Source organism: Medicago sativa, chromosome 8 (assembly GCF_051527215.1).
Source record: "Medicago sativa cultivar Bolivia chromosome 8, Bolivia_mono, whole genome shotgun sequence".
Classification (NCBI taxonomy): Eukaryota; Viridiplantae; Streptophyta; class Magnoliopsida; order Fabales; family Fabaceae; genus Medicago; species Medicago sativa.
In genome coordinates, this window is record NC_140756.1 from 21,323,537 (window position 1) to 21,447,662 (window position 124,126).

Below are 124,126 nucleotides of genomic sequence, written 5' to 3' on the forward strand. Positions count from 1 at the left end.
TGCCCCTCATAGGGGCAAATTGGTAATTTCAAGGGGCATTTCCTTTCTTAAAATTATAAAAGTGAGCGCTACTGTCATAGAGTTACCAAAAAGGGATTAACACCAATATTTACATGACACAAAATGAACGAAAGAAACACATTAAACTCTTTAGCGTCTTGTGTAGGAACTTGGTTATTAATATTTTGACCGTTAAAAAATAAAAAATCTCTTTGACATCAAAAAAGTAATATCAACTGAGCAATATTCAGTCTCTTCACATATGCTTAGTAATATTCAGTCTGAAAGATTACATTGAAAGGATAGATGGTAAAATGACGGATAATTGTGAATCATTATAATATGTCAAAATATAAACCTTAAAAACCATGAACCATCAACTTAGTTTTAAATAGTTAAAAATAAAAAATTGTAAAATAGTTAAAAGTTTTTAAAAATATAAAAATTGGAATATAGTTAAAAAAATTGGTGAGGTAGCACTCAACCAAGCAACACTAAAAAAATTACATGCATTAGCGTAACAAAAAAACAGACAGACAGACATAAAATATTACTCTAAACGTTAATGTGTGTATATATTCGCGAGGTTGAAGAAAGGAGATAAAAATATTTGGGATCATTAAATGACATCGTGAATAAAAATATTTGTGAGATTATGATGATTAAACGATATTGAAATTAAATATATAAGTGATAAAAAGATAATAAAATTCCTTTGAAAAAAAGGTAATAAAATTAAATGGAATCTCCTTAAAAAATTAATGGAACGGTTAAAAAAAAGTTAAATGGAAGAAAAAAAACATAATGAAATATAATATTAAAAAATAAAGAAAAAGTTCCCGGCGTGAGTTGAAAAGAGGTGCTTGTGAAATAAATTGTCGAGAAGTAGTTTTTTAAAGTAACATTCAACAGCTTCTGGTCAAAGCTCATTCCATTCAATTTTATGCGTTCAAAAAAAGTACTTTTTTTAGTAAGTAATTAATTGATATTGTATTCGGCCTAACTTCTCCTTAAAAATGTAGAGAAGTTTGAAAAAAGTCGGGTCAAACGATACCTTAATCTCCAACAAAGGCAATGTAGAAGCAATTGAATTTGGGAGAAAAAATTGAAAAATAGTTAAAAATATAAAAATTGGAAAATAATTAAATGTTATTAAAAATATAAAAATAAGAAAATAATTAAAAAAATTGGTTAGGGGCAAAAATGGAAATTCATAGGCCAAACCTTAAAAAAAAAAAAAACTTGTCGAGAAGTAGTTTTTTAAAGTAACATTCAACAGCTTCTGGTCAAAGCTCATTCCATTCAATTTTATGCGTTCAAAAAAAGTACTTTTTTTAGTAAGTACTTAATTGATATTGTATTCGGCCTAACTTCTCCTTAAAAATGTAGAGAAGTTTGAAAAAAGTCGGGTCAAACGATACATTAATCTCCTACAACGGCAATGTAGAAGCAATTGAATTTGGGAGGAAAAATTGAAAAATAGTTAAAAAATAAAAATTGAAAAATAATTAAATGTTATTAAAAATATAAAAATAAGAAAATAATTAAAAAAATTGGTTAGGGGCAAAAATGGAAATTCATAGGCCAAACCTTAAAAAAAAAAAACCACTTCCAATAATTGAATTACCAAAATGCCCCTCATAGGGGCAAATTGGTAATTTCAAGGGGCATTTCCTTTCTTATATATATAAGTAGATAAGTTTGTTTTTATAGGTTTTTGAATCGTCCTAGTGATTGTAGAAATCACAAGAAAAAAATTGAAGAAAGCCAAAACCCCAAAACAAACCACCAAGCCAAAAATACAAAGAGTATTATGGCTCTCCGTACATAATAGGGCATTACAACCATATAACACTACCGGACTTCCCAAAAATCTTCAAACTTTTTACCGAATACCAAATTCAGAGGGTGTTTTGCCCAAGCGTAATGGCAAAAGTTATGGTGCATAAGGAAATCCTTATGCATTGTGCATAAACACTTCACAACCATGAGATCTAATGTACATGTGTCATAATCCTAGGCTTCTCAAATTACACCAAATCAAGGAATAAAGAAAGAGGGATAAGTGACATGAAGCATGAGCTTCATCTTCTCTCTACAAACAGCAGATCGTAGAAGAAAGGGAAGGGTGGTCGAAACACCTCCGACGCGGTGGTCGGCCGGAGAGCCGCCACACCGGAGTATATTTTTTTTTACTTTATTCTGAAAATTTTTATACCAAACCACTCCTCTTTCTCTTCTCTACTCGGATCTACAAACAAAAACACAAAAAGATGAACAAAACAAGCTAGATCTACAGTTTTAGAAACCGAAATCCAAACAAACGTTATACCTCTCTTTGAGCTTTGATCCAGTTGCTTGTTCCTCTTTTTCTTTTTGTTCAAGCACGATTTGTTTCTTTGAAGGTAACGGTTTGGATTTGCAAACCCTTGAGAGTGTTGGATTCGAAAAAAAATCGAAACAGTGATGAGTTTTGTGAGTTTTTGTGTAGTTTGATGAGTTTTGTGATGAACACTATGGATGTGTTCTTGAGGTTCTGGAAAAATGCATATGAATGTTCATGAGGTTATGGAATTTTGCTGGAAAAATGTTTGATGGATTTGTAGTGAAAGCTCAAAAAATGAATTACTGGAAAATATTGTTCATGTTGTTCTTGCTGGAAACCATTCCCACGGCAAAATGGTTTTGGAGTACAACTCACAGAAACCATTTCCACAGCAAAATGGTTTTGGAGTACAACTCACAAAAACCATTTCCACAGCAAAATGGTTTTGGAGTACAACTCACAGAAACCATTCATTTCCTCCTCCTCCAATTGTGTCAGTCCAAAACTGAATGATGGCAATGACTCTAGGTTCTTAGTTTTTTTCACCTGCTGGAAACCATTATGTACATTTAATGGTTTTGGAGTACAACTCACAGAAACCATTTCCACAGTAAAATGGTTTTGGAGTACAACTCACAGAAACCATTTCCACAGTAAAATGGTTTTGACATAATTTCATGTTTTCATTTTTTATTACATGTTTTCATTTTATCTGAGGCATGTTGAGTTTTTTACATGTTAGTGTGAATTTTTTTTGAACTGGAGCATTTTTTTTCTTCTCCAAATAGTGAAGATTTTATGCAATTAATTTTAGGGATGTGAGAAAAACTGGCCGGTTGACAAAACTGTAAAATTTTATCGAAAACTTCTTACAATAATAGATTTTATATATATAAAAAAAATGTTTGAGATAAAAATAAGAACTAACTGAAACTTCTTACAATAATAGATTTTATATATATAAAAAAAATGTTTGAGATAAAAATAAGAACTAACTGAAATTAATCAAATTGTTGGACTCAACAAACTTTAGTTAAGAACGAATCAATTGAAAATATGAGTTTAAATCTTATAGATGGAACATTGTTCGGATAAACTTTTTATTTATTTTTGGTACAAGTTATTTCCCTCACAAATGAACTCCCAATTGTCAATGCTTCTTTCCTGAGAATTAAGGTTTCGCTTGGAGTGTAGGAAGCAATTATGTTGGGCTACCAGTTAATGGGCTGGGATTTATGCACGGTGCATAAGGATTTCCTTATGCACCATAACCACACCCAAGCGTAATGAGGCATTACGATCATAACACCTCCGAAACCTTTCAAACCCTAAATTTTTTCTAATTTATCCATTCTTAAGTACCAAAACACTTCAAACATACCCTTTCACATTTCAAAACAAAACCCGACCACACTTAAACCATCCAAGCAGAGCTTCAAGATGCACCAATGAATGAAAGACAAACTATGAGCCTTTTATAGAAGATGATGAAGCAAAATACAACCAAAAAGGCATTTCTCTTGAAGAAAATATCCCATGAGCTTTTTCTACCCTTCTTTATTTATTTTTCATGCTTAAACATTGAAAGCAATGTACAATTCAAACATGAGGCGTTATTTATCTTGTTCTTCTTCCCTAAATGAAACACAACACAATATTTTTTTCACCCAAAAACGAATGAATAAATTTGTTTAAAGGAGACTTCAAGTCAAACTAGAGGCGGTCCACACAAATAAGAGGGGTTGCGACTGATCATCTTGCAACACACCACGAAACGACGGACGTATCTGTTCAATTCAACCATGTACTAGACTTTTGACCCGTGCGTCGCGTCGCACGGGTTTTCTCGACTATAATAGAGACCAATAAATAATCTTTAACCCGTAAGATCATTGATATGGTAGAAAATATTTTCTTCAAAAAAAAAAAAGGCAAGCGGATAGGAATAAAATTGGTGTGCAATGCATTTTTTTCGATGGAATTTGTTAGGTTAAATAATTGCAAACCTAATAAAGCAAATGAGCGGGAAAAAATTAGGTTAAGTTGCTGCAGACGTAACAAAATTAATAAATAAGGATGTAAAAAAAAAAGGCATGAAATTAAAAAAAAAATCAAAAAAAAATGTAAAAAAAAGGTAAGCGGATAGGAATGAAATTGGCGTGCAATGCATTTTTTTAGATGGAATTTGTTAGGTTAAATAATTGCAAACCTAATAAAGCAAATGAGCAGGAAAAAATTAGGTTAAGTTGCTGCAGACATAACAAAATTAATAAATAAGGATTACTTAATTATTTTACAAAAGTAAAACATTATATGGTAATTCAAGTATTCAACCATTCTACAGGTATGTCTCTCTCTGTTGTCAAGTATACTAGTTTAGAGACCCGGCGTTGCCCGAGTTAGATATTAAATAAGTTTTATAAATTTGTGTGCATGAATACACGTGTCAGTATATTAGATTGAATTTATTTAAATTTACAATTATAATAATATCATAAAAATAAATATAAATATTTCAAAAAAAATTAAAAATAAATATAAATGATGAGATGAATGTCCAATGCAAGAATAAAAAGTGTAACAAAATCAATAACGAATTAGTCCAAGTGGTAATAGTTTTGGGTCCTTTAAACATGGACTATTACTTTCCCACCCTATTGCCTTCTCCCGCGCCCTGTAAAATTTCTAAAAATGCCCTTGTGCATTCCGGATTTTAAAATTTGGATTCATGTTTACTATTTCGGATTTTATAATACGGACAATTCTTATGTATAATCAGCCATCAGATTCTCTCACATTTCAATAGTTTTGAGTTTTCCTTTTAAAAACAACAAAAAACTAAGTAAAAAAATGCTAAAAACCTGTCAAATAAAATCATAAAAATATAAAAAATAGTACCAAAAAATTCTAAAAATCAAATAAAACTAATGGAAATTTTTTCAGATTTTTCTGAGAATATGAAAAATTAATAAAAATGAAAAATGGGTCTAAACGATGGAATTTTGGATTTTGAGGGGCGGAGTCCCGTAAGAAGTCCCTTCAATGGGAGTCATGGTCCATGAATTTTTTCTGATTTTCTGGGGATGTTTCGGAGCAATCCGATCAAGTAGCCCGAAAACCCGATTTTTGATAAATAAAATATTGGTTTTTAAAAATAGAAAAAATAATAAAAATATTGAGAATGAATGTGGAAGTGACATGTGGCATAAAAAACCTTACTTTATATATATACTATTGATTGATTGATTGATGTGTAGTTTGTTGAGATAAAAAATACTGAGTGCATAAGATCAAAAGTTTGTTGAGATATTTATGTTAAATAAAATAGAAAGAATAATAAAAATATTGAGAATGAATGTGGAAGTGACATGTGGCATAAAAAACCTTACTTTATATATATACTATTGATTGATTGATTGATTGATGTTGATGTGTAGTTTGTTGAGATAAAAAATATTGAGTGCATAAGATCAAAAGTTTGTTGAGATATTTATGTTAAATAAAATAGAAAAAATAATAAAAATATTGAGAATGAATGTGGAAGTGACATGTGGCATAAAAAACCTTACTTTATATATATACTATTGATTGATTGATTGATTGATGTTGATGTGTAGTTTGTTGAGATAAAAAATATTGAGTGCATAAGATCAAAAGTTTGTTGAGATATTTATGTTAAATAAAATAGAAAAAATAATAAAAATATTGAGAATGAATGTGGAAGTGACATGTGGCATAAAAAACCTTACTTTCTATATATACTATTGATTGATTGATTGATGTGTAGTTTGTTGAGATAAAAAATATTGAGTGCATAAGATCAAAAGTTTGTTGAGATATTTATGTTAAATAAAATAGAAAGAATAATAAAAATATTGAGAATGAATGTGGAAGTGACATGTGGCATAAAAAACCTTACTTTATATATATACTATTGATTGATTGATTGATTGATGTTGATGTGTAGTTTGTTGAGATAAAAAATATTGAGTGCATAAGATCAAAAGTTTGTTGAGATATTTATGTTAAATAAAATAGAAAGAATAATAAAAATATTGAGAATGAATGTGGAAGTGACATGTGGCATAAAAAACCTTACTTTATATATATACTATTGATTGATTGATTGATTGATGTTGATGTGTAGTTTGTTGAGATAAAAAATATTGAGTGCATAAGATCAAAAGTTTGTTGAGATATTTATGTTAAATAAAATAGAAAAAATAATAAAAATATTGAGAATGAATGTGGAAGTGACATGTGGCATAAAAAACCTTACTTTATATATATACTATTGATTGATTGATTGATTGATGTTGATGTGTAGTTTGTTGAGATAAAAAATATTGAGTGCATAAGATCAAAAGTTTGTTGAGATATTTATGTTAAATAAAATAGAAAAAATAATAAAAATATTGAGAATGAATGTGGGTATACGAAGTATCATCAACAACTTACCCAACACTGTCTAAGCGCCCCTTCTTAACTTTACCTTACAGTCCCGGAGGATTCATACTTCTACTTGCTTAGTTCACAGTCCACCTACTGGCACGATCAACTTCTTACTAATACTCATTCCGAGTTCTTACTTCTGAGTTCACACTTTCCAGTGCATCTTCTTCACATACTTCGTCCCTCCAGGGTCCTATTCAGCTCTCAGGCATCCATTCTAATCGTCGAATGCTAAATTGAGTTGATCAGGCTCAACTAACAACAACAACTAGAACATTTACCCGGAACCCAATGGTCCCACTACCTTTGTTGTAACTTAATGACCCAAGGCACGGTCTGAATCGACCTGCTCTGATACCAAATTGTAACACCCATACCAGACGTATCTAGAAAGTCTGGCACGTGCGTTAATATTAGTACTGGATACATTAAAATATACAACAATTAAAAACTTCGAATGAATAATATTTACATCAAGTTACGTTCGTATAAATAATAATACAACACAACTCATCCATACATAAAAATACATCCTTGATATCCATGACGTCCTGTAGCTTTACGAACGAACCCTTGAAGTAATATACATTCGGCTCCGAACATGCATAAACGTCCTGCTTATCTGAAACAAATAAGGATTGGAATGAGACATAATGTCTCAGTGAGTTCCCCTAAATCCTAGGCTATAGGCAACCTCAAGGGAAACCTACGGTCACCACGTGTCTAAAAATACAACCTGACGGTTGATTATACGTTGTGGGGACTTGCATACTTAGACGGTCGTGCATACTAGGGCCGTCATAGTCTTATCTCACTTGTTATAGGCTTCACTTCCTATACGTGTCATGGCGGTCGAGGGGAAACTAAAACCGCAATGCCAAGAATACGCTCTACGTATCAAGGCCTAACATACTATAATCATGACACCATTCTAAACCGGACGGTTAGGGGAGACCTAGGACCGTCATCGGCATATCTTTCTCTATTTGCTCTAATGCATAATACAATGTTTCTAACACGTATCATATCTTGCTATCATACTAGTTTTGACGCTCTACGTCTATGCTCTACTATTCTTGACGATCTACGTCAAGGTTTTACTAGTTCTTGACGACCTACGTCAAGGCTCTGTGACTTATCATAAATATATCTAATAAATATGCATAGTCAAGTTCATTCATAAAGTTAGCGTTTAACAATCAAACATTATCTGAGTTCATTTTACGGAAAGCCCCGAGTGGAGTAACCCCGAGCGCATTCCCTATCTATCCGATGGAAACCTATCTAAGGTATAACCAACGGCACTCCTGCAGTGACGTGCGGGATCCTTACGGCTAACCCCGTTTCACCTAATGGAAACCTCTTGAACCAACCTAATGTGGACACAAGAGACACGACACTACCTCTTGCTTACTAAGTGACATGCGGGTTCCTTATGGCTAACCCCGTTTCACCTAATGGAAACCTCTTGAACCAACCTAGTGTGGACACAAGAGACATGGCCCCTTAACATAAAAGTCTTGATCTAAATATATGCATGAGTATTAAATCTATACTAGCTATCTCTTTTACCCCGGATGTCTATACGATCCGACTAGGGGTAAACTATGTGCTTGCTTAACCTTCTATGTGAAGAGATATCTAATCAATTCACGTCTTGCCATACCCGTATGACACTTAGCTCTTATGCGAAGATAATATTCTATATCACTTCGCGTCTATTCAAACATACTACTCATGTCTAGCATTCTATTCTCTTCTAACTATTCTAGTTCTTGACAAGCTATGTCAAGGCTCTACTTTCATCCCATGCCTAGTTCCTTGCTACCCGAATAATTCGGCTAAAACTCTCTTGAGCCATCCTTGTAATACATGCTAAGATTGCCATGATTAATGATGCAAGGATCAATTGACGATGTGTGCAAAGTTTCAATAATTACTAGAGACGGAAAATGCCATAAACCCAAGTTTCAAGCCGTTTATAAATTTTATGATTTGATAAAGCCAAACTTGTTCCAGTAGAAAAATAAGTGAAAACAGTGAAAGAACACTTCGAAATGATCGCTACGGACCCCCACACGACCGCCCCCAAGCACCCGAACGCAGAACAACGCGGAGGTTGTCCTGTCTGGGGCGCCTGGCGCCAGGAGTGGGGCGCCTAGCGCTGGCTCCCTGTGTGTGGGCGCCTAGCGCCCTTGTACAGGCGCAGCGCTGCGATTGTTGCGTTTTCGGTGTTTTCGGCTACGGGTTTTCGCCATTTTCGACCCAAAACTCGTCCAATTCGACCCTGTAATGCATCAAACTCATACAACAACATGTATAGCATCATTTAAACAGAACTCATGGCAATTTTTAACATATAATCAACTAGAATTGGCTTGGGGTACTAAAATTTCATTAAAACTAAACTAGCATAAATCATTATCCTTCACAAGATTAAACAACCCCAAAGGTGGGTAATCTATCTATGGAACTCACCTCTAATGTTTGCACTTGATTCCCAAAGCCTCCAAGTCCTAAGCTCAAGAATGCCAAAACCCTTGCTCTTGGTTCAACACAAATCCATGGCTTTAGCTCATCAATCCCACTTCTTCCATGCTTCTCTTTGTTTCTTGATCATGAAGAACCACATCATGCACAAAATCATGCCTCTACTTCCAACATAACCAAGACCCTAACCTCTTGAGGTTCTCTTGGTGAAAAGAAAGAGTAGTGGTAACAATCCAAACCAAGCTTCCATTCTTCACTATGATCTTGAAGAATCTTTGCTCAAGTATGTATAAAGATGAAATCAAATTCTTGGATGACAAGGAGAAGAGAGGAAGGCGTGAAAGAGGAGAGAAGGAGGAGAATAATTTCTTGCCAAAACCTAGAGAGAGAAAGAAGAGTGGAAAGTGAGATATTTTGAGCCAAAATCAAATAAATATCTCTCAAACGTGCAATTACTAAATTGCCCTTGCTCCAAGCGTGTTTAATACGACACTGATACTGAAATCGTATTAAGCTAACATCCCATAAAATATTTCCATCACTCTTATTTTCCATGAACTTAAATCCTCTGGCATTATCGTCTGGTAATATTCTGATACTGACAGGCGGAATGTTACACTCTACCCCCCTTAAAGAAATTTCGTCCTCGAAATTTAGAAATCATCTACCAATCGCTGCGACTTAAACCTGTCTTCTTTGGTTTCAGTTATACTAAATCTGATCAAACTCACTCCGTAGAGTTTCGAAGCATACTTTCCTTATCAATACATGTAATTCTTCCTCTTTCTTATTCTGCATATGATTGAATATGGTCTCTTCTATCTTACCATCTTTATCAAAATCACAGAACTGTCTGAGAACATAGTGATTAAAACTAACCTTTGTTATAGGAGGATTGCTTGTCTCGGATCTATTCCTTCTCTGCATAGCATGAACTCTGCATCTAATAAGTTTTCTCTATCTGAATCACTCAGGATTTGCCTTTAAACTGGAGTTCTACTGATATCCAGGTTTGCCCTGCAGTGCTTACGTGTATCTAACACATCTTGTCATGCATACATTTTATCACACATAGATAATCTCTCTTGCCGCACTTTGCGACTTTTGCCTCTTACTTTGTTACTCATCTTGATAATTCGGCAAACCTATCATCTCTTTTAGGAGTCTTAAGAAATCTTTCTATCTTTCATAACCTCCCTGTACTGCAATTCATGGGTAACTTGTCTAGCTTGGCATGAAGAAGTGAAATCAACTACACTGATTCATCTGACAATCTATTAACCTGTCTGGTGGTTCACATGCTCTTGAAACTTTCTACTAAGTCCATTTGCACTTGCATTGTACACTCAAAGCACAAATCCGTGCATCCCGTATGACTTGAGTATCACATGGGTATTGTCATTCATTCATAAAACTTTACCTTCTAGTATTGGCATACTTTTAGCGCCATTGCTTGTTAGTTAATAACGATACTCATTCTAGCTTCTGTTTCTAAAATTTCTAAACTTTGGTACATAGGTTCTTGGGATGAATAGATACATGACTAGAAAAATATCATTTTAAAACTGAGTCTATACTAGTACTGCAGAACCACAGGACAAGTCTCTATATCTGAAAAAGGTTTTATGACTCTCCTTCACACTTGTCTCTAACAAGCTGGTTCTGAAGTCTGTACGTCTTAAGTGAGCTTACTCGCTTACGACGTATCTCATCAGTCTTAACAATGTGAAATTTCATGTTTTTTTTTTTTTTTTAACATCGTTCCCAAGTTCCTTAATACCGACCTTATCTTTAAAAGTTAAAAAAAAACGTGGCTTGACACCATTCTAGAAAGTATCGTTATCAATTAACAAGTATGGTATAAGAGGGTATGCACTTCGTCAGGCATAACTCATCAATCGTACTCCATCAATATAACATATACTCCTTCTGACTAACCAACAGCTCTTCTACGAATTAGACATCACCAAAAGGCAACTTGATTAATTCACCTGTGTTAACTCTAGTCTTTCTCATCTTACCTGAGTGAAGATGCTTTCTTTAAACTTTTATTTTAATCATTACTGGCTGCATAAGCATCTATACTTACTTAACATAACGAGAACTCCTCGCTTTCCACATAATACTTCTCACTGAAATGGTATTTCTATCTCGAACATTTTTCACAAGATTCTTACTACAAAATTCCATGTTCCATGGCTACTGTTCGCAACTTAAGTAATTAACTTCCGTTGCGCTACTCTGATTCCCACCAGTTGGCTTCAACCAATACGCTGATCCGTTGAGACGAGTGAACTTTATTCTTCTTCTATTATTACATTAATATCTGCTTGAGCTCTGCTCGATACTTCTATGTTGCATGCTACTCTGCAACCTTGCTCTACTCTTTGCTGGTAAGATTGAACCTCAAGGAAACTTACCTCTGGACATATCAATGTCATACGTACTCTTATTCCTGAGCAACTTAACTCAAGGAGCACATCTTTGCTATTACATAACTACTATTCCATGAAACGCGCTTACAACATCCCATGGTAGACTCATCTTGCACTCGGACAACTTCCTTATGCATCTAACATTGTAGCTTCGTATCTCGCATACTATGTTTTGCTTAATTCTTCCTATGCTTGCTCGTTAATTTTTTTCTTTCTAAGAAATTTCATAAATTAGCACAAGGGTCATTGACGTTGATGACTTTCAACTATATAAAAAAAAACATATACTGAATCTAGGTCCCAGTCGTTACTCTAAATTCACAGAACGAGTTGATAACACGTATGTGTCATCAAATCTTAGTCCTAGTGAGTTTAGCCAAACTATACGAGTCGTAACAAACCGGTACCTACAGAATTTCACTTCGAATTTCAGAATGTCAACTTCAATCACCCATATGCGTATGTCTTTCTAAAATCATGTAAACTTTACAACTTAGCATCTTAACTAGCCTTCGCAAGTCCATCAAGCAAAACATAGATTCGAGGGGTACTCTTAACTCTGCGAAATCCAAAGTCCTCATGATTTCATATGACTTTGCACCATTTAACATCTTGCCTTATGATTTCACATCTGTGACTTTCATTCTAGATACTGGTGCCTCTAAACTCTTGGTCTAAACTCATTCTTGTCTTTTGACACATTAACTTCCAAAGTCACGTTAAACCAGATCGATTTTTCATTGATAGTTGCTCATGCCTTTTTCCCTTTGGAAACCTTAGGATGTGATATGCATTCGTCACTCGATATCAAAAACAATTTTTCGTTGCATAAAAGATGGTGAAGACAACCCTCCAATAGTCACTGCATTCCCTAGAGACGAACTGAAAAATTTCGCTCCGGGTTCGCTATTGATGAGTTTCTTCAGCTCAATTTTTTTTTCAAAACATAGTTTGTATAAATTTTTATTTCTCAAGTAATTTAATGCACATCAGTCATTCCCAACATCTAAAATATCCTACTACATATGCATGGCAAGCATCAACCTAATTCGATACAATTCTCGGCACTTTAGAAATTAATGCCTCATTCCTGATAACATAAAACTTTCACCGAATCCTTTTCTACTACGAGTAGCTTACTTCCCGAACACTAGAACCTTGTTCACCTTGAACATTCAAGTCCATAACTTCAATAACATAACACTAATCCTGAGAGTCTACTAATCCCGTCAACCTACGTCGACTGCTCTCTATCTTGTAGCCTTGCGCTTACTTTCTGGAATACAATTCCGTTCTAACTACGACCCTTACTGAAGCTTCAGGTCCTACGAAGATATTTCCATACCCTTCACTTACGGGTATACGAAGTATCATCAACAACTTACCCAACACTGTCTAAGCGCCCCTTCTTAACTTTACCTTACAGTCCCGGAGGATTCATACTTCTACTTGCTTAGTTCACAGTCCACCTACTGGCACGATCAACTTCTTACTAATACTCATTCCGAGTTCTTACTTCTGAGTTCACACTTTCCAGTGCATCTTCTTCACATACTTCGTCCCTCCAGGGTCCTATTCAGCTCTCAGGCATCCATTCTAATCGTCGAATGCTAAATTGAGTTGATCAGGCTCAACTAACAACAACAACTAGAACATTTACCCGGAACCCAATGGTCCCACTACCTTTGTTGTAACTTAATGACCCAAGGCACGGTCTGAATCGACCTGCTCTGATACCAAATTGTAACACCCATACCAGACGTATCTAGAAAGTCTGGCACGTGCGTTAATATTAGTACTGGATACATTAAAATATACAACAATTAAAAACTTCGAATGAATAATATTTACATCAAGTTACGTTCGTATAAATAATAATACAACACAACTCATCCATACATAAAAATACATCCTTGATATCCATGACGTCCTGTAGCTTTACGAACGAACCCTTGAAGTAATATACATTCGGCTCCGAACATGCATAAACGTCCTGCTTATCTGAAACAAATAAGGATTGGAATGAGACATAATGTCTCAGTGAGTTCCCCTAAATCCTAGGCTATAGGCAACCTCAAGGGAAACCTACGGTCACCACGTGTCTAAAAATACAACCTGACGGTTGATTATACGTTGTGGGGACTTGCATACTTAGACGGTCGTGCATACTAGGGCCGTCATAGTCTTATCTCACTTGTTATAGGCTTCACTTCCTATACGTGTCATGGCGGTCGAGGGGAAACTAAAACCGCAATGCCAAGAATACGCTCTACGTATCAAGGCCTAACATACTATAATCATGACACCATTCTAAACCGGACGGTTAGGGGAGACCTAGGACCGTCATCGGCATATCTTTCTCTATTTGCTCTAATGCATAATACAATGTTTCTAACACGTATCATATCTTGCTATCATACTAGTTTTGACGCTCTACGTCTATGCTCTACTATTCTTGACGATCTACGTCAAGGTTTTACTAGTTCTTGACGACCTACGTCAAGGCTCTGTGACTTATCATAAATATATCTAATAAATATGCATAGTCAAGTTCATTCATAAAGTTAGCGTTTAACAATCAAACATTATCTGAGTTCATTTTACGGAAAGCCCCGAGTGGAGTAACCCCGAGCGCATTCCCTATCTATCCGATGGAAACCTATCTAAGGTATAACCAACGGCACTCCTGCAGTGACGTGCGGGATCCTTACGGCTAACCCCGTTTCACCTAATGGAAACCTCTTGAACCAACCTAATGTGGACACAAGAGACACGACACTACCTCTTGCTTACTAAGTGACATGCGGGTTCCTTATGGCTAACCCCGTTTCACCTAATGGAAACCTCTTGAACCAACCTAGTGTGGACACAAGAGACATGGCACCTTAACATAAAAGTCTTGATCTAAATATATGCATGAGTATTAAATCTATACTAGCTATCTCTTTTACCCCGGATGTCTATACGATCCGACTAGGGGTAAACTATGTGCTTGCTTAACCTTCTATGTGAAGAGATATCTAATCAATTCACGTCTTGCCATACCCGTATGACACTTAGCTCTTATGCGAAGATAATATTCTATATCACTTCGCGTCTATTCAAACATACTACTCATGTCTAGCATTCTATTCTCTTCTAACTATTCTAGTTCTTGACAAGCTATGTCAAGGCTCTACTTTCATCCCATGCCTAGTTCCTTGCTACCCGAATAATTCGGCTAAAACTCTCTTGAGCCATCCTTGTAATACATGCTAAGATTGCCATGATTAATGATGCAAGGATCAATTGACGATGTGTGCAAAGTTTCAATAATTACTAGAGACGGAAAATGCCATAAACCCAAGTTTCAAGCCGTTTATAAATTTTATGATTTGATAAAGCCAAACTTGTTCCAGTAGAAAAATAAGTGAAAACAGTGAAAGAACACTTCGAAATGATCGCTACGGACCCCCACACGACCGCCCCCAAGCACCCGAACGCAGAACAACGCGGAGGTTGTCCTGTCTGGGGCGCCTGGCGCCAGGAGTGGGGCGCCTAGCGCTGGCTCCCTGTGTGTGGGCGCCTAGCGCCCTTGTACAGGCGCAGCGCTGCGATTGTTGCGTTTTCGGTGTTTTCGGCTACGGGTTTTCGCCATTTTCGACCCAAAACTCGTCCAATTCGACCCTGTAATGCATCAAACTCATACAACAACATGTATAGCATCATTTAAACAGAACTCATGGCAATTTTTAACATATAATCAACTAGAATTGGCTTGGGGTACTAAAATTTCATTAAAACTAAACTAGCATAAATCATTATCCTTCACAAGATTAAACAACCCCAAAGGTGGGTAATCTATCTATGGAACTCACCTCTAATGTTTGCACTTGATTCCCAAAGCCTCCAAGTCCTAAGCTCAAGAATGCCAAAACCCTTGCTCTTGGTTCAACACAAATCCATGGCTTTAGCTCATCAATCCCACTTCTTCCATGCTTCTCTTTGTTTCTTGATCATGAAGAACCACATCATGCACAAAATCATGCCTCTACTTCCAACATAACCAAGACCCTAACCTCTTGAGGTTCTCTTGGTGAAAAGAAAGAGTAGTGGTAACAATCCAAACCAAGCTTCCATTCTTCACTATGATCTTGAAGAATCTTTGCTCAAGTATGTATAAAGATGAAATCAAATTCTTGGATGACAAGGAGAAGAGAGGAAGGCGTGAAAGAGGAGAGAAGGAGGAGAATAATTTCTTGCCAAAACCTAGAGAGAGAAAGAAGAGTGGAAAGTGAGATATTTTGAGCCAAAATCAAATAAATATCTCTCAAACGTGCAATTACTAAATTGCCCTTGCTCCAAGCGTGTTTAATACGACACTGATACTGAAATCGTATTAAGCTAACATCCCATAAAATATTTCCATCACTCTTATTTTCCATGAACTTAAATCCTCTGGCATTATCGTCTGGTAATATTCTGATACTGACAGGCGGAATGTTACAACGGAACTGGTTAAATAATAATAAAATAATAATAAAATAATAATAATAATAATAATAATAATAATAATAATAATAATAATAATAATAATAATAATAATAATAATAATAATAATAATAATAATAATACAAAATAGGAATGGATGCCACAAACTCAATTATGAATTATGAATAAGAATGGAGAGAAGAGCAGTACTGTTGAATCGGAAAAAGAAAAAAAAACAATAGTATAGGTGTTAGTTTTCTTCAAAAAATAGTATAGGTGTTAGTCCAAGGACCTGAAACAGAAACAATAGTATAGATGTTAGTTCAAGGACCTGAAACTCGTAGGTGTTTGTAATGGATACCAGAAACAATAGTTCAAGGACCTGAAAGAAAAAAAAACAATCAGTAAACTCACTCGTAGATGTTAGTTCCATCATATATTATATATAAAAATAAAAATCTAAGCATAAGTAGAAGAAACGATAGTATAGGTGTTTGTCAAACATGAAGAAAAAAAAGCTTAGATCAAAAGAAGGTTTGAGTTTCGGTTTCTGCTAATAATATGTGATTTTGGTGATTAACAAAATTTCATTTATTTATAGTTAAAAAAAAAAACCGAAGCCTTTTTTTCCTCAATGAAAAAACTAATTGAATAATATGGTGCTAAAAGATTATATAATAACTAATTAAAACTTCTTTTCCTAAAAAAAAGAAGAAGAAAAAAGGAAGATTTAATGGATAATATTGAAAGTATTATATATAGTTTGTTGAGATATTTTGGCTACATAAAATATTAGAAATTAAATATAAAATTAAATAAAATATTTAGTGGATAAAATCAATAGTTTGTTGAGATATTTATGTCAAATAAAATATAAAAAATAATAAAAATATTGAGAATAAACGTGGAAGTGACACGTGGCATAAAAAACCTTACTTTATATATATACTATTGATTAAATAGTTTTATCAAGTGCATATTACTTACATCACCACCCAAAAAAAAGTGCATATTGCTTATATATTGCATATATTACTTATTGAATCATACACTTGACTTTGTTGCACGTAAATGTGAAAGTTTGACCACAAATTACTCTTATTATTTCCAGGTTTGAATAATTTTGTTGTTTTACTCAAATTTCTTTTATTTTTGTTCCATCTTAAACTTTCTTTGTCATCATAGTTCCTTTGTTTTTCATCTAGCACTTTGCTTATTGTTTTCTGGATACTGCCGCAGATCAATGGTTACATAACGTTAATTCACTTGTTTGTTATTTGACCATTGAAATCTATATTGAAACATTTGTTTTATCTTTGAAGATGAATATCAATGATTTTTGTAAAATATTTTATTCAGATCAGGAAGTCACTTTTTTACAAAAATTTTTTTTATTTATATTTTTATGCATATATCATCATCATTTATAACTCTTGATTTTATTCAATATTTTCAGAGGATAAAAATCCTTCCATGATTGATGTAATTATTTAATTAATTCATTATCCATTTACTTTTAGGAATAGTGTGATGGTGTGAGATTAAAAAATTTAAAGTCCTTAGTTTGAAAGAATCGAACTTAGGGTCTTCTCAACAATTTGTTTTATGTTGGAGCCCGTTAAACACTTGTTTCAATTACTTGGTTTAAACAATTTTTACTTTGTTAAAAATCACTGCATATAATTTCCATGTATAAAAATATTTGGTATGTGTCTTGTTTTTCTTCATATTTGGTATGTGTCTTGTACTTATGATGAAGTACAATTATTCTCCTCCCTTGTCTTCTAAATTGTTCGCATGCTAGATTACGGTTAATTTATAATTTTGTTTGATGCAGGTTCAATCTTCCACTTGTGAAACTTTAAAGTGAGGTAAAATTCTCAAATGCATCATAGGGTTCATCTTCTTGTTCATCTTTTGCTCCTTTTCTCATTAAGATGTGAATCATGGGGTTGGTTTTCATCATCTAAGGAGAGTCATTCTAATGAGAGGTCTTACGGCAATAAAGGAAGTTTTAAAGGTTCGAGTGCCGAGTTCTCGATTGAGGCTTTCAATGATCCAAAGGGAATGAAGCTAATAGAGAATGCTAAGAATAAAATGGTTGGCTCAAATACTTGTTGGCAAAATGCTTATCAACATCTTTTTGCCGGATGTTCCGAGATTTTGGCTGCCGATGAGATAAGGTCTAGATTAGCTTGGCATCTAAGTGATTGCTTTCAAAGGGATTCTGGAAGGGATTCCTTTCCTCATTGTGACTCAAAAATATCAATTGCAAAATGCTTAAGTAACTTAGATGACCTTGCTCATAAGGTTTACCTTGAATTCTACCTTGAAACCAACTCCATTTGTTATCAATTACAGTTAAGTGCATTTGCTTGTTACCAAACTATTTGTCTATTCTTTATGCAAGAAAAATAAAATAAATAAAGAGTGCAAGAAAAATGCTTAGTGATATATTTATTTTTCAAGAAGTGGCGTTTTTGTCAAAACCCTAATAATGTTTTGTGTTCTTTTACAGGACACATGCATTCAAACATGAAACCGAGAGACTTGTGACCGAATTGAAAAGTTCTGCGCAATATGTCGAGGACAAGTTAGATAGCAACCGAAGAGAAATCCGACGATTTGTTACAAGGCTCAAGAAAGATTTTTGATTCTCTTGAATCAGTTAATAGTCACACACAACTAGTAGCTCAAAACTGTCAATAATGTTGAAACTCATATTGATGTAGTATTAAGACATTCTGAAAGTGTTTACGAGCAAACTACAAAAATTGCAGCATCGCAATCACAACTAGAAGAAGGTCAAGAGGACATGAAAAGGAAGTTAGAGGATGGTGTAGCATTGCTCAAGGAATCTTATAGTTATTTGGGCAAAGAAATAGAAAAGTTAAGAGATGAAGCCATTGAAATTGAAAATGAAGTGATCAAAGTTGGAGATGCTATGTCATCGAAGATGAACACACTACAAAGCAAAGCTGAAGATATCGGAAATATGGCTGGGATTTCCTTAGAAAAACAACAAGAACTTTTAGACGGACAATCCACGGCACTCAAAGGACTAAATTCGTTGAACGAGGTTCAATTCAAAGCACTCGAGGAGAGCAGGTAAGATTGGTTAAATTTGTATTCATAAATCATATTTTGCATTTGCAAAGTGCGTGCTAATCTCATAATTGGTGAAATGTAGGAAAAGCCTACAATATTTTGCTGAATATGGACATAAGCAACAAGAAGAGCTTTTACGACGTCAAGAACAGATGCAAGGAATTCACGATCGGTTAATGGAAAATTCAAAAACAATATTGTCTGCTCAGGTTTGAAACTATAGTTTCTGTGTGTTAAATCCTTATACACATGCATCCTTAATAATTTTTTTGATTAAGAATATCTTACTTATACTTTATCTCTACTTATACTTTATAGCAGGGGCGGTTTCACCGCCCGGCGACCCCGGGCGGTCGCCCGGGCTCGATCGATAATATTTACACATTAGACCTAACCCAAAAGCCCATTAACACACTTACAAAAAGAAAAATTTGGGCAAAATCTGAAAATTCTCACACGCATGCAAATAAGCTCGGAAAAGACATTTACCTCCTAATTTTATTTAGCACACTATTGACGGATTCGTCTCTCTTATTTTAACGGGTTAATTGTTCAAATTGACCCTGTATTATTATGTCTGAAAAATGACCCTATAAAATACAAAACATATATTCTAGCATTTGTAACTTGAATTTCTTCTTATTTTTGATCACCCTATAATATACGCGTAGTCTAAAAATGTGACCTACAGGTTGAATTTTTTCACTATTTTTTTCATACATGTTTAGCACGTTAAAATATAGCTTTGCACAAAAAATTAACTTTCTTCGACCAAGGATAAATTAATTATGAATTTTTATTCCTTCATAATTATGAATTTCTTAAACAATTTATAATTAATTTGTATCTCGTTTAAAAACTACAAAATTTCATTGTGAAGGTTCTTATTATGTTCTAGTCATGCCTACAAAATTAGGGAACTACGCGGAACAAAATTTCAATTTTGCACGTTTTGGTTGAAAAATCAAAATATATTTAAACGACTTCGAAATGCTATGAAACTTTACAGATCTTCTTTATGTATTTTTATAGATGTCTCTGCAAATAATGAGCTCAAAATATTTTCGGTGTAAAGCCATATTTTAACGTTCTTAACTCGCCTCTAAGAAATCATGAAAAAATTCAATCTCTTGGTTGTTTTTTTGGACTTCGCGTATAATACAGGGTTATAAATAATAAAAATCTCGAATTAAATGTTCAGAATACATGTTTTTAATTACAGGGTCAATTTTTCAGACTTCACGTATATTACATGGTCAATTTCAATTAATAACCCTATTTTAAATTGTACTTTTGTTTACAAAATGAGGAACCTGTTTTATTTCGATTTATGACTGATTATATATTATGTCCCATGTGAATTTGCGATAAATTTTTCGCCCGGGCTCCATAAATTTCCTGGCTCCGCCACTGCTTTATAGGAAACATTTGAGGCAAAACAGGCTACTATGTTTGTTGCTTTGGATAAAATCTTTGCATTGCAAAATGCCATGTTGGTTGAATCAAGAGTGATTAAAGCTTTCTTCATGTATGCCATATCAATCTTTGTCATTTTTATGTTGACTAGCACAAAGCAAACCTACAATGTTCGACCCTTACTTTACATTGGTAAGTATACCAACAAGTGATTTGTCTCGTAAAGTGAGAAAATTAAAGGTCGATATTGTATTCATCAACTATTGATATTAATCGTTTTACTCTCTAACTCTCATGTTATGGTTTGTTTACAGAGCTTTGTGTTGCTCTCTTTGTGGAAGTATTCATTATTCGTTTAACGAACAATGATATTGAGCAACAAACATGGATAATAAACACGGTCCGATTATTTTTTATGGCAGCTGCTTCAGTTCAACTTATGTATACAATTTTCACATACAGGTAAGTATACCAACAAATAATCTATAACTTTTTGATGCAAAACTCATTTCAAGTTTGATTATCAAAACAAAACAAAATAATAGAATTGTATGTTAATCATGCAGGGACTATGAAAGGTTGAACCATCATATGCTCCTAACACTAGTTAATAAGATTAACAACATTCAAAAATCGAAGGACTATGAAACTACTGATTATGTGGATTGGTCTCGATCAATTGTTAGATACTGATTTACCTGATGATGTGAACTGTCTTGATGATCCGGACTTTGTAGTTCCTGAAGAAGTTGCAGAGAATTCAATCACAACCTCTACGACAAAAAATTATAATCTGCGTTCACGCAATCGTTTACATTGATTCTTCCCGCCACCATAAACACATACATTTTCATGATTATGGATTATATATCCTAATGTATATGTAACTATTAATGTGATTGCATGTGAAGGTTGTAATGAAGAATAAACAAGAATTTACTTTTTGCATGATATTCATTTTGATTAAGAGTTGAATTCTCATAGTTGGTGGACATTATATTTCTTTATTTACAAGTGGTCTTCACAACTACTAACCAAACTGAAATTAAAAAAAAGTACTTTGAACGAATCTTTAAGTGCAATTAACCAAACAATTGAGCGTTAATGAGTTTCACTAAGGATGAATAGTTTGGGAGAACCCGAACTTGTTTTCTGGGTAGAAACCATTTTTGGCCATGCTATCTTTATCTCACGACGGAATTCCAGATTACTAAGGTCTCTTTTCCTTTGGAACTGGAGGGTTAACACCAAAAAATAAATTTTAAGTGCAATCGGAGTTAAGTATTCACAAAGTCTTGATGCAAGATATTGAAGGTGGTGTCATGAACCCTAAATGAAAGGCCCTTGGGTAAGAATTAGTTTGAGTCTTGGACCCTAAACAAAAATGAATTATAGTATTTTCTAATGGAGAAATGATATTTGTACAACTTTTTTGACAAATTTTAGACAACTTTCTCTCTCATACTCATATTATATTCTTACTCTCTCTTCCTTTTTCTCTCTCCATTGTTTTTGACCAATGAAAAGAGAGAAAAATGAGGTTGTCATCAAAGTTGTTAGCAAATGGTTGTTCAAATATCATTGCTCTTTCTAATGAATAGGAATTCAATTCTCGGTGTTTTGAAGTCTACAATCTAGTGGTAAAATATACTCCATCCACTAGTGGTAAATCTAGTGGTAAAACTTATCATGCACAATTCACCCTAAAAATGAATTTTATTCACCATTGCTATTTATTTTGTTTTCTAGGGATTGAAAACACCTCATTTTGGTATTCAAATACATATTGAATATGATTGTCTAAAGCGAACAATCTGTAAAATAAGAGAAATGCTAACATGTACCATAAGTTAAGGATTTCATTACTAGAAATTAATTTGACATTGTAAAGTATGCAAATTTATTTTATGTCCTAAGGATACTTGTTAGCATTTTCCATATTTTTATTTATGGAATCCTTAACATAAGTCTTACGGACACGTTAACATGACCCATAAAATAAACATACTTTTGTATATTAAAAAAAACTTAACAAAATATAGGGATTCACTAAATATTGTTGAGGAAGCATTGTTAAGGAAACAAACAAATAAAAATCAATAGTATCAACATCAAATGATTGCTGTGTGCTACAAACTTTGAAAATAACAAATATTCATAGTACTGGCAATGGCACCAATATTGCAGTGTGAAATAGGAGCAGCTGTGCTCAAATGATCGTGACTTGTGATTTTGTCATATAATTATTTACAGTAACATGCTGATGCAATGCACCATTTTATGACAAATTGGTCCATTTTTTTACCGTGAAAGTTAAAATATATCATGTTCAGTATCAGCATATATGATCACGTACATATCAATGTTTACTATACTATTACGACGAAAAATGGTTATATATATAAACAAATAATTAACATGTCGGCTTGAAATTTGGTCATGCCAGCATCATTGTTTAGATGATTTACTGGAATTAGAATAATGAGAGGAAGAGGGGCAGAAGTTAACTCACTATGCTTCATGGGATCTTATGATATATGCACAATAATATTTTTAATGTCTCTAATTCATTGGTAGAGCTACAGTTAAAAACAACAAGAAATCTTTCATGAAAAGGGACTTACTGTCTTTATGCGACTAAAAAAAGTAATGCCTTGCCGTACTTGGATGCACTTCTGAGTATAGGGATGGAATACACCTCATTTGGAATTTATGTTCTTAAGAAAAAGATCATTGGCCTGAATGTATATAATATAAAAAATTAATTTTAAACCGTTGGTGCTTTCGAGATACTCTTTAAAGTCTTAAATAGTAAATTTTTATAAAAAAATTATGGATTCAATGCATTAGAAATTGAATTATTTTCCTTTTCTAAATAATATATTTTTGATTTGAAATTCTTAAAGAATGTCCGAAGACACTCGTTAACAAAACCCAAAAAAATATATGCAAATATCTAATCATATTACTATATGTCCTTATATGAGATGTGATTGGATGTTTCTGTAGTATTTTTCTTCATTGACAGACGAAATGATAAAAATCATTAAAAATTTATACATTTAAGTGAAGGAGTTAGGGTTTAAATTTCGATCTAATTATTTTAATATTTTTATCTGTTAGGCTGAGACTTGTTGACATTTATTTTTTGTGGTGGCCGAAATTCGAACCCCAGATCTTGCATATATTATACATTATCCCTATCAACTGAGCTAAACTCACGAGGACAGACTTGTTGACATTAATAGTACTTTATTAATCTCATAATATAACAACGATTTACATATATGTTTGGTGTATGTAAATATATATCATATTTTGTCCTTGCCCAAATACTCAAATCTCACACACACACACACACACACACACACACACACACACACACACACACACACACACACACACACACACATATATATATATATATATATATATATATATATCATATTCTATTTTATTTCTGGTTCCTGTACTTTTTTGGTTTTTTAATTCCACTAAATTTGTTAAAAAATAACGAAACTTAAAAAGTTATTCTGTTTAGTGATTATTTGGTAAAAATAATAAAACTATAAATTAAATAGTTTAAATAAATGATAAATAATTGAAAGAAAAAGTTTTACCAAAATTTCGTTTTTTTATAAAAGGTAACTTTTTAAATATAAAAATAGATTAAGAAAACTCGGTTATTTATTTGGTAAAAACGAATATTAAAACAGCAGTCCCAAGTTCCAAGTCTCAAATTAATATCACCAGACCAACTCAAGTGGTTTTAGTGCATTAAAACATAATATATGATCTCTATGTACATTGTACACATGTTGATTCTGTCAACAACAGTTTTTATTTTATTTTTTTATTTTATATGGAGGTAAGATCAAGATTGTACCATATGGTTTTAACCTATTCTAAAATAAATAATGTTTTTCATTGATAGCTTGGTGACAAACCCGTATGTTCCACCAAATTAAACTAACCATTGGTCTTGATGAAAAAACAAACTTATTAAATTAAGTGTCCAGATTATTTGACACAAGAATTTTGTCTTTTTGAGCTTGATATCTCTATAAATACCTTGATAACTAAACTCAACTTCACACCATCATTGAGAAAAAAAAAATAAAAATAAAATGAAGGGTGTCAAAATTTGTTCAAATTCCACTCAAACCATGATCTTTCTTCTAATCCTTGTATCAACTCTTTGCCTAACCATTGAAGCTTCAAGCAGAAAACCAAGAGGAAAAATAACAGAAAAAAGGTTTAAACCAGGACATCGTAATAAAGCAACCTTAACACTGAACAACTTTGAAAAAGGTGGAGATGGTGGAGGACCAGCAGAATGTGACAACAAGTTTCACTCTGACAAAACACTTGTTGTAGCATTATCAACTGCTTTGTTAAACCACAAAAAGAGGTGTTTGAAAGAGATTACTATTTTTGGTAATGGTAAAAGGGTCAATGCCAAGGTTGTTGATGAGTGTGATTCTAGGAGAGGGTGTAAGAACAATATTGTTGATGGTTCTGCTGCTGTTTGGAAGGCTTTGGGTGTGCCTGAGAAAAAGAGAGGTGAAATGGATATTTTCTGGTCAGATGCTTGATGCAGTCAAATGTGAATTGGTTATATATATATGTTAGTGTGTTATACATACGTAATATAAAAAATAAAAGATGCAAGTGTCTCATTTCAAATAACAACACAAACTCTTGATGAAAATGTCATGAAAAAGTTCTACTATTAGAGCTTTCATTCTCCACATCAATATCATCGAAAATATTTGATAGACACTTGTACACCCAAGTTACAATTTAAAAAAGGGAAAGAAATAGAAAAGGTGGTGTGATATATGTAGTACATTGATACTAATGTGATGTAAGCAACATAAATAAAACGAGATGTTGAATGGTGTATGAAAATTAAGGATGTACTCAAATATATCATTGTTGTAATATCATATAATGTCAATAAGTGTCGGTTTAGTGATATGAAATTGCCTTTGTTATGCCGAGACAAAAAGTTGGAATAGTTTATTATTTAATATTTAATTATGAAATGAATGAAATGAAATTATGTTTTTTTTTGGTAGTGTCCGAGATTCGAACCACGGACTTTGCATATATTATGCATTGTCCTTACCAACTGAGCTATATGAGCAAGTATCTTTGTCATAATTGTTCCTTCAAAAAAATTCTTTATCATAATTGTATTAGTTAGTTATTAACTAGTTGTCTTAACTGATTAGTAATCAAATACGTAATTATGTTATTTAGATTTTTAATTGTATAATTAATCAAATATTTAATTGATTGATATGAGTTTAATTTGAGTGGATGTCAGAATGGTCATTTTTGAAATAATGGAAGTATCATCGATAAACCACCTACCATCAATAATTCATCCACGGATATTCCTAATTTCTTTGATAAATCATCATGCCGTAGATCTTAAATTATATGTACGGTTACATGTTTATTTGACTTCTAGCATTAAAGTATAATTATAGGTTTAATCTTTGTATTTTGTTTATATGTTTATTTGTCTGAAGAGGATAATAGTAGATTGATACCTTCAATTTTGTTAAGGGAAATTGAATCGTTTTACTTTTGTTTTTATCAAAAAGTATTGATACTCGTTAAAAGATGAGGAGCGAATCATGTTTGATCAATTTTATGGTAATGAAGTAGCAATAAATGTCGCAAGAAAGAGGAAGTTTGAATTATGACCCTTTTTAAAGGAAAATGCTATTTATTTAAATTTAATCCTGAAACTTTGATAAGTTTCTTCTTCTTTTCTCTTAATCTTCGTTCATTATCTTTATCATCTTCCAAGAACTTCATCAAACAAATCTAGAAACATCATACACCTATCATAGTCACCAACTTTTTTTTTTTCCTTCTTCGTCTTAATCACCATCCTTCTTCAAACCCATAAACACATACACCCTCTAAAGTCCAAAAGCAGAAAATATTTCAATGTTAAATTTTTCACCAAATTCAAAACCCTAAAATTTAACATTCAAAACTCTAACCCCCCAAAAAAATATTTGTACGCCCAATGAACATTGTGGAATTTCAAGAATTTGAGATTAAATAGAATAGAATGTTGTGTTTCTGTAATAACACCTTGTCGTGGAGCATGACATTAGTTTCAAACAAATGATGGCATCTAGGGTTTTGTTAGTTCATGCGAGTCCCACCTTCATTATCACTTCTCACAAGAGTATCTTTTCAAATTGTGTTTTCTCACATGTTCATATTCATATCCATATCCATTACTCATTTCAACTTTGACTTTTTTTATTTCCATTTATTTGTATATAAAATATCTTAAAAATTGAATTGCAAAAACCCCTGCACGATAGCTTGTTCCTGCCAAGCCTCTACGGTTATTCTTATAAAATCGGTAACTTTCCAATTCATTCCATTTTCTTTGGTTGCAATTTGAAATTTTATAGTTGAATTTGGGGAAAATTTAGACATTGAATTATTGCTTTTGTTGAGTTTTGAATTTTTATAGGTTTGGTGATGATTTTTTTTGGGTTTTCTGGTTTCGTGATGGTGATGAATGGGGTGATGAAGATTAATGCTTCTTCACAAAATTTAAAAGAGAATGATTTGTTTGGCAGACAAAAGCATATATATTTTTTTTGAGAGAGACAAAAGTATATTTAAAATGTAACTATAATTAATTAAGGAATCAAAATGAAAACGCTGAATAAGTTCATAGACCAAATTTTCAATTTAACATTCTTTTTTATTAAACTAGCTTGTGGGACGGTCCGTCCTGATTTTTTTTAGCGGGTTAAACGAGACAAGATAACTTAAGATGGTGAGTCAAAACCTTCACTCAATTTAACTAAACTTTCGTATTAGACAGACTCGACCTGGTTTACCACACCTACCATTAATTCAATGGGTACCATATTTTGAAATGAATCCCATATAAAATGGCGAAACTCACATGAGTTTCATCCAATATAAAAGTGAAATTAGAGAGAGCTTGAAAAAAAGTGTTCCTAACATTTCTTTCCTATTTTCTTTTTACTACATTATAAAAGTCTTCAAGATAATAGATGTTTATAGAGATGTCAAAGATCTATCATATAAATTATCAAAATTTGAGATGCAAAAGTTAATTTCAACTAATAATATACATTCTTCCTTTAGGATTTCTTCTGGTATCCCACAAATTTTTCATGGGAGGTGATCTAGTATAAGACATGGTCGGGTACTATATAAATTTGGGCACCACTTTTAACCAATATTCAAACTTTGATTTAGAATTTCCTATGGTCTCAAATATAAGTAATTTTCTTTTTTAGGTTCATTAAATAATAATGTATCTGATCTATAAATAGACTAGACACATCGCTTATTCAATAAACTTGAAAAAAAAAAGTTTACTTATTTTTAAGATGGGAAAGAGCATGATATGAGATACCATATTAATCTCTATGTAATCATTTATTTTAGGTTTAGTCCTCAAATTTGTTTTATCCTTAGTCTCTTTTAGCTTAATAAGGTTATGAATTTGACCTTTTCTATTCATTGTAATCCTATTTTCTTATCAAGAAATTATTGTGCGTAAAGAATATCCAATTTACACAAAAAATTTCTTATTTAGCTTTTTTATAAGAATTATTGACGGACTAAATACACTTATTTCTATAAAAGAATGTCAAAACTCAAAAATACGGATGAGCAACTTTTTTCAAAGGATACATTGTTGAGGAAACAAATAAAAACTATCAACATCAATTGCATTGTGTGTTAATATTAACGTCGAAAAAAACAAAATTTCTTGGTCCAAGGCACTAATTAATCTAGTCTGAAATTAATTAGCTGGTTATATGATCATGCCCAAGGATCCTGACTTTTGATTTTGTCATATTTATGGAGACAGTAACATGCTGATGTATGCACCATATGATGACAAATTGGTCCATTTTTTTACCGGGAAAGTTACAGAAAATCATGTTCAATAGAATATCTATGATCACGTACATATCAATGTCTACTAACACAACAAGAAAAATGGTTATAACTAATAACTATATGCTTGTATAAGTATTGTATCATTATTGTTTAGTTGATGTCCATTCATAAAAGTTGTAGTTGAATTGGAATAATTCGAGGAAAGTTAACTCACTCTGCCTCGTAGAATCTATGTCTTCATCGAAAGAGCTACAGTTAAAAACAAGAAGAAAAGGGAGTAACTGTCTTCATGTGATTAAAAATGTTCTTTTTTGGTCACTTGTATTTGGGTGGAATAGGAAGCACGTAATAGGATTTTTATGTTCTCTAAAAAAATCACTGGCCTGCATGTATAAAATATAAGTTCAGTTTTACACTATGGTATAAAAAAGACCAAATTTTAAGTATAATAAGTTGCATCAGATATAGGGGCACATCTTGACATTTAGTACATGTGAGGCTAAAATTTCAAAGAAACAATAGAACAATTATATTAAAAATAAGAAATAACATTGTTTGATATAATCTGTGAAGCCCCGATACTTTAAAATGGATAACGTACCGTATCCCCTGCGTATCCTGCACCGATACCTTCCCGATACTTCCCGATACGTATCCGGAGAGTATCCAAATATTAAATTTTAATTTTTAAAAAATTAATTATCCGATACTTTCAGATACGTCCCGATACACACGGATACTTGTGTTTTTTTATATTATTTTGATTTCTGTTTTTTTTTTTAAAAAAAAGAATAAAAACATTATATTACTATAATATATATACAATTCCTTTATCTTTCTTTGGTGCCAGTACGACCCACACCACACCACACAAACAACTGCATCTTTCCCTTTCTAAGAAATTAGGGTTTCAACTTTTTCTTCCAAAGTGGTCGCCGTCCACTTTGGCCACCGTCGAAGTCTTGGTATCGGACGACTTTGGTATATATTACGTATGTAATTGACTAATGACCACTCTCTTAATCGTCATTATTATTTATATTTATGTTAATGTACTACGAGTCTGGTTTCTTGTGTTTGTTAATATATTTGCATATTAAAAAAATGGTTATAATTATATTGTACATTTAATTATATAATTTTTTTTATTAACGTATCCCAGTCGTATCGTATCTTGATTTTTGAAATTTTTCCGTATCGGCGTATCGGTGCAGTATCGTATCCGTATCGTATCTCGTATCCGGGCTTCACAGGATATAATACATTTCAATGAAAATCGTCTTCTATATCCATTTGTTGAAAATGAGCTAAAATGACATCATTGCTAATTGTTAAAATTAAAGAACATATCTTTCTATATAAGTTACAAGACGATTATTTAGCCACCGATCATATTTTGCTACATAGTTGACTCTTCACAATTTTCAGAGCTGAAAAAACATGTTCAAGACTTGCGGTTGCTAACGGCAAGAGCAAAGCCAACATCAAAAGCTTATAAATCATAGCAAATGTGTTGCACTTATTTGTTTCCACAAGTTTTGCACAAGGTTGTTGACTTGTTGTTCTTATTCTTAACATATTGTCTTTTATTTATAAGATTCACAATAGTCATTTTGGTCCCTGAATGTGTAAGAAATAGCCACACTAGTCCCTCGTTGTATCAAAAATTCAAAATAGTCTCTGATTGTGCATTTCGTTAGTCAAAATAATCTCTAAATTAAAATACTTCGTTAATATTGTCATACTAGTCATTCAATATACTTACTTATTGTTACTTTATGGACTATTTTGACTAACTAAGTGTAAAATCATAGACTATTTTAAAATTCTAATACATTGAAAGATTATTGTAACTACTCGTTGCACATTCAATGACCAAAATAAATATTACCCCTATTTGTTATTTTAAAATTAGGGAAGTTGGATGTGTGGCTTTAGCCACACATAGCCTTTGAATGGATCCGTCCATAAGCTCTTTTATTTATTTATTTATTTATTTATTTATTTATTTATTTATTTTTATACTTTTAAATAGTCTTTTTTTTTTTTTGAAGAGGCTAAAATGGAATATATTACCAACTCAAAGAGTCTTTCCTAGCACAAGGTGTACAAAGGAAAGACAAACAATGTCGAAACAATATTTACAAGAGGAACCTGTACATAAAGAAGCAAAAAAGAAATAACTATCAGCCTATGCCTAACAAGGTGAACGGACTAAGCCACCAACCATGATAGTTAAAGGGAAGAGTAGAAAATTTCTCCTTCAACCACCTAAAAGCGAGAGACTTAATCCTATCGACCACCTGACTTATTAAGCAAATTTTGTCGTTAAAATGCCTGTTATTTCTTTCTTTCCAGATTTCCCAAACTGTCGCAAACCAAATAACCTGAGATATAGAGCGGCGCTTCTTCGCGATACCACCACTGACACTAAATTGATTAAAATGATCTTGCACCTGAGCAGGAATGACCGCTGAGATGCCAAGCCATCTATAAATGAAATGCCAAACAGCCCCAAAAATATTACAATGCAAAAACAAGTGATGGGAAGATTCAATCGAACCACATCCAGCCACACACATCCTTGAGTCACGATCAAGAACACCACGCCGATGCAAATTGTCCTTTGTAGGCAACCTGTCTCGGAACAAACGCCAAGCAAAAAGCACAACCTTTAACGGGACATCTTTATGCCACAACGAGTCAACAGGAACCGTTGAAACCAATGGAGGATGAACTGATAGGAAATTATATGCACTCCGAACAGAGAATACATTAGATGATTCCAATGTCCACAACCATCTGTCATTCCTATCAACCTGCAAATGAACATTATGAAGTAATAACATTAGTTCTCCCACCTCCTCCTCCTCCCACGCAAACAACCTCCGCCTCCACCTCCACGCGTCACCCTCTTGACCCCAACCTAACTGACTCATATCAAAAACAGATAATTCTTTAAACACCGATAGATCATATAACCTACTAAACCTAACCTTAAAAGACACCACACCACACCAAACATCCGACCAGAATAACGTATGCTTCCCGTTACCAAGGGAGCGTTCGACATGGTCACTAAACCACCTATCTCTACATAAAAGATAAATATCACGCCACCAGAGGGAACCCTCACGACCTCCCCCCTTCAACCGCCCACCCTCCATGCCATACCGCGCTGACAACACCCTAAACCACAAACTACCAGTATCTGTCAACAACCTCCAACACCACTTCCCTAACAATGCAATATTAAACTCACTAATTCTCCTTACCCCCAAACCACCAACCTCCTTACTCCTACAAACAGTGTTCCAATCCACCCAAGCTATTTTCCTGTGGTCATCACTACCCCCCCAAAAAAAACATTTTAAAATAGATTCAATAGAGGAGACGATACCTGACGGAGCCTTGAAAAAAGAAAGAGCATAAACAGGCAGCGATGACAGGACATACTTCAGCAAAACCAAACGACCACCCATAGACAGATGCTTCGATTTCCGACCCGACAGTCTAGTCTAGTCTTTTATGTTAGTTAGTGTCCACTTAGTCTTTAAGTCATAAAATATATTTATAATTACACTTTTTTCATCAAACTCGGTTAAAAGGTGCTTATGTGAACGTTTATTGCTAAGTTAGCATGTAAAAATAAATCTTAATTTAGTCATAGGTGTATTATTTAGTCTTAATTTAAAACAAATTTGATCGATTAATTCATTTATAATGCCGTTGAAGAAATATTTATCTTTAAAATTAAGAGCGAATTAGAAAACAATAAGAAAAAAATGTAGGTAAGTAATCATGTTTGTTGTCATAAATTTTTTCGACCTTTCAACTCAATGTTAAATGATCATGTAAGTATTTTTTTTTAACAAAGTTTGATGAATAAATGATCAATTTGTTATATAAAAAATAAAAAATAAAAACTTAACGGACTATAAATATATCAATAAAATCAGTTAGTTGCTTGGTAGAAAAAGTAAAATTATAAATTAAGTAGTTAATGTGATTAAACAAAATACAACCTCTATGTTCCACATGTTCATTTTTAATTGTCAACAACAGCTTTTTTCCCTCTGGAGGTACAATCAAGATTGTAACATAAGGTTTTAACTTGTTCTTGAAAAATTAATGTTGTTCATTGATAGCTAGGTGACAAACTCATAAGTTCCACCAAATCAAGCTAGCTAGCAACTGGACTTGATGAAAACAAACTTATTAAATTAAGTGTCTTAATTATTTGACACAAGAATTTTGTCTTTTAAACTTGATAACTCTATAAATACCCTGATGGCTAAACTCTACTTCACACCATCATTGAGAAAAGAATATCAAAATAAAATGAAGGGTGTCAAATATAGTTCAAATTCCAATCAAACCATGATCTTTCTTTTAATTCTTGTATCAACTTTTTGCCTAAGCATTGAAGTAGCATTAGGACAACTCAATAAAGCAACCTTAACATTGAACAGCTTTGAAAAAGGTGGAGATGGAGGAGGAGCGTCAGAATGTGACAACAAATTTCACTCTGATGACACACTCATTGTAGCATTATCAACTGTGTATTTCAACCATAAAGAGAGGTGTTTCAAAGAAATTACTATTTTTGGTAATGGTAGAAGCGTGAATGCCATGGTTGTTGATGAGTGTAAGTGTGGAAACAATATTGTTGATGGTTCTTCTGCTGTTTGGAAGGCTTTGGGTGTGCCTGAAAAAGAGGGTGAAATGGACATTTTTTGGGCAGATACTTGATGCAATTAAAGGAGAATTTATTATATCTATGTTTGTTTGTTAATGTGTATGTATTTTTATCGTAATACATACATATATCAAGTATAAAAGACACGCTTTTCTCGGTTAAAATAAAGGTACAAATATGCATAAAAATGTCATGAAAAGTTATGATATTAGAGCTTTCATTCTCCACATAATATATCATGAATATGTCAATGAAGTCTCGGTTTACTTATAAAAGTTTTATCTCGTTACACTCAATAATAATGGGCCATAGTCCTAATCCAGTGATAGTTGTAAAGTATATCTCTGTCACTTGTAATGATAATTATAATGATTTATTTTTAGGATACTGATCAATTTTTTTCTTATACAATGTTTTGCGGACGAAATGCTATTTTTATACTTCATACAACTTGTACTTGAGATAAAAATTTAAGATGTAATTTAGTGAGAGACAAGAATTTTAGTTTTTGTCATATCCCTTGCTCCCAAGTTTGTCATGTCTCAAGAACAATTTTACAATTAAATATAGTACAACTAAAGTTGGCATGTCTCTTATTTTTTAGTAGATCAAACAAACCCTGAATATGTGAGACATTGTCATTATAGTCTCATAATGTGTTAAAATTGCAAGTGCATCCCCAAATGTCTTTATGTTTATAATTTTATAGACTAACTTTACTATCTAAAAACAAATTTTAGGATCAAAATGACTAACAAGATATGCTTGACGACTAAAATGACTAATTAAAGAGATGTTTGATGATGTGTTAAAGAGATGTTTGATGATGTGTATGCAATTTCTATACGTTTAAAAACCAGGCTTAAATAAAAGAAAGGTCCCTGTAAGTTGGCGCATTTTTTGTTTTAGGCCCTGTAAGTTCTTTTCTTGCGAAACAGCCTTTGTAATTACCAAACGTTTAGGAACTCGTCCCTGCCGTCAGGTTCCGTGAAAAAAATGGTTTGTTGGCTAACGGACGCCTACGTGGCACATGCTGATATGGAAGTTGGCGCCAACTTAGTTAAGTAGAGGGACTAAAACCAAAAACCACTCTTTCCTCTTCCTCTCTCTGATATTTCATTATTCTTCTTCTTCTACAATCCTTCCATGTCCAACTTTCAATTGCCTGCGCCCTAAAACCCATTTTCTTCAACAATATCTTTTCATTCCGTTTCTCAATCATCATATTAGGCAACTCATCAACGCCCTAAAACCCTAAAACGCACCAACTTAGAGGTACCTTTTCCTTATTTAAACCAAATTCAAATTATCAATGTTGAAAAAGTCACTACACAACCCAGCTGGTCAAATATTTCATAAATAAAGCAACGCTATAAGCACCACAACTAAGTTCTCAATAAACTTGTGGACAGCTGAAGTGCTTAACAAGCAATCATCTGAAGAACCTCAAATTCTTCAACATGCCACACATTTGAAAGGAAAACAATGACATATGGGTTCACCTTCGCTAGGTTTATTTATGAAAAGGTAACATGCCCTTGTACCCATAATCAGATACATTAGGCATAAATATAACGCTAAAAGGGAAACATTGATGAGTCATAGATAGTATAAATTATTGCCTTATTTAGTTTAGTTTTATTTTAGATTTGATTTAGTTTTATTGCATTTTATTTTATATTAGAATATTTTACTTCAAATTATGTTTTATTTTATTTTAGGAATAAATATATGGTGGAAGGTGTCTTGGAGCAAAAGAAAGAGGACTGGAGCAAATACAGCACAAGAATACGAAGATACGGGACAAAAATATGTTCCCACCAAGTCAGAAGCTTGGCACGGCCAGTGCCAACATGTGGCACGGCCGTGCCACCTCCAGGAGTCTCTTTTGCTGCTTTTTCTTCGGGCCCAAGTTACCCTGTTGCAGCTTTACTGTTTTACCCTTTTAGTTGCTTAGTTTCTAAGTCGATTGTAAAGCTATAAATAGAGTAGCTCTCCACCATGAACAATCATGCTTTACTTTGTTTATTTCAATTGCTATTTTAATAAAAGTCTTTATTTTCCCTTTTACTTTCCTTGCAATTTATTTTACCGTATTTCTCTCTTCTTCCTCCATGTCTACGATGAACATGAGTGAGTAGACTCCTTTGTCTTGGGATCGTTGGATAAGTCTAATGACGTAATCCGGATCAAGCCAAGTCTTAAACCCTAATTAATTGTTACCCTAATTCCTAATCTAAATTCACCGTTTTAACATGAATTAATTATTATCAAACTGTGGAAGCGAACGCGGAGGGTTTGATAATGGTTAATTCATCATCACAGATATCAATTCATAAAGCGAACGCGGAGCTTTGATATCCGAACAAGTGAATTTAGACAAGGTTTGCGAAACATGAGAATAGTCTAGCAAACCTTGGGACACATAAAGTTTCGATCTTCAAGGGTCCCAAAGGCAATCACCCATGAGAATAGGTGTGGTTGTTGGAGGGATACACTCACTGACTTCGAGAGGAGCTGTGATATGCTAAAGAGAAACTTGTCCTTAGTAATTAGGATTAACGTTTAATTATAAGTTTAAGGCTTGCTTGTGAAAAGATTCGTTATTACGATGAACCAATGATCCCAAGGCTTTTTAATATTATTGTTATTTACCTTCAAAAACTGCACTCTCCAACTTCTTATTTCTTCCTCTTCTAATCAATTTCTAAAAGCTAATTGGATTGACCAACTCCCTAGCGGAACGATAACTCTACTTACTACTATTACTTTGATAGGCCGTGCACTTGCGGTTTGGCCCTATCAAACATCACACAACAATGATTAAGATCATGAACAGACTTATGCTGCAAACTAATTTGGCATTATACAGAGACCTATGTGAAATCACGAATAAAACACATAATACACTAGCCACACTTAAATAGAAAACCAACTTTATTTAATTTTCATAACATAACCGGATGAACAATTCCAAATCATCACATCACATGATAAACATTTGCTTTCTTACTTCATTCATTATCATCTAGCATCAAATAAAGCAACACATGACATATGCATTCAAATATATACATACATATTATATAATAATTATCCTTCAAACTCCAAACCTTATCAAACACCAGCCACAAAGAACTCAATAATCTCGGTAATGCACATCTCCGAAATCATCTATCGTAGAAGCAACATCGCTCTCAACCATATCCGCAAGCCTACGCTCTTCATACCTCATCCCTTCTTCCAGAGCAAGTCAGCCCAGCGCTCCAGCAGCAGCACCAACAGCTAGTCCAGCTCCTAAGCCCATTTTACCGCCTTTTGGCCTCTGATCAAACGAGGATGAATATTAAAGCCGCGCAGACGGTCCACTAGGCCCAGCAGCAGCATAGCTTCCAGTACGTTCAAAGAAAGGGCGTGGCGGCGGTGGTGGTGGGTAAGCACCACTAGGATAATAACCGGGAAAGTAACTGCCACTAGAATAGTTGTCAGAGTAATTGGTGTAGTAATTGTAAGGTGAAGGTGAAGGTGGAAGATAAGGTGTAGAATAGTTATCAAATGAGTTGCCTATACGATGATTGAGAAATGGAATGAGAATACATTGTTGAAGGAAATGGGTTTTAGGGCCCATGCAATTGAAGGTTGAACATGGAAGGATTGAAGAAGAAGAAGAAGAAGAAGAAGAAGAAGAAGAAGAAGAAGAAGAAGAAGAAGAAGAAGAATAATAATAATAATAATAATAATAATAATAATAATAATAATAATAATAATAATAATAATAATAATAATAATAATAATAATAATAGAGAGGAAGAAGAAAGAAATAGTGGTTTTTATAATTCAAAAATTGATGTTTACGTTTTTTTAATTACATCCCTGTGTAAAAATACGTTTTTGGTTTTAGTCCCTCTACTTAACCCAGTTGGCACCAATTGCCATATCAGCATGTGCCACGTAGGCATCTGTTAGCCAGCAAACCATTTTTTTTCACGGAACCTGACGGCAGTGATGAGTTCCAAAACGTTTGGTAATTACAAGGGTTGTTTCGCAAGAAAAAAAACTTACATGGACTAAAACCAAAAACGCACCAATTTACAGGAACCTTTTACTTATTTAAGCTTAAAAACTATAATAACAATATATCACATATTCAAAAATCAAAATGAGTATTAACCAGTAAATATTATGCTTTGGTCTAACTTTACTCTAAAAAAATACAAATATAACAACAACTAATTTATTAATATTTAACTATAAAAAGAACATTAATCAACAAAGACATAATCTATGGCGGGTATGATGGAGTGATAACTTTTGTATTACAGTCAAATTATGCTATGCTCAAATTGAACAGTTGTTTTGGGCAAATTATTTAGCCATGTTTAGATAAACAACTTAATTTATAGCTTATAGCATAAATGTTTATCATGGTAGTGATAATCCGGCTAGAGGAAGGTGAGGAGGACATCAAGTCATTATGCTCAAAGTGGCACATGCTACAATGGACGGGACAACGGATCATGATCCTGTGAGGTTGAGTTAACTTCGAAAACTCGTCCTTAGTAAGGATTGTGTGCAACAATTTGCCGACATGAAGCCAAAATCGCTAGTAATTTCCGGTCAGTGAGGTGATTCGTTCTCAGGTCAACATTGCTAGTAGTTTATATTAGATTAATTGATCTTCAAAATGATATAAGAATAATAAAAGGGTACCTAGTCAATTGATCTTCAACCAGTTACAATTGCAGCGTTATCTTAAGATGAGTCATAGTCCTAAATTCATACTTAAATTCGATTATAAGAATTTAATTTAGAAACTAGGTAATTTACTACTGCCTTGTACGGATGGAATTCGAGATGTCAATCCTACTAAGCTCCATCTAGAGATACGATATAGAAACAAACATATACAAATTAAATCAGACTTTAGATCATAAACTGAATAAGAAACTTTATTAATTAAATGCAACAAATAAGAAGGAGTTCATCGTAGAACCCTAGTCAAAGAGGTTTAGTTGCACATGACAACCGACATCATTATGAAACAATAGAAAAACATACCCTAAATAGAACAAGAGGAGGATGAAGATCCTCTAACTTGAAGTTTGACCCTTGCCTTGTACCACTAGCTTTCTAAATGAATAAAAAAGTGTGCAAGAGTCTCTATTGATAGTACATCATTACATAGGGGTTAAGTGAAGGAAAATAGGGTTTTTCAACCAAAACAACTTGAAAAACAAGCAATCAGCACTCCATGCATGTGTACCATGCGCTAGGCGCATGAACTGAGGCACATGGATACATGACGCAAAATACAATGCTGCCTCATGCGCAGAGGCGCATGGTCTGGGCGCAGGTGTGCTTCTAACAATCTCTCTTGTGCGAATTTTTCAGTTTTCGTCCATTTTTCGAGCGTTCTTCTGTCTTGCAATGCCTTAGAACATGAAAATAATTTTCTTCACTTTATATTGTCTTCAAAGATCTTCTAAGAACCATGGATCTTCAATCTTCATATCCTAGATCCTTCACGTGATGTCCTGTTTTGTCGATTTACACGATTTCTCACTAAAAAGACCCAAAACACATATGGAGTTGCATGATTTAGGATAAAATTGAATTACAACGACTCGAATGAAAGTAATACAAAAAGTTTCTCAACCCATTGACAACTCCTTTAAATGACTTCTAAGTTACCTTCAAATGTGAATAAAATAACTAAAATCATAACCTAAAATATCATATGATGTTTCATCACTAACATTGTCAGGGCCTTGGCACCATTAGCTTTCACTTCACAGTTGGGGAAATGACCATCACACTGAATGATGTGTCATGTCTTCTACATATCCTAATTCATTGCAAGTTGGTAAATCATATGGCTAAAATATCCCAAAAGCAGGGTGTATCTCTTCTAACTGAGTTGATTGGTGTTGACGAAGATTATATTGTTGCTTAGTGCGAGAATATAAGGGTGCTCACATTGGATTTTCTTGGTTGAAGCAAATTTTTTAGCAACATCACACCCAAGCAATCCAATTTGCAAATGTAGCTGGAAGGGAGGATAACTGAGATAACTACCATAGGTGTTGCGTACATGCTTTCTTGCTTTATCTCATTGGATGCGAATTATTCATAGACAAGAGCTACAAGATTATAGAGGTGATATTTCTAGAACCTCTACAGGACCTCGACACAATTAATGATTGATCCTAGGGTGGTATGACATTAGTCTATCTCTATCATTACTTGTCTGTGGCTACTAAACCCTAGATATTGTCAATGAGTTGATACATTACCCCACTACAGGTAATTAATTATACTTTAATTTTTTTTATTTAATATGTTTTCTATATTTGAGTTTGTAATATTTTTTTTTATATTAATGTTTGTAATATATTTTTATATTTGATTTGGTAATATGTTTTGTTTATTTGTGTTTGTTTTCAGGTTTAGGCTATGGAGCATATCAGAGAAATATATCTATATACTGATCATCCGTCTTATGCCTACGACATGTCATGCGTTTCATGGTTCATTCATTTAAGGGGACACAAGACAAAAGACAACTATAAGATGGTACTTGATCGTCTAGAGGTCGACGACATGATCTTCAACTTGTTGATGATTTATGTTGGTACTCAAGATGGATTAAATGCGGTCGATGGAAAGTTTATCGCCACTTGCCAAAGCGGGTCAAGAGACAGTACATGGATGTTCAGAAATTTCCAAGACATCTAAGGAGGTAGTTCCTATTAAGGTGTTCGGTGTTGATCAACATTTCTAGGATTTTTTTGCTGCATGTTATACACGAGGATCATCGGGGTCCGGAGATAGAGCCACCCTGGAACTATGTATAGGGATACATGGCTTGGTTCTAGAGGGTATCTGATACTAATTTACTGCCCCCTGTCGAGGGAGAATCACCTAGGCCAGCGAATGTGGAGTTATTAATTGGGGATAAGCGTGCCATGGATACTTTGGATACATTCAATGACCTACGTGTTTATCTTTTGAGAATTGTGATTGAGACACTACCGACAACCCAATATCAAGTTTCATGAAGGAGAAGGGTTTTAGAAACTAAATACTGCATTTTATTATTTTTTATTTTGGTTTATTGTAAATGATGAATTGGTGAATGTTAGTATGTAATTACCTGAACAATTATTTGCACTTTCACATGGATGAAGAATCACTTTATAATGATTTTTGTTTAATTTTATGAACGTATGAATGAATGTATAAATGAATGAATGGATGTATGATCAAATATATATATATCAATGAAGAAATGACTGTATGAAGAAATGAATGAATGTAGGAATGAAAGAATGTATGAAGTAGTGCCCAAAACAAATAGAATTTAGTTTCTAAAACTGTTGCAGTGTTTTTTTTTCTTCTTCTGTAACTCATACTTAATTGACGTTCCTGCCAGCGACAATTAACCTTCCTGAAGCGGCAATTGACTACCATTAGGGAGCAAACTGTAATTAATTGTCATTGGAGGCATTTTCTTCAGTTTGAGGGGCTTGTGAGGAAACAATCAATTTGCAGCTTTTCTTGATTCGAAGTTGGATCACGGTAACAGAACGAGTCAAGTGCATATAAACAAGTCCAAAAGAAATAAAGGTCAAAATCCATCTAAGTGCATTTAAATGAGGGAAATGAACATAAAAATTGCTCTTATCCCTTTTATTTTCACTCACTCGCGTGCCTACTTAAGTTAACTCATACTGAAAAATGTCCAGCCTGAGTAGTGGCGGAGCCACGTTAAGCTATCTCTGGGCTTGTGCCCCCACTAATTTTTGAAAGATGCTTCATATTACATATATACACACATTAATACACACATATTATATATTTATGTATAATATTTAGTTAAAAGTTTTACCAACTATTCCTAAAGATGTTATGGAGCCTTTAAACAAAAACGCTTGGCTGCATCTCTCAACACCTTCTGTTGTGTTGGTTTCATTTTGCTAATAATTAATGTATGATGATTATGTAATGTTATATTATGGAAAAACTTGAAGGTTTTGAATCAAAATGGTTATTAATAATTTCTATTAAAATTACAAAAACAAACCTTAGTTTTTATTAGTCATTTTAATTTTTAAATGTGTCTTTAGTTAGTTAAGTTAATCTTTATAAATATTTTTTCACTAATCAATTTGGTCTATACAATTAATAACAAATGAAACATTTGAAGATGTGCTCATAGTTTTGATAAAATTTAAATATTTTAGTGATAACACACCACGGATTTAGAGACCAAAATGACAACTCTAAATTGGTATTGGCCTCTAAATTAGTATTGTACATCGACGTCTATATTGTTTAAGATCCAAATTATTTTAGATGATGAATATGCTACAAATTTATATATATAGTGCCCTCACTATTCAAAGTTTCTGGCTACGCCACTGAGCCTGAGTTAACTCACGTTGAAAAAGTCAAGCGTGAGTTAACTCACGCAAAACATAATTAAGGGAATGAGCAATATGTAAAGGGAGAAGAGCAAGTTTCAATGAACATTATGCAAAAGTAATCTTCAGAAAGTGCAACCCAAACACCTGTAAACAATCATCATCATGGAGTTCATAATCCAGTTGCAAAGAATAGTCACCAATTAAAATATGACTCCAATATCTCTCAATTATTGGTATATATATTTAATGCCCGGTGACAATTTATTTTATTATTACTAGCATACACGGTTATATATATTTAATATTCAGTGTCACTCATATATTTTCGCGTAGTAACAATGACAGAATCGGAAGCACAAACTATAGAGTAAAAAGCCTTCTGACTGTTGGAGCTTGATAAATGTCACCTATGATTTCATTGACTTTAGGCCTGAGGAATTTTTTTAATTTGAAGATATTGCTTTCTTGCATGGTTTAAGAGTATATGTATCATGGCTCATGTTATATAACTGTGGCAGTAATCAAAGAGATTAGGACAACTGCAGAAGGGACCAATTATCGACAATATTGTGAAGCACCCTCTATGATGTTATGATTTTTGTCATCAATTGTGTCATGGAAATACAAGCAATGACATGTTGTGGATAAAGATTTATTTCTAAGTTCAGAAGTTTATACTACAAGCAAGTTTGAGTAAGTGAATGGTTTATAGACAAATAAAGCTAGAGCTTATCAAAAATTGAAATGGAAAAAGTTAATTTTAATCAATCAACATATATTTTCCCTTTAAGATATTATTTTTGGTATCCCACAAGTTTAATACATGGGAGATAATCGTTTTCTAAACACGAATACTAAATCTGGACACATTTTGAAGTTGATATTAAAATTTGAGCAATGCTATATCTCTAGAAAAATAACATCAAGAATTCTTCAAGAATAAAGAATAGCCAATCACAATGCACTATTTGCCACAATTCAAGGAGATGTGGCTGAAAAATAGGAAGTGGACAAATAAATCATCCAATTAAAATTTGTCAACTGTGTCTTGAAAAATTCTTGAAGCTATTTTTCTTGAGAAGTAGCATTTTCCTTAAAATTTTGACTTGTTATGTTATTAAAGACTAGTTTCTTCGGCTAAACTCAATTCGGGTATGCTCCCTTTAATTAGGGTTTGACCAAAGAGAGGGATTTACTTTAAGGTTAAATAATAAATACTCTCTCCGTTTCAAAATGAGCGTCGCTTTAGCCAAAAAAAATTGTTTCAAAATGAATGTCACTTTCAGTTTCCAATGCAATAATAACTTTTTCTTTTCAATTATACCCTCCAATTAATACTCTGCACACTACTTCCAAAGTATTACTTTTAAAACTAACCAATAGTTAATAAGGATAATTTGGTAAAATAATCATTCTCTTTCTTTTAATCATTGCATTTCTTAATATGTGCGTAAACACCTAAAACGACACTCATTTTGAAACGGAGGGAGTATTTTACTAGTCCTTTTAAAATTAGGACCTAGTATGTTTACTCTATTAAGAAAAAGTTATTTGAATCCTTCAAATTATATTCATTTCTTAGGCATACTAGTCCTCCAAATAGGGATCAATGTTTTGAATTTGTGAAGGACTAAATTACCTTCTTTGTTTTAAATAGGGACTAAATATTGAAGGTCCCAATTTTGTAGGAACAAAAAATATATTTAACAATTTATCTTAGTAGAACGAATAATAAAGGATTACAATTACCTTCTAAGAAGAAGGAATCATCATTTTTTTTTAAAGAAATCAAAATGATATATTAACACGAAACCACAGACTATCTAGACGGCACAAGATGACATCCGAAAAATACAGCAAGAGTTCAACAAAAAGAAAAAATATACTAGCCAATACCCGCACATAAGAATGGGTTTCGGCACCAATTATGAAAGCTATAATAAAAGTTTACAGATTTAGCTTTAAACACCAGAAGGAAAGAAGTTTAACATTCCTCAGTATCTGAGTCGGAGAATTTGATTTATTTTGAAACAACTTGACATTTCTTTCCTTCCATAAAACCCACGAACAAGCAAACCAAATCAGATGCATAAGAGGACAACGAGATTTGCTATAGCCGGAAGAAGTACCAAACTGATAGAAATGATCTACAATATTAGAAGGATCTGCTAGGTAAACACCAAGACAATTCCTAACCAACTGCCATAACTGGCCAAAAAAATGACAAGACAAAAATAAGTGAGTCTCTGATTCCTGTTGCCCACAACCAGAAACACACAGTTGAGCCTCAGAAGTAATAATGCCTCTACGGAACAGGGTTGTCTTAGTGGGCAACCTATGCTAAAAAAGACGCCTAGCAAACACGGAAACCTTCAATGGAACGTTCTTCCTCCAAAGTAAAGCCAATGGGACATGCATAGTGGCGGGCGACCTTGATGTGAGCACTCGATAAGCATCACTGACAGTGTATCCAACGACCAGATCAGGTGTCCATCTCCAAGAATCCTCAAAATCAACCTGCAACACAACATTTAGCAGCATATTCCTACACTTCTCTACCAAGGCCTCCTCCCACGCCTACAACCGCCTATGCCACTTCAAGCCTCTCCACCCTCATCCCATCCCCAAGCAAACATTTGTGTAACAATCACCATTTTATTTTGTGATAAGTCAAACAAACAGCAAAACCTAACAAAAAGAGGGACCTCACCTACCCAACTATCCAACCGAAAAAGTGAGCTAACTCCGTTTCCGATAATGAGACGTAAATTGTCAAGAAACCAATTACCCGACACCGCACCATCACCATCTCGTATGCTAACCATAGGTTCCAAAAAAATTCAACCAACGAAGATTGGCCCCAACTAGGAGGCCCAAATACATAATAGGCAAGCGACCAGCTTTACAATTTAAAACCGTCGCCGCTTCAAGTAACCAAGTCTGATTAATATTAACACTGACAAGCTCACTTTTTTGGAAATTTACTTTTAAACCCGACATCGCCGCAAAAAGATGTAAATCGGCTCTCATAGCCCTGACATTGGCTCAACTTCTCTCGCCCAAAATGAGAGTATCATCTGCAAATTGTAAGTGAGAAATGGAAAGATACTTATCCCTGTCATACCCTAATTTTGGACCTAAAAATACTAATCAATTCTTCTTTTCTTGCATTATAAGTCATTTGATTTGTCTCTGATCAATTACATTTTTCTCTGCATTTTATTTCAATGTTATTTGCAAAAATTCATGAAAAAGGGTATTTTAGTCATTTCTTGCATTCAACTCATTTTAATCCTTGAAAATTGTTTGAGTCTTTCAAATTGGTTTGTATAAGTCCTTGTTTCAATCTCATGTCAAAATCCATTTCAGAAAATATCAGTTGAGTCGTTTTTTAGTCAGTTTAGCCCCCAGGGGCATTTTAGTCTTTTCCTATGTCAAAATCTCTTTCAATCTTTAAAAATTTGGTTGAGTCCTTTCAAATAGTTTGAATAAGTCTTCATTTCAATTCTATGTCAAAATCCATTTTTTAAACTACATTTGAAGTCATTTTGAGTCAGTTTTGCCCCTAGGGGCATTTTAGTCTTTTCATGTGTCAAAGCTCTGTTTAAAATCTTAAAAATTGTCTCTGAGTCTTTCAAGTTGGTTTAAATAAATTTTTGTTTCAATTCCTCGTTAAAAATCCATTTTAAAATTGCATTTGAGTCGTTTTTAGTCGTTTTAGTCCCTAGGGGCGTTTTGGTCATTTCACATAAAAAACTCTTGTCTGCTTCGTTGTTTTTAATCGTCTCGCTTTACGTTAATTTTCAATTTACTTTTTCAACTCAATTTTAGTTTAATTTTCATTTTAGTCCTCGTACTTTTGTTATTTGCATTTTAATCCCTTTTTAAGTCAAAGTCAAGGTTTGTTACAAGTCAAGTGCCACATGTCCCACTCCCATTGGTCCAAGCATTTCCACATCACCTATAAATAGGTCAAAGTTGGTCAAGGTTCAATTCAACTAATCATTTTTACACATTAATTATTTTCCAATCATTTTTTTCACAAAAAATCACAAAGTTTATTTTCTCTCTTTTTTTTTTCTTTCCCACTTTCTCTCTCTTCTAACAACCTCCACCACTCCACCTCTAACAAACTTTAACCACCTCCATCACCACCCTAACAAACTTTCTCCACCATCTTCAACAACCATAACCACCACAATCCTCCATAACTACCACTCTCTTTATCCCTAACAACCTCAAATTTCCATCAATCTATCACAATTTTCTCACAAACCTCAACACAAATCATCACCGAATCGTCCAAACACCAAAATACTCTTCTCCGGCGATGCTTTCACTTTCTCCGGCGACGTCCATCTCATCGCCGACGATCAATTGAGGAACTCAACAGCTTCGTGATTCTGTTTTACGCTTTGCCTTTTTGTTTCTTCAACTGTTTCGCTTCCGTCGCATTGCTGATTCGATTCAATTGTTTTGTTCGGACTGTTAATCCATTCTCGCCGGAAAGATCATCATCATCGCCGGCAACGGTTGAAAGCCAGAACAAGACACCAGAATTCGAAGCAGATCGAGCAAACCGGAGATCACGACGGATTCGTGAAGGAACAAAAGCAACAACCTCAACGCACAAACTGGTTCACGGTTTCAATGACTTTCATCAACACAATCTGGTTCGAAATGTACCGGCAAGCAAGGCGGGTTCGAGTCTGAATCAGTGAAACAAGCGAATCGAATCAGAGTTCAGAATTCATCGATCAACCATGAAGCAGCTTCAGTTTCGCCTTTAACAGCATCGTGGTCGTTGTCACCGTTTTGAAGCGATTTAACAGAGAAAGAAGTGTTGGATTCGGAGAACAGAAGCTATGCCGAAACTGGAATCATGTAACAGAGGTAATAATTCGGCTTCTTTCTTCTTTTCTTGTCGATTTTCGAACTGTAAAATTCAGATGTGCTTTGCGATTGGACCTGCTTGTGAGATCTTGTTTCCGAAACGAATTTCCGGTGAGAATTGGTTCACAAAAAACGTCAAATGCTTTTGATTCCGACGCCGGAGGCTATGGCAGGCCGCCGCGTCGGAAATAGTTGCTCACCGGAGGTTTAGCGAAGGAGAAGAACTCGACGGGAAAGAAGGATGAATCACGTGTTGTTTTTTCCTTGTGATTTGGTGTTATGCAGCATATTTTCCTTTGACCTGTTAACCCATGGGTTTGACCCATAACCCATGGACCTTACCCATACCCAGTGCTAGGCCCAACGTTTTTTTGTCTCTTTTTCCAGTCCTGCTATACGCACCCCTCTTCCTGTGCGTCTCAATGGCCTTTTTGCTATTTTCACCCCCCTGTGTATGAATTTTATGTGATAAAACTCCCAAAAAAATTCCTATTGATTTTCTTGATGATCTTTGATTGTTTCTTTATATTTCTTGCATGATTAATATTGGAAAGGTATGTGAAAAATATTTTACAACATGATCTAATACTTTTGTTCAATTTTTGTGCAAATTTTTGTTAAAAACCTTTGAAGATGTTGTGGACTTTTCTTGTAAGAAATTTTGGTGTTTGAGGACTGCTTTTTGGAGTGAAATTACGTGTTAAAGCCTACTTCGAAAATAATGGGGGTTTTGTTTTGTCGTTTTTACCACTTCTAGTCTAAACTTTTGTGCATTTTGCGATGTGTTTTTATCCTTGGATTTTGGTGCATAATTGTGGTCATGGATATGTGTTTTTTAAGTGAATTTCCCTTTGATTTTGATATATGCTTGCTGTTTTGATATGGTCTTTTGTGAATTTTGTGCTTAGTGAATAATATGAAATAAGAGTGCATAAATAACTTGAAAATTTTGTAAACTTTGGCATGGTTAAATCCTTAGATTCTCATGCTAGTTTTCTTGAGACAAGTCATTCAAAACTTCTCCAATAGTATGAGAATCTAGGCTTCAACCTAGTTTTAGTTTATTCGCACTAAGTTTCAAGTTCTTTCATCACTTTTTGTCAAGCTTGTTGGTTTACTTTTCTTGCAAGTTACAAATAGTTTTACTATGCTTTTTAATACTAGTTTCTATACCATTTGTGCTACTAACCCTTTTATTTCATGTTTCATTCATCCATGAGCATTTCATCTCCCTCTTATATTCTTAGTCCTTACTTTCTTGCAATTTAATTTGTACAAAGATTTAGAATGTAAAATTTAGGAGCTTTTGTAATATTTTACTTCATGCAACTTTTAATTTTCTTGGCAAAGAGGCCATAGAATGTATCTAGGGTATGATGTAAAGGACAATGGACTCTAATGATGTACACCGACACAAGCACCGACACATGCACACACATCACTAAGTAGCTAGAATATGCATGTTTAGATGTATGTTTAGGATTGTATGTTTAGATGAATGCCTAGGACTCATACTTAGAGAAAACCAATTTTCCAAACAAATGTGAACAACATCACTCAAACTATTTTCTAAATAAACCTTGGGATCCAACATCCCATTGTATTTTCTTTTCCATTTTCTTAATCAAATTTCAATGAAAATAATCAAACTTTGACTTCTTTTGCAATTCACTAATCCAACCTCACTATTTCCTAATCTCATGCCCTTGAGGCCTCTTTCTATTCTTTCAAAATCCATTTTCAAACTTAAAATCAACCAACAAAAACAAAAACATTTTTTGAGAGAGAACTACGGTGGATTTGATCCCTTAAACGGGTACGTAGGCAAGGAATCAAAATTCCTTCAATTCAACTAAAATAAAACTCCAAACACATTCTTCTCCTTCCAATTCTTCACATAAAACATTCTTAGGTTTAATAAACATTTTCAAAATAGCATTTAAAAATAAAGCGCGCGCGTAGAAATTAAAGACGGTTCCTATAGGTTACTATAGTCGTTATGGGTGCCTAACACCTTCCCGTAGCGAAAACAACTCCCGGACCTCGATTCTCAAGGGTTTTGCTTACTTTTTCCCTTCCCAAGAAAAAATAAGATATCACCGGTTTAAAAGGTTCAAACGTAATCAATGTTTGACACCCGAAAAACCAAGATAAAACAATCCCTACCAACCTTGTAACCTGAGAAGATATTATTAGTAATCAGAGAATCCATCATGACATGGAACCCTCTGCCGCCGACAAAAACAAGAAGGGAGAAAGAGGGTCCCCTTGACGAAGACCTCAAGCCATAGGAAATTCGTCAATGGGACTCCCATTCACTAATACCGATGTAGTAGGTGTAGTAACACACTCCCTCATCCATTTCCTCCAAAGGGTCGGAAAAGACATTTTTCCATCACATCATCCAAATATCTCTAATCCACTAAATCGTATGCCTTTTCAAAATCCACCTTTAACATTAATAAACTCTTGTTACATTTTTTTGCTTCATCTACCACCTCATTAGCAACCAGAATACCATCAAGAATTTGTCTTCCTTTTATAAAAGCCGACTGAGTGTCTGAAATAACACTACCAGTAACCATCCTTGGCCTATTTGCCAATAACTTAGTTAATATCTTATACAAGTTGTCCACCAAAGAGATGGGACGGAAGTCATTCAAACTCTACGGAGAATCTTTTAAGGAATGAGTGTAATGAATGTACTATTTATACCTCTCAGGAGCTTGCCATTTCGATGAAAATCAGTCACAAAATGCATTAGATCTTCTTTCATATCCAGCCAGAAATCCTTAATAAAGCCAAAATTCCCACTATCCGGACTAGGACATTTGTAACTATCACAATCCCACACCGTATTTTTGAGTTCCTCCATGCTGAATGGCTTAGTTATGGCTGCCCACTCTCTAATAGATAAAGTGCGAAAATGCAAATCAGTTGCCCGGGGGTGCACCACCTCAGTAGCTTTATAGTGATTCGAAAAATGATTAAAAACCGCCATCCTGACATTACTGACATCTTCCACTGAAACACCTCCCACATCAATTGTGTAAATGGCATTGACCAGCCGCCGACAAGACATTGTACCATGAAAATATTTTGAATTAGCATCCCTTTTCCTTAACCAATTCAGGCGCGATTGTTGCCAACAAATACTAGAATCAACTCAAGATAGAGAATGTAACTCTTCAGTAAGACCATGAAGTTCCTCCACCTTCTCCTCCTCAAGAGAAGAGACCTCCCCTTTTTCATCTAACACCAAAATATGATCCTTCACTTGAGATATTTTGGCCGAAATATTGTTTGTGTGTGTTGAATGCCACTCCTTAAGAGCCACCTTGATCAATTTTAATTTTTCCTTCTTGACGTAACCACCCCACCATTCCACCTGAAATGACCGCCACTTTGAACTTACAAAAATCTTGTAACCCGGCACACACTACAAGAAATGTTGCATTTTGCCAGGGGCAGAAACCCTGGCAAAATGCAGAAATCCTTGGCAAATGGACGTTGCCAGGAGTTTTGCCAGGAGCAGAATACCCAGCAAATCTGCTCATCGCAAATGACCCTGCCAGGGCTTTAGCTCCTGGCAAATTGTGTGGGGCCCATTCCCTTGCAACTTTTCTGACGCGTCCTGACCCACTTTTCAGGGATCAAATCAAACGCTGCCAGGGGATTTGTGAGGGGTTAACCCCTGGCAAAATGCGTACGAAATATTTAAAAAAAAAAACATTTTTTAATTGTTTAAAAAATCAAAATATTAAAATTTAATAATTAAAATAATTTTATAAAACATTTTAAAATTTCAATCAAAATATATCATTATTAAACTATCACTTATCAAAATCTTTGATTTTCTTTTCTCAGGAACGACAAAAACACCAATTTAACCAATCTATAACATCATTAAAAGACTTGTAAACAATAAACATGAATATCCTCAAAAAAAATTATAACCATGATGATGCTCAAGAAATAGTATTTACATTACCGCGTCCACACAAATTAACAAGAGTGGAAGTTGAAAAATTGCATACATCTCGAAACATCATGAATCAGTATACTTCTATAAATAATTAAAATTGAAAAACAGAATGAGATAACCTAGTTGCAGCAATGGATTGTGAAGACGCCTTGGCTCTTATACTCTTTGATTAAGCTTCTTCTATTTCTTCGATAACACCTCAAGTTGATCCAAGTTCCCATAAATCAAAATACAAGAATTTCAAAATACACACCCAGTTTCTCTATTGGATAACTAACACAAGGTAAAAGAAATTGTACAAACACACAGTTGATAATGTTTTATACCTTTTCATTCTAATAGCTATAAATTTTCCATATCATCCTTCAAGCCAGCTGCAGTATAACCGAAAAAATGAACATCTGCTCCTTGACTTGTTCAACTCAATAACAATAACAACAAAAATAAATATAATAAAGAATTGATAGATAAGTAAACAAGAAAAATACTACACTACATTTTCCAAACTTCAAGGTGTTTGAAAATATACTGATATATGAATGAATCAACAAAACATAGACAAATACCTCATGAAAACATTACACCAGACTTGAGAGTAGAACACGAATCATGGCTTCTGATAGATAGACATTGGCACCACCAAAATCACTAAAAAGAAGAACAAACTAATAAGAAGAACAAAATCACTGATAATCTCAGCCTATCCTTAATAATCTCAGCCGCACAAAATCACTAAAAAGGAGAACAAACTAACACGTGAGCAAAAGAGATGAGTTTACCTATGAAGCAAAGGGAAAGTTCAAACGAAAGATGCAAAGGAAGATGGTATCGGCGGTCAACGATAGAAACTGAGTTGAGAGCAATAGTGGACCAGGAAAGTATAATAATTTGCAACTCATGCTCACACAATGAATCCCTTGTATACATAAGCCAAGCAATGACAGGGGTAACAAAAAACTCATGCTCATCATCCATGAAAATTGTTAAGCGCTGCAATCCTTTGGTTTGAAAAAGTGTACAAGTAATGAGCATTTCCAAGTGACTAGAGCAAATTTCGCGGTATAGGGGCCAGTCAGATGTATTGATTATTGAATGAAAGAGTTTGGAGGTGATTCTGCCAAGCTTCTCTCCATTTCTTGCAAGTTAAGGTTGCAATTAGAACATCCCTAGCAGATCCAAGATGGGATAATATATTTCAATCAAAAACAGTATAATTCATCAAAACATAACAAAAAAAATTTAAAATAAACTCAATGTGAGTACAAATTGAATAAAAATAATACGAATAAAAAATAAATAAAGGGCAACCCGGTGCATGCTCCCACTTACGCAGGGTCTGGGATAGTGTCAAGACTTTTCACACTTTCAATTAATCATAATGGTTCAGTCATTATAACAGTTCGATCATCAAAAACATTTGACTTTCATCATATTCTATCTTATAAAAGTCATGATGATTTGTGATTGAATGATGCTGGAAAAACAAAAGTTTAATACTAACAGTGCTTCAAAATCCTCAATTAAAAAAGTAAAATGAGATTATACAAAGTAATAGAAAGTGATAGTATGATACCGATCACTTCAACAGGAAGGGTCTGCAATCCATTGCACAATAACAAAAAGTAACAGAATCGACCAAAATATCAATCAGAAACAGTCTGGTATATCAAAACATACCAAAAAAAAAAATAACAACAAATTAATTGAGTAAAAATCATAATTTTATCAATGAAATGACAATTAGTATCTGGGTACTTAAAAAGATAACGATTTTACCAATTTTTTATGCAGAGGATGTGAAGTTAGCATTGAATTGAATAATTAAAATGAAAGTGGAAAAAAATTAAACGAAAGATAACAGTTAGAAGGGGCTTAAAAATACTTGATATTCAATTCAACTCATGAAACAATATCATCAAAACAAAAACTCAAAAGCAAATTAAAATCACAAAATGCAAAATGGGCAACAGTGATTCTTACAAGTGATTCTTCAAATAGGCCAAACATGCTTCACAACAACAACAACAGTGATTCAATGATTTCACAGCAACAAATATGTTATTAATAGTCTTAATTGCATATTCAATCACAATTGAAGTTATGAAAAAATCCCAAATCAGCAACCCTAAATAATGAGATTTTTAGATCGGTACCTTCATACTTGTTTAATTGTTGTTGGAAGCAAAAATCGGTTGATTCTTCATTGTCTCTACAACATTGAAGCTGCAAACTCAGGCGCGGTGGCTAACTACACGCGGCGGGAGAAAAATGGGTTAGCAAAAAGTTCCTCTTTTGGTGAAACGGAAGGGACCAATGGAAAGCCCTCGTCGAGGGGATGAAGAAAACGGTCTCACTTTGTTTGATCGGTGAAAAGGACGCTCAAAATGGAACCAAAAATGGTGGTCGGTGGTGTGGTTGTGAGAAGGAAGAAGAAAGGATGGTACGCGTGGTTTGTGTTTGCTTTGGACATGGTTGTGTTCTTGGAGAGTGAACAAGTGATAAAAGAAAAGCTTGTGACGTGTCTATAATCGTATGGAACACCAATATAGAATTAGGTCCCACATTTTCTAAAGCCATTTTGCCAGGGGCACCCCTGGCATTGCTCCTGTCAAATTTGCCAGGAGTTCTTACTCCTGGCATAGTTCCCCAGCAAAATGCAACATTTCTAGTAGTGACACTTGCCCAACATTTCAACATACGGAAAGGGTGTGGTCCCCAATTTTGTTCATCATCCGAAAGAATGATAGCACAATGATCAGACAAACCACGTAACTGAGCTGACAGAAAGTAAAAATCTATCAATATGGCTCATGGAGTGACTGTCACCACGATACCAAGTAAAGCGGCGACCAATGAGAGGAAGGTCGACTAAATCATTTACATCAATAAAATTGTTAAAAGAAGTAACACCTGAAGCTCTCTGCATGTTTCCTGTACTTCACCTTTCTTCCATCCCCCGAACAACATTAAAATCACCACAAACACATACAAGGTGTCCAACATAGTTAGCTAACCTCGTTGACAAAGTCTCCCGCAACACATTTTGACTCCCCATATCACACGGAGCATACACATTGAATAAAACAAAATCCTCATCAGAATGCATAAATCAACCTCCCACTGCCAACAAATGATCAGAAGAGAAAGAGTAACTGATGTCAACCTCATCGTTGTCCCACATGGTGAGTAAACCACCAGAAGCTCCAACCGATGATCTGAACGAGAAGCCATGAGGAGAGCTTCCCCAAAGTGTAGAGCATAGAAATTAAAATCATCAACCTTGGCTAGCTTAGTTTTTTGAATGCAAATAATAGACGGTTTCTTTTCTCCCACCAACTTCATCACCTCTTTTCTTTTTTCAAACCCACCTAACCCCCTGACATTACAAGAAGGAATTATGGTTACTACCAAAAAGAAAGTAGAATGTTCATTACTGAAATTTATAATTTATTATAAGGTTAAATTTATTTTTGATCTCTAGAAAATCATCACCTTTCAAGTTTAGTTCTTCAATAAATTTTATATATTCTTAGTCCCTCTTTGACTTTTTATAGGGATAAAAAAACTTACTTTTTGAAGGAAAAAAAAATCAAAACAGGTACCAACTTAAATTGTTGAGAAAGCAAATAAAATTTATTATATTCTATCAAACATCAATTTCTTGCTGTGTATTAATATTTACTTCGACGATAACAAAAATTCCTAGTCTAAGCCATAAAGCTGGTTATATGATGCTCAATTGATTTTGACTTGTGATTTTGTCATATATATAACATGTTGATGCTATACACCATATATATGATGACAAGTTGGTCCATTTAATTAACGTGAAAGTTACCAGAAATCATGTTCAATGTCTATGATCACGTACATATCAATGTTTACTAACACAAGACAAAAAATGGTTACATAAACTAATAAAATGTTGGCTTGAAATTTGGTCATGTATGTGTCATTGTTTAGTAGATTTGTTAGAATTGGAATGATGGAGGAACAGTGGCAGAAGTTACCTCACTTTGCATCACGGGATCTTAGATCCGATCAATGCACAATAATATTTTTAATGTCTCTAATTCATTGAAAGAGCTACAGTTAAAAACAACAAGAAATATTCATGAAAAGGGACTAATTGTCTTCATGTGATTAAAAAGGTAAAGTAATTTTTAGTACCCTGCCGTATTTGGATGGACTTCTAAGTCTGGGGAACACCTCACCTCATAGTGTATTTATGTTCTCTAGAACAATACTAATTGCTCTGCAAAATTAAGAGAAAAAATTAAATATTTTAAGATAAAGGATAAAACTAAAAGAAAAAATTAGACTAAAAGTATCTCTTTATATATAGATATTGATTAAGAAAACTTCTTTTCTTTGTAAAAGGGAACAAAATTATATATTAAAGGTTATATAAGTTTTTGTTTCGATAAATATATCATTTATTTTTTAGTCAATCTTTTATAAAAAAATTGGTGTTCATTGTTAAAATAAGTTTGCTCAAAAAAACATTGTTAAAATAAGTTAAATATAACATCGTGTAGAGGGATTAAAAATCAAAGGTGATATTTTTTTTTGGTGGTGGCCGGGATTCAAACCCCGGATCTTACATATTTTTGTATTATCTCTACCAACAGAGTTAAGCTCACGAGGACAAATCAAAGGTGATATGATCATATAGACCAAAAACTTATTTTAACTTAAGTTTTTTATTCTTACTAGCTGAAAGATAGATATACACTTGCTCATCGTTTCGCTCTTTTTATTGCACTAACATTTATAAATTATGAACAGTGTTTTTGCATGAAATTTTGATTTTGAATAAAAGTATTAATATAGACGTTAGTGAATTTCAAATTATAACAAATCCTGAAAATCATGTTTATTTTTGTCAAAGATGCCCGACAATATAGAAATATAATATAAATTCTTATTTTTTCTTAATGACACCGACAATTTAGATAAATTTGTTTAAGAGTATACTTTGAATAATGAAAAAGTCAACCCAAAATCTCTTATTTTCTTTCTATATAACTTGCGGAAAGACGAGAATTAACATGTCTGACTTACAAATTACAACAAACCCAACAAATCATGTTTATCTTTTTGTATGGCACAAAAAATATAAGAAATATAATATAAACCCTTATCCTTTTTAATGAAAATAACAATATAACATTATATAGATAAATTTGTTTAAGGGTATAATAGAAAAAAATGAATATATATATATATATATATATATATTATAGTATAGATAAATATATCATCTTTCTTTTTTAGCCTATGCTTGCTGATTGAAAACATTTAGAAGGTCTATTTTGGTAGAAATTTTATAGAGGAGATAAAAACAAAATGATTGTATATTTATATGAACTAAAAAAACTTATTTTATCCATAAACTATATAGTTTAAATAAGAGTAAACCGAGAAGAAAAAAGTTAATGTGCTCTTTGGAGGTAAGATCGAGATTTCTGTGGTTACATTAGAAGAAGAAAATAAAACAAAAAGGACTAGGGTTTACGGAGGTAAGATCAAGATAGCAACATAAGGTTCAAACTAATAACCATTGGACTTCATGGAAAAAACAAACATGTGAAATTATAAGTCTTAATTTTTTAATATAAGAATTTTGTCTTTTTGAGCTTTGGCATCTTTTATAAATACCATTTTGCCTAAACTCTACTTCACACCATCGTTAAGAAAACAAAATAAAAATAAAATGAAGGGTGTCAAAATTAGTTTAAATCTCATTCAAACCATGACCTTTCTTCTAATTCTTGTATCAACTTTATCCCTAAGCATTGAAGCTTCAACATGCAAACCAAGTGGAAAAATAAAAGGAAAAAAATTTAAATCAAGGCTATGCAATAGAGCAGACCAATCTGAATGCTGCAAACCAGGAAAATCTTACACAACATTCAAGTGTTCACCACAAGTGTCACACAAAACAAAAGCAACCCTAACACTGAACAGCTTTGAAAAAGGTGGAGATGGAGGAGCAGTATCAGAATGTGACAACAAGTTTCACTCAGATAAAACACCTCTTGTAGCATTATCAACTGGTTGGTTCAACAATCATAAGAGATGTTTGAAAAAGATTACTATATTTGGAAATGGTAGAAAGGTTAATGCTTTGGTTATTGATGAGTGTGATTCTACTCAAGGGTGTGATGCTGAACATGATTTTCAACCACCTTGTAAGAACAACATTGTTGATGGTTCTGCTGCTGTTTGGAAGGCTTTGGCTGTGCCTGAAAAAGATTGGGGTGAAATGGAAGTTTTCTGGTCAGATGCTTGATGCAATGAGAATTAATTATATCTATATTTGTGTGTTAGTGTGTGTTTATCATGGTACATACATAATATAAGCCAAGACTATGATATACAAGTGAGAAGATTATGATATACAAGTGAGATAAATTCTACATAATGCATAAATTTGTTTTCATCGTTGAATCAATAAGTCTGAGCAGAATTAAGATGTAATTTTACTTATAGATTCAATGGTAAAAAACAAACTTATAGATGACGTAAGATCAATTCATTTGTGCACCTTAAACAAAACTTATAATACAAATAAAGATTAAATATGTTTTTAGTCCCTATAAATATACTAATTGGGAAAGAGTCGTTTATTTGGCCTAGTCCTCGATATGTAATATTGCTGAATAAAGATTAGGCTTAATAGCAGTTTTCGCCCCCTAACTTTCACGAAGTTGCGATTTTGGTACCCTAAGAAAAAAAACTACAAAACCGGCCCCTAAGTTTTGCAACTGTAGCAGTTTTGACCCCCCCAAGGCAAAAAAAAAAGGCTTAATAGCAGTTTTAGCCCCCTAAGAAAAAAAAACTACAAAACCGCCCCCTAAGTTTTGCAACTATAGCAGTTTTGGCTCCCCAAGGCAAAAAATAAAAATAAAAAAATGACATGTGGCACCTCACTTAGGGTGTCACGTCAGCGTAGACCGAGTCAAAATTGGCCTTGGGGCCAAAACTGCCACAGTTGCAAAACATAGGGGGCGGTTTTGTAGTTTTTTTTCTTAGGGGGCCAAAATTGCAACTTTAGGAAAGTTAGGGGGCTAAAACTGCAATTAAGCCAAAAAAAAATGTGGCACCTCACTTAGGGTGCCACCGCCACGTCAGCGTAGACCGAGTCAAAATTGGCTTCGGAGGCCAAAACTGCCACCGGTGCAAAATTTAGGGGGCGGTTTTGTAGTTTTTTTTAGGGGGCCAAAATCGCAACTTTGAAAAAGTTAGGGGTTAAAACTGCTATTAAGCCTAAAGATTAAAAAATTAATAATTTGACTTTGGGAATTTGTAATCAAACTACCAAGTTAGAATGTAAACCATTTGATCATTCTTTGGTTATCCAAGTTGGTGACTACTACATGAAAGGAAAGAATTCAAATGTTTACAAAAAAAAGGAAAAATTGGGACTAAAGTAATGTTTTCTTTTTTTACTAAAAATAAATTATATTCATTCATTCAAATTGATGTACTACATCGATACAATGCAAATTCGCTAAAAACAAAAATAATGAATCTATGAACAAAGTCGCAACATCTATGTTAATAGCATAAAACCGCAAAGTACAAAAGCCTACACATATAACTATATTCAAGTCGCCGGAATACCCATGTCTCTGGATCTGCAACGTTGACGACGCCAAATTCATTGATTACATCTGCACTAGATTGAACTGGTCTAACAATCTGAACCGAACAAATACTTGAATGAAACAAGAAAGACAAACAACGCCGCCCACAAGGACGACGGACAAAACAACGTCGCACTAAGAGAACGAAATCACGAAAGAAAAAATGAAATAGATATAAAAATCACTTATTTAAATAAAAAATTTAATAAAAGGGAACGAGAAAAACGAGTTGGAGGGGTGATTTTGGGTTAAAAATTGACCCTAAATCACCCTACTTTGGTTGATAAAGGAAAAGAACTAGAGTTTTAAGGACGGCTCACGGGACTAAAATAATGATATTCGTTTATTCAAATTGATAGAATATATAAATTTAATGATATTTATTCATTCAAATTAGTAGAATATATAGATTGATCAAGAACAACACAAAAATGGATGATTATGTGATTAAACTCATAACATTCAAGCTAACAACTTTTTATTAAAACTCGTAAATGACACAATTATTACATAGCTTTTTAAATATGGCAGCCAACTATTGATTTGAACATTTTTATTTGTTATATACTCTTAGAACATTGGAGCCAATTGTTCCATGGAAGTTTTTGCAAAAGACATTAGCCTCTTTTTTTATCTTGAGAAGAGACAATGTAAACTTGATCCAATACAATATTGGAACAACTCGTGCAATTCAGATTGATAGCTAAGTCACCAACATAACTTCCATTAAATCCACGATATATCACATTAGTCACTTGCACGGATGATTCCTAGTAATTTCCACAAAATTCAAAATATAAGTAAGTATGATATACTATTATATCAAATAGAAGTCCTCGTGAGCTTAGCTCAGTTGGTATGGACAATGCATAAAAATATGCAAGATTCGGGGTTCAAACCCCGGCCACCACAAAAAAAATAAGACACATCTCCGGGGTTCAAACCCTTGGTTCAAACCCCGGCCACCACAAAAAAAATAAGACACATCCGGGGTTCAAACCCCGGCCACCACCACAAAAAAAATAAGACACATCCGGGGTTCAAACCCCGGCCACCACAAAAAAAATAAGACACATATTTGAAATGACAAGATAGATATGAAGATATGAATTTATAGTAAAATGTTTACCTTTTCCACTTTAATGTCATAGTGCTGGGTTCTCTTTTTAAGTCTGTAGAATTGGTTTATAATTATTGGATTCTTAACATTTGAAAGTTGGATTTGCTCAAAAGTTATTTTTCTTGCATAACCCGATCCACCCTGTAAATAAAAAATCTTGACGTGAAAGATAATTATTATATAATTTGAAACCCTGGTGTTAGAATTTTAAACCATGTTGTTGTAGACGAGAGATCTAGAGCATATGTTTATTCCAAACTTGTATTTTCTAAGTGGAGAAATGTTATTTTGACAGCTTTTAGGTTGTCCAATACCATATAAGCATATTGTATAAGTACTATTTCATTTTTTTTAATTAGTTATTTCTCTCTCTTGACATCAATAGTTATAAATTGTATATTTTTATAAAGGTTGTCAAATAGTTGTTGTTTTTTGGACGTTCAAATAACATTACTCCCTTAAGTGTGTGTGACTCAAAAGCAATATCTCTCTATAATTTGATTTGATCTTAATTAACTTGATTGTAATAGCTAGTTTGTGGGCTAAGGGTACAAACACTATTTATTTTAAACTATTTTGCAAAAGAATAAATAGTATTTTGTTATTTATTTTTAAATTGAAAACCAAAATGGAAAAGACTGGTTTGTTTGAATTAATCAGTAATTGTTTTATAACCCTAATTTATCCTTTATTAAGTAAATTTCATTTCAAGTTTTTTTAATAATTTATATGAATGACTCAATGTGTTAATGTATGTAATATTATATAGGAGTGTAAGTGGTTCGGACAAAACCAATGAAACCGAAAGTTCAAACCGAACCAAACCAAAAAAATATCCGACCTTGTTTGGTTCGGTTTGAAACCGATCCGAACCAATTGAAACCGACCTAGTTTGGTTTGGTTCATGGTTTTCATTTCGAGATCCGTGAAACCGATGAACCAATCGGATGATAACCATACTCCTTATTTTACTAATATTATCATACCTCACAAATTTATGGTTAGGCCCAAAATTAAAGTTCAACATAAAATACATTTTAATCCATTCACTTTCTCTCATCATCATCTTCATCTCATCTTATCAGTCAGACTCTTTCATCTCATCGCCACCGGTCACCGCTGAGATCATTCATCTCTTAGTTAGTTTTATCATGTTTATGTCATTGATTTATACTCATTATATTTCATTGTTTTCCATGTTCATTTTCTATGTCATTTATTTATACACGTTATATGTCATTGTTTAGTGAAGATTAGAAAAAGCCATTCAAAAAAGAAAACATTGTGATTTGCAATTATCTTAAAACTAGAAAATGAAATAAAACTAAAAAGAACACCGTAAAATTTTGATCGCGTGTGATGTATATCGATAAAATTGAAATAAAATTATAAAATATATATATATACTACTCAATAAAAAGTGCATCTCTAGAAAATTTTCAAATTTACACGCATAACTTTTTATTTGTTGGTTCAGAAATAATTTTATAAGTTTTAGAGATTTAAAATTATTAGAGATTAACACTAGTCAATTTTAAACTGATTTTAATTTTGATATGTTTTGCTTCAATTGGTTAGTGTTCTTACTAACTTTATTAGTTATAAAAAGTTCTTTGAAAAATAGAGAACATAAAAAAACGAAATATGAAATACAATTATACAAAATTATATGAAATATTTTGTGAGAATATAATTTTTTTTAATTGTATTTTAAATAAACCGATCAACCGAACCAATCCAAACCGAACCAAACCGATTAATTTGGTTCGGTTTCTTTTTTGAAAAACAGTGAAAACCGAACCAATCCAAACCGATGAAGGTTTCATCGGCTCGGACATTTTTTTGAGTAAAAACCAATCCAAACCGAACCGTTACACCCCTAATATTATATATATATATATATATATATATATATATATATATATATATATATATATATATATTACTAGTGTCAAATTTACATAATTAAATTATTTGAGATGAAGAAAATAGTGGAAAAAAGTTGTTGAATTATAATTAATTTCCACCCACAGATTAGTTACTTACAGGAAATGTCTTGATTCTAGCTCCATTTGTAGTGTTAGTGAAGCTACAATTGTGTACATAAACTTGTTCAACTGTCTGATAAGAATCATTTATACCAAGGCTGCCAATACTGCTTCATTCACACATTTTATTAGATTTCTCAAATATTGAAATAATAACACTCTATCAAGGAAACATGAGTTATAAGATTAAATGGAATAAACTACAATTCATTTACAACTTTAAAGAAAATAAAATTAAAAGTTATAGAATATAACCTTATCCCATGGCCTGGTCCACAAGCAACACGAGTAGCATTGATGTAAGAGGAGCCTTCTTTGACGGCAATACAATCATCACCTGTTTATATGAAAGTCAACTCATTTTAAAATTTCACACACACACACACACACACACATATATATATATATATAATCTTAAGAGTGCATATATGTTTTTTTTAAGAATTTTAAGAGCTTTGATCCTTGTATAAAAATCCATTTTAACTAATGTTTAGTTGTAAATATTCCATTTTTATTCACTATCATAGTAAAAATATTTTAAACTCGAATCTAATTCATTTTTTTTGTCAAGTAGTCTAGTGGCTAGATTCACACACATTATGTGTGGAGAAGTGGTGAATCCGAGGTTCGAACCCCGACCCCTGCAAAAATTATCTCTAGTAGCTACCAACTGAGCTACAATTACGGGACAATCTAATTCATATTTTATCATAACTGATGTGACAAATAAAACATTACAGGATCTACGTGTCTAAAATATGTTTTACGCCGATAGTAATGGTGTGTGTATAAATTAAACTCATTTAAAGATACTTAAATTTAAATTTCATAAGATAAAAAATAATATTTGATTACCTGACTGTATAGTGGAGTCTTCTATCGATATATTCTTGGAAGTAGAAATATCAAATCCATCAGTGTTGGGGCTATAAGAAGGAGATTGAATATCTACTTTGGAGAATTTTGCACCATTGCAATCCGTTAAGGTTATATGTTCTTTTGGGCTATTAGTAATCTTCAAGTTACTAACACTAAGATCATTGCAGGAAAAGAAAGACAAGATCTGTACCATTATATCAACATGAAATTAATATGATATACAATCATTTATAATTTATACTTTCGACTCAATAATTGGAGAAAATAAATTAACATGATATACAATTGTTAGTAACTTGAAGACCACTTGGACCCAATCAGCTGGTTTAAAAAGAGAGAGTGCAAGAAACAAATATCTCGATGACTACAACATTATTGAATTAACCTAAAGGCACTTGATAAGATGATAAGAGATATCCCCCGACTTAACTACAGGTCATGGTTCAAACCCAGCTTTAGAAATGTAACAATGATAAATTCTCTTGAAACAGGTATTTACCACTCATTATGGTCCCCTTCGAAGGATTGATCTTCTGCAGTTATCCGTTATCCGTATAGAATACTCATTCACACAAAATAATAACATTTTTGAATTAAAGTTCTTTTCTTAAAAAATAATTTTTAGCACAAGATGCGGAATAATCATATACCCTAGGTCGAGAGCAACTTTCACATGACCACCATGTAGAACCATTGCCGTCGATACTTCCTCCGCCTGTGCCATCAATTGTGAGACCGTTTACATGTACGATCTTAATCCAATGTTGATAATCTTTCAATGCTTCCTTAGAAGGTGCAACGATTTTCCCTTGAAGCTACAATATGCATGGGTGCAAAATAAATAAATAAATAAATAAATAAATAAAATATGTCCATTATAGAACTGTTGGTATAATGCATATGATTACCAATCCATAAAAAAATAGAGATGGTTGGAATACGTACCCCCATAAACTCCTTTTTTTAATATCTTTTTCTCTATTAAAAAAGTGGTATAATCTCTTTATATCTAAAGTTTCAAATAAAGTTTTTCCCACCGTAGTTTTTTTTTTTAAGTCAAAAAAGAACTTCAAACAGAAAAATACTTTGGGAAATTGGAAAGGAATTATTGAAAGTAGGTGCCACTTCTTTTGACCCATTTATATATATACACTTAAATTTATAAAAAAAAAAAAAAAGTTACATTTTTTTGAAGAAAAAAAAAATGTTACTTTTTTTTGTTGTTATAAGACGTGTTTTTAAACTTTTTCAAATTAAATCATAACAAAAAAATTGGTTTATTTTAAAAATGCACGTACGTATATCCCCAAAAAAAAAAAAAAACAATGAACATTAGTTACATGACCAAAAAAATTTGGACATTAGCTATACAGATATACCTTAATGTGAATACTTGTAGCATTGCAAGGACCGTTGAAGATTAAGTTCGTCACCAAGAATATTTTTTTGGGTGGTATAACTAGTGTTGCTTCTTCTTTAGCTGCACATGTACTTTTCCATGCACTTAAAAATGCCTACAATCAATTAAAATTTAAAAACAATATTCTTAAGAGTCACTCAAATTATAGGAGATTAAAGTTTCTCATGAATTATATAGATATTAAAACTAAATTAAGTAGAAGAAAGAAAGACAAGTATATACATCTGTATCATTGGATTTGCCATCACCACGAGCACCATAATCCATCACATTAAATGTATTATTTTTTGTTTCAACTAGATTCCACCTCTGACATAGACAAGGTGAAAAATAACCAAGAATCAAAACACAAGTGATTAGGACTTGCATGTTTGACACAAAAGTGAAACTGAATACCATTATGAAATGAGAGTTGCTATGGTGATTCACTGATTTGTGAGTAGTGGTGTAGGGTTTAAATAGAAAGGTACATGGAAATGTTTGGGATATATTTAGGAAAAGAAAGAAAAAAAAAGTACACATGCGAAGTCTTGAAAATATTAATTTTGTTGGTCAAAAAATAATTTTTTTTGAAGGAGTTGGTCAAAAAATAATATTAATTAACTTTGTTTTGATAGAAAAGAATCTTTGATTTTTTTTTTTGAAGGGTGAATCTTTTAAATATTATTATTTATCTTTTTGTCTTAGAAGTGGTAATCCACTGAAATTATCTTTTAAATATTATTACTTCCGATAGAAAGAGTATAATTTTTTAAATGACTAGTTTATGTCTTAGAATAAGCCGGCTTCTATTCAATCACATTCCCTTCGAAACTATGATATTTTTGATAAGTTTAATAGTCACATGCAATTACATGCAATTATGGACATTAATCCCTTAAGTCGTATAATCCTTTAAGTTATATGAAATCACATAAACGACAAATTCTCTCCGGTAGACCATTGATTGAAGTGGAAAACTTGAATCATATCATAATACTTATGGATAATTTATTAGACTTTTCAATACAACTTTATTTCATATACATCGTTAATGTAAAAAAAGTATACATTGTCAATCAATAGTAACTTATATTGTAGGACTAGGATGGGTGGATATTTTTTTGTATTTCAGCAAATAACATTTTTTTTCAATGTATCTTTATTAAATTTAAAATTTTATTTTTTATTTTACCTGTTGGAAATGTTCTCTGCCGACTACATTATATCAAACCAAGTAATTTGATTTATAGCATTTCGATTCCTGATTGTTATAATTGTTGGTTAGTTTTAGTTACCTCTCGATTGAACTCTAGATTTCTAAAACTCATTTACCCTAGAAATCAAAAGATTAACACCAAAAAGACTGCATTACATAAAAAAGTAACGAATCATCATTTTGGTCATTAAAAGCATTTGGATATTTTGGGATTAATTAGAACTTTGAAAAATGTCATATTAGTTTATGAATTTTATTGACAAACAATCCATAAAACGTTGTGCTAATAAGTAGTCAAACTTTCAACATCTTTTGCAGTGGAAAACATGGGAGGATATTGGGGAAGCTAAGGTACCATATACATATTATTGGCTATATATTTTTCACAAAGTTTATTTTTTTGTTGTATATAGCATTTCTCATTTATTAACGTGTCATCTAGAACAAAGATGGAACCCGTTAATGATCTTTTTAATTAAAATATATTTTTAAAAATTGTCTAGGACTTTTTTTATGAAATATGAGTCAATAGTTTGACTGTTTTATAGAATAAAATTAAAAACAAGCAATATCTTGACCAAAAAAAAAAAAAATCAATATCATTGTATATAAGGAAATTATAAGTTTAAAAAAAGAAGTAAAATACAATTTGTGGCAATATCATTGTATATAAGGAAACTATAGGTTAAAAAAAAAAAAGCAATATAACTTGGGGCAAATTCTTTTTTAAACCAAAAGTGATGTAGAGAGCACCACATAAGATAGGTTAACAAAAAATAAAAAAAGTACAAGAAAAAAGAGGGGGACTAGGCCAAGAACCTTTTTGAAAGGTAATAAATTTGAATTTAGACACGTCCAACTTATTCCTAGTGTGTTCCTGTCTGAAAAAGTGAGGTAAATCTACCCAGGAAGCTAAAGAAGAAAAGGAAAGGGTAAGGTCAAAATTGGCCAGCCTATCTCAAGAACTGCTTTGATGGACTTGAAAGCAAGAATGACTAACAAGAATCTGATTCTAGCCAAAGATTGGTATAACCTTTTGAAGTTGCTAGCTCAATGGCTATCATTGCAGCGGTTACTTCAACAAACAAAGCATTATATTAGGGCCTAAATATTGAGCAAAACAAGCAGTAATTCTCCATTTGCATTCCTAAAAATTCCACTAGCAGCTACCATGTTAGGACCATTCATAGCTGCTCCATCCGTGTTGACTTTAATCCAGTTTTAGATTGGAGAAGACCATATAACTTCTTTGATGATAGGAAATTTAGGTGGAAATTTAGACCTTGCGAGCTTTCAAAATAGTGAACTCAATACATGATATCTCGAGTCTTTGTGACAGGAATCAAGCAAGATTTTAAGAAAAATTGATAGAAACAACAGATGTTTTCTTAGTGTTATTACCAGAAAGAAAAACATTTGAGAAAATTGAATTGGTACCAATTAAATACCGCAATTTAAACACTACTAATGTGTGTGTTCTATTTTATGTGGGACCCCCACATTCTATTTTTTTAATTCACACAACACTAGATCAAAGTTTAATTACTTAGTGTTTAATCTTCCAACCTTCCAATTTCTTTCCAACTTCACACCAATGTTCCAACAATTTGTGTCCCTTGTCGTCTCGCAGGTTATTATGGTTATCGGAGGTCGTAGACAGGCGTCGTGGGATTTCCTACATCACTTGTCACAACAATCGGATAGACCGCAGTGCATATTTGGTGATTTTAATGATATTATCGATGCTAGTGAGAAAAAGGGTCGTACTCTATGCTCAAATTGATAATTAATGGCTTCAAACAAGCAGTCATGGCTCAGATCTTGCTGATGTACCAGTGGAAGGTTGTTCATTTACATGGTTCAAGAATTTAGGCACCTTACGTGCGGTAGAGGGAAGTGACAAAGTTGCAAATGCAAATGGTTGCAAGTTGCAAATGGTTGCACCCAAAGAAGGAAAGTGACAAAGTTGATCATGGAAAGAAGCAAAAAAAAAAAAAAAATGTTGAACACTCTACACCCAAACATATAGCTCAAAAGTATGTTAAACGTGTGATGGAGGAGGGTATTGATACCTACGAGATTGAGAAAACAATTGAGATCCAAAGGCTATTTTGGTGGTTGAGGAACACGGACCAATGACAGCTCCCACGTTAGTTGAGAAAGCAACTGAGATTCCTAAGTAGATTGAGCATACTAAGTTTAACACCTCCTTCCATTTTGCATTGACTATTGAGCATACTAAGGTTGAGGAATTGGTTGTTGAAATGTTGATGAGGGTGCCTAAATTGGACAAAAATCATAAACACGTTGCATCATCACGAGAAGAATTCGTTTTCGAAACTCAAATATCCAAAGTGCAAGTAGTGGTTAATCCTCCTCACAGATGCCTGTGTTGGATAAGGATCTTGAATTACTTCAACGTCTTTTGATTAGTAAGAACAAGGATACTGAGGCTCCTTTTACTCCATATTACACGAAGAATCAGAGGAAGAAATTGCATCAGACTACTAGAATTCATTCATATAATATAACACTTCCTCCAAAGGTGAACCCAAGGGTGGTTAATTGAGCTAACACCATTTTTCCTTAAGGTTGTTTCTTTTCTTAGCTTTTCTTTTTTGGATTGCTTTTGGTCTTTTTTTTTAGGGTTTTGTTTTGGCCCCTGTTGTACATATTTTTCATTAAAAATAATAAATTTTGATTGAATGATATGGACCACTGTGATAGACAATATTAATTTGGATATTGTGCATGACACGTCTTTTCGGCGATTAAAATCATTGAATAGAGACAACTTTCAAGACAAAAAAATAAGAAATGGTATTTGTACAACCATTTTGTAACAACTTTCAAGACAGTTTTTCCTCATACTTTCATTGTGTTCTTAATTTCTATCTGTTGCTTTAACTTTCGTGTTACTCTCTCCGTCCCGCAATACTTGACCTATTTGGAAAAAAAAATTGTCCCACAATACTTGACCTTCTCAAATTTTTAAGCTTAATTTGACAAGTTTACCCCTTATAGATACTTTTTGTGGTCTTCATGTAAAAATTTGTAGTGGAACAAAGAAAGTAATCATTACTTAAAAAACTGAAGGTTTAAAAATAATAATAAGGGCAATTTAGTAAAAATATCATTTTCTTTCTTTCATCTTTACACTTTTCTTAATCTGTGTGAAATGACCAAGTAGGTCAAGTATTGCGGGATGGAAGGAGTAATACATACATTTATTTGTATATCATTGGTTGTCATAAGTTGTTCCGGAAACATTTGTTTAAATAACGTACCTCAAATTTTATAAACATCTAATATTCATTCTACACCTTTAGAGAAAAAATGAATGGATATATTGATGTGATAGATGTGATATGTTAATAGTTTGATGGGAATAGCGATATCGATGAATGGATTCTCTCTATTTTTTATTCTCATTTTTCTCATTTTTTCATTCTCAACCCTTAATACCTCTTTATTTTTAGGAGAATCATAAACAGTGCTCCAAGATATTGGTTAAACAACCAAAAGAAGTAAGTTTTTATTAAAATATGATGTAATTATTACTTAATCAAAAGTAACAACTTATATTTCTAAGACAAAAAATTTATTTTTGGATTCTTTCCCTGTTTTTCGTTAGATGATGGAGATTTCAATGAACCTTCATATCACATGAAAAGATCAATCTTCGAGATGTAGAGCAGAAATAAGATGTTGAACTAATGTATAAAAATAAAAAATATACTAATATCATTGTTGGCCGAAAAAACACAAATGACGAAATAATCTATTATCTTCCTTTAATATAACTCGATTTTTTAACTTATTATTTTTGTTCGGAAAATTAATTAAATGAGTTTTGAATATTTAAAAGAAAATTATTTTGGTCAAAATACGTTACACTATATTTTCCACTTTTATTATAATAGAGTATTTACATACTACTAGTCAGTCCATTCAACAACAAAAAAAAAAATAGTTACATGCTAATAAAAAAACATAATATGATGAAAAAACAATTAAACCTCTCAAAAAAAATGAAAAAACAATTAATACGAGCCTTAATATGATTAAGATTCGGGTGGTCAATGAAAACCACATTTTGCTTTGAACGATCGGATTTCAATGTCAAGACGGCAACTAATGCAAATGTCTTCGGTGCAATAATCATCTTCAGAAAATGCGACCCAAACACCTTTACGCAATGCGACTCCTTTGCATGTACCATTTGATTTGCAAATCAAATTGAACTTAAAACCTGTTGGCCATGGCCTTGGAGTTGTTATCCATCCTCTACTCTCTATGTCATGGACTAGCTTTCTGCATTTTAAAAGACATTGTTTGTTCCATAACTCGGTCAACAAATGAGTGCCTTCATCAAAGGTGCTTTCATCCTCTTTGAACACCATTAGCAACGCCAATGCATAGGTTGCTGCACAATGTCCTTGTGAAGTTGCAATTGTCAAATGTTTGGTTGCAGCTAAAATATTTGGTATAGGGCAAAATATTTCTTGACAACCAATGTGAAAATGGTACTCGGGATTGAGACTATGGCATACCCTATTTAGAAAACGCTCTTTCCCTTCACTGCTTTTCCATGGGACTAGTGAAACTTTGTTCAAAGAAACATTCTTGTACACGAAGGTATCCTCCGCAACCGATTTCAAGTATTTGCGAACCAACATAATATTAAATAGGTCTTGCACACTCGTGGATGCCAATATCGTTATTATAACGATTAGGACGTCGTTTGATAAATTTTCCATTTTTGCGACTTAGGTAAATTTCTAAGTTTATAGAAGATGGGGAGAAAATGGGTTATTATTACTTGAGAAAAATGGAAGAGATAGAAATCAAAATGGTGTGATTGTCAAACACATGGTTAAAAATCCTCCAAACATGGGTGAGTCTACGAAAGAAAAATCAAGAACCTGTTACAATACAAGTCAATAAAGAAAAATAAGTAAGAATATGCACAATACAAGATAAGAATTGCATGATCTCCTTTTACTTTATGAATTGAGAACAACTACACGTGCTTAAAAAGGTAGAGAAGGATTATTTTTTTCTTTGTAATGGAAAGAAGATAGAGAAAGTTATTTGAGTATAAATAGGAAGGTGAAACTAAGATTAATAGTAATATTCTACAAAGATAGATAAATTATATATTTATCATGTATTAACTGTTGAATTAATTAGTAAGAAAACGTTGAATAAGACTGTAGTAATATTTTACCCAAAAAAAAAAACTACAGTAAATATATTCCTTCAAAAAATTATAGCAGTATGGGGTGGTTGAGTAGCTCAATTATAGTAGCATGGGGTGGTTAAGTAGCTTAAGTGGTTTGAAACAATGGCTAAAAGAGTTGGAGGTCCCGAATCATATCCAACGAACGAGCTAGACAAATATTACCACGAAATGCTCCCGAAACAATGTTTAGCCAATAAAAATGGGTAATGGCCGGAAAAAACGGGGTTGCATTTATTATATTTTTTTTACGTAGTGATTAAACAAACAATTGTATAACATCAAAGGGACAATAAGCTGCCAAGTCATTCGGGAAGGCTTTCACGAAATCATGTTCGCTGTATCTAGCATTTTTGTATATAGATATATATATTATTGTGAATTCGTTAAAAAATCACATCAATAAAATATTTGATGTGTGGAGCAAATTAATCAAGCAACCAAAACAATGTGGATGACAGTTATAAACACAAGCAAAAATAGAAACAAAATAAAAAGTGAGAGAGAACACACAGAAATTTGTATATTCAGTTCGGTCCAATACTTACCTACTTTGGGGGGAGAGAGTAGCTCTTCGTTCCAATATAATGATGAGTAACTTTACAAAAGATTTCAAAAGGGTTACAAGAATTAGTCTTCAAACTTAATTCTACCCAAAGTCTCGAATCTCTTCCCATGACCAAGAGAATCAATCCTAATAGTGTTTCTCCAAGGTGAATCAATGGTGATTCAATCCCAACTCTAGTGTTTGTTGCCAGGAGAAAACTTCTACGAACCTTGTTTTATTGTTGGCTTCTAATCCTTGTTTTTCTACTCTCTCAACTTCATCTAATACAAGATCTGAATTTATAGAGAAATATAACTCGTAAATTTGGAATGAATTTCACGCTGAAGATACGTTTTTCTTTTTCTCCTTCAGTGCAAAATATATTTGCATCAAATATTCCCTTTAAAAATATATTTGCATACAGTACAAAAATATATTTACGGACCATAAATATATTTTCAGCAACAATCTTTTAGAAACACAAAATATATTTGAAACACATCTTTTATATTTTTAGCAACAATTTTTTCAGTCCATCAAATTTTGAGTCAATTTCAACATATATTAATCTAACAATTAATTTGTCATTAAAAACCATAATAATATGATAACAAACAAATGCATACACTTCTCTCAAAAAATAATAAATAAATAAGTTACACTGTTATCCCAAACCGTTGATTTTGTGTCTTAAAAATATAATGCATTTGAGACATTTTCTTTTAAGTATGAAAACATACATTATTGTTGTTTTTATATACATCAATCACAACAATATTGTAGCTGTTTTGGTATTCATGTGATCAATACGAACTCCAACAAGTGTTAATGTACTAATAACCAACTTTTTTGATAGTTTCATGTGCTCTGTTTTTGGTACAAGTTTCTTGTCCTTTAATTTTGTCCATAATATAAAATTGATAATAAAGAAAAGTACGTTTGGCATAGCTGAGCAAAATTAGTCTTCAGAAAGAATTAATTTTAACTTATACTAATGAAAATGTGATTTAGAAATTTTATATAATGTCCATTGGTGATCCATGTATAAAGAATATTAAAAATCAATGTTTGTGGAATTGAATCGATGAGACATTGGGATCAAAGTTCAATCGATTTAATTATAGTTGAATCAGATAACAAAGAAATAAAGTAAAAAAAGTATTATAAGAGTAAAAGATAAATAAAAACATAAACTTGTTGAACCAACCGTGATTCAACCGGTTCAATCATCCTTTTGAATAACTGGAATGAAATTAATTAACAAACAGCTTAGTTTCCAGTTGAATCGGACGATTTGATTCGATTTTCAAAATATTGACAAAAGGGAAATGTTAACTTGTGCCCTCAAGGCACAAGATAAGGAACATAATATAGTAATTTTTTGTTGAAATGTGTGCATTTAATTTAATTTTTGAATTTATAATAGATAGAATGCACAAAATTTGAAGGAATGTTTCTATTTTTGAGTTTCTTATCTTGTGCCCTACGGGCACAAGTTAACATGACCCTTGACAAAAACAATGGCCACAATACAACACAAGCATACTGTTGGTCGTTATTTGAATGGGAGAAATGATAAGCACATGACTTTCTTGCTTTCAAATAGAATCATCTCTTGAAACAAATTAAAAAATTGCTCTTCTCCCTTATGTTTTTGTTCATTCACCGATCTTAAAAGTGTTTACGTGAGTTAACTCACGCTGAAAATGTCGAGCGTGAATTAACTCACGTTGAAAAAAGCCGAACATGAGCTAACTCATGCTGGACATTTTTCAGCAAATGAGCAATTTTGAAAGGGAGAAGAGCAATTTTCAACAAATTAAGATCACAGTTTGAGAATGGACCAAAGCTTCATGTGAAGAGAATCTCAATTTGTTGAATTGAATTTTGGTTGAATTAGTGCAAGATGATTGCACTTTTAGTTCCCTATTTACTTTTTAGTCCTCATATCTATGCTTTATCCTAACAAACAATCTTAATGCAGGGACCTGATTATAATTTTTCTTTTTTAGTTAAAGATATATTCAAACCTTCAATTTTTTTATTAATTGAAAAGTTATAAACTTATTTGGAAGTTGAGCTCTACTGGAAAAAAGTAAGTCTATTGTTGTTGATGAGTATAACTCTACAAAAAGGTCGTGATGCAAAATATGATCACTAGTCTCCTTGCTTGAAAATTATTGTTAACACCTCTAAATACTTTTGGAAGGCTTATGCTGTGAGAAAAACAGTGACAATATTGATCAATCAGATATTCATTGGTCCAACATGATAATTTATTTGACAAGATCCTTTCATCATCCTTCTCTTTTCCATACCAAAAACTTGTAAATTAAAGTTCAGCTTAGTTTTTTTTGACCTCAGTCATCATCAAACCAGTTCCATTGTGCATGGTTCCTAATAGCATAAGATGAAATGCTATTATAGGAAAGGCTAGTAAGCAATAATAAAACTACACTACAGTTTTTCCACAGCAATTATACATACATCTCCACCAATAGTACTCAACACCAAAATAAACAAAGACATGATAAATAGCTTCCAAGATTATACAATCACTGCCAAAAACTCCATGCCAAATTCAAACATTGTCACTGTCAGCAGGTGGAATTCCATTTACAGCATGCTATCTGTGAGGGCAGGTAATCTGCGGTAGAAGTTAACCGGTGCTGCTGGTACCTTACTCCGGAACATAGGGTGTCTCATAAAGTAAAATCCACCTAGAAGAATAGGCATCTGGAAGGGTGTCACATACAACACAATAGCAGACACAAAGCAAAATGCCATGAACATGGTACTAGCACGTGGATCGCGCCAGCTCACAAGTGCTTGGACTCTCTCTCCTTGAGTAGCTAAATCTCCAACAACACTTTGAACCCTTCCAGCCACACTTCGTAACCGGTCATACCTCCATCGCACAACATCAGGGTTCTTTGTGGAAGGAAATGTGTCGAATTCCTCGTCAAGCTCATCGTGGGTCACTCCGTCTGTGTAAGAGAGTCTGGTGTTCATGTGAGGAGGGGATCTCGGGCGGAACCTCCAGTTCCACATCCCGATAACAAACACGTATAGAAACATAGTTGGCATAATAAGTTCAGGGAAACACACAAGCATCACAAAAAGAATGTGCACAAGTACAGTTGTCATAGGATGTTTCCAGGTGGAAACTTCCCCTAACCATCGCCCTACTGAAAGAAATCCCGAAAAAACTGTCATCAGACGGTAGAAGTTTGCTTTGCTGCGTCTCATGCTCCAAAGATGCGAATGTGTGTCAGACATGTACTCAACTACCTCCTTTCTAAGCGGGGGTTCCGCCCTACTGAGGCGAGAAGCAACAACATTTACAGCCTGCTGACGCAACATTTCTTGTTCCATAACGTTGAGTGGCCTTTTGTAGTGCATTTTCGGTAAATGAGGCTTAAAATACAATTGCATCAAGTCAACCATTGAGTAACAAGAAAATCTAACGGCCAAGTGAAGTTCACCCATTTTTTTGACACCTGATGGATGAAGCATCAGTAAAGGGTAAGAGTTTGTGTAAACACGTCCAGTTTCAAGTGTTGAGATTCGGACCCGAACTTTACCGATTAGCAAATCTTTGTTATCTGGACCATTAACCTGACCATTATCAAACACCCCGACAGTGAGAACTGTAGCTGGATCAAAAACTTCCCATGTGTATTGCTCATTGTATTTTGGGTCTAGAGTATTACTAAGAGTTCGAGTACGGACCCATTTTCGCCCATATTTTGCCACACAGTATGCATCTGATGTCCCTCTTCCATCCCTGGCTTTCATCGGATGAAGTCCATCAACATTTAGAATGCCAAGTTCTAAGACACCAATCGGCTTCTTCCACAGCTGCCTTGATGTCGGTCTAAGATCACTACTATGATAAGTTGACTCGTCGAAAACATGGTACCCACCATCAAGACAGACACTAAGGTGAATTCTACTAGAAAACACATCATTCATCTTCCCTTGTTCCGCATCCATTGCAGATGACATGGATTGTTCAAGGTTATACCACCTAGTACGGATAATTCTATCATCAGCACGCTTATCTACTTTGGTCAAAGGAATAACAACCGCCCCAATTGTCTCATCCTTATTTGGACCAATACGGTTTTCTATGGAAAGAATCAAAGGTTCGTCAAAGGGTTCAGCAGCAACAAACATCAGCTCCTGATCCCAACGCATGTTTTTGGTCCTTGATTGAACAGGTTTTGTCTTCAAAATCTGGTTACCAGTCTGCACCTTAACATATGCATCTGAGATTTGAGATTTCTCGGACAGAATTAAGTCTTGTGCCTCAATCACTCTAACCCGTACATACCATAATCTTGGTGAATGGTAAACTTTTGATCGCATCTGATGATGAGAAACTGAAGAGTTTCCTCCAGGAAAGAGTGTATCAGAATGCCAAGCATCCGGAAAGGCTTCATCGGCTTGTGTGCCGAACCATACAGCAAGCATCAACTCCCCTTTTTTCTTTTTCCCGCTCTTTTCAATCTGATACCATTCCGGAGCCAACGGACTATCTGGTGGAACACGTGTAGGAACATCATGGAGAACAAACCTCACAGTACCAACAGTTTCATCTAGTATCGTACCTTTGTCTTTGACCTCAACTTCAAGCGTAGTTGACTGCAGATTGTCTCTTGAAAAGGCAAACACCTCATTCCATTCAGGTTCCTGGTTTTTCTCGAAATGCTTTGTAGTTCCTTTGAAATTTCCAGCTTTTACCTCAACATATGGATTAAGGCTCCCGGTCTTTGATGGAAGGTCGCGAGCTCTTGTGACTCGTACAAAAAGGTAACGCATCGGTTCAACAAGGTCGTAGGTGCTGGATGGCTTGTTCCCACGAATAACTCGCCCGCCAATTACTTGTCCCCCTCCAAGAAAAGGACTTGTCTCTTTGAGCGCATAATCAATTGGAGGCAACGAATCTGCATATGCATGCATGATTTTCGAAGGAGGTCCAGATTTCATCCCATGCTTCACATGGTCCACATCCATCTTTGCAGCTACTGGAGGAGAAGATTTATGTTCTTCTTGATTAGAACCAGGAATGCTATGAAATGAGTGCTTCGGCACATTTTTCTTACGAGAAAACATGTTCAGGAATGAATCTGTCAATGATACCGGTGGTTGATCTTTGTTTGAGTGCTGATCTGAATCCATAGAGGGTTTCTGATCAGGGAGAACATTGGTGGATGTGGTTCTTACAGAAGGGTCTTCGGTAACAAATACCTTCAAACCAAGCTCTCCTTTTACGCGAGAAAAGGTAATTTTCCTTTCCAGAGGGTAGTGCAATACAACAGCATCAGAAAGTGGCACAAATGAGGTTTCCGTGAGACGGACCTTACCAAGAAAGACTTTGGGATTATTGTTTTTGCTATTGTAGTGGTAGACACAGGCATCAAGCGCGAGGCTTGGTAATTTGCTTGGATCAGCAATGGTGAAGTAAAACTTCTCGTTCCAAACAGGATTCAGATCTTTTTCTTTAGTAGTTGTCCGACACTTCTGATCATCAAAATGAAGTTCCACAAAAGCACTAGCCGAGCCTTCCCCATCTTTTGGCATAAGGTCATGAGCACCCACAACTTCAACACCTAGCTTGAGATTGCTCATTGCTAATAATCAGCTTCAGGGAAAACTTAGATAGAGAGACACTTTACCTGAAAAGAAAGAAATATATAGGATTCGTGATTGCTAGTCTCAGATACAAATTTCCAATATATATCTAAGTTAAATACATCGGCAGCATAATATGAGTACCAATAATTGAAAAGAGAGCGACATTATTGTAGCAAGTAAAGGTTTTCGGTTGCACCATAGGCTTAAATATATTGACAAATAGCATATTATAAGTACCAATAAATGATTTTTCAAATAAGCATCACTAAATGAAAACTAAACCCTGAATCGGTAAGAGTTTTGCTTGAAATTTGTCGACAAATAGCATACCCTTAATCCAGCAACTTGTTTATGTTTTTCAATAATATTCAGAGAAAAATTCCAGCAATAATATAGTGATTCGATGACACATCTAAACTTCAAAATCCTAATTTGTTAGCAGACAAATTCTCTTTAACATACAAAAGGAAACAACACACCAGATGGATTGCATAATCGACTTAACATTACCACATTAACCAAACACAAATATCCAACTAAAAAACATTTAAGTTCCTCGGCAAATTAACATTACTTAACTAATGTTGCAAGTAATATTTATCAAGAAAAGCACAAAATGTTCTAACTAACATTTTTTTTTTCTTCCAATAGTCAAAATCTATGAAACACCGACACAGACACCGGACACGACACCGGACACGACAGTAGTATAATTTAAGAAAGGGTAAAAGGAGATGGTCATTTTATCATAGAAAGGAAGTAATTATTAAAGATCAAACAAGAAAGAGTAAGATTATAAAAGTTTCAACCTACCACTACCTCAAAAGTCAAAATAAACCTTGCTTTTATTTTACGCAAATAAGATTAAAAAAAAAAAAAGTACTTTATTTTACAAAAGAATATAGAATCACAAAAGAATAAAATGCATGATCTCCTTGTTATAAAGTACATAAGATCATGTGATAAGGATCTTCAAAGACTAAGAATAAAAGAAAAATCTTCCACACAAAAAATGATTCTTTATTCACATTCATATTCCTCTAATATTAAAAAAAGTGTTTTTAGCTGAAACATGTTTTCATATGAGATAAATAATTATCCAATTTTATTTAAATTAAGTGGCTTTTTTTTTTTTACCCAGAGAAGAAAAGCAACTTTTTTGTGAAGAAACTTGACCTAAATTTTCTATTAAATGTTTGCGGAAAAAGGGGGAAAACACACATACACAGAAAACACCAAATTTTTTGGTTCTAAAAGAGCAAAATCGAATCCTAGTAGCAGATTTAGACAAGGAATTTATGCTTTTTAAAGGTAAAAATTAGTTATAACAACCAAATTAAATTTAAAAATATATCTGAGTTACCAGAAAAAAATAAGAAAAGGAAGAACAAGAAGAAGAAAAGGAAAGCAAACCTGAGATTTTGAGCTTTAAAGACCGAAACTTCAGTTAGAGAGAGAGAGAGAGGTGAGTAAGTTAGAAATAAAAAGGATGGGGAAATGGAGTTTCTGAGAAAGTACAAAAATGAGAAATGAAAGTGGTATGGTATGCTTACATTGACTGAGGTTGAAGTTGTGAAAAATGTGGTTTCGGATTGGTCACTAGTTGTAATGTCACAACAATGTCTTGTCGTGTCCCACAAAAGTTTGGTACCACAATGAGTTAAAGTTTACTCTCTGTTGTTTTAATTTTTGATTTTTTTTTTGTTTGTTGTAAGGCGGGTATTATCCGCGTGAGCAATCGTAAAGACTAATTAATCGAGTATTGAGAGATTTGAATAAGGGGAAAATTCTCCTTAAGAGTTTTAACGATGCTACATGTTTAAGGTTGAATTCGAACTTAAAACTTTAGTTGAATTAGAAGAGACTTATGTCATCTAATCTAAATGTTTTTGGGTTATTGTTTTAATTTTGTATCAATATCTACGTTTATTTATATATTATTGGTTATCCATAAGTTTTTTAAAAATAGTTGTTATAACATATCTCGAATTTTATAGACATTGAATACTTTACACTTGAGAGAGAGACATAAATAGATAGAATGATGTCATATATGTGATATGTTGATAATGTGATGGGAATAGAGATAGAGAAATGATATTTGAAAATCCATTTTTTGACAACTTTTGTGATAACTATCTCTCATACTCACATTATTTTTTACTTTATCTCTTTATTACTTTGGTTTTCGTGCAAATACTAATTTTTCTTTGTAAATTTTGGTTGTCACATAAGTTATCACCCCAAATGATTGTTCAAATAACACTCCTCATAGAGATATGGGAGAATGGATTCTCTCGATTCTTTTTCTCTCATTTTTTCCTCATTTATTTCAATCTCAATTTTTGAAACCTTTTTTACCCTTAATTTTATTTACCTCTTTATCACTAGATTGTAGAGATTTCAATGAACCCTCGTATCAAATAAAAAGATCAATTTTTGAGATAATCTTTTATCTTCCTTCCTTGAAAAAAACTCTCTTATCTACATTAAGTCATAAAGAAATTGTTGAATGACACAATATAAATTAATTTTCTTACTTATTATTTTTGTTAGGAAAAGCAATTAAATGGTATTTTTTGTTAGGAAAAGCAATTAAATGGGTTTTGAACATAAATTTAGATTATATTGATTCTAATTAAGAGTTCAACTAAATTTCCTATATTTCATTTATTCATATCGAATGAGTTTGTTTCCTTCATTTTTATAGGTTTCTTTCTTTTTTATCTTATCCACAATTGTTATTGAACTGATTACTGATTAAGTTTCATTTTTATCTTATCTGTTAGAGTAACACTATTTTAGCTAAACCAGTTATAAAATCTCTATATAAACAGATAGGTTCAAAAATCACGCCAAAAGTTTTAGTCAAAAACTTTTTCTTCCACTTTGATAAATAATACAAAAAATACACGACTTTCATGCGCTTAATGAACATTGTTATTTTGACCCTTTATGTCATGTGTCATAGTTTTAACAACTTGTAATCATCAAGGTCAGGCTTCGAATCGTGTTTTTCTCGATAAGATAAATGATAAATCTTTGATACAAGGTTTATGCGCTTCTTCGATCACTATGCATGGCTACAAATGTGAAGAACAGTGTGAAGAACACGAAGTAAGAATTATAAATATATGCTAATATAAATTTTTGTCTTTAAATTTTGGTTTTGGTCGCTAATTCTATTTTTTCATTTATGGTTACACAAAATTTTTGTCTTTACACAAAATTACATGAATCAAATTGTTACCTTTAATTTATGCATTAATATGTAATATTTTTTGGTTATAACCAAAGACGGATACATTCTTAGCATTCAAAGGATTCCAGAAGGTCGATCTGAGGCTAAGAGCAATGTGACTAATAAGAAATAACCTCTGATAAGTTAAAAACAATTCATCAATTATATATTTCGTTTTAGTTAGTATTTACATTATCCAAAAGATAAAAATCAAGTTTGTATCGGCAGTATTTTTTTCTTATAAAAAACTAGGAAGAGAAGATTGACCACCCTTTAATACCCTTTACGTTTCATTGAATGAAACTGACTTTCTAAACATGATTGTTATTACAACGGTTAAATACATTCATTAGAAAATTAACTATAACTCCTTAAATTTAAGAGTTTCTCAATTTTACTCTATTGCAACATTTTAAAAAAAAAATGGAGATAGCCAACTCCAAATTACTAGGCCCCTTCCCTAAAAACTGGAGGGTTAACAAACAAAAAAAATGGTTAATGGGTCATAACAACATCATATGTATCTATATATTATATAAAGAAAACACTCCCTTTCAGCACTTTTGGGCTGGATTTTTCTCTTTCAAAAAATGCCCTCAATTTTCAATACAAATAACATGTAACAAATAGATAAGAATAAATTTAAATATTAAAGAAATATAACAAACACGATATAAATATATATATATATATATCTGATTTTTTTTCCTGTATCATTTAAAAAAATGTAACAAACTAAATGAGTATGTTTATACTTACTTTTTTTTATTATCTCAATTATATCCTAAAATAACTATTTCCATGATAAAGATTGTTGATGATAAAGATTGTTGTTTGTGTCATGAAAAAAGAATTTATATTATATTTGTTTGTTATATTGTTGGTGTTATTGAATTAGATTATCATATTTAATTTGGTTTGTTATAACTAGAAATCAATAAACATTTATATTTTTTGTTTTAATCAAAATAAAAATTTCATAAAAAAAATAGTATATAATTTTCAAATTTTAGCGCAGTAAAAATAGCAGAAAGACGGGCATTAGGCCAACCCAAGTGGAATCTGAGACCCAAGCGCAGTAAAAAAATTCAAATTGACACCGTTGAGAATCGAATCTGAGACCTCGAGGAGGAGCACACTTCCAGGTCCCAAACCAATACCATTAGGCCAACCCAAGTGGGTTGCAGTGGCAGAAGTTAACTCGCTATGCTTCATGGGATCTTAGATCATCTATGAACAATAATATTTTTAATGTCTCTAATTCATTGAAAGAGCTACAGTTAAAAACCACAAGAAATATTCATGAAAAGGGACTAATTGTCTTCATGTATTAAAAAAATAAAGTAACTTTTAGTACCTTGCCGTATTTGGATGGAGTTCTGAGCATAGTTTTAAAAATCGGACCGGTCATCGACTCGGTGAGGGTAGTGGGTCACTGGGTCATTGGTCGAACCACTGGGTCATTCGTCGAACCGCATGAAAGAATTGGATGACTCGGTCATTTCACTCGGTCTTCATATAGTTTTTATCTTTGTATTAAACAAGTTGACTCAGTCTAAACAAATAAAAATAACACTAATAGATATTAAAGAAATCATCAAATAAATTAAGATAATTTCTCAAATCTGTTCTTCAAATTTAAATCCATCGACTATGACATATAATTATTTGATCAAACACATAGATTAATTATAATATATATTAATTATGAGTATAATAAATTAGAAACATTTAATTTTACTATATATTTATCAAGATAAAATTAAAATGAAAAAAATAATGTGAGAAAATATACATGTTAAAATTTGAATTGAAGCATAAATGATCATAGCATTTGGTATTGTTAAATATATATAACCAATAACATTCAAAAATTATCGCAGCCAAGCGTATGCTGCAGCGGTGAATAGCGCCCCATCATATATGCATGTCTCCACTCTCCTGTTCGATCCATCGCAGGGCCATTTTCAATGATCCATCGCAGGGCCATTTTCAAAAATATAAATAGTTGTTCATTCAAATAAATGCTTTGACCCGGTCCGCTCAGAAACTCACCGGTTTTACCGATTCCCGGCGGTTCTAACCGGTTCAATAGCATGGCCGATCCAACTAGTTAAACGAACCGGTTACCCTTCCGGTTCACGGTCAGACCGGTCCAGTCCGGTTTTTAAAACTATGGTTCTGAGTCTAGGGAACACCTCATAGTGTATTTATCGATCCATGGCAGGGCCATTTTCAATTTTTTAAAAATATAAATAGTTGTTCATTCAAATAAATGCTTTGACCCGGTCCGCTCAGAAACTCACCGGTTCACCGGTTTTAAACCGGTTTTACCGATTCCCGTCGGTTCTAACCGGTTCAATAGCATGGCCGATCCAACTAGTTAAACGAACCGGTTACCCTTCCGGTTCACGGTCAGACCGGTTCAACCGGCCGGTCCAGTCCGGTTTTTAAAACTATGGTTCTGAGTCTAGGGAACACCTCATAGTGTATTTATGTTTTCTAGAACAATACTAATTAATTGCTGCCCAAAATTAAAAGAAAAAAATTAAATATTTTAAGAAGAACGATAAAACTAAAAGAAAAAATTATACTGAAACTTAGGCTTTTTTTGGAGTTTGGAGGGAAGGAGTCACCGGAGAAATGAGTACATATTGGTAAGAGGGGTTTTGGGGAGTAAAATATTTCTTTAAATAAAATATAAAACCCTCCTCATTTGGAGGAACTAAAAAATTGTATTCAAGGAGGGGTTTGAAAGGGTTTATATGAATTCTTCAAATTTAATATATATTGTTATAATATTCTTAAAATTAAAAATATATTAATCATAAATATTAATTTATCACTCTCTAGAAAAATACTCCTTCAAAAAATGTGAAAGATTTTTCAATTTTCCCATATATTAATCACCCCACAAAGCTCTTCCTTCCCCTCTCCTCCAAACTCCCAAACAATGCCTTAGTATCTCTATACATATAGATATTGATTAAGAAAACTTAGTTATTTTCCTGGTAAAAGAGAACAATATTACATATGAAAGGTTAAATAAGTTTTTTGTTTTGATAAATATATCATTTTATTTCGTCACTCTAAAACTTTTCTTTAAACAATGATGTTCATTGTTAAAATAAGTTTGCTCAAAAAAATTGTTAGAATAAGTTAAATATAACATCATGCAGAGGAATTAATGATGAAAGATGATATTATTATATGGACCAAAAACTTTATCAACAAGGACCTAATTTGCTTGCTGATTGAAAACATTTTTTATAGAGGAAGTGAGGAACTAAAAACAAAAGATTATATATTTATATGAACTAAAAACTTAATTTATCCATAAACTAAATAGTTTAAGAGTAAAGCAAGAAGACAACTTAATGTGATCTCTGGAGGTAAGATCAAGATTGCAAAATAAGGTTGAAACTAATCATTGGACTTGATGGAAAAACAAACATGTTAAATTAAAATGTCTTAATTTTTTAACATAAGAATTTTGTCTTTTTGAGCTTTGACATCTTTATAAATAACATGTTGCCTAAACTCTACTTCACACCATCGTTAATAAAACAAAATAAAAATAAAATGAAGGGTAAAATTAGTTCAAATTTCATTTAAACCATGATCTTTCTTCTAATTCTTGTATCAACTTTATGCCTAAGCATTGAAGCTTCAACCTGCAAACCAAGTGGAAAAATAAAAGGAAAAAAAAATTAAATCAAGATTATGCAATAGAGCAGACCAATCTGAGTGCTGCAAACCAGGAAAATCTTACACAACATTCAAGTGTTCACCACAAGTGTCACACAAAACAAAAGCAACCCTAACCCTGAACAGCTTTGAAAAAGGTGGAGATGGAGGAGCAGTATCAGAATGTGACAACAAGTTTCACTCAGACAAAACACCTGTTGTAGCATTATCAACTGGTTGGTTCAACAATAATAAGAGGTGTTTGAAAAAGATTACTATATTTGGAAATGGTAGAAAGGTTAATGCTATTGTTGTTGATGAATGTGATTCTACTCAAGGGTGTGATGCTGAACATGATTTTCAACCTCCTTGTTCAAACAATAATGTTGATGCTTCTGCTGCTGTTTGGAAGGCTTTGGGTGAGCCTGATAAGTGTCAAAGAAGTGTTAAATTCATGTTATATTTAAGCACTTTTTGTTGCTTGCTTTGCAAGTTATTGAAGGAAAAGCCGAGAGATAAGCGTTAAATGCCTTATTACGCTTTACTTATCTTACTCTACCCTTTTATGCAGGAATTTTTCCCAAGACACTGAGCACAGAAGAAAAATCATGAAAAAGTGCAAAATGGCAGAAGCTGGAACAGGGAGCAGTGCTCACTCGCATCCAACTCGCAATGGCGAGCATCAATTGCGAGCATAAACAAAGAGCTCCCCCATTGCTCGCACTCAACTCGCAATGGTGAGTAGCAAATGCGAGCAACTCGCAATTGCAAGTTCATTTACTCACAGTGGCGATTTAGGGCGGTCTAGCCCTTTAGAGGTGACGTGGCAACAACTTAGTGGTGAAGAAACCTCAGCTCGCAACTGCGAGTAAAGGTACTCGCAAGGCGAGTTCAGGCAGAATAGAAATTCTTTAAATAGCCCACTTGCTATTCTTTGAAGAGATCATCTAGAGATCTTAGTTCATCTTAGTTTTTCTTAGTTTTTCATTGTAATATCTTTTAGGGAGAGAAATAGGGCTAGAGCATATAGAGTGAGAGTGATTAGAAGTTGGATTCTTCCTCCTTTGTTGAGACATCACAAGTTGTAATGAATCTTTCTCTTTCAATCCATTCTTGCAAGGCTTTCATGACAATGAGTAGCTAAATCTCCTTTGTTAGGATTAGAGGCACTTGATCTTTGCTAACATGTAATCTTTTGATATATAAATATATGGTTCTAGCAATCTTATTCAATATTGTTGTTATTCTGGCTCTTAATGCTTTCAAAGAGATTCAAGATGATTTGGACACGAACTCTTGAATCTAGATCTAGAGTAACAATCTATCTTAAGTTAATACTCTAGACATGGATGTTAATATTTGATAATCACCTTTAATCAAGAACTTAATGCTTTCGGACATTTAATCGGTTGGGAAATCGTCGATTAAGTTATCCGATCGTGTTTGAGATCGTTTGAATGTTTGGGAAATCAATGTTTAAACGATACCTTAGAAATAATGATATCACTTTGGACACGAAGGATATTGTAGAAATGATTGTGATAATATTGTTTAATCAGCTAGAATCTGTATATGATCATTAGGTTATGTGTAACGCTTGGTTAAGGAACTTTAGTCCTAACAAGTTTTGCGCCTTATTAATCTCAACTTTTACTTTTGCAATTTAGTTAACCTAGTTACTAATGAAATAAACAAGCACTCTTATAACTTAGAATGATGTTTGATGTTGAATGGTCTTTGATATCGCGCTAGTCCTTGTGGAGACGATACACAATACGTATCTTGTTTGATGCAAAAATACTTCATCAAAATGGCGCCGTTGCCGGGGACTGGCGTTTAGATATCATAGATAGAACGATTGATTTATCATTTTAAGCATTTGTACATAATCCATAAATAATTTTCTTTACTTTATAGTTGTTTGTACTAACCCCTCTTTGTTATACAAAGAAATGTTTTCTTGTTATTAATAATTGTTTCAGATTCTCCACATAAAAGAAATCATGGTTGTTCATGGTTGGTTCAACTTCTACACTCAATTTGAGTATGAACCATATCAACAGTATCAACAATATCCTTCTGAAGATGAACGGATAACCAATGTGGAAAATACTTTGAATATCTTCATGCAGCAATCCATGATAAACATGCAAGAGACCAACCAAAGATTGAAGAATTTATCATCTCAGTTGGAGATGATTCAAGCACGAATCATGGAGAACCAAGCCAACATTCAATCCACTCACGGAGAACAAGAAAATAATTCAAATATGTTTGAGAAAGTCGGAGAGATTGTTCGAGAAGGTGTTGTTGAAACTGAGGAAGATATAATGTTAGAAGGATGTGGCGCAATGAAAATAATGAAAGAAATAGAGCCACCACGTGAAAAAGAACTTCCTCATGAAAGGTCATGTAATGAAGAGGCCAAAACTGTTGATAATGGAGAAGTGATGATGGTCACAGAGAAACAGGAACGGTTACTAAGCAAGGAAGAATTAATGGAAACCAGGGGGAAGAAAGTGAACAAGGTAGAAATTGATCGGGTCATTGATGAAATATGTGCCTTGTTCAGCAAACATGATCTAGGGAGTGTATGGACTCCACATCAGCTGTACTTCAAGTTCATGGAATTCCTCCCAAAGCGAAGGAATACAAAAGATGATGTATTGTCCGTTTCATTTTGGCCACCCTAACGAAAAAGGCGTCGAGCTAACGACATTAAACAAGCGTTTGTTGGGAGGCAACCCAACTTTGTAAGTCTATTTACTGTTTTTAAGGCATATTAGGTATTAGAGTCATGTGCATGAACCAAAACATCCAAAAACAGAAGCCAAACAGAGAGCTAAATTCTGAAATGTCTTTGCTCGCGAGGCGAGTAAAACAACTCACAACTGCGAGCAAGTGGGTCATTGGCTGCGTTGACCACCAATTCACTCGCAACTGCTAGTAAAGTTGCTCGCGAGGCGAGTAGCTGCATTTGAATAATATTTTGCTTCTGTTGTTTGTTTCATTTTAGCACATTGACTCGTAATTTGTTTTATCAGTACTTTGTTTAAGTATTTTGGATAATGGTGTATGATGACAATTGTTTTTAATTAGTATCGTGATGTTGGTATTCATATTAGTATTTTTTTTTAATGTTGTATTGTTAGTTAAAATAATGAGTTAGCACTTCTATTCTCTAATTATAAAAATTAATGTCTACCAAAAATACAGTCTTACCCCTTCTTAATTTTTTGACACATCATCAAAATTATATCCTTTTGTGTCTTTTGTTTCAACCTCCCTCTATTTTTTCTCTTTTATAAACATATTAAAACAAACTCACTCGATAAAACACACTAACTTAATCTTTGTTTAAATAACAAACAAACATAATCTTTTATTTTCTAATTATCTATTCCCTAATTATGAAACTTAATGTGTACAAAAAATACAATCTTACCCCTTCTTAATTTTTTGAGTCATCATCAAAATTATATTTTTTTGTGTCTTTTGCTTCAACCTCCCCCTATATTTTATCTCTTAAAAATAAATTAAAACAAACTCACTTGATAAAACACTCTAATTTTGTACCAAAAAAAAAACACTCTAGCGTAATCTTTTTTTAAAGAACAAACAAACATAATCTTAATCTCAATCAAAATGAATTTTTCTATAATTCAACTTCTAAATATCTAAAGAGTCAAAAACAATTTACAATCTATTGTCTTTCTCAAATTATTAAAGTTAATTTTTCTCTAATTATTAAAGTTGATGTAGTTTTGTAACAAAAAATCCATTTTTTATAGTTGTATTCAAACAAATTAAATTATTTAAAACATGTGATTATAATTACAATAACCAAACAAAATAAACCGTGATTTGTTTTATAAATTCTCTTAAACAATAGATATCAAAAATCACTTTTATTTTAATTTGTAACAAAACGGGTTCGAAATTGTTCTTTTTAAAGAGGTTTTTATTTTTTGGTACAAAAGAGGGTCAAAGGCCCTGAAGAGGTGGTTATAATCATGATAAAAATATCTATAAATTATTGAATGATGTTTTTTTATTTCGTTGTCATATATTTAATTTACATTTTCTAAAAATAAACTATATGACGCACATGTGATTTTATCTCATCGTGTGTTTCTAATAAAAAACATTAATAAATACATTTCACTTATGAATAATATAAAAAATATAGGAGAAACATTTTATACCGATACTTAGAAAAACACGGAAAAAAAGAGTAAATTAAAAAGGAAAAAAAAACACAGGACTTTTTTTGACAAAAAAACATAGGACTATTTCTCACTGATACATCTAAATTTATTCAAGTATATCCAATTGAATGAGCGCAAATAACATAATTTTGAGAGAGTTACAAAATCTTTCTCATTTATAAATTATACACGGGGTTAGTATTTATTATGAGAAATACAACTACTTTACATAAAATTACACATCTTCAAAAAAAATAAATAAAATTACACATATTCAAGATTACTTCTTTTGTATAAATGATTTTCATACGTTTTTTTGGTTTATCTTAATATCATATTATAAAATTATTATTTTTAATCGTTATTCATTATTAATCATTATATCATTTCAAAGAATGACTATATAAAAAAACACAAGACAAATGTTACTCTCTAATTAATTAATTAGACACTAACTAATATTGTTGTACAAATCATACATGGGTCAACAATCAGTCACATATTAATTAGTTAAATTGATTTTTTTTTATGTATTGTATCTAGGCATGACAACAAAACCCATACCCGCGAGTACCCATCCGAACCGAACTCAATTTGATGGATTTTTCCCCTCTTTGACTCGGTCTGGGTTTTCCTCGATTTTAAAACACGGGTACGGGATGAGTAACGGAGAAATAGGTATACCCACCCTGAACTCATACTCAAACTCGTCCCAAATGTTGAAAAACATTTTATTGCCCCCTTTTATATATAAAGAAATTAAACTCAAACCATAAATCATTTCAGTCACACAATCAAAGTCTCAGTCTATCAAATGATACTCACTTCTCAGAGTTCTCTCTATTCTCCATCACCTTAGCCATGATCTATCGTCGTCATTTCTTTGCAGGATAATGCATTGCAACATTGCGTCTGAGGCAGAAAAATACTTCTATTTTATCAAATAAAATAAAATTATCCATTGTGGGGATGGGGCTGGGATACTCGAACCCGTCGAAGACGGGGATGGGATTTGATTTCTTATCCCCGTTGGGTATGGGTAGGATAGCGGGTAAATATATGGTAGTAGGGTATGGGGACGAGGAAGGTAAAACCTATCTCCACCCACCTCTTTGTTATGCCTAATTGTATCTTCTAAATAATAGTGGGAGTAATTATAATATACTAATTATAATTTGATATAAGAATCTTGCATGATATACATATTCATTGTTTATAAATTCATATAAAAATAAAAAAATTACAAATATTTTTCAATGATATATAAAAATCACGGGGTTTATTTTTTTTTTGACAAAAAAATCACGGGGTTTATTAACGTCCCCGTTATCATTATTGTGATTTTATTATTTATAATATTTTCACATATTTTTAGTCTACCACTTTATATTATTTAATAACAACTATTTCAATGTTTTTATTATTATCTTCATCTTTATCAATAATTTTTTTCTTATTTCTCAATGCAAAAATAATATTGTAAATGTGTTTTGACGCATAAATCGTGATTTAAGGATCAGCTCGTGCGGAGCACGAGCCCCGTGCTTAGCACGGGTCTGTTGCTAGTTTGGTTAAATAAGTACTTCATTTGGAAACCATGTGAAAAATATGGAAGTTTCTTTTGTATCACTCTTGCTTAATTTTCAAATCTCAGATGATTGGTAATGGTACATGATTGTTGTAAAGCGCAAAGCCAAGGTACAAGTTTCCAGTTTTTCTAGGTTTTTACTCGAATATGAAACGAGTACTTGGTACAAATTTCATTTCATTTAGTTCTCCGCGATAATGTATTTGTTTGTGAACCACTTAGTTCTAGCTAAATAGTGAGGAAACCTCAAATGTGTTGTACTATATGCAAGGAGACCGGCATTCATTGTTTAACTCGGTTGTGTTATGTTAAATCCAATAATTGTTTTAAATTGTGTGAAGGCATGGAAATGATCAAGGCACATTTTTTGTTATTGAGTGAAACATACTTGACCACAAATAACCTACCTTGTGAGAAGAGCGCGTACTTGCTAACCCACTTGAGCCAAATGAATCGGAGTCATCAATTATGAACTGTCAATTCATAAGCACAATGCTTGATGAATTTTCCCTTAAATTTTTCAAAATCCAGTTCATTTTTGACGCATTTTAAGACTCTGAGATGTTTTTAACTGTTGAACCCTAAACTTTCATTGTTTATTTGTCCCTTTTGCCTTAGAGTAGGGGAACATTCAAATAGGGTATATTTTGATTCAAGTTGGGGAGAGAAGGTAGATGTAAATCTTTTGTCAAGTACAATGGTGTAATTTTATTCTTGATCAAGACAACTTGGTGTTGTAAATACAAAAAGAAAAAGAAAAGAAAACAATGTGTACATGATAAAAAAAAAATCCAAAAATAGAATAAGTTGTCAAGATCAAAGTGTTTCATGTGTGAGCACCAAGGGTTTGTGTAAAATTAAGTGGATTCTTGTAATTTTGTCTTTTGAATGTGAATAGAAGGAATGTTCCCTTATGCTTGGCCTTTTGAATTCAATTTTCCCACAAATGTCCTTTCTTTTGTAGCCAAGCCAAGTTATAACCCTCAAAGACCTTTTGATCCATGTTTTTTATGCCTTTTGAAATGATAGTTGGATGGACACATAACTTGACTGGAATGTTAACTTGATTGCCGGATGTGTGTTCATAACCCTCATTCATATGTTTTCAATTGTTTATCTACTTTCAAAGAAGTGTGTTAGGTGTGGTTCGTTAATAAATATATTGTGGCCTAGAGCTATGTGACATGAACTTTGTGCATAGGACTCATCTCATATTGGTAGTAGAATTCTAAATTAGTTGGAAACTTAGACTTGCCCGCGCATTCACTTTGAATCATTCATCTGAAAAAGTTTTCAAAGTCTTTTGTACTTGTGTCTTGTCCTGTTAACTTGTTTGATTTTCAATCTTTTGTTTGAGGACAAACAAAGAGTTAAGTTGGGAAGAGTTTGATAAGTGTCAAAGAAGTGTTAAATTCATGTTATATTTAAGCACTTTTTGTTGCTTGCTTTGCAAGTTATTGAAGGAAAAGCCGAGAGATAAGCGTTAAATGCCTTATTACGCTTTACTTATCTTACTCTACCCTTTTATGCAGGAATTTATCCCAAGACACTGAGCAAAGAAGAAAAATCATGAAAAAGTGCAAAATGGCAGAAGCTGGAGCAGGGAGCAGTGCTCACTCGCATCCAACTCGCAATGGCGAGCATCAATTGCGAGCAGAAACAGAGAGCTCCCCCGTTGCTCGTACTCAACTCGCAATGGCGAGTAGCAAATGCGAGCAACTCGCAATTGCAAGTTCATTTACTCGTAGTGGCGAGTTAAGGTGGTCTAGCCCTTCAGAGGTGACGTGGAAACAACTTAGTGGTGAAGAAACATCAGCTCGCAATTGCGAGTAAAGGTACTTGCGAGGCGAGTTCAGGCAGAATAGAAATTCTTTAAATAGCCCACTTGCTATTCTTTGAAGAGATCATCTAGGGATCTTAGTTCATCTTAGTTTTTCTTAGTTTTTCATTGTAATATCTTTTAGGGAGAGAAATAGGGCTAGAGCATATAGAGTGAGAGTGATTAGAAGTTGGATTATTCCTCCTTTGTTGAGACATCACAAGTTGTAATGAATCTTTCTCTTTCAGTCCATTCTTGCAAGGCTTTCATGACAATGAGTAGCTAAATCTCCTTTGTTGGGATTAGAGGTACTTGATCTTTGCTAACATGTAATCTTTTGATCTATAAATATATGGTTCTAGCAATCTTATTCAATATTGTTGTTATTCTTGCTCTTCAAGATGATTTGGACACGAACTCTTGAATCTAGATCTAGAGTAACAATCTATCTTAAGTTAATACTCTAGACATGGATGTTAATATTTGATAATCACCTTTAATCAAGAACTTAATGCTTTCGAACATTTAATCAGTTGGGAAATCCTCGATTAAGTTATCCGATCGTCTTTGAGATCGTTTGAATGTTTGGGAAATCAATGTTTAAACGATACCTTAGAAATAATGATATCACTTTGGACAAGGATATTGTAGAAATGATTGTGATAATACTGTTTAATCAACTAGAATCCGTATATGATCATTAGCTTTAGTCCTAACAAGTTTCACGCCTTATTAATCTCAACTTTTACTTTTGCAATTTAGTTAACCTAGTTACTAATGAAACAAACAGCACTCTTATAACTTAGAATGATATTTGATGTTGAATGGTCTTTGATATCGCGCTAGTCCCTGTGGAGACGATACACAATACTTATCTTGTTTGATGCAAAAATACTTCATCAGTGCCTGAAAAAGATTGGGGTGAAATGGAAGTTTTCTGGTCAGATGCTTGATGCAATGAGAATTAATTATATCTATATTTGTGTGTTAGTGTGTATTTATTATGGTACATACATAGGGTTAAATATGTTCTTGGTCCCTATAAATATGTCAACTTTTTGTTTTAGACCCTCTAAAAAATCTCATCAGCTTTTAGTCTCTAAAAAAATTTCCATCTTCACTTTTGGTCACTCCTTTAAAGTAAACTCATATGTAGAATTTATATTTTTGAATAAAATTTTACAGAAAAATTCATAATATTGTAAGAATCTCTTCCAAAAAAAAATTAGAATTTTTCAACAAAACATAAATTTAATATGAATTTTTTATATTTTTTACGGTTAAAAATTCATATTTAATTTTTGTTTTGTTAAAAAAAATCTAATTTTCTTTGGGAATTTTTTTTTTTTTTTTACAATATTCTACACATTTCTGCACAATTTCATTTAAAAATACAAAAATTAACTTAAAAATATGGACCAAAAGTAGTGATTGAAAATTTTATAGGGACTAAAAGTTAAAGGAAAATTTTAGAGGGAGTAAAACGAAAATTTGATATATTTATAAGGACTAAAAACATATTTAACCCTACATAATATAAGCCAAGACTATGGTATACAAGTGAGATAAATTCTACATCATGCATAAATTTGTTTTCATCGTTGAATCAATAAGTCTGGGCATAATCAAGATGTGATTTTACTTATATATTCAATGGTAAAAAACAAACTTATGGATGACGTAAGATTAATTCATTTGTGCACCTTAGACAAAACTTATAATACAAATAAAGGTTAAATATGTTTTTAGTCCTTGTAAATATACTAAATGGGAAAGAGTCGTTTATTTGGCCTAGTCGTCGATATGTAATATTGCTGAATAAAGATTAAAAAATTAATAATTTGACTTTGGGAATTTGTAATCAAAATACCAAATTAGAATGTAAACCATTTGATCATTCTTTGGTTATCCAAGTTGGTGACTACTACATGAAAGGAAAGAATTCAAATGTTTAAAAAAAAAAAAAAAACTGGGACTAAAATAATGATTTTTTTTTACTAAAAATAAATAATATTCATTCATTCAAATTGATATAGTATATTTATACAATGCAAATTCGCTAAAAACAAAAATAATGAATCTATGAACAAACTCACAACATCTAATCATCTATGTTAATAGCATAAAACGGCAAAGTACAAAATCATACACATATGACTATATTCAAGTCTCCAGAACAGGGCCGTTCCTATGAAATTTGTGGTCCGGTTCTCAAAATAAAAGAGGCCTCTAAGAAAAAAAAACTCAATTTTTTTAAAGAGAAAAAATTGTTTATAACTTTTGTTTTGTTTTATTTTTTACGAAAATAACTATAATTTTGTTGTCAGAGCTTTGTTATTTTATAAATGAAAAGAACAAAAAAAAAAGGTTCTAATGTGTTTGTTAATAAAACAGACCCAAAAAAAAAGAATTAAAAGAAAAAAATCTAATGTGTTTGTTAATAAAACAGACCCAAAAAAAAAAAGAATTAAAAGAAAAAAACATTAATCTTGGGTGAGAAGGGTGAGAAGAGTTGAACCCAGGAACCATGGGAGGATCAACACAAATTGCAACCACTAGCGTATATCTGCAAGCTCGGAAATCTTTAAGCGTTAATACTACATACTTACTCCAACCTGCATCATAAAAATAAAAAAAATATTTGAGCCCCCAAATTTTGGAGGCCCGGTTTTGTAGAGCCGCTTGCACCACCCCCCCCCCCCCCCAAAGTCCGGCTCTGCTCCAGAATACCCATGTCCCTGGATCTGCAACGTTGACGGCGCCAAATTCATTGATTGCATCTGCGCTGGATTGAAGCTGGTTTAATAATCTGAACCGAAGAAATACTTGAACGAAACAAGAAAGACAAACAACGTCGCACAAGGACAACGAACAAAACAATGATGCTCTAAGACGACGAAATCACAAAAGAAAAAAAAACGAAATAGATGTGAAAATCACTTATTTCAATAAAAGGGAACGAGAAAAATGAGTTGGATGAGTGATTTCAGGTCAAAAATTGAACTTAAAGCACCCTTTTTTAATGGATGAAGGAAAAGAACTAAAGTTTTGGGAACGGCTCACGAGACTAAAATAATGATATTTGTTCATTCAAATTGATAGAATATATAAATTTAATGATATTTATTCATTTAAATTGATAGAATATATAGATTTATCAAGAACAACACGGATGAATATGTGATTAAACTCATAACATTCAAACTAATAACTTTTTATTAAAACTCATAAATGACACAATTATTACATAGTTTTTTTAAATATGGCAGCCAACTATTGATTTGAACATTTTTATTTGTAATATACTCTTAGAACATTGGGGCCAATTTGTTCCATGGAAGTTTTTGCAAAAGACATTAGCCTCTTTTTTTTATCTTGAAAAGAGACAATGTAAACTTGATCCAATACAATATTGGAACAACTCGTGCAATTCAGATTGATAGCTAAGTCACCAACATAACTTCCATTAAATCCACGATATGTCACATTAGTCACTTGCACGGATGATTCCTAGTAATTTCCACAAAATTCAAAATATAACACTAAGTATGATATATTATTATATCAAATAGAAAGACACATATTTGAAATGACAAGATAGATATAAATTTATAGTAAAATGTTTACCTTTTCCACTTTAATGTTTACCTTTTTAACTCTGTAGAATTGGTTTATAATTATTCGATTCTTAACATTTGAAAGTTGGATTTACTCAAAAGTTATTTTTTTTACATAACCCGATCCACCCTGCAAATAGAAAATAGGGAACTCCTATGGTGAAGTTGGTTTTGTGACTTTTTTGGTAAAGTCATTTATGTGGCTTAGCAGGGGATTGCCACGTGGATATTTTTTAAATCGGTTATTTAAAAAAGAGATTTTAAAAGATTTTTGTCTTTTTTGAAAAAATAATATTTTTATTTTTATTTTCATTTTTATCCCTTAGGTGCAGAATCGCCATAGAATCGCCATCAAAATTTTCTCGAACTTGTTTTAACATTTGTTCGACTTTATGTAATCCTTGAAAAGGAAATAAGAGTGTTGCAGCTCTTTCTTTTTGAATATTTGAAAGATTTTCTAGATCTTCGATTTCTTCTAAAAGATCTTGAATTGATTCAATATGATAATTTATTAGCTCTCGAGATATCCATATACATTCTCTAAGCTCAAAATTTTCATGACAAAATTCGATTTCTTTTACTAGTTTTTCTAGTTTTTTCTTGAAAAGACTTAATTCTTGTCTTAATTTTAATCCTGCCATTATAGGTTGTGTTCTGGCTCAGCAGAATATGCTAATTTTTCGGCTTCTTTTAAAAGCAATTCTATTTTGTTAAGAGCGGAAAAAGGTTCTAAAAGAACTTTTGCTCTAATTATTTGGATTTTAGATAATTTATTGTCTTGTATCTCTTCTATGAGATCATCTATTAACTCGATATGAGCTTTAGTTGTAGTTTGGGCTGCATAACAAATCTGTTTGAATGCTATATAATCATAATACCATTCAAGATCACTGACTATTTTTTCTAGTCGTTTTTTGAAAATTTCTAACTCTGATTTTAGACTTAAACCAGGCATTATAATTTTTTATTAATGTCTGAAACTTCTAGTTTTAGTTCTGAAATAGCTTTCTTAAGCTCTTCTTTTTCTTCATTTCCAAATGAAGATCTAGGGGCAAAAAACTTAGTCAATGGTTTTTGACTTAGTTTTATACTATTGCTTCGTCCTAACAAGGGAGTTCTATCAATAGACATGATTGAACTCGATCTCTCTATAGGTTTTAGAATTGGAGATTCTAATTGTAGTAAAGGGGCAAATAGTTCATCTATTTGAATCTTTTCTTTTCCACTAAACTCTACACTATGATGAGAGTTGCTTAGTGCATAATTTATCCTATAACATACTGTAAAAGGATGATTTCCTGATCTCATAAGATCTTGATCTTTAAGTTTGTAATGAATTACTATAGATCTATCAAGATCTATATCATTTAAACTTAAACCTATTTGTAAATTTATATTAAACATTAGTTTTCCACATTTTAAATTTCCTTTGCCTTTAGTGATAGTGGAACACTTTTTATTCATTCTAGCATCTTCTATTAGAAGTTCTAGTTCTGATTCTATTCCTTTCATAAAAGTACTTTTTATGATTGTTTGGATAGTTGATATATGAATATATCCTATCTTTCCTTGTTGTTCTAACGATAAATGTTTTATTCTATTTTTTATCTGTTGTTTATCTATCAAAGATATTACTACAGATCCATCTGTTAATTCCATAGGAATATATATTTCTCCTATCATTATTCCATATTTTAGAATATTTTTCCTGGATAATTTATCTTTTATTAAAGATAGAATATTTTTCTGTTTTTCTCTGAAATTTTCTTCAGGTTTTAAGGAAAAGTCAGCTTTTCTATATGATCTATTAAAATATCGGCAGTGAAGCCTGATGAATCTTCGTTAATCATACTATATTCAATTTTTATTTAATTAAGAAAAATAAAATAAGACTTTAAAATCATACCTGATTTTGGTTTGGTTTGAAAGTTGATGTTAACCAAGAGGTTTGTTGATGTTTTTGATCTTTCGATCTTCCTTTGATATAACCTGAGGTTATATTTTTTATAGTATCTAAAATGTATTTCTAAGAAATACGTGATCCCTCCAGAGCGGGGTGCTCAAGGATCAGAACCTCTCAGAGCAAAAGCTCAAGGTTCAACTAGATAAAATCTAGGAAGAGTTCAGAGAGAACAATTTTCAAACTATGAAAAACTTAGTTCATTTACTCTTCCTTACAAATGAGCTATAAGCTCTTATTTATAGGCGGACAAGACTTACAAGTGGTTCACATGTCTTTGTCCAAGCCAACTAAAAAGAAAGACAATTAAAACACGCAAAGAAAAAGCAAACGCATTATCACATAAGGTGATAAGATTCTTATCTAAGTGGTCCCCATCTGACTCAGATGATATGGTACCACTGTACACTTTTGTCATCTACATGACGCGTGTCTAAGCTTTTTCTTTAGCTTTATCTTCAAGTGTCGGCACCGTCGGCACTTTGTTTTTTGCACACCATTTACAGATATGCCCTTTATATTTTGAGAAATACATGCAGCATTCCTTTTGTACTTCTTCTGGGATCCTGTAGAGTGCATTCTCGAATCCTGAGAAGAGATCTTCAAAATGAAGGATTTGTTTTTAGTGTTCTTCTGACACCTTCTTCTTTGAATCACAGACCATTAAACAATACTCTGTAACATACAAGACTTTAAAATTGGTGATGGATGATCCATACCTAATGAGATTATCATAAAATCTTTTCATTTGGTAGATGAACGGGTGAACTGTCCATCCCACATTTTCTGGATTTGGTGATAAATAGGATTTATTTGATATGCCTATTTTTATGACTGTTCTTGGTCCAACAGCCATGAAATTGTTATCTTCTGCAAACCATGGATAAGTTTGTTCAAATTGGAGGAATATTTCCTTTCCTTTTGCAAACAAATCATTAAATCCTTTTGCAATATCTCCAATCTCTTTTGGGAGATTGCTGAGTTCTTGGTATCTTCTTCCCACCTGTGCTTCTAGGTAGATTGTTTTGAGGAATCCCATATCATAGAAATCTCTTAAGAGTTCTTTTGATATTCCCGGAACAGTGTTTGCTTTAACACTTAGTTTTATGTTAACTGGGTAGAAGCATTCTAAGGCGAATTCTTCTTTATAGTTTGCTAGCCATCTCCATTTGGCCATAAAGTCATCAAGAGTGATGATTCTTTTTTGAAGACCCATAATCGAGCCTACTGATATCTTCTTTTTAACTTCCATCGTTGATGGTTGACCCATATCGTTTGAAGTTGTAATTTCTTTATATGCTGCGTTGAAGGCAGCCTTTGCTTTCTCCATTGTTGGATATTCTTTGTGACGAACATTTTTTCCATCAATGTGAAGCCTTGCAATTGCCCAATTTTTATAGATCCCTTTCATAGGACCATCAAAAATGACATGGACATTTTTTTCAGGTTGCTCATCAATTGAATCGACGGCAACGTTTACTTGTTCTGAGCCATTTTTTGACTCTTCATCTTCTTCGACCTTATCAGCCCAAGATTTCTGATCTTTGGTTGTTGAATCCCAACCATTTGGTGCTATTGCTTCAATGGGGATTTTTGATTCTTCTGGGGTTGTGTACTTTACATAATAGTTGTATTTCCCAGAATCTTGACCTAGCAAGTCCCAGTTTTCGTCATTTTTAGGAACTTCAGCAGGTTCTCCTGTTGTTGCTTTCATGATTTTCAAAAATTCGTCAATCATTTTTATCATCTCCCCCCTCTCGGAAGAAAGTGTTTGAAGCTTTTGACGATAGATTTCTATCTGATCGTCCTTCTGTTTTAGATTATTTTGAAGCACCTTTAATGCTTGCTCCATTCTCTTGTGAGTGTATCTGCAAAACAATTGTTTTCTGATTTTATTATTTGAATATAAGGGTAGAACTGTTGGATGCGCATTTGCCATCGAACAAGTCTTCCTTGTTTATGATCAACTTTTAAATTGTAGCGCCAAAATCCGCTAACATAAGTTGAATCAGTTCTTAGTAAAAATCTTGATGGAATTAAATCCATTTTCCAATTTTCTAAAACTTTTAAACAAGAAAGAGTTTCTTTCTCATTTATATGATATCTTGTTTCAGCATCTTTAAGTGATCCTGAAATATATTTACATAAAACAAGTTCATTATCCTTAATACGGATGTTATTGCTTGAATAATCAAGTCTTGTATTAGTAGAAATTGATTTTGTATCTGATCGCCCGTTAGGGATATCTGATTTTAACTGAGGGGTTAGGCCCGAAGTGATATAGGATTGATGTGAGGTTTCACTCTCAGCATATCCATTGAGATTTAATCCCAATTTTTGTTTACCATTTGGTAGAGCTCTTATAACTCCAGCCCAAGTAAACTGATCAGCATCCACGTTTATAACCAAAAAATCATTTTTTGTTGGGTTATATAACTGTGGTAAAACTTTTAGTTTTTCTTTTAACTTTTTTACAGCTTCAGTATCTTCTTGTGTCCATTTCCATGGCACTTTTTCAGATATTTTCTTCTGTAAAAGTTTTCTGTCATTTGCTAAATCTTGAAGAAATCCTTCATTAGCAATGTAGTTTAAACATCCCAAAAATCTTTGGATTTGTTTTCTATCAACCAATTGATCAGGAAAAAGTAAAAAAATTTCTTGAGTATGTGGTGATAGATCAAGCTTTCCTCCTTTCTTAAGGATAAGTCCGAGAAATTCTATTTCTTCTTTTATAAGGACTTCCTTTTTTCTGGATAAGACAATTCCTCGTTCTTTTATCCTTTCTAGAACAACTATAACATCTTTTACATGTTGTTCTTTACTTCCTTTTGTAAATATTAGGATATCATCGATATATACGAAACATATATGGTCAAGTCCCTTAAGGGTATTGTCCATAAATCTTTGATATATTGATGGTGCTTGTTTTAAACCAAATGGTAAAACATACCATTCAAAATGTCCTTCTGGACAGCTAAAAGTTGTTAGAGGTTTTGCTTCTTCGGTCAGTTTTAACTGCCAATATCCAGACTTTGCGTCTAGCGATGAAAACCAATTACATCCTTTTATTTTTTCAAAGATGTAATCTTTCCTTGGTAATTTATAAGAATCACTAATGGTTTCTTCATTAAGTTTCTTATAATTTATAACCATTCGAGCTTTTCCTCTTTTTATTTCGTTGTGATTTCTCATATAAAAAGCTGGAGCTGAATGTGGACTGATAGAAGCTCTTATTAGATTTTTTTTCTAATAATTCTGCTATCTCCTTTTTAAATTCTTTCTTATCATCTGGAGAATAAGAGATTTTATATAAAACCTTGACTTCCTTGTTAGGGTTTCTTAGTTTTATTTCTATTAGATCCTGTATTTTATTTACCTTGGAATCTAATGGGTTTTCTGAACATACTTGTTCTAGACGATGTTCTAGATTTTGTTCTATTGTTAAATAGAATCTTCTTTTGTTCCACATACTTCTAAGTATGTTTAGGTTTTCTAAAATTGCTCTTAAGATTTCATTTTTGGTTACAATATTAGTTGTAACAAATTCACTTTCTTCTGGGTTATTGACATTAAACCATTTTAAGGTTATTGTGTGGAGATACTGAATAAAAGGATTATATAACTTGAGAAAGTTATTTCCTATTATCAAATCTATTCCAGAATCATGTTCATAAATTGACCTCACATAAAAATATCTATGTTCGATCTTTATGAATGTATTTCTTAAAACAAACCATATTTTATGTTTTATTTTATCTGCTATTATAATTTCTTTTGGCCTTTTTAACCTAATCCATTCGTTAGATATAGATTTTCTGCCAAAACATAAGGTTGCACCTGTATCAATGTATCCCATAATTTTCTTTTTATTCAAAATTACTTGAATAAATGTTGAATTAGGGTTTCCATTTTTTAGGATTTTTCTACTCATTCCTCAATTTCTTCTTCAGTAGTATATTCATAGATACTACTTTCATTAGATTCCAAATCTGATTCTATTGGTTCGAAACCTACTTCTAAAATGAATTTTAAAGTTTCTTTCTTAGATTCTTTTTTCTTTGGACATTCATTCGCATAATGTCCTTCTTCATGACACAACCAACATGTACATGTTTTCTTTCCTTTTGGACAAGAATTCTTTTTAGGATATTTTCCTTTTTTCCTGAAATATTTTTGTTTGTTAAATTTCTTAGGAAATTTCTTTTTTCTTCGATACTCTGATCGATCTATTTTCCTAAAAATTTTCCTTTTCTTTCTTTTTCTAGACTTATTACAGCCGTAGTTGCCTACTTTATCTTGGAACTTATCACAACAGAGAATTATTTTTGCTTCTCCTTTTGCAATTTTATTCATGCATTGCTCAGACATCCATCTTCTCAATGCAGTTATTCTTGTTCCTAGAGAATCTTCTAGTCCTACCATTACTTCAAGGTGTTCTTGGATTACCTTATCCATTTTTGCACCTACTGATGGTGGTAGTTTATTATAGAATAACCCTAAAAGATTATATTGTAATCTCTTTTGTGGTGATATTGCATAGTCGTATTTTCTAAATTCACATATGAATGGTTCAATTTGACACATATCACAAATTCTTAAATTAAAGATTTTATGTATGTTAGCAATTTCTAGATCTAATTGTGCTTCAGGCACATCAAATCCTACAAATTCTTTCTTTAAGACTGAATAGACATAATTTATTACTTCTTCAGTTGTTGATGGTAATACTGGATTTGGGGTTTCGGACATAAATCTCCAAACATTTCCAGTTGTTCTAGTTTTAAGGTAGTTAAATACTCCTTTTGGGTCAAGATTTTTTAGTGTTGGATCTAATTGAATGATTGCCATACTATCATGGTACCAATCTCTTAGTTCCTTTTCTGTGTCATCACTACAATCAATGTCCAGGACATTATTATCTTTATGACGGTTTATAGTTGGTATAAACCTTGAAGGTATATTTTTAAATTTTCTTTCATTCATTTTATCTTGAATGATTTGTTGATCTATAAATTCTTCTTTGCCTTCTCTACGATTTCTTTTCTTTCCTAATTCTGAAGATTCTGGATCATCAGTTTTAACAAGTCCTACTTGTGGATATTCCACCTGGAAGTCACTAATTGAACTTTCTGAATCGAAATCATAGATGAATTTACTTTCATCTTCTGTTTCCTCAATATTTTTGTCCTTTCCATTAATGTCTAAAGTAGCCATTAATGTTTGTAATTCTTGTAGCTGATTAGCTATTTCTTCCTCTGTTTCGTCCATTAAGGTTTTGGAGCGAAAAAGTGAGTTTTAATCGTTTTTTCTTTTTCGTCTGATGCTTCTCTATCTTTCCCCTCCTTTAAAAAGGATCGAAGATCATTCAAAGTTAAACATTTTTCTTTTGTATTTATTAGTTTTAATAGTTCTATTAAATCATCTATCTTTGTATAGAGACTTTCTTCTAGATTAGGCAACCTCTCTTCGAGTTTTCTTTCTAGAATAGTAAAACTATTTAGAATTTCTTGTATTTTATTACTAATTCCTTTATCAGCCATGAGCATATCCTTGTAATCTCATACTTAGAGTATTTGCCATATTTTCAAATTCCCAATAAAGATCATAGTTATCTTCTATTATTAGAAACCAAAATGATGTATCTCTACACCATCTTATTTGGTTTTTTACCCTTGTTATATCATGATAATAAGGATAAAGTATAATTGGGTTAAGGATCAATTTTCCAAAAGGAATTGCTAAATAAGAATATTCTGGTAATTCTTCTCCTTCCATTTATATCTTATTATTTATTTTATTTTGGACTTTTTAAGTCGGTTTTTATACAAACTGATTTAAAAGGTTTGACTTAGAAAATATTGGCGTGAAAGGTAATTATTATATAATTTGAAACCCTGGTGTTAGAACTTTAAACCATGTTGTTATAGACGAGAGATCTAGAGCATATGTTTCTTCCAAACTTGTATTTCCTAAGTGGAGAAATGTTATGTTGACAACTTTTTGGTTGTCAAATACCATATAAGTATATTGTATAAATACTATTTTATTTTTCTAATTAGCTATTTCTCTCTCTTGACATCAATAGTTATAAATTGTATATTTTTATACTGGTTGTCAAATAGTTGTTGTTTTTTGAACGTTCAAATAACATTACTCCCTTATGTGTGTGTGGCTGAAGAGGAATATCTCTCTATAATTTGATTTGATCTTAATTAACTTGATTGTAATAGCTAGTTTGTGGGCTAAGGGTACAAACACTATTTATTTTAAACTATTTTGCAAAAGAATAAATAGTATTTTGTTATTTATTTTTAAATTGAAAACCAAATTTGAATTATTCATTAATTGTTTTATAACCCTAATTTATCCTTTATTAAGTAAATTTCATTTCAAGTTTTTTTAATAATATATATGAATGACTCAATGTGTTAATGTATGTAATATTATATATATATATATATATATATATATATATATATATATATATATTACTAGTGTCAAATTTACATAATTAAATTATTTGAGATGAAGAAAATAGTTGAAAGAAAGTTGTTGAATTATAATTAATTTCCACCCACATATTCGTTACTTACAGGAAATGTCTTGATTCTAGCTCCATTTGTAGTGTTAGTGAAGCTACAATTGTGTACATAAACTTGTTCAACTGTCTGATAAGAATCATTTATACCAAGGCTGCCAATACTGCTTCATTCACACATTTTATTAGACTTCTCAAATATTGAAATAATAACACTCTATCAAGGAAACATGAGTTATAAGATTAAATGGAATAAACTACAATTCATTTACAACTCTAAAGAAAATAAAATTAAAAGTTATAGAAAATAACCTTATCCCATGGCCTGGTCCACAAGCAACACGAGTAGCATTGATGTAAGAGGATCCTTCTTTGACGGCAATACAATCATCACCTGTTTATACGAAAGTCAGCTCATTTTAAAATTTCACATATATATAGTAATTATCTTAAGAGTGCATATATGTTTTTTTTTGAGAATTTTAAGAGCTTTGATCATTGTATAAAAATTAAAAATCCATTTTAAGTAATGTTTAGTTGTAAATATTCCATTTTTATTCACGATCATAGTAAAAATATTTTAAACTTGAATCTAATTCAATTTTTTTGTCAAGTAGTCTAGTGGCTAGATTCACATACATTATGTGTGGAGAAGTGGAGAATCCGAGGTTCGAACCCCGACCCCTGCATTCACATACATTATGTGTGGAGAAGTGGAGAATCCGAGGTTCGAACCCCGACCCCTGCAAAAATTATCTCTAGTAGCTACCAACTGAGCTACACTTACGGGACAATTTAATTCATATTTTATCATAACTGATGTGACAAAAAAATATTAAAAATAAAACATTATAGGATCTACGTGTCTAAAACATGTTTTACGCCGATAGTAATGGTGTGTGTATAAATTAAACTCATTTAAAGATACTTAAATTTAAATTTCATAAGATAAAAAATAATATTTGATTACCTGATTTAATAGTAGAGTCTTCTATCGATATATTCTTGGAAGTAGAAATATCAAATCCATCGGTGTTGGGGCTATAAGAAGGAGATTGAATATCTACTTTGGAGAATTTTGCACCATTGCAATCCGTTAAGGCTATATGTTCTTTCGGGCTATTAGTAATCTTCAAGTTACTAACACTAAGACCATTGCAAGAAAAGAAAGACAAGATCTGTACCATTATATCAACATGAAATTAATATGATATACAATCATTTAAAATTTATACTTTGGACTCAATAATTGGAGAAAATAAATTAATATGATATGCAATTGTTAGTAACTTGAAGACCACTTGGACCAATTAGCTGGTTTAAAAAGAGAGAGCGCGAGAAACAAATATCTTGATGACTACATTATTGAATTAACTCAAGAGCATTTGATAAGATGATAAGAGATATCATCCAGCTTAACTATAGGTCATGGTTCGAACCCATCTCTACAAATCTAACAATGATAAATTCTCTCGAAACAGATATTTACCACTCATTATGGTCCCCTCGAAGGATTAATCTCTGCAGTTACCCGCACAGAATACTCATTCACACAATAAAAACATTATTGAATTAATTTTTTTTCTTAAAAAAGTATTTTTAGCACAAGATGGGGAATAAGCATACCCTAGGTCGAGGGCAACTTTCGCATGACCACCATGTAGAACCATTGCCGTCGATTCTTCCTCCGCCTGTGCCATCAATTGTGAGACCGTTTACATGTTCGATCTTAATCCAATGTTGATCATCTTTCAATGCTTCCTTAGAAGGTGCAACGATTTTCCCTTGAAGCTACAATATGCATGAGTGCAAAACAAATAAATAAAATAAATATGTCCGTTATTGAACTGTTGGTATAATGCATGATTACCAATCCTTAAAAAAATAGAGAATTCCACCTCTGGCATAGACAAGGTGAAAAATAACCAAGAATCAAAACACAAGTGATTAGGACTTGCATGTTTGACACAAGTGATTAGGAGTTGCTATGGTGATTTGTGAGTAGTGGTCTAGGGTATAAATAGAAAGATACATGGAAATGTTTGGGATATATTTAGGAAAAGGAAAAAAAAAAGTAAACATGCAAAGTCTTGAAAATATTAATTTTGTTGGTAAAAAAAAAATATTAACTTTGTTTTGATAGAACAGAATCTTTAAATTTTTTTTTTTTTTTAAAGGGTGAAGCTTTGAAATATTATTATTTCCGATAGAAAGAATATAATATATTAAATGACTGGTTTATGTCTTAGAATAAGCCAGCCTCTATTCAATCACATTCCCTTCAAAATTATGATATAATCCCTTAAGTCATATGAAATCACATAAACGACAAAGTTCTCCCCAGTAGACCATGATTGAAGTAGAAAACTTGAATCATGTCATAATACTTGTGGAAAATTTATTAGACTTTTTAATGCAACTTTAGTTTATATACATCGTTAATGTAAAAAAAAATATACATTGTCAATCAATTGTATAATTGTTATATTAGAAACGTTTGATTTTTCTTTAAGTAAAGATTACAAGGGATACTCTAACCCCATGTACAAAACAACAAAGTTTTTCACAAAGTACCATATACATATTGGCTATTTTTCACACAGTTTTTTTTTGTTCTGTAAAGCATTTCTCATTTATTAACAAGTCATCTAGAACAATAAAAAATGCTAAGATGAAACCCGCTAATGATCTTTCTAAGAGTTTTTATAAAGAATGCTGACGATACAAGCATGGAATCTTATTTTGTTTTGAAGAGGATCTAATTACACATTTAATGATTTTGTATTTGATATTTTAAGTGGATATGTTTTATTTTTGAAATTGCTAATTTATTTTGGACTTTATAATATCTTGTCTTATTTTAATTATTTCTACAACTTTTAATTAAAAAAATGAAAGAAAACAATAAGCTTTGAGGTAAATTCACGGGATAAAAAAAAAAAAAGAATGGTGCAAAAAGATTCACTTGAAAAATTACTGCTTTGAGGAAAATTCACAAGAAGAAATCACAGGATATGTCAAAAGAAATCAAAGGATATTATGTTTCTAATTCACATGGATACAAATTGGTCAACTCTCAAAATTGAAAGGAAAGGACGTGCGCATGTATATATATATGTATATCATAGTTGTGTCTTTGAGAGAGTATTCAATACAATTTTTGTTAATTTTAATTAGTTGGCTTATTGTTAGGATCAAAATTGGAATATGGCTGCTAGCGGCACTGGCTTTGAGTGAGCATTGCTATTTTGTTTTATCAATTGGAGGTACGTAATAAAAATCTAATGTACGGGTTAAATTTTAAAGAGAATCTGATGATAATTTATTCAATATTTCTATTTTTCTAGGAGCTGTCAGTGGTGCTTTGGGTATTGGTGAGGTTGAAAATTTTTTCAGTGGAATTTGCCTTCAATTCTCAAGTCCTTTTGATATTGGAAGCAAAATTAAGGTAAATTAATTTAGTACTAGATGTAAGGGTTTTATGTAAGGATTTTATTTTCTCTCAAAAAAAATGTAAGGATTTTATTTGATGTCGCATGGAGTCCTAAATCCTAAAATGTGTTGAAAACGTGTAGATTGGAGACATTGAAGGTGAGGTTATGGAAATTGGATTATTGAAAACCAAGGTGTTAACTTCTCAGAACTTGCTTAAAGATATACCAAATTCCAACTTTTCTAGTACGGTATTTGTGTTATTTGTAGTTAATTCACACATGTTATTTGTAGGCAATTTGAGCTGCTCATTATATTTATGTTATTTGCAGGAGCTTTCACATATGTTAGATTATCATGCTGAGCTTCAGAAAATATCAATCAACATTAAGCATTTTGATAAGATAAACAAGATATCTAACGAAGTGCAGAAGATGTTAAGATTACACGAACTAGTTGTCTTACAAAAAGAACTTCCTTCATGTTCTCTGTCAGGCGTGCTTACTCCACGTCTAGAACTAAGCATTAGCTATAACATGAAAAACATGGTAAGTAATATTATCTAATATTTCTTATTTTACTATTTTTTTCATGTTGTTGCATATCATATATTTTTCGGTTAATAGGTCTTTACCCCATGTAATATAGGTCATTTCCTCAGAAAAATCCGAACACATCTAAATTGTGTTTAGAAAAATCCAAACCTTTTTTCATATCCTCAGAAAAATCCAAACACATCTAAATTGTGTTCAGATAATATAGGGCGCGCGAGAAATATATAAGGTGGGAAATGAATTAGTTTTAATTTTGTAGATTTGGGCCATACGGGGATTTGATGGCCCATCTAATATTTGATTTCCAGTCTTTCCTCACATTTTGCGCAACCACCGTCTTCCTTATGAGTGCTGACCACCATCACCGGTCGAATTACAAATCTTCATCTTCACCGTCGAACAACTCAGCTCGTTACTCAACCCAAGGTATTTTCGCTAAGAATTAAAAAATAGGGCGTTACAAATAACATGTAACAAATATATAAGAATAAATTTAAATATTAAAGAAATATAACAAACACGATATAAATATATATATATATATATATATATATATATATATATATATATATATCTGATTTTTTTCCTGTATCATTTACAAAAGTGTAACAAACTAAATGAGTATGTTTATACTTACTTTTTTTTTATTATCTCAATTATATCCTAAAATAACTTTTTCCATGATAAAAATTGTTGATGATAAAGATTGTTGTTGGTGTCATGAAAAAAGAATTTATATTATATTTGTTTGTTATATTGTTGATGTTATTGAATTAGATTATCATGTTTAATTTGGTTTGTTATAACTAGAAATCAATAAACATTTATATTTTTTGTTTTAATCAAAATAAAAATTTCATAAAAAAAAATAGTATATAATTTTCAAATTTTAGCACAGTAAAAATAGCAGAAAGACGGGCACCTAAATCAATAAACATTTATATTTTTTGTTTTAATCAAAATAAAAATTTCATAAAAAAAAATAGTATATAATTTTCAAATTTTAGCACAGTAAAAATAGCAGAAAGACGGGCACCTAGTATAGTAAAGATATTACGTAAATAAAGTAGATAATAGAATTTACAATTATTTTGTATTACTAACAGATATAAATATAGTACATGTTAGAATTTACAATTATGCTGTATTTCTAACATATATAATATTCATTATCACATGACATGTATGACTCCAAAAGTTGTATTTAATACATGAAAATTAGGAAGAATAAATTCAAGAGTCATGCATGTATGTAACTAGGAAGAATAAATTCAATAGACATGCATTTAGTTTTTTTTTTTTTTTTTGTTATCCATGGATGTAGTTAATCAGTGCTATTCTTAGTAAATGATATGCATATAGTTGGTTGTTCTTATTTTTTGGTGATTGATATGTATGACTCTAAGGGCCGTACATAAATGAAGAGAAATCAATTATGTATGATTTATCTAATAATCAAAATGTCATTTTTAAATTAATTGTCAGTTTTAGAGTAATTCGAAAATTAAACTCTCAATTAAGATTACCCAAGTTTGATCTCTAATTATAAAAATACTTGGCATGTTTTATTTTCCTCTTCATTGAAGTTACTGATAGAAATTTGGCAAGCATACCAAAACTATCGAAGTAATATTAAATTTCGACTAAACAAATTTGTTAAAGATGTACTAAATTTATGGGTTGCCCTAGACAGTTGGATTTGGTTGCATAAAACTTAATACAAAGTAAATAAAATGGTTTGATAATTGGATTAAAATAGATGATCAAGCCGGTGAATCCTCTATTGCTTTATGTGAATGACTGCTCTCTCTTTACTCTCAATACTTATTCATTCTTTACGACGGATTAACTAAGTGGTTTTGATCAATCTCTTGACTCAAAACCCTTTCCTAAGTTATAAACTTTTAATCTCTTAAACTGATTGAATAACTGCGGAAGCATGGTGAGAACGTTAATCCATAAGTCATAACTCGCAACTTCCTATCTCTAGTTTCATATGTAGAGTCAAACAGAATTACTAGTTCAGGTTTAATAGCTAGGGTTAGTAGTCAATTAATACCTAAGGTCAATTAATGTGATTGAAAGAAGTTAGGGTTAATAGTCATACAAACAATCATAAGAAAAACATTAAGCACAAATAATTCCGAATAAAGACTGAATGTTATTGATAATAAAGAGAATTTCAACTACATGGTTCACATATCACAATAAATTCATCATGGCTCAATCAACCGAGAAAATTAGCTACTCATAACTAACATATTCAAAGACATAGAAATAATAGAACATGCATAAATCAGAACTAACTATGAGTTGAGTGAGATCCATTGCGTGTTCTTCAGTTTCCTGATGTCCTATATGCTTTGTTTAGGTCTCTAAAATCGAACCCCTTTCCTCTGTCGCTTTTGGTTTTTATAATCTAGGGTTTGTGTTCAATATCGGCGTGCCACGTTACAGGTCCAACATGGCATGTTTGCCTCCTTAATCCTGCGTGGCGGCAGACAATTTTACCCAATGTGGCACGTGACAGATTCCAACGTGCCACGTTTTTTCTAGTGTTGATTCCATTGTCCCAAGCTTTTCCAACGTGGCACATTTCTTCCAAACTTCTTCAAATTAAACCAAACTTCTGTTTTCTACGAGCATTACATTTTGAGTTCTTTTAACCATGTTCAGCATGCATTTTGACTCTCTATATGTTACAAAAAGGACATAAACAAGACTAAAACAATAGTGTTGACGTACAGTCATCAGTTACCTCAATTGATAACCTAAGTTTCTCTCTTGAAGCTCAACCCAAAACATAGAGAATGAAACCTTATATAGTGCACAAATTTTGAGAAAATTGTGTAAATACAAAGTGCAAATTGGGGGTGTTAATAATTATTTTTGAGAGATTAGGGTTCTTATTATTTTTCAGGAAAGTTATGGTGAAGGTATTGATAAGTTCTTAAAAGTAATAGTTTTCATGTGTTAAAAGAGGCATATTAGTGACTAGTTATGCAAGTTATCTAAGGAAAAGCTACCAATTGTTGTATTTATACCCTTTATGCTTTAAATGCCTAATTCTACCCAATTTATGCAGGAAATGACAAGCAAGGTACAAGAAAGAAGCTTTTGAACCAAAGGTAGGACGCTTAAGCGTCCACAATGTCGAATGCAACTCTTTGCACGCTTTCAGGACGCTTTCAGCATGCTTTTCATGATTCAAGTAGAACGCTTTCGCGTCCTCCGCACGCGAAAGCGTGCAAGCTCCAGAGGCAAACCGTCTTAGGACGCTTTCTGCACGCCATTAGCACGCGAAAGCGTGCTCATCTACTTCTGCCAGAAGATATTTCACAGCTTACGTGGCAGCTTGCTATTGGTCACTGGGAGATATTTTGTGAAGGACGCTTAAGCGTCCAGAGGACGCGAAAGCGTCCAACACTAGTACTGCCCCATTTAAATAGATTTTTTTTACCTCTCTTAGGGGATTTCCTCTCTGTTTTTTAAGTTATTTTTCATACATTCTAGAGAGAGGTTAGAGCTATTTCAAAGAGAGAAACACAAAGCAGTTGGTTTAGGAGTAGATTCAATTCAAGATCGCTTTGGACACAAAGGATCTTGACATGGAATCTTCATCTTTCTTCATCTCTTGCATAGTTTACATGTCTATGTGTAGCTATCATCTACTTGTAGTGTTGAGGTAATCAAACAAGCTATTATGTAATCTTTTGATCTTTTAATGTATAAGGTTCTAGCTTAATGATTCAATATTGTTGTTATTCTTGTGTTTAATGCTTTCAAAGAGATTCAAGATGATTTGGACACTAACTCTTGAATCTAGAACTAGAATAACAATCTATCTTAAGTTATATCACTCTTGACAAGTTTGTAAACCTTTGATAATTGCTTTTAATCAAGAATTTAATGCTTTCGGATACTTAATCAGGCTGGACACGGTCGATTAAGTTATCCGATCGACTTTGTTATCGTTTAAGGGATTTGGACACGAATGTTTAAACGATAATTTAGAAATAACGATATCGCTTTGGACACGAAGGATGTTGTAGAAATGATTGTGATAATATTGGTTATAAAGCTAGAGTCTGTTAATCGATCGAGAGATTGCTGCTGTTATGCTTGCTTGTTATCTTATACCGCAAGCGAAATAGTTCGATCTTCTCTCGTTTTTACTTTTATGTCGTTTAGGAACATAGTTTTACAAACAAACAACTTATACTCGATACCTTAATGTGAACTATTGTGAAGACGCTTATGATATACGCAACTCCCTGTGGAGACGATATTAAAATACTTACTTTGTTTGATGCAAAATCATTACATCAAAATGGCGCCGTTGCCGGGGAGTAGCGGATAATTTCATAAGTATCGAAACAATTTTGTCATGTTAAGCAATTTTGCACAAAAACTGGTCCTTGTAAATTTGTTGTACATATATACACCTATACTTTCTTTTATGTTACTAATCACTTGGTCAAGTCGATGTGTCCAATCGAGAATTCAAAGGAATCTTAGAAAAGAAGGTCGTGTTGTCATCACAGATAGATTGGTCATTAAAGCTTGATGAGTCATGTGAAAGTTGTGCCACTTGCCGGTTGAACTAGAGCACAAAGCGTTTTGTGCGCACAAAGCGTTTTGATTTCTTAATTTTGATCAAGAGTAAGTGGGCGAATAGAGGAAGGTTCAAATACAAGAATGCAGAGAAATGTGCGACAAGCGTTGAATCCTCTAAAGTGTACAAGGAGAAAGTGAGCGCTATCATGGCAAGCGGATTGTGAAACAACACTTTGAACCCGGACAAATGGTGTTACTGTGTAACTCATGATCTCGGTTAATCCCGGGAAAGCTCAAGTCTAGGTGGTATAATTCGTTTACAATCAAAGAAAAAAGGCCTTATGGAACGGTAGTGTAGAAGTTCCAATGACAAAGTCCGACTGGACGGGGAATGAGCAAATATGGAAGCCCCACTTTGGTGGTGAAGTTGTTCGACAAACTTCGACAATTTCACTAATCGAGCCATGAATTCTTCATCGATAAAGGCGTCGAGTTAATGACGTAAAACAAATACTTGCTGGGAGGCACCCAGTTTTGTAAGTATTTTTTTTTTATGTTTTGCATATAGTTTTAGGTCATTTAGCAACCAAAGCAAGAATTGAAAAAGCAAAAATTTTGAGTACTGGGGGAGGACGCTTTCGCGACGGGAGGACGCTTAAGCGTCCTATGTGTTGGTTTGAAAAAAAATAATAACGTTTTCCAAGGGGATTAACTCCCCTTAACTCCCACCAAACCACTCACTTTCCCTTCTTTCCCGTTTTCAAAAAACACACACACATATTACTCACCCTTTTCTCTTTTTCTCACAAACCAAACCAAATTCAAACCTGTTTCTCTTTGCATCTTTGCACACATATCATCTTTGCATCTTGAATTATTAACAGGTTTGTTTTTCTCTTTTCCCTAAATTCTTGTTCATAATTCATAAATTAATCATGTTTAGAATGGCTAGGGTTAGGTTTAGATAATTTGTGTGTTTAGAGACAAACTTCATAGGGCTGTTATGTGTAATTAAACATGAATCATTCACTTGTTTGAAATTTGACCCATTTTATCAAATTTTGAAAATTAGTGTTCTAACAAATGTTTAAGCAATTGTAATGATTCTGGTTTAATTCATTTGCATGATTGTGTTATATAAAGTCAAGAATGATGTTTAAATCAAAAATATGTTGGATTGGTTGAATGGGTTAGATGTTAGCTTGTTGGATTTTGGTTGAAAATTGCAGGTCCAGAAGCTGTTCGCAGGTAGGACGCTTTCGCGTCCTTATCACGCGAAAGCGTGCTAAACCAAATTTTTTTAAAACCCAGCACGCTAAAGCGTCCTCTTCGCGTGTAGAAAGCGTCCAGCTTCTGACTTGCATCTTTTTCTTGCTTTTCTGATCTGCTTGATTCCTATTTTTTCCATATTAATTCTGATTGTTGTTTATACTGTGTATATGGATTTTCCTGGTTGTTTTGCAGATGGCCCCAAAATCTCAAACCGGTACCAAACGAACTAGAGGTTCCACATCCGGAACCGTCGAACGTTCCATACCTGTACCCAGAGTCTTTGATAGAAACCGTTTCTCTTCGGGGAAACATTATTTAAGGTTCCAGGAACTAAACAAGGGTACCTGGCATGAAAAAACCTTCACCATAAGCCCAACCGGCCAATTTGCCCCAATTCTTAACATGATCACATCTAGGGGGTGGGACAAACTTTTGACTCCTGAAACAACAATTAACCCAGACATTGTGCGAGAATTCTACGCCAATGCAATGCCTGATTGTGACAAAAAAAGAGATGGATGCTAGGTTTTCATATACTAGCTATGTTAGGGTGTTACCGTTCGATTTGACCAAGATGCCATAAACACTTACTTAGGTGAACCCCTTGAGTTAGAGTCACCTACAGACCCGGATGAACCAGCCCTTTGTGAGTATGGTGAGATAGAGAGAGACTGCACTTATAGTTTTTCCCAAATAGCCAAAGACTTACTTTTACCAGGGAAGCGTTATATTCCGAGAAAGAAAAGCAAAGAGGATAAATCGGCTAGGTTTAAGAACATGCAGCTTGAAGCTGGCATTATGTTCCAATTCTTGGTACATAATGTCGTCCCTAGAAGTCATGTCACCACTACACCCATGGCTGCCCTACCTTTACTTTGGTGCATTGTGAAAGGAAAACAAGTCGACATAGCACGAGTAATTTCAGACCAAATGAAACATGTCGCATTATGTGGTTTTATTAGGAAAATAACCAAACTATCCTTTCCTGGTCTACTTATGGGTCTACTGAAAGACCAAGGTGTCATCATACCTGAACCTAAAACAGAAAAGATAAAAGGAGCGGTTGATGATCGTTACATAGACATCCATTCCCAAAGACTAGCTGGACTTTTACCACATGAGCCCGAGCCAGACCATGCACCAGGCCAAGAAGAAGAGCAAGAGATACCTCAGGAGGAGGAACATCAGCATGATATACCACATCAGTCTGCTTCTTTTGATTTTGCAGCTTTTCAGTCTTACATGGCTCAGTACGAGCAGCGAGCCGTAAAGAGAGCTCAGAGGCAGGAGCAACGGGACATTCATATGATGGACCAGACAGCTGCTGTCTTTCGCAGCAATCAGGGTATATATCAGCATCTCTTGGATCCAGCAGCTTTTGCACTCACTCCTGCAGAATATTTGGAGTATTGCAGATGGCCTGGGGACAGGCCAATTTACCCAGGAGGGGGCAGTGGTGTAGCTTTTGGTGGCCCTCAGGGTGATGATCATGACATGGATGATGATGATGCGACAAACTGACCGCATTAGTTTGTATTTTTAGTGATGCTTTGACATTTCTGCTTTGACTATTTATGTTTATGTTTTTATTTTGATGTTGGAACAATTTAAATGCTTTTGTACTTATACTTCTTGAGCACGGTTTCGGGTGTTCAACATTTTGGTTTAGTTTAATTTCAGTTTGGGTTAAATAACTTAGCTTGTTGTTTGGTTTTTAACTTATCGCTTTGGAAGAAATTTTTTGTTTAATCTTGCTTGTGTTTCGTCAAAAGAAAGATTGCTCATGAACATCAAAGTTTAAAGTGCTCCAAGGAGCCAATTATTGAGCAAAAGCAGGTGAGTGATAATGATATGAATTGTGAGAAAGCGCTAAAGCCAAGGTATTGGTTTCCTGTTATTCTAGGTTTTAATAAGAATTTGAAACTTGTACTTTGCACAAAATATATCTCATTTAATTCTTGTCATAAACATAAATATTTTTGAACCACTTAGTACTTAACATAAATGTGAGGTAGCTTCAATCTGTTGTATCCGTCTAACTTGTTTTTGTTATGTTAAATCTGATAATTATTTTGAATTGTTTGAAAGCATGGAAAGGATCAAGGCATTTTTTGGAATTGAGAATAACCGAATTGACCACATAAAGCCTACATGTGAGAAGAGCGAGTATCTGATACCCCAATCTGAGCCAAATGAATCAAGTCGTCAAACATGAACTGTCAATATTCATAAGCACAATGCTCATTGAATTTGCCTGAAATTTTTCAAAAATCCAGTTCATGTTTGACTCTTATAGGACTTTGATATTTTTTTTACTTTGTTGAACCCTTAACCTTTTTGTACTTTGTCCCTTGCCTTAGGATAGGGGAAAATTCAGTTAGAGTTTTGTTGTATTCAAGTTGGGGAGAAAAGGAGGCATTGTATGTCAAGTATCTGGTGAAATTGTTAAAATAACCTGACAACATTGTAGAAAAGAAAAAGTTGTATATTTGAAAAAGAAAAGAAAAGAAAAGAAAAGAAAAAGAAGAAAAAGAAAGAAAAATCAAAAATAGAATAAGTTGTCAAGGTTATCGGTTAGATTGTTTATCACCAAGGGTTTCTAATGATTGGTAGGGAAGGTAATGAATTTTAATTGTTGACACAAGGAATGTTCCTCTTTGATAGGCTTTCTGATCAATTGCCCAACATATGACATTTCTTTTGTAGCCCGGCCAAGTTATAACCCTAGAAAGACCTTTTGATCCATGCTTTTGTGCTTTTTGAGACGATATTTGGATGGACACCTAACTTAATCAGGATGTTAACATGATTGTTGGATGTGTGTTCATTACCCTCGCTTATTGTTATCATAGTATTTCATTTACTTTTAAAGAAGTGTGTTAGGTGTGGTTTATAGATACTTATGTTTATGTTTTGAAGTTTATGATGTATATTTTGTGTTTAGGACTAGTTTCACATTCTTAGTTTGCATCAAGAGTAGCGGAGGACTTCACGCTTGCCTACGCATTCACATTTGAATCACCACTTGCAAAATTTTTAATGTTTTGAATTGTTTGGCACTGTGCTAGAAAGCTTGTCCAAAGCCTTGTAAGTTTCCTTTTTATTCTTTTGTTTGAGGACAAACAAGAAGCTAAGTTGGGGAGAGTTTGATAAGTTCTTAAAAGTAATAGTTTCATGTGTTAAAAGAGGCATATTAGTGACTTGTTATGCAAGTTATCTAAGGAAAAGCTACCAATTGTTGTATTTATACCCTTTATGCTTTAAATGCTTAATTCTACCCAATTTATGCAGGAAATGACAAGCAAGGTACAAGAAAGAAGCTTTTGAACCAAAGGTAGGACGCTTTCGCGTCCTCTGGACGCTTAAGCGTCCACAATGTCGAATGCAACTCTTTGCACGCTTTCAGGACGCTCTCAGCATGCTTTTCATGATTCAAGTAGGACGTTTTCGCGTCCTTAGCACGCGAAAGATGCAAGCTCCAGAGGCAAACCGTCTTAGGACGCTTTCTGCACGCCATTAGCACGCGAAAGTGTGCTCATCTACTTCTGCCAGAAGATATTTCACAGCTTACATGGCAGCTTGCTATTGGTCACTGGGAGATATTTTGTGAAGGACGCTTAAGCGTCCAGAGGATGCGAAAGCGTCCAACACTAGTACTGCCCCATTTAAATAGATTTTTTTTTACCTCTCTTAGGGGATTTCCTCTCTGTTTTTTAAGTTATTTTTCATACATTCTAGAGAGAGGTTAGAGCTATTTCAAAGAGAGAAACACAAAGCAATTGGTTTAGGAGTAGATTCAATTCAAGATCGCTTTGGACACAAAGGATCTTGACATGGAATCTTCATCTTTCTTCATCTCTTGCATAGTTTACATGTCTATGTGTAGCTATCATCTACTTGTAGTGTTGAGGTAATCAAACAAGCTATTATGTAATCTTTTGATCTTTTAATGTATAAGGTTCTAGCTTAATGATTCAATATTGTTGTTATTCTTGTGTTTAATGCTTTCAAAGAGATTCAAGATGATTTGGACACTAACTCTTGAATCTAGAACTAGAATAACAATCTATCTTAAGTTATATCACTCTTGACAAGTTTGTAAACCTTTGATAATTGCTTTTAATCAAGAATTTAATGCTTTCGGATACTTAATCAGGCTGGACACGGTCGATTAAGTTATCCGATCGACTTTGTTATCGTTTAAGGGATTTGGACACGAATGTTTAAACGATAATTTAGAAATAACGATATCGCTTTGGACACGAAGGATGTTGTAGAAATGATTGTGATAATATTGGTTATAAAGCTAGAGTCTGTTAATCGATCGAGAGATTGCTGCTGTTATGCTTTCTTGTTATCTTATACCGCAAGCGAACTAGTTCGATCTTCTCTCGTTTTTACTTTTATGTCGTTTAGGAACATAGTTTTACAAACAAACAACTTATACTCGATACCTTAATGTGAACTATTGTGAAGACGCTTATGATATACGCAACTCCCTGTGGAGACGATATTAAAATACTTACTTTGTTTGATGCATATTACATCTGGTATGAAGAAATTGCAGAAAAAATAAAGAGAGTATGGAAGAGAAAATGACACAAGAAAGTATAGTGGTCACTCTTGACCCCTTCTAACCTAAGGGTACATCCACTCCCTCCATACTCTGTGAAGGATTTCACTATGATAGAATATTTGTTACAAGTAACCTCACCCCAAGGCCCCCTAACAATATTGATAGATATTTGACAAGTGTACCAAAACTATCGAAGTAGTAATAAAGATCGTATCCATGAGGACTGTATTAATCTCAATTCAGCATTTAATTTATTATTTAGGATGTATATATAACAGTTATTAGGGTTGCCCTAGGCAGTAGAGTTGGGTTTAATAAACGGTAAATAAAATGCGAGAGAAAATTACTTTGAGATGAATGATTAAGCCGATGAATCCGCTATTGCCCTATATGATTAGTCTACCTTCCTTTATTCTCAATGATTATTCAATCTTTACGACAAATTAACTAAGTAGTTTTGATCAATCTCTTGACTCAAAACCCTTTCCTAAGTTATAACCTTTTAATCTCTTAAATTGATTGAATAGCCGCGGAAGCTATGTCAGAACGTTAATTCATAAGTCATAACTCTCAACTTCCTATCTCTAGGTTCATATGTTGAATTAAACATAATTACTACTTTAGGATTAAAAGCTAGGGTTAGTAGTCATTTAATTCCCAAGATCAATTTACGTGATTGAAAGAAGCTAGGATTAATAGTCATGCAAACAATCATACGAAAAGCAATGAACACAAATAATTCTGAATAAAGACTGAATAATATTGATAATAAAGAGAGTTTCAACTACCAGTAAGTGTAGCTCAGTTGGTAGCTACCAGGGACAATATTTGCAGGGGCCGGGGTTCGAACCCCGGATTCCCCACTTCTCCACACTTTAAAAAGTGTGTGATGTAGCCACTAGTCTATTGAACCAAAAAAAAAAAAGAGTTTCAACTACTGATTCATATATTACAGTAGGTTCATCACGGCTCAATCAATCTAAGAGTTTATCTACTCATAACTAAACAATCATAAGCATAAACAAGAGAAAACATATACAAATCTGAACCAACTATGAATTGGTATGAGATTCAGGGCTTGTTCTTCAATCTCCTGGTGTCTTCTATGCTCAAAATCGCAGTAATAATCAATCCCCTAATCCTTGGCCACAACTGGCTTTATATAGAAAGAATTTTAGGGTTTCAGAAAGCCCATTATCATGCCACGTTACGAGACAATCGTGGCACGATCACTTCACTAATCTGACGTGGCAGAAAATTCATCAAACCATCGTGGCAAGTTTCGTGGTTCATCGTGCCACGAAATTTCCATAACGTATAAGTGAATTCCACATCCTTGCAACGTGCCACGATCCTTGCTCAATGTGGCACGATTCTTCACTCTTAGTCAAATTTCTATCTTTTGACCAATTTCTTCTTTTGGGCTCTTGTTCCTGTTTTGATCTGATTTCACCATGAATTACAAGCAGATGACTCTCTAAATGCCATAAAAACGACATAAACATGACTAAAAACTAGTGTTGATGCACAATCATCACAACCCCAAACTTGAACCATTCCTTATCCTCAAGGAATTTATTTGCAACATTGACAATCAATAGTAAAATAACAATTACCTGATCAAGCGATAGTACCCAAAAGTTCAACTCCCGACTAGCTAAAGATGAGCTAGTTTGACTTGTTTGCATCCACCAATTCACAACTCCACGCAACAAAATGAATAGGGTTCACCCACAGTCAACATGCAGGTCTACATATTACCATACACTTGAAAATTTTCTAAAATCAATGTCATTACACACTTTGAGGTCTTTCAGGGTTATAACGGGGCTTAGGTAAAGGTGGGATAATGTTTGGATAAGTAGGCTACACAAAATTTGAGTTAGGCACTCCTACAAAAATTAAAGCATAGATTCAATCCCTCATTCACCCCTTGAAACAACAATTTGTAAAGGTACTTCAGAATATTTATAACTTGTTGGGACAATCGAGTTTAAAGTTACTCAGATTTTTCATTGTTTGTGCCTTTTTCATTCTTTTTTTTTATTTATTATTATACACAATTTTTGAGTGTATTTTTCATGATAATGTTCTTTTTTCTCTAGTACCCCCACCCCAAACTTGGTTGGTTGCAAATTCCAATAGCAACCGCAAACTTATTGTTTAGTAACATTCTACATTGCCTAACTCGAATATAACATTTTGGGTTAAATTCTAAAAGTCTTGAGGTTTAATATGTAGTTTGTCACCTGATGACATGCTGTCATTACATAATTTTTAGGACTTATTTTGATACTTTGATAGAGTTCTGAGGCAAATATGAGGATCCAGAAGGGGTAAAGAACAAGAAAACATCAAGAGCTTGAATGGATAAATCGCGGCGCGTTTACAGGCATTGTGACACGATTTTGCAAATAGAGAGACATGTTTTTGAGCTGCTCACAGCGTGGCACAAAGGATACACAGTGTGGCGCGATTGAGAAGAAGGATCTGGAATGACTCGAGGTTTTTGAAGCATCGTTACGCGATTAGAACATAACGCGGCGCTATTGTGCACTTAGGGAAATATTTTCTATTTAAACATAAGTCAGATTGAGAAACAGGGGTTACGAGTTGGAGAGAGCAAAATGCTATTTTGAGACCTAAAGACGGCTAGGAGGGCGATTTCTTCACCCTTCTATCAGTTCATGTATGTTTTGATTCCACTATTGATTATGCTATTTGTAAACTCAATTATGAGTAGCTAAATCTTTTAGAGATTAGGTATGAGATGATCCTTTGTAACCCTAATTGAACCATGTTTCTGTGAAACTCTATTTATTGTGAATGACAATCTAGTTTTTATTCAATTCAATTGTTCTTAATGCTTTTTATATCTTGATCAAATATAAATATGATTTAGTGAGAACGAATGACTGCTGACCCTAGCTTTCGACTTAGACCTAATTGAATTGTTCTGGTAAACAATGGATAATCCTTTATTAGTGATATTAGGTTAACATGCTTAAACCTTCAAAGATTATTAGACCACCTAAGGAATTAGGGGCTGTAGTTTGAGAAGAGGGTCCTAACTCAAGGGATTGATTAGGACTATTTTGTTAACTATCGTGGAACTAGGAAATCATTCATAAGAATAGGTGCAGTATACCAATTAGGGGAACATAGAGGATTCGAAAGACCTGATCTCATCTCTCTCTTATTTTCTAACCAAATCTTTATTTTATGTTATTTAATTTATGCAATCAAATCAAATCTACTGCCTAGTGGCAAACCAAAAATAATTTACACATCCGAAATATTAACCTTATTGCTGAGTTGAGATTAACACAGTCCTCGTGGGATCGATATTTTTACTCCTTCGATAGTATTTGGTGCACTTGCCAATTATCTATCATCACCGAACAAAAAGATCTAAACCTACCGGCTCAAATTGACTTTCAAAATGGATAAAATTCAATTAAAATTAGGGTATGCTTCAAAAGGCTCATAGGACCAAGCACTTTTACCTCAGTGTATATATGACAAAGATCAATCAGCAGTAAAGAAACAATGCAAGTTTTAGAAATTTAGATGCATGGAACACTCTATATAAGTAAATTGAAAAAGAAAATTTGGCCATGAACCTTACAGTTTTAGATTTCTGTGAGTTGTGACTACCTATTTTTAACTGCCGCACACTTCGCCTTCGAATCACAAGTCACTCCTCCTTGTGAACTTTTGGAATACCACTTGAACCAGCATTTGTTACTAAACTGTAAAAGATCAACTAACAAACAAATTCATCAATAATAAACAAGTGCAAATTCAATACATAACATGGGGTACAACTGAGTTATTCAAACACACTGACAATTGTCTGACTCAACAATAGAAATAAAATACTGAAAATAAAAACATAATAAAAAGGATGGGTTGCCTCCCACCAAGCGCTTTCTTTTACGTCATCAAGCTTGATGCATCAACTCCTAAATCAAGGTGGATATTTACACTTTGATTCAACAAGCATTCTCTTGTCATTTTTATTTTTTTCTTCTTGCTCATTTTCAACTTCATCTTCACCATCCACTTCATCAACCTTTCTATTGGTACTCTCAAGACTCACCGGCTTGAGCACTTTCCTAGTTCTCAATTCAATGACTTTGCAATGTTTATTCTTTGGACATTTAACAGTCTACTTATTTTTACTGAAATGAGGATAAGGCAACTTCACATAGTATGGAATCACTTGAGGCTTATCACCATACTTGAGGAGCTGACTTTTAGACTTTCTCAAAATGGAGCTTGCATCTATGAGTTTCTTGACTCAAAACCCTTTCCTAAGTTATAACCTTTTAATCTCTTAAAGCGATTGAATGGCCGCGGAAGCTATGTCAGAACGTTAATTCATAAGTCATATATAACTCTCAACTTCCTATCTCTAGGTTCATATGTTGAATTAAACAGAATTACTATTTCAGGATTAAAAGTTAGGGTTAGTAGTCATTTAATTCCTAAGATCAATTTATGTGATTGAAAGAAGCTAGGGTTAATAGTCATGCAAACAATCATACGAAAAGCAATGAACACAAATAATTCTGAATAAAGACTGAATAATATTGATAATAAAGAGAGTTTCAACTACTGATTCATATATTATGATAGGTCCATCACGGCTCAATCAATCTTAGAGTTTAGCTACTCATAACTAAACAATCATAAGTATAAACAAGAGAAAACATACATAAATCCGAACCAACTATGAGTTGGTATGAGATTCAGGGCTTGTTCTTCAGTCTCCTGGTGTCTTTTATGCTCAAAATCGCAGTAATAATCAATCCCCTAATCCTTGGCCGCAGCTGGCTTTATATAGAAAGAATTTTAGGGTTTCAGAAAGCTCATCATTGTGCCACGTTACGAGACAATCGTGGCACGATCACTTCACTAATCTGACGTGGCAGCAAATTCATCAAACCATCGTGGCACATTTCGTGGTTCATCGTGCCACGAAATTTCCATAATGTATCAGTGAATTCCACGATCCTTGCTCAACGTGGCACGATTCTTCACTCTTAGGCAAATTTCTATCTTTTCACTAATTTCTTCTTTTGCGATCTTGTTCCTGTTTTGATCTGATTTCACCATGAATTACAAGCAGATGACTCTCTAAACGCCATAAAAACGACATAAACATGACTAAAAACTAGTGTTGATGCACAATCATCAAATATTTCTATACAAATCAAGATAACATCTCACTATCTTTACAACAATTCCCACCAATAATAATGAAGAAAATTTTGTATGGTTGTTATCTTAATCAATATCACTTTAACATAATAAGACTTAGTGCTCAGAATTTTTTTATGAATGTTGAAAGCTTGAGCATAGTTTCACAAACTAAGAATATGAAATTTGAGAGATAAGTGATATAGAAAATTGTAATTGAGATTATGAAAGTTGTTGTTAAAATGTATTGATTTCAATTGAATTTATAGAGGTCGAAGACACCGTTCATGAAACAAGACAATTTTTCAAAAAGGTTTTATATTGAAAGGAAAACGAGTTTGAAATGATATTGGTTCATAAAAGTGCATTATGACTTGTGGTAATCGATTACCATGTTTCGGCAATCGATTACATACTTACAACGTTAAAAAATATTTGAATTTCAAACGTGGTAATCGAAATTTTAGTTGGCCCATAATATAAATTATAAGGTAATTACTTTGTATGTCATTTGCATAGCTTAGAGTCATTCAGATTTAAGTTCCAATCGGTTTATTTGTTTGAACAATTTGAGGGGAGCACTCCGCAAATTATAATGGTCCAAACCATTAAAAAAAAATTGGCAAGCAGTCTATTAGTTAGAATTTCACTTTTTTAAGGTGAATAAGTGAGGAGTTTATGGTTCAAACTCCAACTCCTACATATATTATCTAGAAAAATGCTAAATCTAGCGAGAAAAACTTCATAAAAATATATCGAATAACGCACTTTGTATATTTTGGCCATGTAAATGATCAATCTTTCTCTCTTGTTTTTTAGTTCATCAACAAAATTGGCATTTGAATAAAACCTACTCTTGATAAATAATAACATACTTCCCTTAAAAAAATATATATATACTCCAAATTATTGAAGAGTTTTTTTCTCTATAATTGAGTCACGTATAGAAATGTAAAGTTGTTCTAAAAGCTCTAAGGGTGACATATGGTTGTAGGAACATTGAGTATATGTAAATGTGACTAATGGTATATATAGCTGGTGGATGTGGTTTAGCTTTAGCATGTGTGAATTGAAGGCATGGCAGCTTTCGTCATGTTCTCGTGAATTTTCTCTCGCGAGATATAGCACATCTCTATTATCTAATATTCCTATCATCTGAGTATGTTCACGGGGACTTCTAATCATTAACTTTTTTTGGTAAAATGAGATTGAGAATGGTAGGATGGATCTCACGATATTTTAAAAAAAAAAAAGTAAGCGAGTAAATTTTAATAATAAGGTTTATCAAATAACTTTATATGAAATCTCTATATAAGAGGGTCTAAATCTGTGTGTTGGTCATCAGAAAAAAAATAAAAACTGCTTGTTGCTAACGCTAGTTTTTTATCCCTAGTTTAGAGGATATTTGTGTGGGACTTTAACTTTTCAAATACTACCAGTACTCAATTAATACAGCCAGGGTTGGTTCTAATATTTTTGGTGCATTAGATAAATTAA

At 33.0% G+C, this 124,126-nt stretch overlaps 5 protein-coding genes, 1 long non-coding RNA gene and 5 pseudogenes across 9 annotated transcripts; 6 read left to right on the plus strand and 5 right to left on the minus strand.

The window, feature by feature from the left end:
- Positions 1–7,202: 7,202 nt before the first annotated feature.
- LOC146897771 (uncharacterized) lies at positions 7,203–16,173 on the minus strand. The gene is made up of 3 exons (XR_015022274.1): positions 15,561–16,173; positions 9,257–13,704; positions 7,203–7,400 (listed from the first exon to the last, which is right to left on the minus strand). It is a non-coding gene; the product is annotated as an uncharacterized LOC146897771 (long non-coding RNA).
- Positions 16,174–18,046: 1,873 nt separating this feature from the next.
- On the plus strand, positions 18,047–21,592 carry LOC146897772 (protein GAMETE EXPRESSED 1-like; annotated as a pseudogene). The gene is made up of 6 exons (XR_015022329.1): positions 18,047–18,533; positions 18,692–19,281; positions 19,364–19,490; positions 20,703–20,889; positions 21,012–21,159; positions 21,264–21,592. The product of XR_015022329.1 is annotated as a protein GAMETE EXPRESSED 1-like (transcript).
- Positions 21,593–24,810: 3,218 nt separating this feature from the next.
- LOC146897773 (putative ripening-related protein 1) lies at positions 24,811–25,487 on the plus strand. The gene has a single exon (XM_085732665.1). It carries the CDS (start codon positions 24,825–24,827, stop codon positions 25,290–25,292), a length of 468 nt encoding a protein of 155 aa, XP_085588791.1. The 5' UTR covers positions 24,811–24,824; the 3' UTR covers positions 25,293–25,487.
- A 7,480-nt stretch (positions 25,488–32,967) lies between these two features.
- Positions 32,968–33,413, plus strand: LOC146897774 (kiwellin-1-like). Its single transcript, XM_085732666.1, has one exon. It carries the CDS (start codon positions 32,968–32,970, stop codon positions 33,376–33,378), a length of 411 nt encoding a protein of 136 aa, XP_085588792.1. The 3' UTR covers positions 33,379–33,413.
- A 22,908-nt stretch (positions 33,414–56,321) lies between these two features.
- LOC146897775 (kiwellin-1 pseudogene) lies at positions 56,322–57,006 on the plus strand (annotated as a pseudogene).
- A 1,750-nt stretch (positions 57,007–58,756) lies between these two features.
- Positions 58,757–64,164, minus strand: LOC146897776 (putative polygalacturonase At3g15720; annotated as a pseudogene). The gene is made up of 8 exons (XR_015024118.1): positions 63,971–64,164; positions 63,708–63,842; positions 62,979–63,143; positions 62,305–62,512; positions 61,705–61,786; positions 61,448–61,556; positions 59,411–59,542; positions 58,757–59,051 (listed from the first exon to the last, which is right to left on the minus strand). The product of XR_015024118.1 is annotated as a putative polygalacturonase At3g15720 (transcript).
- Positions 64,165–69,025: 4,861 nt separating this feature from the next.
- On the minus strand, positions 69,026–69,706 carry LOC146897777 (uncharacterized). The gene has a single exon (XM_085736465.1). The coding sequence runs from the start codon at positions 69,704–69,706 to the stop codon at positions 69,026–69,028; it is 681 nt and encodes a 226-aa protein (XP_085592591.1).
- A 3,271-nt stretch (positions 69,707–72,977) lies between these two features.
- Positions 72,978–77,917, minus strand: LOC146897778 (FT-interacting protein 3-like). Of its 2 annotated transcripts, none has more exons than XM_085739103.1 (2): positions 77,789–77,917; positions 72,978–76,416 (listed from the first exon to the last, which is right to left on the minus strand). In XM_085739103.1, exon 2 carries the CDS (start codon positions 76,367–76,369, stop codon positions 73,352–73,354), a length of 3,018 nt encoding a protein of 1,005 aa, XP_085595229.1. In that variant the 5' UTR covers positions 76,370–76,416; positions 77,789–77,917; the 3' UTR covers positions 72,978–73,351. The 2 variants fall into 2 exon arrangements, with proteins under 2 accessions (XP_085595229.1, XP_085595230.1); XM_085739104.1 differs by having other exon boundaries at positions 76,706–77,917.
- Positions 77,918–83,099: 5,182 nt separating this feature from the next.
- Positions 83,100–84,001, plus strand: LOC146897779 (kiwellin-1 pseudogene; annotated as a pseudogene).
- A 1,305-nt stretch (positions 84,002–85,306) lies between these two features.
- Positions 85,307–85,996, plus strand: LOC146897780 (uncharacterized). Its single transcript, XM_085739105.1, has one exon. The coding sequence runs from the start codon at positions 85,307–85,309 to the stop codon at positions 85,994–85,996; it is 690 nt and encodes a 229-aa protein (XP_085595231.1).
- A 7,519-nt stretch (positions 85,997–93,515) lies between these two features.
- LOC146897781 (putative polygalacturonase At3g15720) lies at positions 93,516–104,827 on the minus strand (annotated as a pseudogene).
- Positions 104,828–124,126: the final 19,299 nt, after the last annotated feature.

Bases quoted from the DNA above. Each gene is read 5' to 3' on its own strand.
- LOC146897773 (XM_085732665.1), top strand. From the start codon at position 24,825: ATGAAGGGTGTCAAAATTTGTTCAAATTCCACTCAAACCATGATCTTT.
- LOC146897774 (XM_085732666.1), top strand. From the start codon at position 32,968: ATGAAGGGTGTCAAATATAGTTCAAATTCCAATCAAACCATGATCTTT.
- LOC146897777 (XM_085736465.1), bottom strand. From the start codon at position 69,706: ATGGAAAATTTATCAAACGACGTCCTAATCGTTATAATAACGATATTG.
- LOC146897780 (XM_085739105.1), top strand. From the start codon at position 85,307: ATGGTTGTTCATGGTTGGTTCAACTTCTACACTCAATTTGAGTATGAA.
- LOC146897778 (XM_085739103.1), bottom strand. From the start codon at position 76,369: ATGAGCAATCTCAAGCTAGGTGTTGAAGTTGTGGGTGCTCATGACCTT.